The sequence below is a fragment of the Manacus candei genome, unplaced genomic scaffold (genome assembly GCF_025592945.1).
Source record: "Manacus candei isolate 608988 ecotype Guabito, Panama unplaced genomic scaffold, ASM2559294v1 h1tg000046l, whole genome shotgun sequence".
Classification (NCBI taxonomy): Eukaryota; Metazoa; Chordata; class Aves; order Passeriformes; family Pipridae; genus Manacus; species Manacus candei.
The window spans coordinates 4,624,269-4,767,268 of record NW_026138094.1 but is presented as its reverse complement, the minus strand read 5'-3'; the positions used below and the strand labels follow the sequence as shown (position 1 = coordinate 4,767,268).

Sequence of the window (143,000 nt, the reverse complement as noted above, 5' to 3'; positions counted from 1 at the left end):
GTTATATTAAACTTTATATGCCAAGTGTGTGCAATACACTTTAAATCAGCTGTCACAACTCGGAGAACAGCAGAAGCACCCCTTGCATTAGTATAAAGATACCATGGATATTTTAATGTTGAAAGATTTATTTTAGTAATAAACCTTTTCAAGGATATATGAGATTTTTTTCTTCTGGAGTTGCTGGACTGTCTTTTCCTTGCATCAGCAAATTGTGGAGATGCTTGTTTATTATCTCAAAATCCATATTATAGCCAGAGAGACATTTGGATCCTGGGATGTTGCCAAGATACTTGATCTGATTAGCTGTCTGCGTTTTTTTCTACATGAAGTGAATACCTTCTGAAACAAACATTTAGTTAGAAATTTGAGCCAGAACTTAAATTAGGTAACCCATCTTTTACCTGTATCTTTAATATGCATTCAAAATGAATTACAGAAGAAACTAGAAGTGTCTTGCTAATAACACTTCATTTTTAAGGAAGAAAATTGCATTACCATTTAAAATGTGGTGTCTAGGCTACTGAAATATCTTCATGGATTGGTCTGTGAAATAGTAGCTTCCCTGGGGTGTATTGGCCCTGAGTTGTGAGTTGTCAGCCCCCTGTCTGATCTTGGTAGAAGCTGGAGTTCACTTGCTTCACAGTGTCCCACTAAAAAGGGCTGGAGTTGGTGTGGTGCAGACTGGCATTGTGCCAACACTGCCAGCTGGGTGGGCTGCTCCATGACTGACTCCAGAGCAGTGAACAAGCTCCTCTGGCAGCCCCCAGGAGGGAAGGACTTGCAGTGCTTACCTACCCCTCAAGGTGTGAGCATTCAATATCACAACATCAAACTTGCCACATTAGAAACAGTCCCTGCTATAACTGGGATTCTTAGTTCCCTGGAGCAATATTCCCCCTCCTGATCTCTGAATCAGCAGCTTATTGTCATGTGTGGGTATTTCCTGATATGCACAGGGGTTACATGGCAATTAGTTTGAGTTTATTGGTTTAATGGCTGATAATGACCTTCCTTGTTCAAGGAGTCTCTTGGCACTACTGACTCCCCTTCCTTTCTTTTTGTTCTTTTCTGTCTTTGCTGTTTCCTTATTACTGCATCTGTGACCTCTTTCCCCACAGTAGCTTCCAGTTTCAAGGAGCTGTACTTGCCCAAACTCATTTCTTGCTTTAAAATCAGTAGTGCAAGCATTGAAGTCATGTAACTGGGGGTTGGACTTGACACTCATCAGACTCACATGGGACAGAGGAGTTCACTCCTCTGAGTCATTGTCCCAGGGGTGGCTGCAGACGTTGTAGCATCTGTTACTCACTTTGCCTTTGGGAGGTTATTGCTGCAGCTATAGCAGCTAGAAACATACTTTTAGAAATGAAAGCTTTAATCTCATAAAACTCAACTAAGCTTTATGGAGTGCTTGCCTGACTCAAGAGTTCCTTAGAGCTGAATCTGGAGAAGACAAAGTCCCTCTCTGCATTTTTTTTTTCCTTGGGGACGTGTTCAGACCTAGATAATACTAGTCTTACATTCTTACATAGAATCATTGTACAGGAATTGGATAATGACAGAAATGATGCATGGGAGCTAATATTATATTTACTCATGCAGCAGTAGTTAAAGGTAATTCTAATTAATTTTTCAGTTCAGGAATTGTCACTGCCTCTTCTGTCTTTCTGAACTTGATCTGAGGATGAGAGCTTTCCTTTCAGTAATGTTGCATGATAAATCTTCTAAATAACCAACAGGATTTGAGTCTGGACTACTTCTAGTTAGTATTGGATATCTAGCTGCCATTTTATCATTCAAAATCATTCATATCTAGATCAGTAAGTGCACCATGATCTTGATTTATTTTAGATATTATATGGTCAACAGATTACAGTCAGCAATCTTCTAAAATAGAGATCAGTACCAAGTCAGTCTGGTTAAGGTGAGCATATGATTTAGTGGCAAAGTAAGTAGAGAAGAGAATGCCTTCTGGCTAAATAAGCATTCTGTTAATGGTCACAGCTATTCATCACCTACTTTGCCAGTAAAGAAACTCAAACCTGCTTAGTAAAGGATTAAATGTAACAGCCAGCATTTCCTAACTTTGATGTTTATGATGATGCACACCAGGGACATTACCATTTATAATAGTTGTACTGATGTAGAACAGGGGTGTTTTAATTTCAGGAACAATGAAAAAAGCTATCCTTGTGGGCTATATGTGTGGGCAGATTTGCACTAATTGGGATAGAACAGGGAAAAAGAAGGTTACCCTCTGGTAATAAGCCGTGCATCAAGCTAAACCGTCCACCCCTGTTCATGTTGCAACCTCTGACAAAAAAGAAGATATAATGTAGGACAAAGATCAGAGACAAAGCTTGCCTTTTAAGAATAATAGCCCTGGGTTCTTCAATTAATTGCAGCAAAGAGAGAGGGTCTTGCATGAATTTCAAAAGGAAAGTAGGATCATCTGAACTGATGAACGTTCCTTAAGCTGTGCACATCTTCCTCATCAAAATAAGCCCATTATGTAGCAGGAGCAGCTGGGAGCCATTATTAATATTTAACGCTCCTAGCAGGGGTTACTGTGGGTTTCTGTATTAAGGTTACAAGACAATGTTGCAATATCATATGCTGTGGGTTTGCATTCTCAGAGCTTTGTTGGCTTTGTATAAAGCGCCAGTGAAGTTTTATTTATTTATTCCTCTTCCCTGCCATTTGCAGAGGCTAAATATTTTTCTAATCGGGATTGTACTGGGTGATTATCCATTCTTCACTGCCTCCAGTTTTACTTATACATCACCAGCTGACTTGGTAATGTGTGTTGCAAGTCCTGTCCTGGTAGAAGCAACCTTGCACAGGAAAGGATGAAACTAGTTTGGGTGTCATAGCAAGGCCTGGCTTGTGCTATCACAGGTGTGTTCTGTTTTCTCCAACCATGTGGTTTTTGATGTGACCTCCTGGAGAGTGATGATACCAGTCAGCCTCTTCTTCCTGACCACGTCTTTTGACTGATACTTGTTTTCTACCTGTGCATGTTTTAAGGGCAGATAGTTATTGAGCAATTCACAGTTGTTTTCACTGAAAATAGGTGGGCCAAATATGCAAGATGGAATCACCGTGTTCTGCACATCTGCATCTGAGGGGGCACTATCCATGGATGTATTAGAACTTGGGAATGGGGCCAGCAGGCAGTGCCAAGCACAACATGGGGACATGGCAGACAGGGAGTTTCTGCTGACATTGCTTTGGAGGAGTGTGGGACAAGTTCTCCAGTGGCTCCTCAGGGACAGCCTCTGGCCTTCAGGCTTTCTTTTTGCTCATTTTTTTGTTTTTACCCATTTTATTTTTTATCAACTTCTTTTTCCTTGAAGTCATAAAATCCTTGAAATCAAGTTGTTTACAGCTCTATCTGGTTAATAAGTTATCAGGCAGTGAAGTCAACAGTACAGGAGGAGGAAGCATTTGGAGCATCATCATCACATATATTCTTTAACATCATAAACTATATAAAACACTATGAAACAGTTGTTAGGAAGGTGCCCTGGGACAGTATCTGCTCTCCTTCAATGACTTCTGGATTAAATGTATTCAGTTTAGAACTAAAATGTCAGGTTATAGCCTTCCTTAAATTCATGCCTTGCTGATCATATGTGCAACCTGAGATTATGTGTGGCAGATGGCTGGGTGTTGATTAACTTCATAATGCCTCAGTAGCACGGTCCCTTTTACACTGTTTATCCAACATATTAGTGACAGCAGATATTGGCAACACATCTTTTACCTCCTAAGCTGGCTTATAGATTTGCAGGTGGAGATGCCTTGTGTTACTTAACTGTTGTTTGTGTAAAGCCTGCTGCAAGATGATGGCAGCACATCATGCTCAGTTTGGAAGGGGAGGAGTGAAAAATACTGCTGAAAACATGGAGGTAGATATGAGTGAGAACAGACAACTTTCTGAGTGACTCCTCTATCATTGGACCTCATGAGACAATAGTTGATTTCAATTTCCAGGCTGAAATTAATGTCAAATTGGAATATTAGCCATTGCAGAATACTTCTGCGTTTAAATTGTTTTTGATTTAGCTTCTGTGTGTTTCTATTCATGTTGCCTGAGCTGTCCATGTAACAGCTGCTTCCCATGCACCTACAGCCCAGCTAAAGCTGGATATGCAGGATCCCCACCACTATTGCACTCTGCCATCACTGCTGAGCCTTCTGGTGCCAAGTTAAAAATAGCGTCTTCCTGTTCCTGCTAAATTCAAATTCACTGCAATTAACCTCTGCGTTAGCCTCTTTTAATTAAAAAAGCAATGAATACAGTAAATCTGGATGTAATAAGGATGTTAATGGCACCTTCACTGATGTGTAAACCCAATAATGAGCGTAAGAAAAACATCTCTGTTGTTTGGGAGAACTGTGCAGAACAGCCAGAGGGATGGCAATAAGGAAGTGACTTGTCTTCACCCCATTATGTCTGTGAGTGGCTTTTTTCCTGCCTGGAGAATATTTTATTGGAAAATCTGTAAACAGGTGATTCACCCCTAGAAATAGTTTATTCATACAGATTTAAAAATAAATAAAATCAATATTTATTCATCAGTGAGTGTTTTTTCTTTAAGTATCATTATGCACCTCATTTTGCCAAAATAGTTCCAGTCACATCTCTGTCTAAAGCCAAAGGGAACTTTCTTAATTAAGTGAAGAACCATAGAAAAAAAGACTGCTTTACTTATATATGTTATTACAATTCCCTTTTTAAGCTTATTTTTACCAACAATTTTGTATAACCTGTTCTAACAGGTTGAGAATGACTTCTTTATTTTATACACGCCTTTAGATTTTTTTTAGCTCAAGAAGACTTAAAAAATACTCAAACAGCTGTTTTAAGCCTTCCTTCAATCTTAGGATTCAGTTCAATAGCAATCAACTAGTGATTTCAGAGAGGTCTGTCCTTTATCAAAGTGTACCTCAAACTGCTTCAATAGGAAATCCAAAGAAGTTGTCCGAAATTCCCCAAGAACATAAATGAAGTCATCTGATGTGCAAAAATCCAGATCAGAATATGAAGCTTTTCATCTCCATGTCTACCTACTAGACTATACTTATTCTTCCTTTTCGCCTGCTTATTGATCCTATTTCTCTTAACTGTCCATCAGTCCTCATTCTATATTTCCATCCTTTTGTTGCCTTTTCTCCTTCTTGAGGTTGGACCTGGCTTCATCTAAGGAGCTGAAGTAATCTAAGACAGAATCTGGGCTGCCAGTAGACTTGGTCTGTCATCTAGACTCCGGTTTGCTTCAGTGGAGTCACTGGGGTGATTAAGGGCATAACTTTGAAACTCAAGCTGCAAGTCTTCAGCCGCCTGCAGACATCCCAACAGTCCCCTGCCCACTTGAAAGACAAGTTAGGAGAAGCATATGGGCGCTTGCTTTTGCAGTGTGTGCTCGCAGGGTATTCATGTGTCTGAGGAAAAAGAGCAGTGCTTCAAAATAAGGGGGAGAGGGCTCTGTTTGTGGATATTTTCCTTCAAGGTAAAACAAAGTTTAACTCTTGTCTGGGAAAGAGCAACTCAAAGGAGGTTTTTGCTGTGAGTCACTTCTGAAATTACCTGTCTTCACTGAGTGCAGAGGCTTCCTCAAACTACAGCATCCCCAGGCCTGAAGGTGGTGGCCCTTGTGACGCTCCTGAGAGCAGCCTGTCCTCGGAAGAAAGGAAAGCTGCTCTGGAATAAGAAGACAAAACAATGACAAGGGTGCATTTGAAGCTGTGTAGCAACTTTCTATTCCAAGACTCTCTTTGCCTTCAAAACAAAGTTTAATAGTGTTTATTTTCTTCCTGTGGGTACATATTAATATGACCTAATTGGCCCTGTAGCTCATATTGTCATTCAGTGTCCAAAACTGGAGTATGTTTTTTGCCTGTGATTATTTTTATCTGGTGTAAATAGGGCACTAAACCTACAGCATTCATTTTATTACAGGCTTCTCTCTTTGGTTGGTTGGCCTTAGAACTATTACAATGCTCTTATTGGAAGTGAGAAGGTGATGATGGACCAAGTAGGTCATTGTTTTGTATCCTGACAGTTTCTAGGTGCTGTTCCTTAGCTTTTAAAGTGACAATTGTACAAGAACTTTCTGTGATCTGATAGAAGACAGTTGGCTGATCTGAGTGGAAACTAACTTTTTCCCTTTCTCAGGTAAATTGTTTCCGTTGGAGGAGGGTGAGAGACTAGAATGTGGGTGTGTCTGCCTTTCTTTTTGGTAGCTAAGAAATATGCAGACTAAACTGTACATATCTGTACAGTCTCTGCTCAAATTTATCTGGCATTGACCTCATATTTCTTCACTGCTTACACTTCAGTACTCTGCCACTCCGTTTAAATTCGTACAGAAAGCTTTGAGATCAGCCTGCAAACAAAATCCTCGTGGTGAGCTAGAACAGTCCGGCAGTTTGGTGTCCTTCATTTTCGTTCCCTTGTCTTTTCTTTACTGAAATGCTGCCCTCGAGTGGCGACCAGCTGATTGATCCCAGCTGGAGGTCTCCAAGCTGTTAGTCCTGCCTGGCCGGTCCCTGCATGCCCCTCTGGGAGGTAAATATTCCCGGTGCCCGGGTACCCCGAGCACAGCGAGGCTCCAGACTCAGCATCCAGCTGAAGGCACCTGCTCAGCCTGTTCTGTGCAGTAACTGATCTGAAGTTTCCAAGCAATGCTATGGCACAGCAGCTTGAACTCCCTGGCACCAACAGTGTCCTCAGCTTTTACAAGAAAATGGAGAGCTGTGATTCTGAAGGAAATGTAATCATTCAAGATGTTAATCTGACCACAAGACCTCTAAATTTAATTTATATGAATATTTCTTCCAATAACTCCATCTGTTGTGCTGTTTCTCTACATTAGTTCAAGGTTTTAACGTAGAAACCGTTTACAGAAGAGTGTCTGTGACAGGGTAAAGATCTCTGAGCTTGTCTGAGCAGTATCTCCACTGTGCTCTCTGTCCTGTATGAAGGTATCCTCTGAATGAGCTCCAGAGCACCCCAACAGTGTATTAAGTAACAATATAAGATGAGAGGTTAATAAAGGGATAAAGTTGGCTTGTGGGAAAGCAGCTTGGGGCATTACTGCTTTGAGTTTTACTCTGTGTCTCTATGCCAGGGGTTACAGCCTTTATAGCAGCGTTGCTAGAAGCATAAGGACACTGACTCCTCAGCCAGTAAGTCATGGCTTAGTGTACTGGTATAACTAAGATGGTTGTTTTTCTGGGCCACTGAAAAGTGTGTCAGTATGTGACTTGTTTTACCTGCAAGGTAAAAAGCAAAAACAAAAATGAGGAAGGTTTTTTATGTGAAGGGAGCCGTGTCTTTTGGGAGGACTTTGTTCTTAGCATTCCCAGGGTATTTGAAGAGTACTCCATGTTTCCATGCTTCACTGTAGACCAATTGTCCAAAGGGATATATAATCCTACCTGTATGTAGTTAACTCTTCTGGCAAGTACCAAGTGTGTCCTATTGGGAATAGTCTCATGTTCTCATCTTTTCAAAAAGACAGAACATAGTGCTTTTCTTATGTACTGTAAATTTCTATCAACCTGCACAATATGCAAATACCATAATTTCTTCCTTCATTAACACACCTAATTAGGGACAGACTTGGTTGTTCAAGCATCAGTACTGTTTGCAGACTCAAAGTGAGAACATAAAGTCATGCACTTTCAGATGCAGAGTCCTTTCTGGGGAGTCCTTCAGGACTGGTTATTTAAGTGCTCGAGTCTCCCCTACTCCCCTACATTCCTTCAGAATCCCTTTAGGTTCCAGTTTGAGTGATTTTTCAGCTAGTTTCTCCCCCTGCTGCTCAGTCCTCATCCTATGAAGTACTTGCTGCAATGACCAGCTAATTCTTGCTCACTGTCCTTTGGGTGATTAGTCTTGGCAATAGCTGTGCCTATGTGTCTATGGATATATGGGTGTATGAAGGCCTCTGAGAGCCTCTGTGTGAAATATATATGTCAAATATTGTCAGTAAAATTGTCTCCTTGATGACTTGGCTCCGCTGAAGACTGCCTGTACTGAAAAGCTCTCTCAGAAATGATTTACATCTCTATTTCTAGCTGCTGAGAGCTCCTTAATTAAGATGCTGGTACAAGCCATAAGATGTGATTTTTTTCAAATGATTGTAATAGCACCTCATCTGCTTTTACCCAGCACTATCTGAAATCCCATCAAAACAGAGTGAAGTGTGGGAAGACTATTTGGGACAGTATTACCACAGGCAAGAATACAGCAAGGAAATGCCCAGAATATTATGGCAGTAAACCAGGTAAGTATTAGTTCATGCTCTGAATTTGCAAACAAGAATGCCAGGCTTGCAAGCTGATGTCACAGGCAGCTGACTCTAGAGTGGAAGTTAGTAAGCTCGAGTGCTTGAAGCAGTGGTTATCTCTAATATTAAACCAGTGATAGGTAAGATGCTAAATGTCAGTGCCTGGGCTGTACGTATATAGAGGTCTGGACAATTATAGTTCCTGGAAACAGTTACTCTTCACTGGACTTGCAAATGAAAGTAGCCAGCTGACCAGAGCTGCAACTAAAGGAGGCAGAGTCTCTCTTTCAGCTAGACTGTACTAGATACATTAGATTTCACGTTTATTTACAATAAACAAGAATACATTTTGATACATTTAATCCATTCAGGTGAAACCTGACTTGAATAGGGACCCACTGATTTGCTTGCTGCTTACATCAAATAATCTTTGCTTCCCTTGAATTTCAGATTTGGTTTTGTATCCTTGTAAAGATAACTGGAATGGAAATTAAGGGAGAAAAATGGAGAACATCAGTTAAATAGGAATGCTTGCTCCCTTCAAGTCAATGCAGAAAAGCATTTTTTCTTCCTTTTCCTGGCTGAAATACTCCATATACTTTTGGCTTTAGTTTCCAAGCTCAGTCCAGCATCCATTTTTTACCGTGCAGTGAATCTGTGTATGATACTAACTAGACATGGCAGCTCTTTTCTAAAATAGACCATTCCAATCTGTCACTTTATTCTTTGGCACCAGGGATTTTCATTTTCCTGAGATGAACTCCACTGCTGGCCATCAACCTGAGTGGAAGAATTGCAGAACAAACTGCTGCCATCAGCTAATTCACCTGAACAGAGTAGTGTGTGAGGCCTGCCTTGTCCTGTGAGAGTCCTGTCACTTGTAGCAGCTCAACAAATATTTTCAAGATGGCAAGTGAGCCAATGGGAGGAATTACCTGAAAGAGCCCAGACATTTTATGCAAATACCTGTGCTGTTGTTAGTCATACAAATTTGCTGGAACTTGCCTCACATCAGCTTTCCTGTTAAGCAATTATTTCAAGCTGCTCTGAATCACTTCCTAACTCCATGCATGTGAAGAGCCTGAAAAGGTATCTTCAGTGTCTCAGGATCAGTCTTCTGATGCTTCCTGGTGAGCATCCCTGGCAGGTTTTTCATTTAGGAAGCAATCATGGAATTAATTATCATTTAGTGTCAAGGCTGGCTTTCTTGTAAAATTATGTAAACCCCCAAAGTATACTTGTTGGTTAGACTGGTCACAGCTGCCACATTGCATTTCTCCATCAAAAAATGCATTGTGATCACTAACATGTCACCAGTAAGTGATGCCTTTGTTTAGTGTGTATTGCTCAGTATCTTGCTTCTAGAAAAGGATACCAGATAAAAAAGGAAAGAAAAGGTGAAGACATAGGAGGTAAAGGAATGTCATCAGCAGAGCAAGGGGATCAGAAGTTGTATCTTGACCTTGTTTGTAGAAAACATGGAGCTCACTCACCTCTGCAGCTCCATAGCTGGAACAGAAGCTCAAGGACTTCAAGCACATGTCAGGGGTAGAGTCAGAGCAGCCGTCTGGAGCCAGGGTCTCTGCAAAGCTGTGTCTGTGCCTCTCCAATGACTTTGTAAGGAAAAAAAAAAAGGTTATTTTTATGCTTTGGGCCTCCTCGTGCTTGGATGCTGAGGGATTAGGATGTCATTGTGGGATGGGTATTCAGACCCTTTTGTTGCCTCTGTTCTCTTCTGCAGCACAATGTGAGATAATTTGAATCTGCAAAAAGAGCTGGCTGGAGTCCATGTATTTAGTTGTATAGATCAAACTCTGCAAGCTGACCACCAGTATTTAATGCATGAACTGAGGAACAAGAAGTACTGAATATATTAATCTCTTAAGTGATGTGACCTAGTTGCCATCTGCCTTCATTACTAACTGTTTTAATTGTCTGTCAGGGTAAGAGGTTAATTTTCCTTCATTAAAATAGCATTTCATACTAACAGTACATTTCTGCTCACTCATGTGACTGATTTGTATGAAATGTAAAGTGAGCACAAAATATGCAAGAAAGAAAGACCTTCTTTAGAGTAGAATATTACATTCTAATTGCTCTTTTGGTTGATGGAGATGTCTGTTCATGTAATCAGTCCAAGTGAGTGCTGAGAAATACATGAAATCTGAGGAAAAAAAGGCTGCTAAACCCCTGTTTCTTGCAGAAAGATATAACTATGGATATCAAGTGGCTCTGAGGGCATAATTTTTTTGGAGTTGTAGGCTTTTCACCTGTCAAGTGCACTTACTCATCTCTGTGAATATTTGTACAAATGGCTTGAACAGCATGGAAACTCTTGTAGTAAACAATTATATGCCTCCTAGGGCAATAATGAGTGCCTTAAAATTAGCAACAGTAGTTCTGAGATGCTGGCTGTGAATTAGATTCTAAAAATGGAATCTTATTTCACAGTTTTGAATAGGAAAAATCTGAGTTTGAACAAGAACTAGGGGTTTTTGGTGGTTTTTGGGGTTTTTTGGGGTTTTGTTGTTGTTGTTGTTGTTTAACTGGCAAGAATAACGTCCTTGAATGAAAAGGTGGTGTGAACTGCTCTTCAGCTGCCTTGGTTATGCCAGGGTTCTTCAGCCTGTTTTACTGAAATAAATTAATAGATGTTTAATCGTCCTGTGAATTGGGATCATTATTTTAGTGTAGTCATAACTACAAAGGGAAACGGTAATCACTGAGATTGGATTATGCAGTGACCTTTTAAATCCATGGTTGTTTGCAGCTATTAGACCTCCTTCAAAGTGGGAGTTGGAAAGCACTTTTAGTTGTGGGCCTCTTAGAAATAATTTAAATGTTTCTGTCCAAAAAATAACTACTTTTCCCCAAAAATGCTAATTTCTAGTTACTGATTTTTTTAATCCTTCATATAATCCACACCATGAATACACACGATGTTCTCTAGTGCCTCAGTGTCTGAAAAAAAACCAGTTTTCAGCTTTTGTTTATAAACTTGTAAACTTCCTTTCTTCTTGGTTAAAAGGACTCGATATTTTGGTTTGGTATTTTATGTTCCATCTGAAAGTGGAAACAAGAAACCCAAGCTCTTTTAGGCAGATCTTTCTTCCCAGTGGGACTGCAGCTGCTTGTGAGTTGTAGTTCAGTGGGTGTGGAGGTGCTGGTCACTGTGTGGGATTTCTGTGGGGAACACACTTGCAAACAAAGAAGAGTTTGTGTGGAGGGCAACTTATGCCCAGGAGATGAGGAGTCCTTGCTCTGCTGCAGAGGCTGAGTGAGATCCCTGGGCATTCTGTCACGCCTGGGCACTGCTCCAGTCTGACTGCAGGGACATTCAAAGGTTCCTGGGCTGGAGGTCACTGGAGAGACCAGAATACACAAAAGTAAATGCATCTGAGATTCTATATATTGGGTGCAATGGAGCCAGACATGTGTTTGTAATTTTGAACTCTGAAATAAAAATAATAAACCTGCTGGTTTAGTTTCTAATCTTTGTGCAATAGTAACTATGCTTTTGCTTGATATGTTGGCTCTGCATGGCACACTGGGGCCTCCCACTCAGCTCTGTAAATTATAAAGAGCTGTTACAAATGCACATGCATCTTTAGAGCTAGTTTTGTAGCTTTTAATTGACCCCAGTGATTATCTAAGCTACAGTGAGAGCACTACCTGAGCTGTTCCAGTGCAGGGCTTAGACTCATCTTCTTAAAAGCCTTTTTATGAATCATAACTCTGTCCTTGAATAACTTAAAATATAACAGCATTGCAAATCTCAAGATTAACAGTCCAAACCTCTTAATGATGGTTGGTTTTGATGCACATCTGAGGAAGCAGGTACCATTACTCATCCTCACTTGGATTATATCCCTAGGTCCATTTTGTAACATCCTGTAGTTCTGTCACGAACTCCTGACCTGTTCTGTAAACAGGCAGGCTTCTGTTGTTGAATGTTAAATGTAGCAAACAAGTAAATCAAGTAGAATGTGTATTCAGAGCTGACATTTTAAAGGTGAAGCCTATGAGGTTTAGACTAAGATTGAGTTTATTTTTACAAAAGTGATTACACCAAAACTTACTTGCACTGGATGACGCCACGCCATACTGGTAATTCACCCCCTTTTCTAACTGCACTCTCTAATCAGGAATTCTCTTAGCAGATGTTTTTCTTGCGAGGATTTCTGCTCATCATCTCTATTACCAATATATTATCTTTGCACAAAACCCACCTTAGCTTCACTGACAGACCGTAAAGTTTCATTTCAGGGTATCAGCTATTACATTAGTATATCAATGTTTGTCTCTCATGTTGTCTGTATTCTCTCAGGCTCTCTAGTCCTCATAAACCCACATCTTGGCAGAGTAGCAGTATTTCCTTACAGAGACCTGAGTCTTCCTTGCATGTGGGTTTGTTTTGTGTGATTACATCTGGTTTGGGGATGAGGCTGCTGTTATTTCAGCTGTGCCATTACACAGAGCAGCATAGTTGCTCCTGGTTGGTGGTTTCTCTTTATGCTGACTTTTAGAAGGCTCAGGCCAGTCTGTCACCATGAACAGCATCGGAGTTTATCTATTTTACTGTTTCATCTCCTAACAAGAGCACGAACTCTGATTAGTCTGCTGTGTGACACAAAACAAAGCTTTCAAGTCAGTCTGAACTGCATATGTAAATGGGATGAAATCAAAGCAATGAAAGTTCCATCATCTTTATTACAACTGGACTGGTCATTTTGAAAAGTAAGTTTGATCTTCCATGGATCATTCTAGTAACAATCCCTGTAAATAGGTTAGTTCTTCCCTTGTTAGCATCAACCTCCCTGTGTCTCAGGTATGAAATGCAGGACAAGAAAATGCCCTCTAATTGCAGAGAATATTTTATTAGTCATGTTTCTCCCCTATACTTAAACAGATTTTTCTCTAGTACTTATTCAAAAGAAAGTGATGTTCTGGAGAAAGAATGTGTCCTGCTTCTTCCTGAGTCAAAATAAGTCCTCAGCACTTTAAACTTGCCTCAGGAATTTCTTCTGGGTAGTTTCATTCATTTTGTCCTTGTAAGGCAAGTTCATCAGGAGCCCTAAACCTTGAGTGTCTTCTGTGAGACAGAGCCAATGGCATCTGAGGAGCGGGGTAGAGGGGGAAGTCCAAATGCTGATTTACATCACTTGGTGCTGAGATTAAAATAGGGAGCTCTTCACAAGTCAGAGTTTTAACTAAAGGCTTAGCTGTATCTGGAGGCTTTTGTGTTATCTGCATTATGGGCAAAGCACTTCAGACTTTGAACCTTGAAGTCAAATTGTAAAGTCTTGAAAGAAAAGAGCTGTGTTTGTATCCCCCACACTGCCCATCCTTTCTTGCTGTGGACATCGGGCAATTAGGGGCACAATGCTGGTCTCATTCTTCTGCTTCCAATTGCACACCTGATATGTACTAGCAGTACCATTTATTTTTAAACCTATTTTACATGTGTAAAGCAGAGATCATCTTGAGTGACTTTAGTTACAGAGAAAATGGAGATTCTCAATGCAATGCCATTTACTGCTGTTAGCAAATCTGCAGCCCCTTGCCTGGCAGCATAAAAATGGTTGGGAGCAGCAGGCATTGCATGGAAAGGCAGTGCAATGAGTTAGTGAGGAAATCTGGGCTCTGTAATATGACTAGAGACATCTTTTGTTCATGTGTCTGAAGATGGGATGAGTATCAGTGACCACATCCATATAGTTGTGGTATATGCACAACTGTCATTAATCTGTCGTTAAGAACAGATTATCCATCCTTCAGCTGTTAGAAATAGTCATCACTGAACAGCCAGTCCTGAAAGGCTGTAATGGAAACTGTGCCAAGGCTGTGCACTCAGGGAAGGGTGGTGTTACTCCACTCAGCTGAGCACAAGGTACAGCTGAACAGCTCTAAACTTACAATGGGTAAGTGCTGTTCTCGCTGTGCAGTGACTTTCAGATGAGTTTAAAAATGCTTAAATCAGACTTATGAGAATGTAGATTTTCACACCTGAAAAAAAAAAAAGCAAATTGCTTCATGTTTTAATTTTATTGTTTTCTGAGTATTTTTTTGTCTTCCTTGCATGCTTAGTTATTTAGTCCATAGAACTCACAGGGCTGGTCTGTTCCTACAGGCTGTGAATTTCAGTTCCTCATCATTAAAAGGGGATCATTATAGTAACTGTTGTATACCTTGTCCCAAGTTGATTTTTCTTTTTTAAAAAATTACTTTTAGCATCCACTCTGGATTCATGTCTTCTCACATTGCATGCTGTGTCTGGAATTTCCTCTGTTATAAAGCACTTCAAAAAAGTATGAGGGTTAGCCTTCCTGTTGCCTTTGATTTCGCATCTTTTTTTTTTTTTGTGAATGATTCCTAGTGTAGACTTTCACCTAATACTGAAACAGCAAGAAACTCCCAGTATTTCTAACTATGTCTTCAGTTACTCCTCTGTACTACAGTGGTTTCTAGCCTATGATCTTTGGATTTCTGAAGGTTACTGACTTGCTGTCCATCTGCCAGGAGATGTAAACCTGTTTGTGGTAGGTCTCAGTCATCCCACAGTGAGGAGAGGGGACAAAGCCTGACCTCTTCCTCCCATGATCAGTGATACAACCGAGGGAATGCTTGGGAGCTTCTGATGACAAGTATATGTTTTCCTCCCTTGCTCTGACGCTGAAGGACTTTCTCAGTGTTAGAGGCTGACAGATGCTGGCAGTGAATCGTGGCCTTCTAGTGCTGAGCACGTGGCTCTAGGCAGATCTACCTGGTGTCCATCACCTTGGAAGTGCCCTTCCTTGGGGCAGCTAGCAACTGCACCCAGCCCTGTTTCATCAGTGCTCCTTGCAGCTCAGGACTTTCCCCCATATGCTTTTTGGACCAACTGTTGTCTCAGCTGTTTGCTGTCTGTTTGGAGTCTTTCAGAGGCTTGCCTAGGGAGTGCAGTAAATATTACAACTGTGGGAGAAAGGAGGGAGCGAGAGTCAAGCCATTAATTAAAGGCTGCCTAGTCTGAGTAACCCCATGGTTAGAGCACAGTTGCCATGGCAGCACTGCCCCTGGATGCTCCAGCCTGAATCATGCTCCTCCTGCTCCCTGTGCCGTGCTGGGGTGCCTGGCTGCCGGTGTGCAGGGAGGGTGACGCTGCTCTCGCTCCTTCCCAGACAGGGAGCCAAGGCTGAGTGGCTCACGGCACAGATCAGAGGGAAAGAAGCATTACTGCAGCCCCAGTGAGATCCACTGCAAACCAAATGCATGACTAATAGATGAATCTTCACTGACAGGCTGGTGGATCAGGATCTGTAGGAACTACTACAAAGAATATCAAGGGACATCTACTTTTAACGCATTGAACGTGTCTGTGGCTCAGTTTCCACCTCTGTAATGCATGAAGGATATGTGCAGCAGTGCCTGTTTGAGTCCTTTTCAATGTTTACACCAAAACTGTTTGGCAAAATGCAGTGAACTATGATTTATTAATGATTTGAAGACAGTCCAGAAATTGAAATGTCACTTGTACCAGTCAAAGGGCGAGTGCAGGTGATAGCCAGCCCTTCTAAAGCAGGTAATTACAAAGACTTGTTTTAAAGTGTAAAGTTGACATTGCAGGGGATGTTCTGAACATCAGTATCCTGAGGGGTAGTCATTAATGCCCAGTTTAGAGAAATATATAAAGACACGTCACCCCAGCAATATTTATGTGCTTAAGGTATTCCTCAGTTTTGCAAAAGTAGTGCATTTATAATGAGGCCCATACATTCAGCCCAGATCTCCTCCTGCCTCCCTTCCCTCTTCAGTTAACCATAAGTAACTTGTTTGTCATCCTGTGACTTCTCTGTTACTGGAGGCAAACCTGCTGTACCCTGTGTCCCTGGCAGAGCAGCCACCAGAACTGACCTACCCAAAGCCATGGTGGGAGAGAGGGGAGCTGTGCCGTGCAGGGCACTCCACTGAATGGCAGCACTTGTTTCAGAGCTTGATTTCTCATCCTGCTGCTTGTAAAACTTGCTGAGGGAAACGTCATTTGCCTTTGCAGTAAATTGATGTTAACTAATAGTAGGTGACTGTGGTGTTTCCAACACAGTGCCTGCATTTTCTCTGTTAAAACCCAGTTCAATAGACCCTGTTTTGTGACAATGAGCAGACAAGGATGAGCAGTAATTTGCTGCTTGCTTGGGCTGTCCTTCACAGTGTAGGAATACTGTTCGTGTTCTGTGCTGCAGATAAGAGAGGATTTCCAAATATAGCCCAGCCTAACAGCCCTGCTTATTCTGAACTCCACCAGGTAGACACAGTCTGCTTAGGCACCAACAGCACACTGACAGTGCTAGGCATGGTCTGAGGGAAAGCAGTTGAAAAGTGCTTGCTGACTCCACTGGTGATGAGGTTAAACTCTGGCTGTCAGTGCCAGATCCATTGGAGCTGGTGTGAGTTTTATGCTGTGTAAACCCTTGTGGTATCTAAATTCCTTTGGAGGTAAATCTCTCTTTAAGTTCAGGGCAGCTTTATTCAGGGGAGGAGATTCAAAGGGTCATCCAGAGGGCTGATTAGCTTGGCATGGGTTTAAACATTTTCAAGTAAATTAGCCTGCTGAGATTTCTTTGTTAAGTTCCAAGCAGAACAAATGATTGGGCTCAATGTGAACATCCGGAAAACGATGCAGAAGGTTGGTGCCAATGCTTTTTTAGTATCTCTGGCAGACCTTGTGTGCCAAACTGCATATGTGTCCAGAGGTAAACTTAATCACCAGCTCTGAGCTGATTCCCTCCACCCAGCTGAGCTGACGGAGACCTCAGGCTTTTCACTTCCTCTGTAGCAGGTGGATTTTACATTCAGCACATGGAAAATATCTGCATATGTCACACCTAATTCATTCCTGTCATTGCATCACTTACTCTCTGGAACACAGTTCTACTGTCAACATTTTTCTTTTATTCTATATGATGCAAGGACTTGGCCTGATTAAATTATAGGCTGGGTCGTGGCATGCAATTTAAGGATATCAGATACACAAGAGGCCAAACTAGGTGGCCCCATAGTCCCTGTCATGCTAAAATGAGACCCAGTGGAATTATTACAAAGCACTAAGCAGTTTCAAAGCAGCAGTAACTCATGGGCAAAGCTGTGACCTGTCCCACCAGGTGATCAAACACTCACATGGCCTTTGTGAGGGCTTATATGGCACTGGTATGAGTGGCATAGCTGGATGCTCCAATCACTGTGTGCACCAGTGGAAAAACAATAAGCAAAACCTTTTGCAAGTGTCCTCTTGAACACCTAGATCTCCTTGGATATTCTTGCAGTGATTCATTCTGACTCCAAGCTATCAAGACAGCCTAGTGAGACCTTCACTGACCAGCCAGAGTCCCCAGGGATTGCTGCCACTCTCAGCACTGGCTGTGTGCAGGTTTGAGTCCCTGCTGACTCCTCAGCATGCAGGATCCTGCTGCTTCTCCTTGGAAATAGTTTTCCATTGTACAAATACTAAAAGTAACTTGTTATGACTTGTTCATTTAATCACGGAGTCAGTTTGAAAGCTTCAAAAGAGCAAAGGGAAATCATATTTTTAATTGGATTTTCTCACTGGTACAGGAATAGAATAGGAAATAACTGGAAGGTATTAAGTACAGCTGTCTCATTTTAATGAAAAATGTATACAAAGTGAAAGCAAATGCATTTTTATCTAAATGTCATCACATATTTTTGTTTAAACCTTCAGTCTTTCTCATCATGGAAATGATCTTTCAAACCCCATGAATCTCTAGTGCTGGAAGGGACTCCAGCTCTTGGCAGGTGGCATAACCACTTATGTCCCTGCTGGCTGGGTTTGTCACAGCTGCTGAGCACTTCTGTCCACTTATGACAATCAAACTTCCATTTCCCTTCTGTCAGGCACTCTAGTTTTTATCCACAAATGCATATGAGATCAGTACTCTGCAAAAAAGGGGGCAACTTAAATGTGAGGTAGCCAGGTTCAGCTTCAGTAAAAGTGCTCTTGACTTTATTCCAGGCTCAGAAGAGATGCCATAAACTTCCCTTTGGTGCATTGAAGTTGTCACAGTAGTTAACCTGGATCAACCAGCACATTTGGAGTGTAAAGGCAGAGGGAGCTTAACTGCAGCTTTAATCAGCAGCCACAGATCAATTGGTTCTGCAGAACAAAATTTTAAGGAGATTCTTTTGAGGGACTATCCTTATTTTCTAGTGAGCTTGACACATTTGATGACACCTTTTTTCCCCCCACCCCCAAGCAGCCCAAACACATGCAGGAAAAAATGAAGGAATGGAAGAGTGACTGTGCTGCCTGGTGCTGCCACAGGTGGCATGGAGGGGGGAGCCTCCAAGCAGCTCCTGTTCCTGAATGCAGTGTAATGTGAACTGTTATAATGGCAAGAAAACACATTAAATCTCTAAGCAACTGAGTTAATGTGGGTGATGAACACCAGTGTGTGCAGTGTGCCAGCATTGCTGAGCACAAACTAACTAAGAATGCCAACGCCCTAGTTCACCAGACACTCGTACACAGTGACCTCCTTCTCCACCATCACCATCTGAAAGCTTTTCAAGCTAATTTAGATAGATTATGCATATATAATTTTTCAGAATTAGTACAAGATTCTCAGGGCTGGGGAGTTCTTTATGTATAGTGTTCACCACCATAGATTGAGAATCTAGGCAGCTTTTAGGTGACCTGCATCTGTGGTGGCAGCTGGGAAATAAACAACTTTGCAACTATGAAATGTTGCTTCCAGATTCTCTTCAATATATTGTCAATGCAGTAATCATCAGAAAAGATTGAGTCTGAAACAACACATGCAATTGCTTTATCTGAGTGCCTTGTTTTCTCCTCCCTTGCCCACTGAATGAGTCTACCTAATGTCAGGCTCAATAAAATCAGGCAGCTGGCTATAAGAAACAAACAGTCCCTCATTAAGAGAGGCCCCTTGTGCTGCTTTTGTTTGTGCTCTTCTGCTTTACGGGAATGGACAAGAAAAGCATGAATATTTAAAGCACTTTCCTGTGGCTGGGAACCAGCTGAACACAATTCTGCTGGTTTTTCCACCCCTCTTCTCTTCCTCAAAAAGGAAGCCTCAAAGGCCATTAACAGTTCTGCTCCATTCAGACAGATGTACATTTGCTATAGCTGAAACAGATTGTTGGTTGTAATGTGCAAATACTGTCCTCTATTAAAATAGCTAAAAAGTTGATTTGAGAGCTGCCCAGTTTTGTGGTTTCTGTCCAACAGCCTCATACCCAGCCGAGTCCTCGCCCTGTGGTTCCTCTCCCCAGCAGTCCTTGCTCTCCAGAGCTGCATTTGCATGCCAGCCTGCTGCAGGTTTGGCAGCAGCTTGTGTTGGGCAGAGAGCACAGGGCTCCTGGCTGTGACTAGAGAGACACACAAGCCAACAGAGCAGAGCTACTGCAGTGTGGCAGGAGGTTCAGTCAGCTTGCACTCATTCTTTGATCTTGTATTAAAACCCCCCGTATCACTCAAAACTGAGATTTTACTTTTGGGTAGATGCACAAGCGAGGGAGCTTCTGCATGGCAGCAGCAGGAGATGGATGGGCAAGGGGTAAATGCAGTTGGTGCAGTTCAGGCTGTCACTCCAAATCACATTCATGGGGAGACTGACCTGGCATCCCTTGCACAATATGAAGCACCTGGGGTTTGCACTGCTGTCACTCAGGCTTGGGAGAGGATTGAACAGATCGGAATAGGAAAGATATGAAGATGGAAGCTCAGAGACTTAGAACAGTATATAACTCTGTAAGTTCATAGATTTTCAACTGTTTGCACACGAAATTTTCATTCTGAAAAAAAGTGAATGCAAGGGAAGAAGCTGATTCCTAAAATAAAGGTTCAGAGTGATAAGGTGGGATACAGTATCTGTATTCTTTGGCATATATTGCATTCATAGTCAAAATCCCAAGGGACTTGAACATGACCCCTGTAATGAAAGGGATGTAGGACCCAAAATCGGTCTTTTTGTAAGAATTATGTAGAAGTAAAGCTGTATCTTGGAGATAGGAAATGGAGTGTGTGACCTCATAAGCTTCTCTGCAGCTGTATTCTCTGATTCCCTTATGACTGAGGATCTGGGAATTGTGCTGCATAGTTCCCATGAGCACTCCCTCTAATGTTAGGCTCTGCAAATCCCAGCAGAACCACATACTGGGACACAGATACCTCCTCTTCTTTCAATATGAGATTTCCTCATTTTCTTGGAAGAGTCTCAACCATTTATTGACATGGATGAGAGGAAAAGAAAGATATTGTGAGATTTCAGATTTAAAGTATTGACATAAGTAAAGTCTTAAAATGGGTAGAGAAGGTATTTTGTTCATTTGTGGGTTAACTGTGAACTTCTCTGGGGTTGTGGAGAGCAAATTGTCTGTTAGGAGATGTTCTGACATTTCCTTTTCAATTATTCTTATGCATGTGTGGTTATGTGTATTTTGCACCATCTTTGAACATGTAACATAGATTCTTAGGACCATCTAACTCAAGTCATGCCTTCAGGCACTCCACAGTGCACTTGAGTCCTTGAAGCTTTAGAGCTGTGCATACTGTGGAAGAAATTGGTGTATGTTCTTGGTGTCAAATTCTAATGAGGTGCCATATGGAAAACTGCTGAGACACTGTGTGGAAAACAGAGGGCAGGAAATACAAAAAATCTCTCTACCTGATGCTCACAGAAAGCCCACTTTGCAGGCTTTCCAAGTAGAAGCTATCTGAGGAGGGATAATTGGATATAATGCTTCTGCTATGTTTTGGATCCTGGTCAGACAATAGGGGTTTTTATGCTTGCAACTGCACACAGTTAAACTGGATTCTAAATTTTGCAAAACAGTGAAATCTCTATCTTCCCTGAGTTAGTGATGAAGAAAACATGAAATCTAGTCTTTGGAGCCCCAGTGGCAGCAGATTTTTATAAATTGCACTCATTTTATACTCCAAAAAAAGACAGCAGCCTGCAGAGATCTGTTACTGTGCTGTCACACAATTTCAAAATACATGCAGACTCATGTCCAGCTTTTCATCCACCAGTACTCCCAGGTCCTTCTCTGCAGGACTGTGCCCTTGGCCTTGTGCAACCTCATGAGGTTCATGGGTCCCTAGTTCTCCAGCTTGTCCAGGTCCCTCTGGAAGGCATCCTGTTCCTCAGGTGTGTCAACCACATCACTCAGCTTGGTGTCATGTGCAAACCAGCTGAGAGTGAAGCTGTGCTGGCTGTCTCAAATCACCAACCTGTTCTCCTTGTGCCTCAGTACAACTTCTAGGGAGATCTGTTCCATGATCTTCCTGGGCACTGAGGTGAGGCTGGCAGGTCAGTCGTTCCCAGGGTCCTCCTTTCTACCCTTTTTTAAAAGTAAGTTTCCCTTTTTTGAGTCACCAGGGATTTCACCTGATGACCGTGACTTTTCAAATATCATGGAGAGTGGCAACTACATCAGCCAATTCCCTCAGGACTCTGGGATGCATCTCACCAGGCCCCATAGACTGACTTTTGTAAACCTGGGAGCTTCTGTTAAACCTGTGAGGAGTATCCAGGTTTCTCTGCTCCCAGTCTTGGTTCTGAGCACACAGTCATTGTTCACAAAGCTCCAGCATGTAATGTGGGGGGAAGAGAAGGTGAAACCTAGCAGGTAATCCAGATGAGTGAAAGCTGCAAGAGCCACAGTGGAGAAAGCTGCTTAATCTGATGTCACAGCATCAAGGGAGGCTTGATTCAAGGCACAAACCCATGAGAAACTGCAAAAGCCAAATCCTTTATGAAGATTTATTTAGAAAAACCACGATGCTGGGGAGTCACTGTTACATAGCGTGATAATTCTCTTCCTCTTGAGTAATATGCACCACACTGTGCGCATGCAATTGCTTTTGTTCCAGATAACATCTTCATCTATACATGTACATACAGTCCTCAGTGCACACTACACTTCACATGTATGTTAGGACACGCACAAAGTTGAACTTTTCCATGAAAAAACTGTATAAAAAATACAAACCAAACTGAAGCAGTCAACACGAGAAGCAATGTGCAAAAATAGTCAAAGTTACTCCTGAATGTTTGCTTAAGAAAAAAGGACTCTTCTGTCCCTGTTCCCCATTCAGCATTGACAATGCCAGATGTTGCCTGAAAGTAGGATATGAAATAACTAGTCACATCCTGCCCCCCCTTCATGTTAGTTGCAGAGATTTTTAACCAGCTAAATAATCCTATATTAGTATGAAAATCTGCCTTCAGGCATCACCGTCATGTGCTGTTGTTTCATGGAACAGATCTTTATACTGTTGCAATGTTTGACTGGTGATGCTCAAGGCCGATGACAACCGAGCCCTTGTGTGGAGCACACAGAAGAGGCAGGACAAAGATGTCCCTGGTCACTGAGGCCCCTGCAGGGGCTGGCAGCAGCTGCCTGGAGAAAATGGCCAGGGATTAGGAGTTCTCTTCATGCAGGCTGGAAGAAGCCTGACCTCCCAGGTCCCCTGCCATGGCATGCACAGCTCCAGGCCCTGTCTGCGAGCACGTGGTGGGGCTGCTGGTTGAGATGATCCTCTCAGAGTGCCTGAGGAATCCTCCCTTCAGAGGAAACATGGTGAAGGGATGGAGAGCCTGCAGGGCTTTCCCCAGCCAGGTGCCTTGGTCCATGGTGGAAAACTGTAGCTGACATGGATGGCTCTGTGACCACTCATGTGGCTCTGGGCAAAGCTATACAAGGTGACATGCTGCAGACATCATGAAGCAGTCAGACCAATCCACCTTTGCAAAACTGCTGCATGCAAATACCAACACTTTAAATGGCAATTAAGACTAGAAATGGATTGCACTTGTTTCCCTTAAACACGTACCACCCTTAAAAAAAAGTAACCATTAAAAAGAAATCTTCAAAAAGTGATTGATAGTTGGGATTACCCTGGTTGGATCAAAGGAAAAGAAGAAGAAATTAGGGGCAGTATGATTCCTATCACTGAAGTTTGTCAGTAACATAGTCTTTAGCTTTTGTGGATAAGGATTCTTCCTACCCATCAAACTCGATGCTGCAAAAGCCCAGTATTCTCCTGGTAAGCCAAATGGGTATTAAGGACTTTACTGAAACTCATGCAGAGTTATTACTATATTACAGAACTTGTAATTTTTTTTTTAATGGGATATCAAATTTTTTCACAGCCAATCCTGCATGGATCCAGGGAAAATCTCAGCATGACTCCCCCGTGTGTTATGTTTTCTACTTGCAAAGCAAAGATTTCAGTTTATTCTGAGGAAGTGAAGCAGTGGAGGAAATTGTAGAGACTGGGAGCTCTCAGGGAAGTAAACTGTGGCTACTGCACTTTACATCCCAGGTCAGCAGACCACTTTAGCAAACTATTTTAAGTAGGATTTATATCAGTGTTATTTACTTCGAACCCCAGTATGAAGACCAGTATCCAACAGAAAGAGTGTTGCCTTGGGCCTACTCATTTCCATTATAAAAGGCACAGAGAGAGGGTTCATCCTGTTAGCTTGCACCCCAGCTCTGGTCATGAAAACATCACTCAGGGAAGTGTGTCAAACATTTACCGACTGCTCCTGGGGCTCCCTGGGTTTCTAATCCCTGGATGCCCAGCTGCACAGCATCTCACAGCTCTCCCCCCTGGGTCAGGAGAAGCTGCAGTGACTGTGACCTCCAGCGTTGTCCCAGGGAAGCAGTGCTTCATCCCTGCTCTCAGAGGAGAGGCCAGTGTGTCCCAGGCAATGGCACCAGCCCCAGGTGCATTTCTGCCCCTTTCTGGAAGCCTTGGTATGTGTGACACACCTGAACTGAGTGTCCCTTAGCTCTTACAGCATGCACACATGTAACCAAAATGAACCTCTGGCTGTCAGTCAACTGTTGGCAGTGATAAAACAGTGGCAGAGAATAGTTTTAGACTGTAAAATACACAAAATGAAACACCAGACTGAATTCTCACTAAAATTTCAACGCTGCTGAGCACTGGGTTAGCTGCTGCTTCATGGGTGTTATCCACTGGGTTAGGATTATGTCCAGCATCTGAGTTAAGGCCCTGATTTAGCAAAGCATTTGTGCATATGCTTAAATCTGCCCTTATTCAGATAAGCACTGACACAAAAACCCTTGTGCCTTGTGATATAGGGACAAACCTCAACTGCAGCCTATAAATGTAGCTGTCAAAACTACTCCTTTAATGCTTTTTCCTGGTAGCACAGTGGCTCTCCTGGATTAAATATTTAATTAATCTTTATCTAAAAGGTCCTGAGAACAGTTCTATAATACTAACAAATGTACATAAATACCAGAACTAAAAAAAGTCAAACTCATGGCTCAAAGCAAAACAAATATTGCTCAGAATACTTGTTTAGGTTAAGATTAGCTGTAAACTGTGCATTCTAGTAGCAAACAAAAACTTGTTGGCCTAGAAAAAAACTCAAAACATTCAATTGGCAGCACTAATATTACTTTACAATGTGGAGTAAGGATAAAAAACGTTGCAAAATGATCTACCTACCCTAAACTCATGTAAACAAGTACGCTTTGACAATGCTTGTACGTCTAGGCGTGATCCTGCACTTGGACCTGGACGGGTGGAGACCCAACAAGGGAGATGGGTGCTGTTCCAGTGTGGTTCCAGCTGGCCAGATCCCACTGCAGGAGGAGGATCGAGGGTGTGAACCTGCAAACCTGTACTGGCATTACTAGTTCTACTCCTGGGAGCAGCTCATGGCAGGATTCAGTTCAGCAGGACTATACACATAAGTCAGGATTATTCACAAACATAAGGCATTGCAGAACTTGGCCCTAAAATTTCTATTTTCAGCAGAGAATCCCTTATCCATACACAAGGTCATATTTTAACATATCAAAAAGTGTCTAAAATAAGGGTCAGAGTCACTATAAGTTATGCTGAGCAACACAGTTAAGATGCTGCATATTGGCTTCAGATATTGCAAACCATTTTGTTTTCATTAAAATCAAACCAACTATGAACCTTTCTCATAAGAATTAAATTAACCATGAAAATTGAAAATGAACAGGCTCTGTTTTTAAGGTTAGAAGGAGACATCAACAGAAATGAGCAACTCCCACAGTAATGGTTTTCCAGTGCCTTCCCTTCGGACCAGTGAGCACTCTGAGACTGCAGTTGGTGGTGGCCTCCACTCTTGGCTTGTATCCTCCACGACGTGGCTACTGCCGCTCTCCTTCCACACGCTTTTTACGAACTGGACCAGGAAAACAAGAAAAAACCAACCATTATTGCCTTCCTGAGAGTCTAAGGACTTCCCTCACAGACACACTCCTTTCCCAGTAACACGGACAAGAAGGAAGGAACTTCTAAGAGATACTCAGCAGGATTATGTCCATAAATACCATAATTAATAGATCTTAATGTCCAACAAAACAGTTGTACCTAAGCTGCATTTTCTATATCACAAGACTGTAGAGTTTCACCAAGTGTTCATATCAAGCTTTAGGCATCGAAAATTAATAAGTTTTGTAATTGCACAGTGTGTACTATAGGTAAGCAATAATCATGTCCTTTTAGAAAATAATCTGAAGTACTCTTGAGTACTGATATCAGCGAATATTGGCAACAAGGAAAATATCATATTGGACCTTAATTATCTATTTAAACTTCACATGATCTGATTGCATCAATGATCTGGGAGTAAGTTAGTTAATTTACTGTGGAGTTTCACTGGAAACCACATAGGCTGAAGTTGCCATTTAGCAAATCAGAGTGGGAAGCTTTGTGTTATGGGCAGGATTATTCTGACAAGCAGCCCCATGAGATTTTTTACAGCACTTAGGTTACATTACACCTGGAATAGAGCAGGTCTAGTTGAGCAGTATTTGCTACTCCGTACTCTAATAAAATGTACTGAGTATTTTCTGACTTGGCCAGATAAGATGAGTGAGGTTCTCCTGTTTGTGTGGTACAAAATTTAGTGTCAGGTCAAACTCTCCTGTCCTGTTTCTGATATCAAATGGCTGAAGTACAGAACAAAGCAGGAAAACTGGATGAATCTCCACTAAAGAAAGTCAATAACAACAACATATTACTACAAATGTCCCATTACTTTACTATCAGGAGTTTTATTTTATACTGCTTTCTTGGCAAACAGACTGCATTATTCCAAAGCCTGCAGTGTAACATCAGTGTCTGCTTTCAGTGTTTTGTTGCTTCATCTATTTTATTTTATTGAATTCTTTAAGGAATTCTGTCCTACAGAATCTTGAACAAAGCCATACAATACAAATACAGGAAAATGAAGATTAGGACATAAGTCTAATGGCAACTGGTAAAATAGTGGGGAAAAAAGGGTCTTTCTCTCTTTTTAGGTGGGATGTTTCTAATAGCATTCACTAAAGAGTTTCAAGACCAATAGTATGTAATTGGAATGCCTAGGTACTACTAAAAATTAAAACTGCAAAACCCCAAAAGTATGTGTGAAAGAAATAGGTTTTAGCTCAGCTGTTATTGTAGTTCCCACAAAGAGAAACCCAAGCTGAAGCCTGCAAAGGCATCATGGTTTGACATCCCAGCTTGAAGTAGAATTGATTAAAAACACATAGTTTAATACTTTCCTTTTTTTTCCCCCTTCTTACTCTAAACTACATCTGCCTTGTCATCTCCTCACTCTGTGTACCCAGCACGCAGGGCAGAGCGTGTCATGCTCAGGCAGAACTTGCAAAGCTTTATTGTCTTTGGCTGTACTTGGTCACAGAGGCAGGACAGTCTGTTTTGTTCCCTTGGCTGGGCAGGTTTGGCCAGTCATGGACAGGGCAACAAAACCAGGACTTCTGTGTCCACTGAACAAACAGGATGGGTTTGGCTCTTCACTTATGGGCCAGAACAGATGATAGAGCAGCTGGAAATCCAGCATGTTCCATGGAAAAGGCTGAAGTAACTCCTCTTCCCAGAAGGAGCAGGAGAAGGAGAATAGTGGCTCCTAATCACAGTAAGATCTTTGCTGTTGCCTATCTGGAGTCCCTGGGGCTGTGCATCCCCCCTCACACAGAGCAGCTTGAATGTTGCACAGTCAAAATTCAACCTTATGTACAGACAGGAAAAGTTGTGTCTGGGAAGGTCAGGGCTTGGCTCACACAAATAAATGATGAATAAATGTAGTAGCATCTTACCCAGATCGTTGTTTTTAGTGATAGCTGCTGCTACCCTGGTTCTTGGACCTTGCTTTGTGAACTGGTATCCAAACTTGAGAATCCTTGAGTTCTCCTCCAGCATCTTGGCAATCTCCATCTCTACAGCTGTCCCGAGCTGCTGCCTCTGTTGGCAATGTGGTGAAATGTCCCCAAAAGAAAAGAAAATATTTGTTTTCATGTGAGAGAGAAAGTGGTTGTATTTCAGCACTGGGCTGCAAACTACAAAGAGAATCCCGTCCCTGGAGATTTTCCTCTGGGTTTTATATTTGGCTTTGGCTATTTTTATTTAGAAGTTTTCCACTGTTTGGTTGCACAGGCATGGGACATGAGGTTGTGCAAGTTGTGAGGTTGTGCAGAATAACTGAGCCACAGAGGCTGCCTTGACTTTGCCAGAGTCCCCTAGAAGAATCCTCTGGGAATTCATATAAAAGGGAGACAAAAGTGGGCTTCCTCAGTGGTCTCTCTTTACCTGGTTGTCAATTTTAATCTCTGTTAGGGATTCATTCTTTTTCAGTGCTTCAATCAGTGCCAAAATCCCTGTTCCAGTTATGAAGTTGGATTCTACATTCAGACTCTTCAGTGTTTTGTTCACTTTCAACATATCTGCAAATGCCTGAGGGGTCAAAAAGCAAGAGCATGAGATAACATCTGGAGAGTTTCAGGGAATAACAGGGAATTTTCAAAACATAGCTTAGTACCAACAAGAAATAAAACATAAATATGCTTAGAAGAACATAGAGGTAGATCAGAAGAGATTACACTTCCACTTTGCATAGTCACAGGGAAAATCTGCAAGAGAAAACGAAGAATGCATCCTAAAGCAGATATGGACCTACTCAAAATTTGTTGTGTTTTGTTTTGGTTTTCCAAACAGTGTTTAAACTTACAATAGCTACAGGGTCATTGCTTCGAGTAGCTGCAAGGCTGAATGTCTTCACATGTGTGTTGCTTTCCAGAGCTTTTGCAAATTCTTTCAGTGTTGGAATAGGAATATTCTATAATAAGAAGATAAATCCAGTAATCAGAAAAGCCAGTCACACTGCTAGACACTGATTTTAATTATTATCAAACTGATTGTTGAATAACCACAGTCTGCGCAATTTAAACACCCCTGATGCTTTTAAGAGTATTTCCAATTCACAAAGCCTCCTCTGCACACAGTGGCCCCTGGAGCCTCATGGTTGCCTGTGCTGGGCTGTGATGTCAGTGCTGCCTGTAACTGGGTCAGGCCAACACAAGCACATGACCATCTCTGAGCTACTTTCCTATTTTGCTGCTGGTTGTTCAGTCTCCACGTGCCAGCTCCTCCTTGATTTGCACGTGTGGGCTAATTGAATTTGGCCAGTGATGATTAATAGTGCCCATGAGATATCTTGCTTTACAATCTGCTAAAGAAAGGCAGCCAAAGGGAGTCACCCCTTGGGCTTTTAATTGGCATTTAATTCAATATCAGGAATTGATGACCTTGGAGCCTCTACAACAGTTCTTTCCACATCCCTTCACTAGGTGTCCTGCTTTTTCTGAACAGTAAAGAGAGACAAAATTTGAAGATAAAGGCAAGGGCTTTGGAAATACTTGAATAAATCCTCCTATGATGACATAAATGAAACCACAGCATCTACCTTTATGTTGTTGAGATTGATTTCTGTGAGACTAGGATCATTTGCTTTTATCCTTTGTAAACTTGCTTCCACATTGGTTGGATTAGGTGGTTCCTCAAAGATGGGCTTGACCTTTTCACCTTTCACCACATCTGCAACACAAGATCTCATGAAATGTTGACCGAGGAACAGACACCATCAACAGCAGTCTGGCTTCTCAGTTCCCATTTAGGTTTGTACTGCAGCATTAGCCCCATTATCCCTGCCATGCCCATTGCACCTTCTGTGGCCCCAGAACGTGTCACTGGAGGCTGTGCTCACAGGCTGGGCAGTATCATCATGAGCAAATTCCTCCTTTATGTACACAAGTCCCTGTACAATTAATTTGAGCCAAAGCAGCTTTGAAGACTATTGCATAGGATGTAATATACTGCAAGGCCTGCTTTGTTCTTTGTCTAATATCTGTAACAAAAGGTGTGCTCAAAACTTGCCCATGACATTAGCAAGAAAACATCCCTGCACCTATGAATAGACTGTGCTAACATGAAGCAACATGGCCAGGAGGCCCCTCAGTTTCCTTCTCTCAGCTGATACTATCAGCCTTACTATAAATTCAATTAGCTCTTGTAAAATTGCAACATCTGCACTTTCTAAATGATAAAACTATCAAAGCACGAAAAGCAAGTCCATCTGCCAGCACCAAGATTTATGAAATCCTTGAGTGTTCATGCTCACAGAACTCCGGTATTTAATGCTGGAAGCTATGAGCTATAAATGTTCCCAGAGATGCATAAAAATCATAGCTCAGAACACAATTAGTACTTCTAATTCCCACGCATGTAGTCATGGAGATTAATTTATAAACCTTGACCACCCAAGCCACCAGAGGCAAGAAAGGAATATGTTGCTGACCACAAGTATGTTTAAACCCTTGTATTTTATGCTGCAGACAGGGAGAGATTTTGAAGGCTTTTTTCAAGTCTCAGGGTACTGTGCATTGCTGTTCAGTGCTATGGGTAAAGTTCATGCCATGTCACGGGCCAAAAAAACCCCACATCTTTTTTTAGAAATCATTCTCTTAGTGGAGATGGTCATACAGAATCCTTGAGCTGCTCCCCTGGACACCAAACTTTATTTTTACAAGTCCCCTGAGAGACTTCACATATCCCTGAATAACACTACAGCCTTCCTAGGGAGCAGGGAATTGAAAACTACAGGTAAGACTTAGAGAGAGAATTCACCTTGCATGCAAGGACAGAAAGGAAACAAAAAAAGCAAAGCATTTTTTGCACTTGTGGCAACACCCTTTCAAACTGGGAGCTGGGGAAAGACAAGCACCCTGTCCTCAGGTTAGACATCACAGTGTACTCATTCTAGAATTAGTAGTAATTTTCATTTTCTACTTCTTGTTGTTTCCCACGAGTTTTTCTTGTGGTGCTGTTTTGCCACATTGATGGGCAACTTTTGAGATGTCTCCCTCTTTTACTGCAGCATTTCACTTGGCTGAGGAAAGGTGTTGCTTTTGGACCAAGGAATACAGTGATGTGACGGTGGTTTTCTGGTTCTTAAGTCTGTGATTGGAGCATAGTTTAGCTGACTCACATAGCTGACTTTTTGACTCAGTACAACAAAAATATTCTGAAATCTATGAGGATTAGTAATGCATGCAGTTGCCTGTTATGAGATAGATGGCAGCTCACACAGGGCCCCACTGGGGAGGCTTGCAGAGCAGCCTAATCCTGAGAAAAATGAAGTGACACAGTCTCCTGTCTACTTTCCCACCTCCCCTTTAGTAATGAAAGATAGAAATGAAAGTCCTTGGTAAAGATAGCTGCTGTTCTCACGGCCTTAGAAAAAGTAAGCATTTTTTTAGTACTGTTTCCCTAGAAAAGGACATTCCACAATTTTGTCTTAAAAAGCAAAGTTTAGCCCATTTGATATCCCAGAGCTCAGAGGTGACAAGTTCTGGATCAAGGTTTGGCAGCTCTCAAGAAAAACGTGGAATTCAGATGCACCCATTTCTCCCCCCATCCAGCCTCCTGTGGGGTTGTCGAGCTAAGATCTGGTTCACCACAGGTCTGTTTATTTAGTGCAAACATTTCTGGATTTGGTTTTAGTAACTGAAGCTGTCTCTACTGGGGGATTTCCTGGATGATTATAGTTCCCATGTACCTGAGGAGCCTCAGAACAGGCATCGTTTAAACCCACGGCCACAGGGCTAAGGTGGAGGTGGGAGATCAGAGAGAGCAGTCGAGGCAGGAGCACATCCATGCAGTCTTTGCCTCCCTGTGAATGCAGCTTGAGGTGACCATGGTCACAGATGTGACTCTGACAGGGACTCTGATGCATTTGAGCCCAGTGGTTACAAGTCATTTTGCAGTTGTGTCAATGTAGGTTCTTGGGGCAAGATGGCCTGGCCTGAGCTGTGGCCAACTCTTAGCTGCAGCTCCCTCTGTTTTCTGCCTGCTGCCTGAACTGAAGTGGAATGGAAATATATATGTCTTGGCCTCCTAAATACTCTCATCCTTTTAAGCACCTCTGCAGAGCTAGATACTGCTCTCTAGGAAAACAAAGCTCCTTAGGAATGATCTATTTGTATACTACTGTTGTCATGATAATGGACTTCAAGATTGTATTTACTTTTAAAAAGTTACCTCTCCTGATTAATTAGATCAATTAAGGTTAGGCCCAATTATATTACACTGAATTAAACCAACTGACCAGGCCCATAGGTGTAGAAGTCCCTAAAGATGACACGCAGCCCACAAGAGAAAATCTGCTTGCTTACTTCTCACGGTTCCTTTTCCATCTTTACTGCGGGCTCCTGCTTCATTAAATTTTGGGTTGTTGACCATGTTGTGCACTCCAAGAACAGCTGAAATGTGTAAATACCAGAGGCAGGACACAATGTTAATGGTAGAAACACAGACTTCAGAAAAATATCTGTAGTTTAGTTCCCCAAACAAAACCCCCTTTATAAAATATTAATTGAATCATGCCTGCTTGTAGGGAGAGTCTTTAGGGGTTTAAACTCTGGCGATGCAGACATTCTCAATATAGTTTTTGAACAACTGAGTCAATGTACAATGTGCTTCAAGAAAAGCCAGCTGGAAGGAACCACTGTGGGTCATCTTGTCCAGCCTCCCCCTCAGGCAGGAGTGTTGCCAACATTAATGAGGTCAGCCATGGCTTTGTCTGGCTGGATCCTGAAAACATCCAGAGATGGAAATCCCACAATCTCTCTGGGTAACTTGTTTCAGGGCTACACTCCTAATCATTTTTCTCCCCTAATATTCAACCCACCGGAACAGCAGGGACTTGAGAGGTGATCATGAGACACTCCTGGTGGCAGGTCTGGGCAAAGAAGAACTGGAGGTGGGAGAGGATCATATCTATGTATTGTCTCACCTGCAAGGTCATAGAGCTCAGTATCTGAAGCACTGGCCAGGGCCTCTTCTAGTTCTGGATCCAGGGTCACTTTCTCTTCCGTACGGGTTTCTACGGGCTTTTCTTTAGGGATAAATATTTTTCCTGAGAGAAGAAAAGAGCCAGAGTGAGTAATGAATTATTGGAACAACTCCTCTGCCTCCTGGCAGGGATGGGAATAGGTCTGTGACAGTGGAACTGCTTGAAAATATTATCAAGTGCATGTTTTTCTCTTTCTTACTTGATGCTATCCTCCACTAGGATCTTAATAAGTCTAAAAATAAAAGGTGCAGACTTCTGCTCTGTGTTGGTGATTGTTATTTTAGGGAATTTGCTCTCAGGAGCAGTTACAGCTGGGATTTTTCTGAAGGTCCTGTGCCCTTAAATAGGCAGAATCAAGTCTACATAAAAAGCTCGCAGAAATTTTATCCTTATATTTAAATTAGGCACTAGAAGGAGTTAAAACCATCCCCCTGCAAGAACCTTTCAGTTCCATATGTGATCCTGAAAGCTCAGCAAACCTGTTCTCTTCCAGTAACTCAGTTTCATTTCCAGCCTCTCCGGAGTATTTTCCCTCTGTGTCTCCTGATGATCCTTCACATAAATAGCCTTATTCTGATCATCTGTGCAGGTCTGGAAAGTCTGAAGTGAACCACATGTTGCCCAAGAAAGACTCAACATGTAGTAATAAACCAATTCACTTATCTCTTTCATACAAGTTTGTCTACAGCCATTTCTGTACTGTCAGCTTCAACAACTGAGGTCACTGAGTAAGCTCAGAGAAAAATTTTGATGGAAATTTCTGAAACTCTGGCAAGGTTTACTGATGCAGTATTCAAATTATTTACCTTAGAGACATTTTTACCAAGGCTAAATAATTTCAGAGTACAAAACTGGACAGAAGGTTATTTAGAAAGACAAAATAGTATCATGATATATTTTTCATGCAATATTTTAAGTAATTTTTTTTTAAGAAAAGGCTTCAAGAAGATAAAAGCCTTTGTGGCCCAAAGGTAAGAATCATTTTAACTTTCACCATGCATTGGATGACAGGAATCAAGGACAGCCATCCCAGACATATCAAACAGAAGTCAAGTGGAAATCTGGGGGGAGAAATACTCTGCAAAGGTAGATTAGTCGTGCTCTCCAGCTTTAATAGCAGCACAGGTGCTAAGATTTCAGACTCTTTCTGTGTTGTCACCTAATCTGAAGTGTTGGATGGCAGCTTTCAGACATCACTGACCAAGACTTAACTTGATGCCAGCTTTAAGTAAGGAAAAAAAATCATTACTGTGTTGGAAGCTAGAAGACCAAAATCAATCAGACTCTCCAAGCAAACAATCAGTAGTGAGGAGTACTCTCTATAAAGTGTTTTCCTTTCAGAACACTGGTGGTTCCACATGAGTTTCAAGCAATCAGTAGGTTGGTTGAGATTTTGAGGGAATCCTACTGATTTTTATCCTGACTGATATTACTATTCTGTAACAACTATCTCCACAGTCACAGCTTGCACAAAACCTCTCCACCAGGTAGTAAGTGATTCTTCACAGACCCAACCCAGCCACACTTTTGACAAATACTGATGGAAGTCTGTACTTTCACACAGAACATTGTGAAGGGGACACAGGACCTTGAGTCTGGTGTAAACTGGACACAACATGTAGTGTAGTTGGTCTTTCTCTATGGACTTTGGATGTGTGAAGGCCAAGTATCTTGCACAGCAAGAAATCAAGGGGTAATGGAAACCAGTGTGGGCTCATACTTTCTCTGTACAGTTCACATATACAGGAATACAATTTTAAACATTTGTTTCAGGCATATGTAATTCTTGGATGACAGCCCAAACCTTTCTTTTTAAATGTGTGTATGATTCCCAATGATAGTTTCATTTAAAGCATTCCTGGCAAATGTTTTAGAGAAAAAATTCTATTATTGGTTATATGAAATATTTAAAGGGGCAAGGTCATGTCAAAGATGGTAATATATATCTTTAATATATGTGGGCCTTGCTGGCATCCAGTGGTGTTTTAAAAATATTCTTTTTACTGCTATCTAGATAAGAACATTCCACTGTGAAGAGATGCTGCAGCACAGCAGATGGAGGTTAGAAAAACTTGTGCATTTAGCACGTTATTAGGAATTTATTACCTGTCCACCAGCTGCAAAACCGTGTGTCCGTGTTTATACATGGCTGCCAACCAGTTTTCCTTCATTTTTTAAGGACAGAGTTTAAAGATGCAGGAGGTCTCTCCTAGTCCCACATCCATACACTGTAAATTCATTATCCATTGCCATCATGGAATTCACTTGCAAAATAAAATATGGATTGTGGCCTCCTCGTTTCAATGGTCCAACTTAAAATTTATTATTTGGAAGAAGCCTTGGAAGAATAGCGAGGTTTTATTATTTTAAAATGAGATTTATGAAGAAAGGCTGCTGCTCTTGGTGCTCTTTATAGCCACACTGTATTTTAGTGTTCTATGTGACATAATTAATGTTGGCTGTGTTACATTTTGCCCCCAGAATATGCTAATGTTCTGTGCTAAGTCTTAATAGTAACAGTTTAACTTTCTACCAACGAAAAACACAGTGACAAAAGTTCTGTTTATACCTAACTTGAGTTACATTGGTGTTAACAACACAAATATAACCACACTTATGTACAAAAATAATATATTCTTTAACTGAAAAACAAAGTTCAATTGCAGTAAAACAATACTAAGTATTAAAATGCTTTTTTTTTTTTGCATAGAAACCCAAAATGTGTAGAATCCAAAGTGCTTTCTTTCAACATGAAATTTTAAACAAACATCAATGCAATTCTCCCCTTCTTTCTGTCAAACTGGGATAAGTGTCTGGGGTGACCTGGGTGACAACTGAGGTAGCTTATTATAACCCAGGGGCTTTCTGACTGTGAGTGCAGTGAGCAGAGATTTGTCCTGGCTCACTTTAACAACAGACCTATTCCTTTTCACACACTGCAAAACCTCCATTGAAACTGAAATATGATACTGTTCATGTTTTACTCAAAAGAGGCTAAATGGAAAAAAAAATCCACTGAAAACCAGAGGGAAGAAGGATTCAGTGAAAAGGAATACAGAGACACATAGAAATGTGGAGGAAGGTAAAAGGAAAACAAACTCTCTATAAAAAAGGAAATACACTGGGTACAATCATGAAACCATAGATGTAATTTTGCCACTTGGTTGAGCAATGTCTGCTTTCCTGCACTGTGCAAATGCCCTCATTGAAGCAATGTCAAGGTAAGGCAAGTAAATGAGATGTATCCCTAACTTCATCTCTTCATTCAGTAATAGTTATCTACATGCACATCTATAGGAAGATCTATTAACTGAGCAGGGAATTACTTTAAATGTATTTTCTTGAAGTTTTTTTGTTTATTGTTACATAAGGAGGGGGAAAAAAGGAATTTCAATAGTGCAGTTGGTAGGATTTTACCAGCCAGTCCAGTCTAAAAAATGTTTTGAGGACTTCACATTCATTTATAGTTTACAGCATTTGGAACATCATTTTTAGTCTTCTCTATTCCTTTTTTCTTTTGTCATTAGACTTATATGAATAAATATAAATTGCCACCATTTTTACTTAGTATAAATACTTAGTATCTATTCCCACCTTGTACAAGCCAAAACTGTACAAGCCAAAACTTGATAAAGAACAGAGCAATGGGAAATAAGCCCACTTGTATGAGCTGTAAAAAAATGCCCTTTTATTTAACATCAATTTTTCTAAGGATACTTACTTAATTTTATAATACAAACACATTTTCTGCTATAATTGTAAAATAATTATGTACTTTCTTTTCCTATAAACTGCAGTTCAGATTACAGTACTTTCAAGAAAGTCCACTTATTACTTCTGGTTCCACTTATTACTTCTCAATGAATCACTGACTGCAGTGAGTGCCTGTTTATTCTCAATTACAGAATGCTACACTGACCTTGGAAGTGAAATTCAGTAATCTTGGAAATCTGCCTTGCATAAATCTGATTCACTTTTTCCATTTTGTACTATTATTTTCTGTTGAGGCTTACTTAAACTTTTCCCTACAAATAATCTATGAAAATGGAGCTAAATTAATTCTTATCAAGAATAAACTTATATAGTGAAGAAGAAAACAGGCCAATTTCAAATAAGAGTGAAGCTGAAAATTAGTAGTAATAAAAATGCAGTATTGTAATTGTTGCTGTTCTGTTACTCTTGGATTAGTGTCAGCATATTCTATGCCTTAAAAATTATGATAATGGAATAGGAAGGTTGCAAAGATAAGCTTTCCAAAGTTATTAAATCTGTTGTGCATGAACACAAAAAAGGAAGTTAAGTTGCACCAGCATCTTTGACTTTGATCAGCATGCTGTGATTCTGCCACAGTAGCAATACCCTTTAAAGAATTCTCCTGAGGAGTATGCTTTCTAAAATAAAAATAAACAAAAGCCAACCTATATTTTTTACAACAGAAGGAAGCCCAGAATTTCATCAGAGCCTCACATGGATTATAACAACAGCTCGTATGCAGTCCTACAGCAGTCCTCTGGATCACCACCTGGACTTCCCATGTCACCAACAGAGCAGAAAGCTCTTAGGTCTGATGGGGAATGGTGGCAGAGGAGGAAGAGAGTCAAACTGTGCCACTGTGCTTCAGGTTCTCCTGGACACCAAAAAGCCTTGAAGCTTGGGCAGAGCCATATTCCACACAATGATTATGTTTCTCTGTGGCCTCTTTTCTCCCATCCCACATATTCTTCTGCTTTTTCCTTACCTCATTGCCCCCTGTGCCTTCCCCATCCTTTGTGTCTCCTGGTTTTACACATCTCTGAATCCTGACCCTTCCCACCACCACCTTTCTCTCTGCCCTCTCTCCCTTATCACTGCTCTCTCCTACAGCTCCTTTCCCTTGAGCTGCCACATCAAGTCCTTCATCCTGAAATATTTATACAGCTCCTCAAAAGGCTCCTCCACCTCTCTGCACCAGCCTCTGTGCTGGCTGTTTACTCTCTTTTTCTCCTTTACAAAGTGAGGGGAGCACTGTCAGAGCAGGAGGGAGTCTCCCTGCCCTTGGTCCTGGTGTGACAGTGGCCTCTCAGATTTGGAAGAACATCCTGCACAGCCCAGCACCCCCTGACCAGCCACACCAGCCCTCCCTGGGCACAGCTGGGCTGTCACATGTGCTGTCTGCACAGCTCTGAGGACATGACTAACACACTGCAGGGGGACTATTTGGAGAACACCATAACAAACTGGATGTACAAGAAAGCACAACATTTTGAAGATGCCAAACTTGAGTGTCTTTCCCTGGGGATTCCCAAGGGCACGTATTTCAAGTCCCCTCTTCAAAGCATGGAGACACTGCAGGTCACAAAAAAACAGCTGGAAAAATTTACTCTAGATGGATAAAACAATGTGTTTTCTCCTAATCTTGTTCTTGGAAACAGCTAAGTCCTTTTTGCTGACACTTTCCAAAAATTCAACTCGAGGCAGCCTCTCAGCATGGGAAATTTCAGTGTGAACTGTGCAAGTCTGGCAAAGTCATGAGCAACTAAAACAGGGTCTTACAAAAGCAAGCAGTGAAAGGCACTGGCTAGAAGCATTACTGTCAGCAACTGCAACACTTTCAGTCCCTTAAGAGACAAAGATCAGCTCTAAATGTAAGCCCTAAAGAACAGGAAGAAGGTGGCAAATATTTAAGCAAACCCTTTCAGCTTTGGGGGTGAAAAGATTGCCTTGGCAATTCAAGAAAGGTACCGTGTCTCTACACTAAACCCTAACCTTTGAAAAAAGTCTGTTAGAGACACTGGAATTGGAACTCATTAGCATCTACTCTAATACTCTAACCTGAAAATGTATTATTACTAATGCTGTATATTGATACTCTGCTTGGCACAGCACCACATGCAAGATAAATGGTCTCTGAAAACAGGGGTTTGGCCAAAAGTTCTCTGGTTTAATGATCCTTATTTTCTTCCTTTTCCCTATTATCAGTTGGCTGAAAATGTTAGTATTTAATCACATACAAGCATGTTCCACTTCCCTTTCCAGTCACAAATAATAATAGCCCAATCCACTGGAGTTTTTCCATGACTTTGATGAGAACTGGATCAGATCCAAAATGCAATGGTTTGGCAGGGAGCAGAAGACCTTGAAGAAAACAGGGACAGTAGTGAAGGGCTGAAACAGCAATCCTTACAGCAACCCTTCACATCTAATGATATTTCACAACAGAGGAACTTTTTTTAATTATGTTTCATTAATACCATGTAGCTAGTAGAACCCCTTCAACAAAGCAGAAACTGAGATGTTGTTCCCAGTTGATGTTTGTATTACAGTAGTGCTCAGCTCTTAACTGAGGTCAGATGTACACACTGCATTCCATGAGAGAAAACATGCTGTGCTGACTGTGCTCTTGAATATTTTGTGCCTGCACTGCCTCTTACTTTCTCCACCTTTTCTTTTTAGTCCTGGACCATTCATGAACTTGATAATGATACAGAGATGGAAGTGATGGAAGTCTGACAATCAGCTGCTTCAGTATGTGCTAAGTGCAGTGGGTCAGCCTAAATAACTTCTGTAAATCATCAGGTTCTATGTAGGGATTTCTAGAATATCTATCCTAAGTAGGAGCTAATCCAGAAATACACAAAACAAACACTCACAAGCTGCCCATCACTATGGCCCCAGTTATCAGCCCTAACTCCCTGTACTGCCACTGCTCACTAACAACAAACAGCTGCGTTGCACAACAGTTCCTGAAAGCCACCAGATCATTTCATACCACAGTGGGAGCAAACACTTGCTGTGGGGACACTCAGATGACGTCCCCAGCCCAGACTTGTGTTGGGGAGGATGTGGGGTAAAGCAGTCTGAAAACATTTCTCAATGGCCAGTTCGGGTGTGCCTGTGACCGTTCTGGCCCTGGTTCAGGCAAAACTTGGGGTCCACTGAAATTTGAGAATCATCCCATACAAGCTTAAAGCCTTTCTGTACAGTAATTAATGAAGTACGTAACCCAGCTGCAGTGTGGCAGAGGGCCAAAACCCTAATGCATGCCATACGTTCGATTGTTTTTGCCAAATATTTCCAACCTCTTGAAACCACAATTACAATCAAAAACAAGGCAATTCCCTGCATAATCAGCCCCTCCATCTTGGGCTCATATTTAACACTTCCTGTGTTTTAACCACTCTGGATATCCCTGTCAGCTCTGGAATTTGTTTTGGCTTGTTTTCCAGGACAATCAAAACTTTATTGTTGTTCACCATATAGAGAACAACACAGGCAACTGAATTTTGTCCTTCAGTAGCTGCTTGGAATTGCTTTTTGGTCAAGAACTCTCTAATAAAACATTAACAGCAACAGAGAAAAAAATAGAGATAGACACAGTAGATAAAAAATAATGAAGTATCACAGACTATTCTGGAAGGAAGACATTTTAAATGCCACCTTCTTTTCCGCTCATCACTGGATTTTTCAAGACAGTTTCAACTTTGCATGATAACTGTAGGAACTGGTAGAAATGTCACTAAACAGAAGCATCCCAGTTTCGTAATTCGAAAAAATAAATGATTTCCCGGTGACAGACAAACATCATGGTACAAAACACTGACAAAAGCTGAAACAACACTTGGCATATTCTCATCCTACTGACACACAAGTATGCTCAGCTGGTAAATAGTGCCAAATGGTACACACCATCTCCCATTTCTAATCATACACAACTGGATGCATTTTTGAGCTGCTCGAGAATTTAATTTTTAACTGCAGAAATAGTATCAAATTAATTTGGGGCTATCTACAGTAGGGCTACATTGCAATGCTTCTACAGTATAAATAAATCATTTAACAGGCATCTATATAATATAATCATATAAATATTTACCAATCTGTAAATATACCTTAGAGACCAGAAGGTGAGGAACAAGATTTTCCTCAGGAGAGATCCTTCTTTAGATTCTTTTGAGAATATATTTTAGAAATTTAAATTATTTATCCTCAACTAATTACTGAGCTTTGGAAGAATACTAATTATTTTCTAATTATAGTGACTTTCCATCTAGCATGTAGTATCATATCTTGAAAACGTCTTTGCAGGACTGCTTTGTTTCCTCTCATAGAAAATATCTCCTTCTAAATGTAAATCAAGTAATTAATATTTTAATACAGCCATTCTGTTGTTATTTTTTTTTTCAATTGAGAGTGTCAGAATAAGTAACACTGCAGTTAAAAGCAAGGATTCTAAGATCCAGAGACAGCCACACATGGACTTTGTGGAACATTTATCACATTTCACCAGATTCAACCAATTAGCAGGATCATCATACAATCCATGGGAAGATTTCAGTACATTTGGCAGATGGAGTTTTCAGTTATATGTTTTATAACACTCAGATTCTGCATGAAGTCTTTGCAGTGCAGATCAAGGGAAAGGAGAACAAAAAAAGGAGGGAGTGAAGCCCAAGTGCTGGAAGTCTGGTGCTGTTCCTGTAGGACATCTCCTGCCAAGCAAGCCAGGGGCAGCAGGAGATAAACTCAAACACCAATACCTATGAGTATATTTAATTCCACACACCCCTGGTTTTTGTGTATTTGCAGAGACCTGCAAGTGGTGAGTTGTACTGCCTTGACACAGTGCTGTGTAGGAGACTGGAAACAATTGATAATGAATCCCTACTACAATAAACCACTTCCCTTTCTGCACAGGATGTGCTTGACCACTCCTGCTACTGGCAGGATCTCTGCAGTGTCACTGCATTCAGTGGGCCCAGAATCAGCTGTGAAGAGCAGAACACAGACATTGTGATGGATGAAAAAGTAGCTTAGAGAATATACTGCATGGTAAAATAACATCAGATCTAGCTGAAAAATATCTCATTTGTCTAAAACCATTGTTTCAAAGACTGAGAACACAATGTAATGACAGTAACAACTCCTTGCTCACTCCTAGTCCATAAAATGTTATGTAAATAACATTTTACATCTTTGGTAATGGTACATAAAGTAAAAAATGCTGCCCTTGACTTTCTTGAAATATCTGCTTTCCCTTAAGCAGAACCCACTGAAATAATGGCAAATCCATTACATGGCCAGAAATGGACCCAGGCATAGGAAGTTCCTTCTTGAATGAAGGGGTGGCCTGAGGTAGGCATTTTTATCCACTTTTTACAAAAGAGGAAAAGGAGGTAGTGTGGCTAAAGGAATATTGTTTGCTAAAAAATATGACTGTTCCTGCCCTAAGGTTATCCTACCAAAGTTTGAATTATTCAAATTAGGTTTTCCTGTTTTCCCCTTTTTTTCCTGTAGCTGTAGGACAAGGGTAGCAGGGAAACTGTCTGCATGAATAGCATTGCCAGATGTGCTAGTAAACAAGTGGAAAAATACTTATTTTGTGTAACTTTATTCCCTGAGTTGTTACTTACAGCAATTGTAGGCAAGACTTACTCAGGAAGGCATTTATACGTTTCCTCCTGAACGCCTCCCCCACTGCACTACCCTTGCACGGCCTAATGGTTAACATGGGAATAGTCCCTGGGAGGTTGGTGAGGGCACCTTTGTCCATGCTTAACTGCACACAGAGGGATTTGCTGCCCAGGGAGCTGCTGACTGAGCCCTTTGCTGGACCGGAGCCTGTGTGTTCCCACAGCCACGGACAAGCCATCAAACCTGCCATTGTAACTCCAGAGCAGTCAGACAGAGCCCTGTGCAGCAAATAAAACCATCCCTTCAGCTGCTGCCACAACAGCTCTAGGTCTGACTCCTGAGCCTCACCCTGCTCAGTAATAGCCTTCCCCTCTTCTGTCCCAGTGTATGCCACAAAAAAGCCAGGCACCAGACAGTCCATCACTCAACACTGACATGAAGATGGACAGTACCTTTCTTTTCCCCTGTAAATGGCACAAAGTCTTCTCTGTCTTTGTGCTCCAGCGCTTGCTTCTCCAAGTACGAGAGCAGGCGCTCCCTGTCGAAAGGGCCCGTGGCAGCCTTAGTGGTCTGGTCCTTCTGCCGAAATCCCGCTGGAAGCAAAGCATTCTGTGGAGGAGAGGGAGGCAGTCTCACACAGTGCTCCAAATTTCCTCTCAATGTTGTCAGTTTTTATGTGCCATCATTCTTTGCACAATGCTCTTTGGCGACAGCAATAACACACCTTACTAAATGTAACCATGAAAAACAGTATATTGTTCAGGCTTCTTGATTTACCACCTATTAATATTTTTATGAACCACATTTACGATCACAGCACCAAAGAACTAAGATCAGAGTCCTTTGTGTTACACATATGACCGCAGAGTCTGCAGTCCAGGTAAATCTTTTACATACTTCCTTCTATTCATTTGCTCTTCTTCCTCACCATTTTTCTCTGTCTCATAAGAAACAAAATTCCTTTCATTCTAATGCAGATGTCTCCTGGACTTCAGACATGAATGGCACGCACAGAAAGAGACTGGTGAATGATGTGGACTTCAGCTATTCAGAGTATGAGGAAGCAAGCAGATAAGTCCCACTCTCAACACGTAGCTGTGTGACCCTGTGGTTGCATCTTCATCCCATAACATAAGAAGACACATAAGGCTTCCATGTTTTAGTCCAGGAAATCCACATGCCAGTCCAGAAAATCCCAGAAAGGAATACAGGTGTGTGGACTTTGCAGTGCACAGGTAGTAAAGCCAATGTGTTGAGGATGCCCCAGAATACTTCTGAAACACTTCATCACTGACCAGAACATGCACAGTAAATCTGATCCATGGCAAATATCCAGTGAATTCTCTGAGTGTGTCCAGTGACCTCAAGTCACTAGACATTTTACCTGTGCATGCACAAATAGGTAGTGTGACTCCAATGCACCATGGCCTGTTTAATTTGGTTGGTTGGTGTCCGTTTTTTTATTTTTTTCTGTGTCACCATTTGAGATTCCAGACACTTGAAAATACCAGAAAATACCACTGTAGAAGTGGCAGTAGTGAGGGAAGTGGCAACATGGAGGGAGAGAACAGTAAAGCCCACCCTTAATCTCCACGTAAATTGGTGTTATAGAACTAGAAACTATAAATCAATAGTGATTTTCCAAATTTATTTTGCCTCCAGATTGAACAGATTTTATCTGCCAGTTTACCTGCCAGTTTTCAAACTCCTACATCAGTTTGAATGTTTTGGGGTAGGTACATTGAGAATTCCCAGCACACTTGAGACTGTAACCTTATTATTGTAGGACCAAGTGGTTCTCAGGCCAGAGATCTTTAAATTCTTTGTGAGGGTGTCTTCAAATATCCAAATTATCCTTACTCCCTAGAAAATGACAGTTGTGTAGCTGAATCTTACTTTTCTTAATCATGCCTAAAAATGTTCTCTTCAGCTAAAAATATCTGTGCTGAATGCCACAGTCAACAGATTTCAGAAGTTCAAAAGACTTGATCCTCACAAACATACGTTATGTTTGTTTATTGCTGTGCTCAGAAATAGCAGCCATAAAAAGCTTCTCATTGTGCTGCAGGGTACAAACATGATTAAAGATTTAGATTGCAGACAAGCTCATGTCTAAATAGACAAGGGATAGACAAAGGCTACAGTGACTTGTACAAAAGCAAGGAGCACATCACAGCAGGAATACAACCAAAGTGTCCGTAGCTGAGCTGCTCTTTAGGCTACACTGTAACAGAATACAAATAAAAAATGCTGCAGTACGTGGCATTTATAACACGGAACTCTTGAACTATGATCCCCCTGGCCCCCATCACTAACCTCGGGATCAAGGTCATCAAGAACATGCTCTAGCTGCTTCAGTTCATCCTCTGAGAGTTTGCTGAGTATTTCATCTTCATTGATATTCTTGTATTTCTCCAACTCTTTTCGGAAGGGCAGAGACATGGCTCCTGCTGCACTGCTCCACTGATGCTGCTTGTCAAGATTTCAACCATTCAGGAGTACTGAGCTTCTTGTGGCCTCACTTGCTGTTAACAATAAAGCATTATGAGTATCTCCATTTAGCTGAGAGTCCTAGAAAGCCCACGTGCTCAGAGTCACATTGACACTTTATTAATGAAAACAATGCAGCAACATGTCCTGGCACAGCAGGGGGGGTGTGGGAAGTGCTGGGGCTGCCTCTGCAGCAGTAGCCATGGAATAGCAAGGACTGGGTGCAGCAGCAGAGAGAAGCTCCAAGAGTAGATAAGAAAAACATTAGGAATTTTCCTTTTCCATTGAAATAAATCTGTTTCATTTAATTTGCTTGCAAACAGCAGTATCTGTTTGCTCTTTTGGCCAAAAGCAAAGTGGTAGAGTTACAGACAACAGTCCGGCACTGACAAACAAGAAACAAAATGTTATGCCTTGAAGTATTCTATCTTATCCCAGCTTTGCCGATGGCTGAAAGCTAACCCACATCATCTGGGATGACCTAAACATCTTTAAAGCTGGTTGTTAGTCTTATTTCAACATGTTCGGTTACACACAATAGCACGTATCATCAAAATAATTCTTGGAGTGAGGACATGCTACTCATAGCTCAGAAGGTTATCTGTAAACCAGTCTGCTGCATGGGGCACCTGCAGGTGTTCAAAACACAGCCACGGAAAAAATACAGACTCAGTATTTCACAAACTCTTAGTTTTAAAACTTGAATGTGGTTCCTTATTAGATGATCCCAACTGATCAGGAACAAGAAGTTCTCATTTGCATGGTCACAACAGTCATTGTCATATTATTTGTCATATGACAATATGACAAAGGACTCTCTGTCTTTACTTGCTTTTTTTTCTTGTCCAGAACAAATTCTAGAACCAGAATCAGCCTGTAAATGGACAGAGTGAAAGAGAATTAATCTATGATCAGAAACAGCATTATCTGGGGACTTTAATTGTGCTCCAGGCCCTCAAGTCTGCCAGGTTTCCCCCAGCAGCACCAGCTCTCTCTGAATTACACAGCTCACTGTGCAGTTTTACAGCTGAGTTTTTGCATTCATGAATTTTGAAGTCACTGTTGATATGGAAACCAACCAACTGGCACCTACAACTGGCTTACATTATCAACCCTAACTCTGATTTCCTCTGACCACATCCTTAGCAGTCATAAGCTAAAAAAATCCATGTGAGTTCTATTCTCTTAATATAAGCTGGAAGCCTGATTTTTATTTTTCTTTTATTCAAGATCCAAATGAAAATATTTCATTTACTTAAGAGTTTCACTATTAAAATACTAAATATTAAAACATATATAATTTTTCTATTTATCAAAAATACTAAAAATCAGTAACCTACAAAAGGGTAAGAGAATAATTAGCAGAATTAAAAATTTGAAAAATCTGGAATTCTATGACTACTGCAAGGCACAATGAGCCTTGACTTGAAACACTTAAACATCCCATTTCAAGGAAAAGCTTTATTTCCCTAACACATTCTCATTTTGTTCCTTATTACTGCTCTGTTTGGTGCTGCTGTTTTCCTGGCATGACATCATCAACAAGCCATTCCAAATGTCAGCATAGAATTCAACCATCCTTTAAACTGTGAGTCTCTTTCAGGAAGTTAGTCGGCATCTGATGTTTCCCGAAGTTGCAACAGGTGTGTAATTTTCTTATAATATCAAAATATCATCATATGCAATGAGTGTGAGAGATATTTTGGCCAAAAAAAGTCCAAAAGAGCTAATGTTTTTGTGCACTTGGTGCTTAAAGAGAACACTAGTTCGATATGTGTTTAATCAATACAATTTAACAATACTTGTTAAATACTGAAAGCATTTATTTAAAAGTGATATTTGTGATATTTGTGATATTCTGATATTTGTTTAAACTGTAAAAACAAATGGAGCTGCAGCGCAACATTCTGTACTAAGGCAGAAGGTGCCTTCTCTAAGTTCCTTTGCATAAACTCATTACAAACATAACATTTCAGCTAGCAGCCATTAACTGAGCTGGAAATTTTCTTTGAGGGGATTAGAGCTTTTTAAAACTATTTAACAGTTTAAATGGTTATTTTATTAGAGTTTAATCACATCCCTGGAAAAGAAAGAAATATAATCCCAAGGTTGGGGTAATTAAATGTTGTTGGAAAAGTAACTAGTGAGAGCACACAGTTTCCCTGGCAGAGGGTCAGCAGTTCTGTGGTGCAGAATGCCTGGTACCAGAACCTCTCCCTTGGCTCTCTCCTCAGCACTGCACCATTCAGGCAACACAGCCAGAAATTGTTTTACTGGTATCAGCAAGGCTGTGTTTGTAACAGCTTTTGTTAAAAACTTTGCCAAGCTGAATCCAGGTGCCAATGGGTAGGTACTGCAGAGTATGGTTTGTGTGCACCAGACACTGATTTCTTGGTGAATTGCCTACACGCTCAGCCATAAAGGGAAGATGTGCCAGGAGACACTTTTCAACAGGTGACAGTTCCAATATTGTAACTGTTTCCTTTTAGTTGTTAGGAACAGAAGGTATCTGACCATGTGCAGCAGGGATAGTCCAAAGAGAAACAAAACCCCGAAAATTACTGATGTATCAGCCTAACTTCCCTCATGGCATGAAGCACTGTATTGGATAACCCTTATTAGATTAGCAGTGGAAGAAACTGAAATCATGCTTTTCTTGCACGCACACATTTGCAACAGAAATTCCCTTGATATTTTCCCTTTCACAACAGATTCCTACTCTTCTGTGACTGAACAAAAGCACAAGACAGTGCCTAGGGAATTTGTTTGTCCGCAATCCCCATAAGCAGTAAAGCTCTTCTGGAGCTTTCACTCTGCTGAAGAGGCTACTGCAAGCTCAGCTGAAACGCCAGTTGCTCATGTCCTGGCTTTATGCACTAGAGTGACCTTTCACCACAGTCACATTATCAGAAACCAAGGGAATGAGATAAATCCAACAATTCAGCATCATTCAGTGTGGGAAGGAAATGCTGAAGTCTTGATTCACGCACTCTAGAAACTGCTGTCTAATGTGTTGATTACGATCTCCACCTTCCTAATTGGATTCCATACTGTTAATTTAGTGTATGTAAACAGGACCATATGCTGCCTGTGTGGCTTCTTACTGTGGCTTGGCTTTTCTGAGTGTGCACATACTATTTACTTCTTATACATGATATCCACTGGATTTGCTTTGTTATGATCACTGTATGAAACCATTAGTTAAAAAAGCAATCCTAATCAAGACTCCCTGCTACTGTTATTTTGAACATACCAAAGCAGATCAGGTGTCACGCAGTTGAAGGGAGATGTCCAGTCTAACTGCAGAGGAAATGTGCTGTTGAATGTTACACTGTATCAGGGACAATGGGGGAAGCAGAATGAAGGACCGTGGGTAAGACTGTGGGGTTTCCTCCACATTTACAGGGAAGTGTGGAAGAGGAGATTAAGGAACGGAAGAACACAAATCCCATCTCTTTTTCTGCATTTAGTTTCAGTATGGAGCATCGTAGTTTCCCACGGGCCTGAGTCCCCACTGTTACACAGCAAAGCTCTCTGCTGGGTGCCCAAAAGGTGAAATCTGTGCTGATTCTAGATAATGCAGAACCGTGAGAGGCAGCATTTCTGTTTAACCACATACTACTTTTAAATCTTTGTGGAGCACAGAGGTTTCGCAGTGAACTTCAAAGAACCCACTGCTATATTTTTAATTTTGTTTCCTTTTAAAGAAAGAAATACATATGGTTTTATTTGGGGCAGCTTTGTCACATATGTCAACATCAGGATTTGAAATGTGTTTCCAAAGAGAGAAAGGGTGTCATTAGTCAGCCTGCATAAAATCATTATTGCTCTATGTAGTCAACACCTGCTGTGATATAACTCCTCTATACCTTGCCATGTTCCATAAGTACTTTTTTGTTATCCTTATACATTTCTGAAAGGGCTTTCTAGAGTAGCTAGGCTGTAGTTTCCACTGATATCATGACACTGTCATAATTTTCTACTGCTGATAAGAGATGTTTCTTTCTGAGAGTGAATCAGTCCTCTGCTGAATTAATGTTGACTGTCAGAGCAATCCCACTCACATTTGCTTGGATTCCTTGGGAAGTGTTGGGACAACCTGAACTACAGAGCCTTCTACGGACTGTAGAAGGCTGTACACTTACAGAAACATCATGTCTCTGGGTTCTGTAGAAATGAGAATACCGTGATACCGATGATATGAATTTTGAGCTTTTGATAGTGTGTACAAGCTAAGAAAGAAGCTGCTTGGCAATGTGCATTTATGATGTATAGGGAGATGTGCTGAATAGGAAGTATCTAACACAGTTCTTTGCATTTTTATTGGGAAAAAAATAGCTTTTTATAATCAGATTTGAGAAATTGTTCTCATTTTTTCAGATCATTACAAGTGATCTTTAGAAAGGAAATCCTGCTGCACGATCTGCTTCAAACTATCTCCATAACCACAGTGGTGGATATTTGTGTTTTGAAAAACAGTCGTGAAACTGATCTGTAAATGTGGAAAAATTCTTCCCTTTCTTTAAACAGACTGAAGTAGCTAAACATGAAAATAAGAAACAGGTGGAATTAATCCCAAGTTAAATTGATACGGGACCAAATAAATAGGATTGGGGCCATTATGATTAAGAGCCGTGTTTGTGCAAGACAAGCAGATGCTCAGCAGAAGGAGGATGATTGTCCTGCACTGTCCAGGCAGTGGAATGCTTCCACCAATATATTTAATCAAGTGCCAGATAGGGAACCTCTCTGCTTTCCAGGAATGGCTATGGAAAATAAGTCTGGGCTGTTGAGAGCTCAAACTTAAAAAAAAAAAAAAAAAAAAAATACTCCATTGTTTGACATGGAAATAAGGTTCCTTTTTAATTTTTATACTTAAAATGCAAGACTAATGTATCAGTGTGCTTTCTGACCACGAATATATGGGAGATGTATACTCAAGAGATCATGTTTTGAGGTAGGAGGTTCAGAAATCTCAGAAAAGTTAAAAGAACGCATTAAGGCCATTACAGCACACAGGTGTGACAGGAACATACAGGGAAGCATTATGGAACTGAGTTCTGTGTGGGTAGGATGAAAATAGTATTAGCCACAGGTCCTGATGCAGACACAGTAGACATGTCAAAGAAACTCACATAGGAAGCAAATGGAAGAGAGACCTGTAAAGAATTTGGTCTTCTAGAATTCCCCAACTTTTCTGTCTATTTCCCCCCCAAAAAAACTTCTGAAGAACTCCACCACAAGAAGCACTGAACTGTTCCAGTTTAGTCACCTTTTTTAACTCTTTTCCATTCATAACACAGCATGGTCACTTGGTGGATCAAAGCAAACAACCTGTTTGAGGTTCTGTAGAACTGGATTCTTCAAGAGGGTGTCTAGGGCTGGTGGGGAGCACACTCAGCTGCACTTGGCACTGAGCTCAGGGCTGGGAGAGCTGTGATGTGGCCAGATCTCTTCTATTCCCAGACTAGCTTGCCATCTTTTGTCATCCTGTAGCAAAGAATCCCTAAAAATCCTTGTATATTTAAAACGCTGTTTTTTTCCAGGGCTAACGCAGGGTTATTTCATGTTCTGTTCCTAGCAACTGGTTTAGTCCTACACAGAGATGAGTGAACAATCAACAATTATGTTGCCCTAATACTAGACTAGGCCTGAACTTTTAGGATAATCATACAGAATCAGAAACTCCACTTCATAATTGGATGAGCCCTTCTGAACCTTGGTAATGCTTATGCCACTCTGTCATTTACATTACAGTTGGCTTCCTAATTGGAGGACTGATAACTTCCATGCAAATAAAATGTGAGACATCAATTCACTTTAATGGGAGTTCAGACATGCCCTTTATAAGAAAATAACTATCATGTATATTGCAAAATTATCCATATGAATGTACTGTTATTTATAGAAGACATAAAGGGATATACTCCCTTTGATTTAGATAACATGAAAAGGTTTTCAGTGGTGATTAAAGAAAGATGAGACATTAATGCTTCTCCTACTGATGCAAAATAATGTTATGTAATAACTAATTTCTGATTGTTTCTAAAATAACATTAGTGGTATTACTCATAAGGATTCAAAACATGAAACTGAGTCCTGGGAAGGAAGTATTCTTTACAGTGCCTGATGAATTTGCAGTTTGTTTCTATGTATCATCATATTTTTAGATCATAACCATTAGAATTGTTCCCATACAAAAATGATGACAAATTATACAGTGACCATATGATGATTTAAGCCAGTCTTACTTAATAAAAGCAACCTTTAAATCACTCAATTCCTACCCACAGGAAGAGGATGACAGAATGAATATAAGGATTGCGGATATCAATGGAACTGTTTATGGTGTTCTGACACTCCAGTGATGTATCTAGTATAGGAAATGGAAAAGACCAGACACCTGTCTGTCTGCCAGGTCTCCTGCAGATGAAGACTCCCCTTTGCTTTTAGAAGGGTAAGGTTTAGTTATAAAATAATGAAACAATCTTTCTGCTCACGGCAACAGTAATTTTGTGGAACTGGAAGGTAGGTTTCTTCCGTTTTTAGAACTCCATGGATGATTTGAAAATCTGTGCAAGGTTAATTAGTTTTTCTAAAATAAAAACATAACACAGTTACTGTCTGAAACTGAAGGTGGTGTGAAGTGCAAGGCTGAAAATCCTGCACAACAGAGTCTTTTTATATAGACAAAATAGACTATGAAGTGCCAGCTCCACCCACAATTTGTCATCTATAAGCTCCACTCTGATGTGAACAGAACACCCTCCTGCTGAGCTGTACTGCTGGTGGTCGACTAACAGCCCTTGGATGAGACTGGAAGTGTCCATTCGACAGCAACTGGAAGAAAAGGGCCTCATTATCTTCTGTGAGACATCAGTGACATTTCAGCCTCCTTCAATAACTACCAGACTCTGCAGGTTTGATTCTGCAGCCAGGTGCTGATTTACCTTGGAACAAGAGGCTGTACCTGCCCTGGTCAGCAGAGTCGCAGAGCAGACACGCTCCCAGTCTCTGACACAGCAGCCCATGGCTCTGCAGCCCCCAGATGAACACAGACCATGCCCATTACAGTAACAGCTGTGATGTTTACAAGGTGCTGTTTTTATCCAGTTCAGTCTCCCAGACTGTCTTATGTAAAGAACTATAGTTCTGTAAACAGCACATCCACCACGAATGCAAAGCAAAGCACACATTGGGGTATCAGTTATGTGCAGCTTTGTACAAAGGCATCCTTGGGAAGCCAAAGGCCAGGGTCTGATATCCTCATTGATCAATCACATTTACATGGAAACAACGGTTGTTGTGCCTTAAACACCATCAGCCACATGAGAGCCTCTCCATGGCCCTGTCAGGGGAAAGAAATGCCTTGTTTAAGGTCAAATGGGAAGTCTGTGGCAAGACAAGGAATTGAACCATCTTTCAAGTGTCAAGCACTGGACAGCTTTTCCTTTGGTTATGGGTCCCTTCTTCCACAGACAGTCTCATTCACTGAAGTGGATCTTTTAAATGAACAATATTTGCCAAGCAAAAACACAGCAGAGAGAGACCCAAAGGGAAGGTAAAGAGCATATACTACTGACCACAGAACTAGGATCCTTAATAATGATCACTGGTAGGTACTTTCTATAAAAACTTCTTTCTGCATCTTTCCCAAGCTGTTTTTTCTTTTTACGATGTGCAGAGACATTGTAACTACCTTACATTTTTTGCATTTTAGCTATAAACCAAAGCCAGAAGCCATCCCTGATGTGCACATCCTGATAGCTGAAGCAACGAACAGGAGAATAAATTGTACCTGGAAACAGACTTTTCGTTTTTACAACAAAATAGATCAGGCCAGCCCTGGAAAAGACAACACTAGTGTTTGTTTTCCACATGTTGGAAACATTGATAGGAAAAAAGGGCACTGGCTACTATTAACAAGAGTATTGTTCCACCTGTGCTGCCAACAGATAGCAAGCGGTGTGCTACCTTTTTGTCACTGTTCTCACATTTCCCTATTTTAGCACAGCAGCTGGACTTTCAGTCCCAGCTGCTCTTTGAAAGAAGGATTTAAAAACAGTTTAAAAAAAGTTTACGGAGTTTTGTGGCACCAAATAATGGTGGTCAAACTCCACTGTTAAACAAAAGTCACTGCTACACTTGTGTGCTGTGGTCAGTAAACAGAACATAGGCATTCACCCCAGTATTAACCCACCATGTGCAAATACCTGTGGCTACAGGATGCTACCTGGAGCCTCCCAGTGCAAAACCCTGCACAGCCACCTCAGCCTCAGTCAAAAGGGTACTCAATTACAGGAAGGCACCAAACTATGAGCTTCAATAATACAGGAATGCTGCCAAAAAAAAAACCCTAAAGCAGATTAGTAACAGCAGAAATGTTGTCTACTGCAGAAATGCTTGCCAGAAGTTGTAAATACTGGAGATAATAATAATTTTGCAAAGAAAGAAAAGTTATGCAATGAGAAAGCAAAGGGCACTCTTTTGAACAAAATTATTTAGATTATCAAGATGAGAGAGGCTACTGGCTAAGTTCAGACAAATACAGCCAAGCTGGATGAGTGAGAAAAGAGACACATGTGGAATTAAGGTTGGTGAAGTCACTAAAATAACTCACATAACCATCTTCAGTTTTTAAAGAGTGATAAAAATTTAAAGATATCCATAGTGGAAACCAGTTAAGAGCTGTACAGCAAAGAGCACCACAGCAAAAGCAGGCAGGCTGTTAGGCAGCAAATGAGTGCAGAATAATGCATAAAGGACTGCAATATCGATAGCATAACTCAGTGAGACACTGCCATGCATCCCTGAGTATGAGTTTATTTTTCTAATAATTGTATCCCTTGCATAGAACTAGAGGATGTGATGCCTGCAGTACTAGGCCAGTTGGTCCCAGGTGTTTCTTTCCCATTACATGTTCCTATCTCCAAGAGTGGAGGGCAGAACAGAGGAAGTTCAAGGGCAATTTCTTAGAATAATCAGTTAACGAAAAGCTTTCATATGACAAGAAATTGAAATACTGCATCTATTTACTACAAATAGGCTACTCAGTAACTTGCTGAATATTTCCTCTACTGAACACTGTCAAAAGTATAGATCTATACAGTGCACCATTCATGGTATAAAAATATAATTGCTTCTTCCAATTATTTTTAAACTGATATTTGATATCATTACACTTCTGGATTTCTTTCTTCATTAATGATGTTAAACTGTTTCTTTCATAAGTTTATGTTATTGATAAGCTCAGGATGGTCACATGAATCTAACCAGTTATCATTGATTTTTGGTATTTATAGTCCTCAGATTTCTCTACAGGTTTCTCATCGATCAACTGTGGATTTTTACTCTGGCAAAAGAAATTACCCCAAAGCTTCCATCAAAGCAAAACCTCTTGAATTAGGCCACCCTGATATTTTTTTATTTAGAAGATGACAAAACAGGGCATGTGTGATATCTAATGTAAATATGCCGGGGTTTAGGACACATTTTGCATCTCAAGACCTTGGAAAGGCTATTAAATTCCCTAAATCAGCATCCTGATTTAGTTCCTGAACCTGTCGTTGGCCCGTTTATTCTGACCAGCTCCCCGGCCGCCGAGCAGAACCACCCTCCGCCGGTCCTGCCGTATATCTGACATACAAAAGACAGACCTCCAAGGAGGGACAGCTCATCTTCACGTACAAAAAAAACCACCTCCTTTTCTTATTTTATTAAACCGCTCCATCTGATTTCTGTCATTTCACGCCCGGCGCGAAGGATGCGAGCGCTCCGCAGTAAACACACACGCATTGCCCTGGAAGGCGCTCGGGAAAAGCGGGGCCGCCCGGCCGATCCCTCCGTGCCCCGCATTCCCAGGACGGTTCCCGGCGGCGATCCCGCGGCCGCGGGTGGGGTCGGGCCGGGACCGGCCGCCTCCGAACCCCGCGCCGGGGATGCTCCGCCACCCGCCGCCGCCCCGCCGTGCCCATCGCATCGCTCCGCTCCGATTCGCACCGCTCCGCATCTCTCCGCTCCCCGCCCGCTCCGCTCCGCACTGCGCGGAGCCCCGCGGGGCCGCCCGCGGGCGATGCCCCGCGCCCCGCCCGGGCCGCCTTACCCCGCGCTGTGTCCGGCCCGGCCGCCGCTGCCTCCGCGCCCCTCCGCGCCCCGAGCCCAGCGCCCGCGGCGGCAGGTGGGTGCCCGGCGCGGCGGCTGCGCACCGCCGGCCTGCCCTGCCGGGCACGATGGGACTCGTAGTCCGGCACCGCCGGCCCCGACAGCGGCAGCGGCAGCGCTGCCAGCCCCTGCCAGCGCCAGCTCCGCCAGCAGCATCCCTCCTGCCCCCACCCCCCTGGTCCCCCCACCCTCTCTCAGCCCTTTCCGCCTCTCTCTGCCCCAAGCCTGCAGGTGGAATCCCACCTAACCCATATCCGCGACAGGTTTATTCCCCTTCGCCTTTGGCTTGGCGTGATGCAGCCGCAGCCTTGCCCCTCTTCTGGGTGGCTCGTGAAAACAGACTGTGGCTTGGATGCTCTGCCCCCTGCAGCCACCGCCCCTGCCCCAGGCACATCTCTGAGCAGTTCAGCACTCGCTCCTCGCACGCCGTGCACGGCCTCCCCAGGAGATGCACTGGTCAGTTCTGGGCACACGTGTAGGCAGCCGACCCCAAAGAACGTGATTTGCTTCTCTCACACACCCGCTGCAAACTGAGCCGGCCAAACAGGGCCTGCACCGGCCCTCACCCTGCTCCAAGACGTGTTACCCCAGGGAGTCAATTACGAAGTGGAGGGTGCTGCCCTCTGAGATCATTTTGATGTTTTTCCTTCATTCTTTTAATTAGTGTTGACAATTCGATTTATATTTGTTCTATTAATCTATACTAAAGTTGACCATTGGTCAAAATTATATATAATATGATTTGAATGTACCCCCAGTAATTAAGTTTGTCCATAATTTAATCTATCAGAACGTTTTCACTGGATGCTGGGATTTAGTTGAACTGAGGCCCTTGGTTCTGAGCACTAAGTGATGAGTCACCAGCAGCAGAAAAGTTGTTCCCATGATTGGGATGTCTTTAAATTCCGTGGCACATTGGCAGGAAAACAAGACATTGCCTTGTAAAGAAGCAGATGCTGCACCAGAGATGAATTTTCCTGTGGAGAAAAAAGAAAAAAAAGTACACCTAGGAAATACAATGCCTTCACTCCACAACCTGACAAATACCCCAGGTCTCTGTAGCAAGACTTACGGCAGAAAAATCAGATTTATACCATGGGCATTTTGCCACTGCTGCTCAGGAAAACACCTGTATTCACAATAATGTGCAGAGTGCAGAAAGATGCTCCAAGCTGCAATTATCTGCTTGCAGCCTCGTTGCCTCAAAATTCTTGTGAAATGGGATATCCAGGCATCGGTTAACATCCAAAATATTAGATCAACAGAAATGGAAAAGAATCAGATCCATTTATTCCACAGTCTTCCAGTCTTCCCCTTTCTTTCTCTGCCTTAAAGCATTCAAAGACAACAGGGTTTGCATCAGTACCAGAAGCATCAGGGAAGCTGAAACAAATTGCTTTGAAATCTGCCGCTCTGTAACCTGATGGCTAAGGCTGAATTTGTTGGTTTGGTGTTGGGGTTGAAGCTTCCCTGCAAACAGGGCTCATTCAGACATGAAACAGAGAAATGTGGATTTAATTATTGGTATGGATTAAAACCAAATCTTTTGGGATATTATCTAGGTCTGTAGGATCACGGCTGGAATGAGTCATAATTATATAAATATTGGGAAAGGGAAATGTATACTATCAACAAAGAGTGAAAGTTAACTTGGAGTGTTTGTATTTTGATAAACTTCTGCAAGTTTTTTCCCTCGGATTTTCCTGTCACGCCTTAAAATGTATTTATTAAGTTGAAACTCTTTCTCAGTTGATGTGAATGGGAAGAACCCCTCCCATAGTGACTTTTCTGTTTGCAGTTACCTTGTATCTGCTGACAAATTCACTTCATATTAATTTCTGTTAGCAATGTAACAATCTAAGACCTCTGCAAGAAGTAGAGAGTTAGGCTGAAGTCAAGGCTCTGCTCTTCTTTGGCTGTGGTTTCGTGTTTCTTCCTTCCTTATACCTCATGCAATCAAACTTGCAATCAAAAACTTAGAAACATGATCAGTCTTTGTCTAAGAAAAGGCATAGGTTGCCTGTATTCGTGAGAAATACAGGCAAAAATATACATGGTAAATAGATTAAATGTAGATGAACACAATATACATGTTTACTCACATGTATAGGAATAACATTCTCCTTAAAATCACAGCATATAAAGTGTAAAACCATATCACACTTCAGTCTTGTGTTCAGAGTGTGTGCTCTAAGTAATCTTTCATTCTTCCCAAACTGCAAAATTAAAAGACAAATGTATTCAATACAATTCATGAATCTGAGCTATATCCCATGTCTGGGCTACACGAGGTCCCATTTATGGGCTGTGCCTGCTGTGATACATTTACATCAGATGACTGTGGCCACCTTCACTGACCATATTTCCCATGTGTGGGACTTCCCAGGCTATCAGCCTGAAAGGACATCTGAGAGGGCAGGATAAGGCTCCCAGCCAGTTCTTTTTCCCTGGCAGGGACTTCTGCACAACATTTTGCCCATCTAGGCTTTTATGTATTATCAAATTTATGTACTTGACTTGTTGAAAGAAGTACAGTGTCAGAGTGAACACCTTAAGGATATAACATACATGAGGACAACTATTCTAGAAAAAAATTGGCTCCACTCTGGGGGATGCCTTCAAGAACCAGGGTCCTGTGGATCCCAAAACAATGTATTTCCTGGCTCAGCCTTCCCTTTAACCAGTGACAATTTGGTTCAGAGCCGCTGTATGGTGAATACAATGTAGAGGTTTGGCATTTTCCCAATGCTGCCTAAACTGAGCTTACTGCGGGCAGGTTACAACAGTAAATCATTAACTGGGGCACCCAAAAGCAAGTTTTAGCTCACTGGACTATGTGTAGCCAAAATGTGGTCAGTTCTTTTAAAGTGTTTGTTGTAATTCTTTTTAATAAAAAAAAAAACAGAGGGGCTGTTGTGATTTTTTCATCTGGTTTCCTTATAACACAGCTTGTAAGACTTTGCTTAATTAATTCCTGCTAGAGCTGGGGCTTGTGTTTTAGACAAACATCTGGACCCGATTACTGTGTTGTGCATGTTTTGATCTCTTCCCTTAAAGACCAGCTGTTGATCAAATTCAGCAACCTGTATATAAAACCTCTTGGTTCAATGCCTGATCAGCAAATTCAGACCCAGGGTAGAGATACAATTTGACTCTTACTCACATGTAAAATTACTGAGTTGAGGTGACACTTCTGAAATGGCTGTGAAAAAGAACCAATGTAAGTAGTCAGTCCCAGTTCATAAGAGCTTCATGGATCAGGCCTTAAAATGTCGGCCAGCAGCATTTCAACTGGTCAGCCCCCAACTATATTTAGGCTGGAATTTTTTTAATTGCATTGCTTTGACAGTTAATAGGATTTTCTTGGACTGTTTTATAAGGCAAAGCACAGTAATATATTAAATAACACTAACTACAAGTCATTTGTTGTTTCACCCAAACTTGATTTCTGCAAAATGTTCTATATCCTTAGTACTATAAATCCCGAAGAAATGCATTTGGATTTGTACACTGCATTTGCCATGGTAGTAACAATAATAATAAATACTTCATCTGTACCAATTAATTTGCAGCAGTAGATGTCAAATTGAACCACAATTTCCATTTTGCAGATGTGGAAAGTGAGACACAGAACAGATGGCTATTTTAAGCCTGGGGCCCACTTGGTGCTCATGGCATTGGGGACAGGAACACGGTTAAAGGCTGAAAGGTGGAAGGAATTGCCCAAGGACATAAGAAAACCACTGCTGACCCTGGACCCAGAGCTCAGCACCTCACCACCCTCTGTACCCACCTTACAGAACTATGCACCCCTGCTCTGCTCCAGGCAGCATGCTCGAAAGTGTGCTTTGGGTTGGCTCACACTTCCCTGGAGTAAAGGCAACATGACTTCTACTCCATCTGCTGAGATACAGTGGCTGCTCCACCCACCCCAGTTCTGCTGTCTGTCCTCGTGTGAGAAGGAGACTTTGGAGGCACAGGCCAGCTCTCTCCACCTCCTTTACAGTGTCCCATTTAAAGTAGTTTGCTCCTCAGAAGGGAGCAGGAGCCAACAGATACTGTAGTCCTCTCTTTACAGAGTCTGTGAATGTTGAAGACCTTTCTGCTCCACCTCCTTCTCCATGAACGGACCTGCAGGACAACTTGTTCAGCATTGGATTTCCTTCTTTATCTAAAGAGCCTGGGATCTGCCAAAGGCCAACTGCAGCTGATCAGTGTGCACTGGGGAAGTTTCTCATACCACATGTTTCTTTTATACAGCCAGTTCACAGAGAATTGGGTCATTTTGGGTATGTGTAAATGGTCTTAGCAGTGCACTTGAGAAACAAACCCCTGCGAGGTGTGTTCCCACATGCTGGGCAGAGCACATTTAACAGGGCTTAGAATGCTGTGAGTCTGATGGTCAGTGCTTGAGCTTGTCTCCAGACACGCCTCAGCTAGGTTGGTCTGGGGCTGGCCACAAGGCAGCCATCTGCAAGAGGAGGGAAAAATTCCCAAACACAGGTAGGTAGCTACCCCTGTGGCCTCCTGCCAAAGGCTGTACAAGCCAGTCTGCTCATGGGAATGTGCTCATCTTAACCCTTCATGTCAGAACATAAAGTTCTCCAAGTGTTAGGGTTGTGTCTCAAGAGAACCAGGACTGAACCGTGTCCTTCTTTGCTGCCACTGGAAGAAGTATGATTTCCTCAGTCATAATTTGTTTCAATCTGAGTTTGGCCACTCTCATAAAAAAAAGATATATAGGATAGAGGGTCAGGCATCACTTTTTATTATCATCTACTTTACTGACAATATCCTTCCTGTCTATATCCTGTGTGAATTCCCCAGACAGGAAGATATTTCTCTCTCAAGACATATGCTTTGAACCAACGTGCTTCGTTTGTACCACATCATCATTGTAGATAGTAAATATATTATGATTTAATCAGTTTAGGATTATGTCTAAGGCTCTGGATGCTCCTTTCCTGCTGTGCACAGCTCAGCTCAGTGAACAGCAGTGAGGAAGCTCCATGCTGCATCCACTCTTGCTGTGCATGTGCATTGTTTCAACACCAGTGGAAGTTCCACTGCTGGCCAGGTCTTCCATGTCTTTCCAGTTTTCATATTTGCAACACTTTCTTCAACGATGTAAGATTGTTTTAAATTGTATTCCAGCCCTTGAAAAAGAAAGCCCTCTACTAATCCTGTTGAGAACATTATGTTTGCCCTCTGATGCAGGCGTTGGTCTGTCAGCCTGGAAACCACCAACCTTCTAATGACTGCAGGGTTATGAATCTACTGCTGAGCATTTGCAGAAGTGCTCTTGTGGTTATAAAAGTGCCTCTTCATTCACCCATGGTGCCAGAAGGGCTCAGCATGGCTTTGTGAGTCTCCTGCCTCACAAGGGAGAATCTCACAGTGGTCAAAAGCCCATCACCTGCTGACCACCCCCAGCCTCCTCCTTTGTGTGCACTGGGAGCTTCTTCCTTTGAAGAGAAGCACTCTCAGGTGGTTCAGCCAAACAAATAAGGACTGTTCCATTTTAAGTTTGCACAAATTTGATTTTAATATAATTTATCTGTCTCTATTAAAGTTAATAAGAACTTCATCAATGACTTCAGCACAGTCAGGACTTTGCAAACTATCTTTAAGTAATGTATTAGCCATTAGTTATTAGAATTTAAAATATTTTAAATAAACTCTGTATTAAATAAGATTGTTGATGTATGATACCTTACACTCTATATATCTTATGGAAATCTTGGCACTACTGAAGCAGACAGCAGAACTCACATTGATGCCCATGGGGCCAACATTTCACCACCCATTTCTTTTCCCAAATCTGCCAAGAGTTTTCAGTGACTCTGAAAAAATCAGAACCTCAGCATTACCTACTGTGTAAGCCTGGGAATCATTTTTCTCTAGGGTACAGCAGTATTGTAGCACCCTTGATATCTGGAAAATTCAGGTTCAAACTGCTGTATCTGAGCTAATTAATGACTATTGCTTTTCATTTTCATGCTGCAAATGCCTTATTCTGAAGGCAGGAATGGCAATGCCTACAACTACTCAACAGTTTCTGCTGTAAAATCCTATTTTCCGTTGTGTTGCCAGAACTTAGCCATTCAAGTAGCACATACCAGACAACTGCCTTAATTTTAACTATTGTGGTTTTTTATTTATTTTGAAGTTTCCAACAGTGAGATAAGAACTCATAGTAAAACAACCAGACCTCTGAAAACTAGTGCCTGTGAGCAGCTCCAGCTTTCATGTAGACTGAAATTTGGCAGAGAACAGACTAAATCGGGTGAAATCTTTCACTTTTCTCAAGACAACCTGTCCAGATTTCTTTCACATTATAAACATTAAACAATTGTACACGGACAGTGTTTACTAGCACACGGTGTTTACTAGTGCATGGTATTTGATAAATGAAACGTCCAAAAATTCAATGAGCACACAGCAGAGCCTGAGTGGGCTTGGACTCCACCTGCTTCGTGCCAACAGGAGCAGGAGAAGCCACCGTGTCCCTGTAAATGCTCCTTTTGTCGGTCAGTGAGAGACAGGACATTGAACGCAACCACAGCCTGGAGGGAAAAAGCTGCATGTTTCGAACACAGAAAAAGCAAAATGTGGGCAGAGGTGAAGACCTGAAGGGGCCAAATGAAGGAAGAAGAAGCAACAAGAGAGATCTGCAAGGATGTGTGAAGGCACACAGGAGTTTGCCCCCGCTGGCAGCTGTGCCCGGCTGGGAGGTGCTGCCACACACACCTACGAGCACGGGGTGGTTTGGGTTGGAAGGGATCCTACAGACCATCTAGATCCAACCTCCCTACACCTTCCCCAGGGCAGCCGTGTCCGACCCCACCACGCCGGGCCCGGAGCTCGGGGGCGGGGCCCGGAGCTCGGGGGCGGGGCCCGGAGCTCGGGGGCGGGCCCCGGGGCTCGGGGGCGGGGCCCAGAGCTCGGGGGCGGGGCCCGCTCCATGAGGCTCCGCCCCGAGCCCGCGCCTGCGCCCGTGGCTGGACTGCGGCTCCCGGCGTGCGCGCGGCGCAGGCGCGGGTCGGGCTGAGGGAGCTGGTCCGGCCGCCGCCCGGGTGAGCGGGGAGCGGCCGCGGGGACGGGACGGGACGGGACGGGACGGGACGGGACGGGGCGGTGGGTGCTGGCGGCCGCAGGGTGCCGGGGAGGGCCCGGGCGAGCGCTGCCCTCCGCCCGCTGCCGCGGCGCGGTGGGAGCCCGGCGGGAGGGGCCGCGCCCGCGGCGGGAGGAGGAAAGACGGGGCTTTGTGGGCGCCCGGCCCCCGGCGGCCTCCGGTGGACACGGACCCCCGCTGGCGTTTCGGAGGTCCGGGCTGGGCCAGGGCTTGGCAGCTGCACGGGGTCGGTGGGCTCGGGGCTGAGAGGAGCCGGGCGGGGGGCGTGCCGGTGAGGGGGTGAGTGGTTGTTTAGCCGGCTCCCGACTTTGCCGCGGAACCCGAAAATGTGGCTTTGAAAGCTTCGCCTGTGGGTCTGGTCGGCGTAACCCTCGCAGTTCGCTCCATGTGTTTTGCCCCGGTTGCCCGGCGCTCGGTGACGGAGGGATGCCTTTCCGGGGCGGGGTGCGCTCCCTGCACCGGCTGCGGGCCCCGGGCGGGGGGTGCCGCTCCCGGCGGCGCTCGGCCTGTCCCGGCTGCGGGCACGGAGCGCTCGGAGGGCTGTTCCCAGCGCCTGTCAGCCCGTCTCTTTGTGGGTAGGCGCAGGTTGTGTTGAAAGTAATCGATGTTCTAGAGAGGTTGCTGTGTGCTTTGAGTTTGCTATAATGTACTGAATCAGTTAAAGTTTGGGGACTGTGTCAGGTGTATAGACCATGATGTAAGGGAGAACCTGAAACTGGCTCGTACTCAGAAGTTTTCCTGAAGTAACATAATGGGAATGAAATTAATTTCTTCTGCTGTCCCGTTCCAGGCTTGCAAGTTTCTCCACTTTTCTGCAGTAGATAGGAATATCTGAATGTTTCTATAAGCTTGCACCTGATGTTTCTTTTTTACTAAAACACCTGCAGGCAGTTCCTCCAGGAGGAGATACTGTGTATTAATGTCCATGGGCAGTAGATCTCTAATGAACATCCAGGTATTGTCTGAAAAAAAACGATGCCAAAACATCCCTCATCCTGGATGGTCAATAACTCCTGACTCAGTGTCGCTGCCCTGCATGTTGGGAGAGGGAATGGACAGCTGGAGTGGCGATTTCTGCCAGAGGAACTTCTCAGGGCAGGCAGTATCTGTGGTACCTGGGGTTTTTACCTTATCCTGGCCTTGTGTTTATTTAGGATCATAACAGCTGCCCTGCAGCAAGTTTGATGAGCGTGCCTGGAAGTGCCATGGAGATGGGTGTGCTGAACTGCTGCCACTTCCGTGCCCTGTGCAGCTTGCCAAGTACAGGCTTCAGGGCTCCTGGCCCTGTCACCCTCGCCACTGCCTGGGCTGGGTGGGCATGTTCATTTAGCCCTGCAGTGTGGGTGACTGCTTTTCAAAAACAGGCACACAGGAGTAAGTTTTTATGGGACAATGCCAGCTTGACAGCTTAGCCATGAGTCAGAGCAACCTACCTGCAAGATAACTGTGCCTTAGTACAGTGTCGTTGTATACAGGACATATAGAAGAGCAAAATGGGCCTTGTCTGGTTCCAGGTGGCCTCTGATACAGAGGAGGAGCTGGCAGGAAGTGCAAACACAGGTGTGTTAAGATTTCCTTCAGCATGAAAGCATCTTTGTGGTCCATGTAGCTCCTCTGCAGTAGCTGTCTGTCCCCATCCACTCCTCGGGTCACCTCGAGGACAAATGTGAAGTTGGGGAAGCCCAGTTTGCCATGTGTAAAACTTAGTGAATTGTCTCTGTGAACAGAATGAAGCCTCGGGCTTGCTTTTCTAGGAAAATAGCCCAGAATAGCTATTCCTTTCTGCCTGGAAAATACAATTTACCCTGACGAAAAGCTTAGGCAAAGATGAGCTGCCACCTGCTGGCTCCATAAGGCTTTGGGCTGGGGGTTGTTTGCTGGATCCCTGAGCAGGAGAACCTGGATCCTGTGCCCTACCCCAGGCTGGAGTTTTGGGAGGCTCAGGTGGTTTTTTGAGAGCTTTCTGCTAAGAAAAGCAGCATTGGGCTGTTCAGCAGAGTTATCATAAGGGCATTAGAAAAACATCCTAAGGAACTTTCTGGGATTACGGTAATATTTATATCTACTAATTTTTCTCCTAGCTTTGGTAAGTAAAGATAGCTCTTTCAAGTGCAGCACATTCTTCACAAACAGTTCTGTATAATCTCACACACTGGAAAATAAAATTGTTGCCATCCTCGGGGTTCCCTGGGGAAATGCTCAGATTAGGCTCCTCCAAGGAGCTGGGATGGTCTGGGGCCCTGAGTGGTGCAGGAATGCTGACAGCCCTGTGGACCCCCCTGCTCTGGGCAGGGTTCACGCAGAGGCTGGGGGGAAGGAGGCTGGGGAGGAACAAATGAGATTAAAGTGAACTCTGTGAATGTGCTGGCCAAAACCAGCTCGGTTTGTTTTTCGTGATGTCGCTTCTATTTTAAAATCCAAGTCACGGAAACCATTTGCAGTGGACTTTAACAACCCTGGAGTTTCCTGTGGGCAATTTGTTTCTAAAGAGTTTCTCCTGTTAGGGTCCAAAGAAATCGTGTTCTTAAATATAATAGAAATTGGGGGGAGTGGGAGTTTTTAAAAGATAATTGGAAGCTTGCTATTTTTAGAATCTTTTGGTTTTTAAAACTATACTTTCGGAGAGGAGAAAACAAAAATATTTTAACTTATAGATAAGAGGTGTATAGAAGTTGCTTGACAGTCTTTCAGGGGATGATTCAGGTAATTATAAAATGGCCTAAATTAAAGTTACTGCTGTTTTCTTATTTCTTTAGTTCTTCATTGACTTCTCAGGTGAAGGAATAATGACAAGATTTTTGTCTCTGTGATGTCCAACAGAATTTCTTCATTTTTGGTTTTTCAAGTTGTCTTCTGCATAACAAACAGAGAATTGAAATTTGATGGACTGGAAGTGATGGCTTTGTTTCCATTTCCCTGAATGTTTCTTATGTGACTATGAAGTTGCTGAAGAAATTCCCCTTATACTTATATATCTGAAAAAGCCCTTTGGACTTTTAATATATGTAATGTTTTCATGGTAAAGCTGAGAAGGATACTTAGAAGAAAACTAGCTTGGCTCATCAAAAAAGGGCAAAGTATTTGCAAAGCCAAAATTGAGGGTTACAGTTTTGCCTGTGACTCTGCAGTAAGATCACACACATATATATAATGTGCCACAGGCCAAGTAACTGCTCTTTCTAAAAACTTGTAGTTTGTTCCTCATGTCTCTATGCAGAACTGCTGCAGTGAGTGGTGGAAAACAAATAGAGTACCAACTGTGTTTAATGGGCGGTGAAGGGCTTGTCTGATTAGATTAGGGCTTCAGCTGGCTTTTATACCCTTTTATGCAATGAGAATTCCTAACACCATGTTTTAAAACCTGATTTTTAGTATGTTATATGCTAGTGTTTTATATGCTGTGATTTCTTTTGTAGGGAATGTTTCTGAAAGTCATTACCCAGCAACCTCTGTGTAGTGCAGATGTGCTAGTCAATGCTGCCATCATAAAGTTTTAAAGGTTTGTCACATTGTGTGCTTTCATATTAAAAAAAAACATTACCTTTGATAGGTATTAAAAAATATGTTCAAAACATGCATTTATATTTGGCAGGCCACATGTAGTTCTCTTCCTCTTGGTGAAGTGAAGACTCAGCTACAGAGAGATAGGGCTTTTTGTTCTGCTTCTTTATTTTTCATTTTGTGTGTGTGTGTCTGAACATTGTAGCTAAGGATTTGAAATGGCTACTTTGGTCTTATTATAGAAACAAGTGAGACCAAGGGCTGTGACCTGAACATTAATTAATGTGTTACAAAAGATGAGTAGTTTTCCCATATGAAACATACCAGTGCAATAAATAAAAGGTAATTAATTCTGGATGGCAGCATTTTACAGCAATTAATGGAGAGGAAATACAGGCTACGTGAAGTAATGTATGGTTATGCAGTGCTGCTCTCTGTCAGAGTAAGGGCAGCATTATTCTGCAACCTACTAACCATTCTGCTCCTTGTAATTACCTGTTAAAACTACACCTTTTAATATTTGAATGCAAATGGACATGCAGAAATGTGGTAAATAGCAGAGTCTTGATGTAGGGCTCAGACAGTGCAGCCTGGTCACAATGCTGTGTAATCAGCTGCAGGAAATGTTTTCTCTTATGATAGTGTGTAATGGCTTGAACTGTCAGGAAGGGCAAAACATTAAGGCTCTAGGAATGAAAAGTACTCATGCAGATTGTGTGGCATCTGCTGTCATCAGCTAATTGTCCCTCAGCTGCTGTGCACCTGGAGAAACAAAGGCATTAGACTATTACCACTGGACTATGGAGAATTGTGGGAGGTGGCTCTCTCGGCCACACAGACACTCCTGAGTTACTTTTGGAACTTAGGAAAACATTGGTGTGCTGCTCTCTGCATTTTCTGCAGCCACCAAACTCGGATGCTCCTACCTCTGTAGCCTCTTGCAAAAGGTCCAGGCTCTTCCAACATGATTGGGTTTAGTTTGGAGGAAGCCAGACGGTGTTCTTTTTGATGGAATTTACCGTGAAATTGGGAGTTCCTCCTGGTTTTTGTTATGTTCAAGAGAACTCTGTCTAAGTTGGTAGTTCAGCTTTGGAATTGTGTTCCATCGATGTCAGCTGTCATTTACAAGTAAGCTCTAGTATTTATACCAGCAATATTTTTTAAAAAGAAGACATGCTGAAAATAGCTGTAAATATACTCCTCATTCAGCTGTAGGTGTCGGTAGGGACTGAAAATTTACCGTTCTGGCAATGGCAATTGTTAAAACTAGATTTACTTTACAGGTACACTTGGCTGAATGGTGTGGATGAAGCTTTATGTGCTCATGTCTGTTTAGTGTCTCTGAATTAAAATGTCACTTTATGTAACTGTGGCAGCCAGGGAGACCTTCCTTGGTGTAAACAACTGAAGTGAAGGAATCCTCTAAGCAAGATTCCATGGTACAGTGTGTATGTATATACAGTCCTTCTTTTCGTTTTACTTAAGAGACAAAAGCTACATTGACCTGTTTTTGAAGGACATTGTAAGTGCAGGTTTGAAGTAATGCAGTTGTGTATGTGGTGTGAGCATCTGACCTGGAATGGGGCTACTGGAGAAGAAATAACATTTGCTTTGTGTCTGGTCTTTGTTGAGTATTTCTGTGGAGCCAAGAAAGCATTTAAGGAGACTAATGAGCCTGAATGTATGGATTTAACTTTTGCTCCCCCAATACCTTATGGACTCTCTTGCTTACCTACAAAGAGTCATTCAAGTTACCTTCTTTTGTCTGTGTGCTCAGTCAACTTGAAGCAGGAGTTTGGCTGAACAAAATGAGAATCCTGTAACTTCTTTCAGAAAAACGAGAGGAAACAACTTGTCTGCTTCAACGCTGCTGGGATTAACTGTTTTTTTCCAAGACAAATGCTAAAAAATTCTGGCATTAAAAAAAAGGTTCCTTGCACTCTGCTTGTCCATGAGAAGTGCTGTATAGACTGTACATCTTTTGAAGGACCCTGATTTTGTCCAAGTATAATATTTAGAGAGCAGTTACACAGTCTGTCTTTACTTTTAATTTTTAAAAAAAAAATTTTTTTTTTTGTAGGATTGACTGGAGTGCTGCTGCTTAGGAGCTGTATTTCCTACGCTTTTCATCAAGGTATTTTGATTTTCCTTGTACAGAACAGAATGTTGCTTCAATGGTAGTTCTATAATTAACTTGGAGGCAAACTTCCTCTGTTTCCTCTGTAGGTAATATGCAGGGATATGAGTCAGTAATAACCAATTAGCTTGTTTATAGAGTTCTCCTTAACTGCCCTCAACTGCAACAGCAACAATAAATGAGGAGCATCTTAACTCTTCTTTTGGCTGCATTATCTGCAGTCAAAATAACCATCTGCATAAAAGCCACTGGTGTTAACTGGATTCATAAATACTAGGTATAGTTGGTATCTCCTCCCTCCTATCCTACAGCCTGCCCTGCTCTGTGGGAATTATGGCCTTGGAGTTCTCGTTGAGAAGACTGGGAACTGACTTTCATCTGGCAGTAGATGTGGCTTGGTTACTGATGGAAAAGGGCATGGCAGGACAGGATTCTCCTCAGTGGAGAAGGAAGGTGTACACAGCTTCCATGTGCTCCTTGGCTGCTGTAGGGTAACAGATATGACTACTGGATGAAAAGCTTTCCTTTCAGAGATGTATTTGGAGGTTGAAGATGCTTTGTAGCTGGGATATTTACCTTTACTATGGTTATTTGTTTTTAAACATTTTTTTCATAGATCTGGTTAAGAATTAAGAGTTGGACTTTGAAGTATTTGAGCAACTTGCTACAGCCCAAGTCATGACGCTCCCATTTCGAAAGGACTTGGACAAGTACAAAGATCTCGATGAGGATGAAATTCTTGGCAAACTTTCAGAAGAAGAACTGAAACAACTGGAAAATGTTTTGGATGATCTTGACCCTGAGGTAGGCATTAGCCAAAAGAAGTTTTATTTTTTTCATTTGTTCCATAACTTGAGTATAATAAGTTGAGTCTTTGTATGATATACTTTTGGACAGAGCTTTTTCCTAGTCTGCTGGTGATCTTACATATATATACATGTGCATAATGTTTATTTCCTGTTTGCAAGGAACTGCAATAGAGGAGAATGGAAGAAAGGATAGTCATGAGGAGCTTTCTGGGCTTTATTTATAAATAAAAATTGCTCTTTGTCATGTTCTTGAAAAGAAAGTTTATTTAGAACGGCTTGTTTAACTTTCCTGTTTCCAATAAACAGCCCTTTTGCATCCATTTTTATTTTACTGCTTCTGCTGTTAGAGCTTGATGGGAGAGGCAGGGTGCTAACCTCTTCTGAAGATTCCTGGTCCTGTATCTGGTAGTCTGTATCTGTCACTGTCCTCATGCTGACTTTGTAAAGAGAAGGCAAATAATTACTGAGCTCCTGAATGATTCTGTCAGCATGGGGTATTGGAATATTGGGATATTAGAGCTTTCTGCTATAATGAGCTGAGTTGTCCTCTACTGATACTGCAGCTAATGTCAGACTCCAAGACTTGTGTTTTCACCTAGTGGTTCTCTGTTTTTCCTTTAAGATTAAGTTCAGTCTTGAGGTTTAGGGATCAGTTAAGAATATTATGATCACCTATTTTGTTGTACTGCAAGATATTATTGATCCCTTAATTGCCTTTGGCTTTATGGGCATTTTAACAGGGGAGAACTGGCAGAAGAGTTCGGTTGTCTTTTTTAAAAGAGTGTGAATTCCTATACATTCTGTTCTTTCCTTACTAATATCCTCTTTTTTTTTTCTCTTTAGTTAAAATATGTTCATCATATCAAAGAAACTCCCCACTTTGAGTCAGGTCAAAAGGTAGCAATACTCTGTGTTAAAGGCCAAACAATAATAGAGTCAGTTGTCTCAAAGACTTAGAAACATATAAGTAAACGATAGAGGAAGTAGGCTTTTACTGAATGTCTAAACTGGAAATAGCTGAGTTTTATTTCCTACTGCTCATTTAAACAGTGCTCATTCTAGAAACGAAATTCAAATTAACTAGCAAATCGAGTGCTGGAAGTTATTGTAAAGAATTGCTTTAGTGCTATTCAGAGGGCAGTGTACTGTATTTTACATTGCATTCTCTGTGTCTAAAGAACAGGTTACTTTGTGTCCTCCCGTACCCCAAAAAAAGGAAGTTGGCAGGGGATCAGAGTTTGCCTGAAAAGGATGTCTCAGGTTTGAACCTTGCGGAGAGGGAGAAGGAAGAGGGAAATGAAACTAAGCAGGTGTTCCCCCAGACTTTCTAAGCTGTTCTTGTTTGCTCCATTTGTTTTGCAGAATGCTCTCCTGCCCGCAGGCTTCCGGCAGAAGGACCAGACTGCAAAGAAAGCCTCAGGTCCCTTCGACCGGGAGCGGCTCCTGGCGTACTTGGAGAAGCAGGCGCTCGAGCACAAAGACAGGGAGGACTATGTGCCTTTTACCAGAGAAAAGAAAGGTAACACCACCCTTTCCGGTGCAAGTGGTTATGAAATCCCTGAAGTGGACCAGCCAGAACTGCTGTGAACCAAATTTTATTGGAGCACTGGCAGCTCTAGTGCTTTTTAACTCGCGGCGTTCCCAAGTGAGTGCTGCTGTGCAGAGGCAGGAGGCTTCCTGTTCAGGCATTTTGTGCCTCTGGAGCTGGTGTGCTGTTTGTATGTAGCACAGGAAGGAAATAAGACTCAAAGATTTTATCATGAATTGCCAAGTTCTGATGGGGATGGGATCCTCAAAGTAAGAGCTAACCCTGATTTGCGTCAATAATAACAAATGCTGTCATTGTGCCTGTGGCTTGTGCCTTGTGCTAGACACAGACAGCAGCCTTTGTAATACTGTGTTGAATTAGAAAAATAGCAGTTGAGCAGTGTCGTGGGAGACACAGTAATGTTCAAAGATGCTGTAGGCTGACAAGGCCAGGCAAGTGGTGTATGCAGTCATGTTGTTTTTCTAGTGTCCTTACTGAAAGGTTTAATAAGATTGCATAGTTAGTACTAACTAATTACATATTTAACATCACAACAAGTTTTGAAATCTGGCAGTGGTTTGTGGTCTAAAAACCATGGACATGTTATTAAAGCCAGGGATTAGAAATTTTTGCTTTGGATCTGATATTCTCATTGACTTGATGGGAGCATTTGCCTTTTCAAGAGAAAATTAAATAATAATGTGCTTCTTAAATATTGTAAGAATAACTTCATATTTTTCCCATAAAACAAGAGTTCCCAAATCCACTGTGCCTTACAAAACAGTATTGGTAAGGACAGAAACTCCCAGAGCTGTGCTGTGGGTACATGTGCATAGGAGGAGGCCTTTAGCTGTCACCACAAGTGTTTGAGTGCTTATGAATCCGGGCTTGTCTGAACCTTCCCTAGCAGCAGGGGCAGATCTGCTGCACTAAGACTTCAGCAAATTGTTGCTAAGCTCTATTCCAGCTGCCCAAGATGAACAGGCTCCTCTTTTCTTAAGGGTTTGAAACCCTTTAATTCTACTTATAATTCTCTGGCGTGAATCATAGCTTATTTCAGATTTGCGTCTTCACTCATCTACTGAGTTTGTCTATAAGATAGCAGTGTATATTTGGTGAAAATTTTCTTGGGCATATTTGCATTTTCTCTGCCTGTGCCAGGTACTTGACAATGCTGGTGCCTTTCTACTTTTTCCTTGAAGTAATAGAGGGATTATGACTTTACAATGTGCTGCACTCTGTGTATGATGTACTACTTCCTTCATACACTGTGTTTTACCTTAGCTTGAAGTTTAACACCACTTGTGTTGAGATAACTGTGACACTTCTTTGCTGACAGGGTCTGTAAGAGTAACTGAGATAAGGATATTGCAATGTACTGAATGCAGAAGGTACTCATAGCAGCAGGTAGGGTGCCTTATGGTTCAGATAGGTGGTTCTCTACAGTCAGCTTACATATACATGCACAAGTATTTGTTTGGGTGGATAAAATCTGTGAGAATCGTGTAGAAAAACAGAAGGGACCAGCTGTAACGTAGATCTTGGTTAAGAAAGATCAAATGTCATTTCCTCTATGTAATAAAGTATTACTAAACAGCAGTGTGTCTGCATGTTGCAATGAGTCATACCAGTTTAGTTAGTAAAATTTCCTGTATCTCTTGGAAAAAAAAAAAAAGTTGCTGTTTAATAACTTTTTTCCACCATTTATTTTAATGCCATAGAAGAAGAGAAAATAATACGAAACATGGAATGGAGCTTACTTTCATTAAAACTAAAAATGTGGAAACAAATGTTTTGTGTGGAAATTCATGCTCTGGTAAATGGGCAGGAGGCAAGAAGGCCAAGCTCATTTTGTAGTAGGTGAGGGACAGTCTTTTCCCCTCATGGAAATATTATGGTTCAGCTGTGACTTGCTGCCATGTTTGTATCATTTTGCACAAAAATGGCAAATCTATGTAACTTAATCTTTTAAATCAAGAAATCATTATATTTATGTAGATTTAGAACTTGGAAAGAATATGAAGTAAAACTTAATACATGTGTAAGGTTTTTTTATGTAGAGGGAGCTTGTATCCTAATGTGCTTTTCTTTAATACTAAAAGAAAAAAATAACAAACAACTAGGCTGGATAATAATTTTTCTCTTTGACTAGAACAATGTATTATGGAGAAATGCTAAAAACACTGTAGAATAGGAGTAGGTGAAAATCTTGCCTGATTCTCCTGTCAATTGAGAAGAAAACTGACAAATGCATCCTTCAGTTCCAGAGATTTTGGGAGGAGAGAGATGGATTTGAACTGCAGGTATTTTCTTGGTGCCATTTTTTGGGTCAGGATTTGCTAAAACATTTCTGTGTACCTGGCTGGTCTTGTTGCTCTAACTTGGCCTAATTATTCATTTCATGGAGTAAGAAGGGGCAAATCTATCCTTCTCTCTCCCTATTCTATTTTAGTAGAACTGATGTCCTGCATGGTGATTTGACCAGCAGATTTATCCAAGAAGCTTATCCTGGGTTAATTTTAGCCATCCTGGCTTGCTGCCGATCCTGGTAACCTTGTTTTCCTACTACAGTGTAAAGGAAAATCCTCTCTTCCAGGTGTCCCAAGTACCTCATTTTGGGGTAAGCATGTTATTAAAACACTGTTGCATCTCTTGCAGTGATAGAGGATGTGATTTCTCCCAAGTCTTTGGAACCTCTCTTTTATTTTGTGCTATGAAATGTAGAAGATCTGAAATAATGTAAAGTGTCCTCCTGTAGTGAGATGAACAGTGCTAAAGTAATGTGAAGTTTAACAATCCCTAAATGATATCCTATTCCATTTTTCCAGTGCCTGATTTTGTTTCTAAAAGCATCAGTAAAAATTTACTTTGTTTTTAAACATGATTTAACGATTTAAGTCACATTCCGTTCCAATTAAGTGTTGAACCATACAGTAAAGCATTGTTCAACAGATTCATGAGAGCAATGTGGTAATAATTGCAACAAAACTAGCTTTGTCTTAATCTGTGCATGGAAGTATGTCATAAAGATTTTACAAGGCATACTGCAAGCAGAAGGATCTCTCATGCAAACAGTAAAGGCTTTAGTGCTGGAGACTGTTGCCCCTGAAAGTGTTCCACTTGTCTGACCAGTGCTCCCCACTTCTCTAGGAACAGCAAAACAACTGAATTATTGCACCTGAGATAAAAACATATCTAAGATCAGTAATGTACTTTGTGCTGTATAATGGAAGGCATTAGCAAAGTATTATGTAAACTAAACTTTGCATTTCTAGCCTTTGCACTTTCCTAATTGTAGCCTATTCTTCCAACTTTCCCTTTTCATTCCTGCCAGGTATGTTTGTTCTGGGTAAATTGGCAGGATTCAATGATCTCAGAGGTTTTTTCCAACCTAGCTGATTCTGTGATTCTCTGATTCTGCTTTAATGCTTGGGGCTTGTTGAAGTTTGAGGGGTTTGTTTGTTTGTTTTTTGTTTTGTTTTGATTTGTCTGTATCACCCAGAAAGTGTTGTTAGGCTCAAACTGTGGCTGACTAGAGCTCTTTTGTTGCCACCCTGCTCAGTTTGTTGCTCAGAATCACCACTGCCTTCTGCTGCAACAGGATTTGGGATGCTGTGTTCTCTGTTTGCCACTGAATCCCTGCTCTTTAAAGAAGTGTGTTACATGTTGTGAAGTAAAGCTAATATCCTGTAGGAGCTTTGCAGAAAGAGCTTGTGGGATTGACATTCTCCATACAAGAGCACTAGAACAAAGTAACATATGATACTCCAACCTTAATGTAAAACAGTTTTCTAACTCACTGCTCTGTGGTCTGTAATCAGATAATGAATAACAGTTCTGTTTCTGCAGTAAGATACTGAGGAAGTCACTTGTATGTTGAATTTAAAAAAATTAGTATTAAATTGTGCTCACAATTTAATGAACTTAAGTCTCTCACATAGTAAGAACTGGAGATGGATGAAGTGTGGATTATACAGAATTCTGAACTGAGGAGACTTTAAGGAACATAAGATGTAAGGAATATATCAGATGTTACTTTTCTTCATGAAGCCACTGATGAGAAAAACTTGTATTCAGTTGTCCTGAGGTAACACTTGATTCATTTCCACAAATGGAGTACTGTAAAAGAGGATTTTAGACTTTCTTCTGTTGTGTAAAGTGTGGCTGCTTGCTGGAATGGGGGAAGGACTGTGGGATGTGTGAGAATGGTACCAGCAATATGCAGTGGTGGTCCCATTGAACAGCCCTGATTTCTGCAACATGTTGAGCCCCACCTTGGATACTGTGAGTCTGTGTATGAAATGTCCAGGGCACTTCAACAAACAGCATCCAGTGTTCCTGCCTTTTGAGCAATACAGTTGTGTGGAACGTGGGACTGCAAATTTATTCTGTAGCAGATAAAGCCTGTGACTTAATCCTGGGATGTGTATCATCTAACATTTTAGCTTAAAGGCATAGAAGACCTGAATATATAATTATTACAAAAATGATGTGAACATCCCTGAAATTTGCCTCTTTGTGTTGTATTGCTTAATCTTTGCAATATCCTTGTCGGCTGAGAAGGAGGATGTCATGTTCCTTCATGTAATCAAATCCCTGCTATTTGGAAGTGTTCCACTTGAGGGCCAGGAAAGCTGTACATCTCATGGGCTGCACAGATGTGTAGTGGTTTCTGGTTTTTTTTTTTTTATTTAAAGCTTGCATTAGTGAGAGAGGAAGGGAATTGCCAAACTATCTTGGCAGCAGGCCTTGAGTTAGATCATTGTCCCCAGAGACACAGGGGTCTTATCCCTTTGGAAGTAAGTTCATTACTAGAAGTGGGGAGTGGGGAAGGACCTGCTTTTGTGTGTGCATTGTAAACCTCTGAATTCTGGGCTAGGATGACATGAAGCCAATGAATGAGAGATTATGTACACAAGGGTGTGACCTGTTTTATAACAAAAACTGCTCCTGACTCAGTTCATATGACTGGAGTTGGCTGCAGTGAACATTTCTGGAGGGCAGTGGCTTTTAACATTTTTGCTTTATTAAAAACTGAATATACTTTTCTCTCTCTTCAGGTTTTCTTAAGAGTCAGGCACATATGTATAAATTTAGTCTTACTCTTAGAAAGCAAATGTTTAGAACCAGACGTTCCTAACCTATGAATTTAAGAATTACTTAAAAGCAACATCAGGAAAAGTAGCTCTTTTTTTGTAAGTACTGTGTGATGAAGCAGACAGAAAGCTGATCTAGGTTGAAATACATTTTTGCAAAATTGCTTTTAAATGAGATTGATTTCCTTCTGCTCTCTGCCTGCTCCACTAATGCTGCAGAGAGGATGGCTGTTTCATGGGTTAATGAAAACCTTGTCAAACATTCTTGTATCTCTTCTGAAAATTACAATTAAAGTTGAAAGTTATTTTCTCCTCAATAGGTGATGCTGGTAAAATAAAATGGTAGAAACATACTGTATCAATTATATTAAAATAACCTGCAACATCTACTACCTAAACCTTTACTTTATGAAAGTTTTCTTTTAATCCTGAATCACCACAAACAGTTTCTTTTGCACTGTCCATGAAAGCTGAGATATGGGTGGTAATACATGTCAGCTGCATTCAGCTACTGTTTGGAGTCATTACAGTTACATAAGGAGTTTTATTTTCTGCTTCTAAATATGGATAATGACCATTTATACAAGTTTCCAAAGAGATAGCAACCCAGGAACAAAAATACTGTGTTGCTAGCAACAGATCTTGATCAGACTGTGTTGTCAGAGAAAAACCTGATGTACTTCTTTGTAATCTGTGCTAGAGGTAAGGCATTAACTTCCTTTAAGAAGAAAATGAACCACAACTACTTTACTCTAGGATGGGAACTTGAAGAGAGAGAGAGAAGATGGATGGGGTTTGTGATGCCTGTGTCTACTGTGGGACACAGGACCTGGCTTCAGCATTGCTTCCCACCAGTGGTGAAACCAAAATCCCACTTCATTTCCCCTAAATAAAACTGAAACATCCCTATAAAGCTTTGTGTCACTGGGAGGTATTCAAAAATGCTAAACTTAGTCTTAACCCCAAGCACGTGACAAGATAAACTTGTGAGCAGTACCAGGGGAAAAAAATCTTAAGTCTCTGGCTTCTGCCCAGAAGGTCTGTAATCATGTAATTGGGATGAGCTAGGGTGATTCCTGTGTGGAAATATTGTATAACCATGGATATGGAAGAGGGTGGGTTCCTGAATTAGAACTGAGACTTCATAGGAAGACTATCAACACCACTTCCTACCCCAGGAAATAACAAAAGGAAGTGGAACCTTTTTCCCATAGCTCTTTCTGCTGATAGCTCAGGCAACTTGGAAAGTCTGAAAAACTTTAATAATTGTTAAGATTTGATTCATGGTTGTCTAGTTTTGAATTACTTCTACCAAATGTATCAGTACCAGAGCTTTTACTTACCAAGTTAATTTGCCCAGAACCTAAGCACACCTTACCTCTCCTGGGCTCTTACCCAGTGGTAGATTTCTGTGTTCTGAAAGGCCAGTTCTAAACCATTCACAGCTGAACTGTTAGAATATCTTGCTTGTATTCTGATTTCCTACCCTAACTTTTCAGCTGAAGATATATGCAGGAATTATGGTAACTACACAGACCTCTACTTAAAATGCATGTCTTCTAAAGTAACTTTTCTTATTACTTCCTGTAATAACTAAAAAGTTGGTGGTATTACTGTTGCTTCTTTTGCCATTGAATCTTCCACGGCCTTTCTAAGTATCATTTCAGGAAACAATGTCATTGCCAGAGAAATCTGTTATCTTGTTTTGTGCTGTTCACAAACCATGGTTTTCTCAAGCATCTTGGGCATCTCTTTTTTTACTTCAGAACTGAGTTCACATCTGAAATTAGAAATTATCATGTATGCTGTAAAAACTGCACTGAATAGGCAGGTCTGTGATTTCAGGTAATTCTTTGATATACTCTCTCATTCAGGTTAAAGTTCTGCCTGGGTCCCTTCCTCCTTTGAGAGGATACAGGTCATTGTTCTCTAGCGATACTAAATCTTTTTAGACACTTTTTCTAGACTGTTTAAAAGGTATAATGGAGGCTTATAGGTTACTTTTGAATCCTTAGGAGAATTAAATAAGATTGGAGTCATGATACAGACTCATGAAAATTTATTCTCTTTATGCTCTTTCCTCATCTCTGACTTGCAAAAACAGAAGAAACCTCATTCCTTTTTGCTGTCTGTGATGCTCTTCTCAGGATTTACTAAATATAATATGTATTCTTTAGATACAGAACAATTTAAAAATAAGTACATAACACAAAGTAACATCAGACTTTTCATTTTGTTTACTGCAGGGAAAATATTTATCCCCAAGCAAAAACCTGTACAGTCTTTTGCAGAAGAAAAATTCTCTCTTGATCCAGAACTGGAGGAAGCCTTGACCAGTGCCACAGACACAGAATTAGGTGACCTTGCAGGTTAGTTTTTTTTGAAGTATGAATGGGCCAGTGCATCTTTAGACAAGAAAGATCTATAATCAATGTGGTAGTGTATTTATCTGACCTCAGGAAGTTGTAGTTGTGATAGAAACTATATCATGTTATATGCCAGCTTCCTTGTAGCGTTTCAACTTTGTTGATTTGTGATAATTTATAGGAAGGTAAACTATTTTGGCCTGCAAAAGATACCTGATTTTCAAACTCAAAACCTTTAAATCCATTCCTGAGACTTCCTGGGTTTTGTTGTGTAGGTGACTGCTTTTTCTTGTGTATAAGAATGTGTTGTTTTGTACCTGTGTTCCTAAAGCTTCATTTTGTGACTGAATAGCACTTTTAACTTTGAAGCTGGAACCTGATGAGGTCAAATTTTTCTAAGATATGGAAGCCAACTAAAAAGTCTATAATTAATTTTTTTTCTACTTTTTAAAATTATTAAGGTATTGAATGGCTTCTTGCACTGTTAACTGGATGTTGTACGGACATCAGTTTTTGTTATTTAAAGGAACCTTCATCTGAGCTGAATTAGTCAGGAACAATAAAAATGCTTTTTTGCTGTTTCTCTTTTTCCTTTTACAGCTATACTGGGAATGTCCAACTTGATAACAAACAATCAGTTCTGTGATGTAGTAGGAAGCAGTAATGGGATTGACAAAGACAGCTTTTCAAGTAAGTGTTTGTATGCAAGTGCTGGAAAAATTAATTCTTTGTGCTGCACGCAGTTACTATTGCATTAACTATTTTCTGTTGCACCAACATTCTTTTAGACTCTTTAGTCTTAGTCTGGAAATGTGTATGTCTATAACATTTTCTAATTGAGTTCTGGAATTACAATATACGTACACTAAACTGCAGTTAAGTCACTTTTTGGTGACAAAAGTAGGCATAAACATGCATTGTGTGTGTTGCTTTTTAGGTTTTATATTTGTGTTTGCAGTTCAACTTCTGTGTGCTTTCTGAAAAAAGCTGGTGTGCAATAAAAGCTGAAAGGCTGTAAAGACCTTTGGAAAAGGATTGAACTTTATGAAAGTATTTCAGGAGAGGATGGTGTGCTTTGTGTGGGGGAGAGATGTAAAGACTGATGAAATGATCTTTAAATACAGTAAATATTTAGTATATGTATCATTTATTCACAGTGAATGTATGCAACTTGTTTGATTACACTTAAATGCCTTACTTTTCAGATATAGTAAAAGGTGAAAAAATGTTGCCTGTTTTTGATGAACCACCAAATCCCACAAATGTGGAGGAGACGCTGCAAAGGATTAAAGATAATGATTCTCGTCTTGTTGAAGTTAATTTAAATAACATTAAGGTAATTACCTGAAGCCTGCAGTAAATATGCTGCTTTTTCTCAGTAGAAGACACTTTAAGCTGCAAAATTCTCTAAGAGAGCATGAGAGGCTTATTTTAAGTACAGCAGCCTTTTTGCTAAACGTTGCAGTGTGTATAAGCTCAGAAACCTGGAGCTAAACCGATAAGCCATCTTGGTTGCTTTTGCCAAATGTGGATTTAAAAAGTCTTAGACTTTCTTACTGCCAGCCCAGATTTCTGTTGCTGCCAAGTTGGCAGCAGTTCACTGTTGTGAACTACTTTTTTGAATCCTTTGTCCTTGATGGAGCGACGTGCTCTCAGTTATTGCAGTTGCAAACAAAGTTATATTTGTACCTGACATGCTTCTGATTCTTGTACAAAAGAGCTGTTGGCCGTTAGGGCAGCTTCTGAGTGTAACAGTTGTGGTTTTAAATGTGACAAACTTTTGTATATTTGCTTGAAAGAAAACAGAACTGTAGCACTGCTGACTTACAGTGCAGACAGCAGTGACAGCCTTGTCAGCAGCCAAGGCTACTTGTTTCACTTACTAAAGGAAGAAAATAAAATACTTGGTTTAAGAATACTGTATTATAGATAAATGCTAGCCAAAATAGCTGCCTAAAAAGGCAACAGATCAAAATTCCTGATATAATAAACTGAGAAATTTGCTACCCTAATTAATTATCTAAAATTATTCCTTTTAAGCTTGGTTGATACTACCCTGTAAAAATTATTGCTTTATAGAATTGGTGACCCTTGTAGGCATTGCATCTTTACTGTGAGACTGCTCAAGACCAGTGATAGTTAATATTATAGGACATTTTACTGTAAAAAGAATAAGATACTGAAAGAAGCTGGGGTAGGGGGGAAAACTTACATATCTCAAGAGAATAAAATGCTATTTTTAATTCAAGAACATACCAATTCCAACGCTGAAAGAATTTGCAAAAGCCTTAGAAACCAACACACATGTGAAGAATTTTAGCCTGGCAGCCACCCGAAGCAATGATCCTGTTGCTGTTGTAAGTATCTTGATAATGTGCTGAAGTGGGGTGCAAGGGAAGTTAGGATGGAAAGGCAGTGGTAAGGGATTGAATTTAATCCAGTTTAAATGATGAGGGATGAAAATGATTACATTCTGTTACACTGTAAAGTATGTTTTCTTTAACAAACCTTTGTTGTGTCAAAGTTGGTAAATGGTTACAAGCAGACTAATATGCAGCAATGCATCACCTGTGAGATGAGTGAGAATTCTTGTTTCCAGTCCCTTCCCCCGACTTTTCATTTTGCTAATCTTTCTTGTTTTTCTTTCTTTCATAATTGTTTAGTTCATTCCAGTAGCCAATAGTGTATTCAAAATTAATTTGCAAGAAGCACATTAGAGAACTGAAAAAGCTCATAATATTTTTTAGGTAACTAGAGTTTTAGTTGAAGAAAATTGTAAAATACTTGTTTCTGTGATCTCCCTGCTACCAAAGATTTGCTTAAAGCATTGGTATATGCAGCATAATATTAGTCAAAGTATCTAGTTTGATACAGTTTAAACTAATTTATCATCAGGTCTTGGTTTTTTCTATGTTGAATCAAAAGCAGTGCCTTATTTATTTGCAAAGAAAGAGGTAAGAAAACAAAACTAATTGTTTTGACAGAACAATCCTTTGCATTTGTTTTAATTTCAAATTAAAAAGGAATCTAGTTTGAAAGACAGCATTAAATAAGCAAATGAACATGTGAAAGCTTTGGTTTTGGGTCAATTAAAAAGTTCTTTTCAACAGGAGTGAAACAGAATGTAATAAAAATCTATAAATGCTTCTTTTTTTGGGTGTGGTTTTTGTTGGGTTTCTTTGCATTGTGACTGGATAGAAAAAAATGTACAGGGTATGATTTTTATGACAGTAAGCCTCAGCAGTCAGCTATTCTTGTTTTCTTCCTTTCTCAGAAGTAGGGTCAGGTATATTTCCATAAAAGTGCTTTTAGCTACATGCTGGTACTGTGCTTAGAGCTTTGAATTTTACTTCTTCCTACCAAATCTGTAGGCACAAGCATTCTGAAAGTCAGATCTCCTGTTTACAAATTAACCATATCCAGTTCTTTCAGCTAACTAACGCCCTCTCTTTGGCCTTCACTTAGCAGCTTGCATTACTCATTGTAGGCTGTGAAGGCTTACAAAATGGAATTGGTCCAATATGCTAATTTCAGACAATTTATATTCTGTGTAGCTTTTTAGTTTGTAACAAGAGAAAGACAGGCCTTTTCTTGACTCAATACTATTTAAAAAGGAAATGTAGATAATTGAATGGTTGAAGATTAGATGGTTGAAGATTCAGTTCAGTCTCAAGTGAAAGCTTGGAAAGTTACACCATGTACTGATGAACTTGTTGCTCCTATGGAAATGATTATTTCTATGTCTGTGATGTACTGTAGCAAAATTCAAAAGTTTAATGATACTTTCTTACATTCAAAGGCTCTTGCAGAAATGTTGAGAGTAAACACAAAATTGAGAAGTTTAAACATAGAATCAAACTTCATCACTGGAGTTGGAATTCTGGCACTAGTTGATGCACTGAAAGACAATGAAACGTTGACAGAGATCAAAATTGATAATCAGGTAAGTGAGGTGGTGGTGGTGGTGGTATCAAAGCTAAAACCAGCCAGTCCTAGTTGACTGAATATTTTTGGAAGACAGCTTGTGATAAACTTTTCAAAATATTTTATGTTTAATATCTTAACACTCTCCATAATTGCCCTTAAGATTCTCGGAAGCACACAGCTGAAGTTGATTCCAGGTCACTTCTGTGCTTCCTGGTGCTTTGAAGTGCACAAACATATTTTGTGACCTTCTGCCTATTCAATTAATCATAATGAAGCTGAGTGTTTATTGACTGATTTGGTTAAAGTATTCTGATCTCTTTTAGAATGAACACATATAAGCTCTGTTGTCTTTGTGTACCTTTTATTTTAACAGAGGCAGCAGCTGGGCACACTTGCAGAAGTAGAAATTGCCAAAATGCTTGAAGAAAACACCAAGATCCTCAAATTCGGATACCATTTCACACAACAGGGACCTCGAGCCAGGGCAGCTGCAGCTATCACAAAAAATAATGATTTGGGTAAGACCTGTCAGTAGAGACTGACTATTAACTGAATGTGTGTGTGGCACAGGCTTTAAAGGTGTCTGGTTATTCTGCTTCTCCCTTGACAAAACCAGGATAGCACAATGTTAGATCAGTTTAAGGTTTCTCCTGTGCTGTACTCCTGACTCTTTTATTGCTGCTTGATGTTCTCTGTTTTGTTGCAGGGTGTTCAGGTATATGAGTTGAGGGTCTTTAACATAGTCTGGAACAAGAACATTCAAATTCCATGTGAGTTGTGGCAAAAGGAGTGAAAATAATAGTTTTGATTGTTCAGTTTTATTCAGATGAGATCCACTGCTTCTTTAAAAACAATACTGGAAATGAACAGTGTAGGATGCCCTGTTGAATGCCAGTACATCCTGTCACGTGCAGAGGCTGGCACTGGGTCATCTCTTCTGGTCATGCACAAGTACCATCCCTGCCTCTCTAGCTGGTAGCAGTGGCATCTTTATTTGCTGCAGTCAGTTTTGTTGGAGCTCATCTGTTAGAATCCTAACTAAATGGATCAGCAGAAAATCGGTTAATAATGTAGCACATGAGTGGAAATCGTTTGTATAATGTCAAATACTTGTAGCACTCAACTGCAAGATAATGTGGTCCATCTATTTAAATAGAATTGCATTTTAAAACTCTATTTAATTAAATCTTCTGTCTTTAGGTGCTTTGTGGTAAAGATTATACGTCTCATCAGTATGAAAATGGGCCAGGCAGTTTAGTAGCAGTAGCAGTAGTTCAGGAATATATTAGAGGGAATGACATAGGAAATTGGAATTTGGTTTAAAGATCTGCTTCCCCTCTGAGTAAAGGTTAAAGTTGAGGAGAACAGCTCTGAAAGATATGGAGGAGGAGTAACTAGAAAAGAGCACAGAGAGAGAAGAAAGGCATTCAGACACTATAACTGTTTCTCAAAATAGATTCTAAACCAGTTATTTGTCATAATTCTTCAGGTGTCTTTTTACTTTCTAAGGTTTCTCTTCTCACTAGTTCTCTTGTTAGTGCTTGACTGTTGTAAATCTATTTTTCTATTGATATCTTGCCTTTTTTTCTTTGCTTTCTTAGTCAGGAGTATGTGAGTAAAAGTTTCTGCAAATACCTTTTCATCTCTCCAGCCGTGAAGCTACAGAGACAGGTCACTCTGGATACCCAGCTGGGTATTCAGCACTGAAACTCAGATGTTCCAAGTCTCTCATCTCTGTCTTTGTACGTTTCTTCCAAAAAAATAGTCTGCATCTACATCTTCTTTCTCTCTTGCTTACACTGTGTTGTACCACTTCCCTGTTCTTTGTCTGAAACTGCACCTGTTGCTTTTAACTGCATGATTGGAGAAGTCTAAGGTTCGAAATTCTTTCCTCTGTTCTTGCAATTTGATGAAAGCAGGTGTGAATAACTTCTGTCACCTACTTTCCAATGAGTGGCTTTGAGAACAGAATCACTTTCTTTGTATATAGATGTGCTTGCTAGACTTTAAAAAATAAAATGGAGATGGCCTATATAATTTGTAAGAACCGTAGCCTTGTTTATGTCTGCACAGAAAAGGAAAACATAATTTGATAAGGTGAAAAAAAATAGCAAAAATAATACAAATATTTAGGAAAACTCCAGTCATTCAGTCTAATATAGCATGTGAGCTTTTAGTGATTTTATTCACAAATTTTTATTGCTCTTGCATTTTCTAACAATTAAATGTTTTATTAATAAATGGAATGTTTTAGGCTATTGAATGTAATATCTTCTGTGTGTGTATAAATTGTGTTAGATATACTGTGAAACTCTTGCACTGTTTCCTTTGAAGCCATATAAACTTAATTTAGCACTAGAAAACTGCAATGAAAAAAAAGAGTACTGGCTAAATCTGCTTACCAGACATAAGATGAGTAATGTTTCCCACAAGTCTTTCCTTGCAAGTGTTTGCAACTGTTTGTGAATAAGGTAATAAGTGCTGCTGAAGCATAAGCTTGAAATGATGGATTGCACTAAGTGTTCCTTACCTTAAGTTGTACTGTGTGAAACCTCGGGTGGCAAATAAATGTTCATGTTGTAGAAATACAAAAAACAGTTACCATGATAAAATAGCAACACTTTTTTTTTTGTCTCTCTCTTGTTGCAGTTCGCAAGAGAAGGGTCGAAGGAGACAATTAGCAATCCTGCTGTCAAAACCCGGTGGAGTCATCACGGTCAGCACCGTGGGCTTTGGCAATCTGGGACTACATTGACCTGGCTTAGAAGGGAAAAGACTGGAAACCCCATTCCTTTAAAAGCAAAGCTATATAATCTGCTGGTATGCATCACGTTTTTCATGGAGACACAGTAACTGCACCAGTCTCTGTACCATGGTTTTTGACTGGGTTTTTTTTTTTAAGAACTTTTTTTGTATTTCAAGACTTCGGCTGAGCTTTCTACTTAAAATATAATTGCAAATCAATGGTATAATTGTCTGTAGTCAAAGAATGGGACATTTAAGGTCATTGAGAAGATAATGACCCAATTAAAATGTTTGTTAGAAAATCCGGGGGTGCTTATTTACGTGGAGGGGTGTGTCTATTCCTGAAAACAATGGGTTAGTGATAAGGGATTCTTCACCCAACAGCTGGACTCATTGTGTAGAGCTGTTCAGCTTTGTTCATATGCACTGAAGAGAAATCTTTCACAGCAATGTTATTTGTAATTCTACTGTTTTATTTTTTATTCGTTCTTGATACTGTGAGTAAGTTTAAAGACATCCCTTTAAGGCAAACCAAAATAAATGGGCTAAGGACTTCTCCCAAGAGATTAGAGGGACTCATACAAAAGACTTGCAAAAAAAAAAAAAATTAGGAGCCTTGAAAAATGACAGGTTTTTTTATTACACCTAAGTCCTTTAAGTATTTTTCAAAAGTGTGTCTTGCTCTGTATCTGAACTGGATATATTTTTAGACTGATTTCATGTGTTCATCAACATTATTTAGTTTATATTCTTTGTTTAAAAAACTTTATCTACATTCACAAGTATCAATTTCTCTAGAAGTAGTGGACATGCATATTTTAAATTCTGCGTAACTGTACAGGAAGAGCAACCTTAAGTGTAAAACCACTGACCTAAATTGCTGGCAAATGAAAAATCCTTTATTTGAAGCTGTTGTATTAAGCTATTTGTACTTCATATAAATCTATCATTTTTTTAATACTGAAGTAACACTTTTGAGAAAGGATTTTTCTGTTTTGCTTATGTCTCGATGTTGGAACACTACCTAAGACATGCAAAAATTAATCAATCTGTAGTGTCAGATCTGTATGATGTAGTAATTATTAAAGTATTTAAAGTTGTTTAAGCGAACTAATAAGGCAACAAGAATCACTTCAACTTCTGCACATAATCACAATACACTTCTTTGAAATAATATAAAAACCTAGAGGCTTTTTGGTTAGGTCTGCTTGGACTGTCCTGTACTAGTTTGCTTTGAGGTCACAAAAATGTTCTAAAGGACTGCTTGGCTATATTTATAGCAACAGAGAATTCAACTGACAACTCTTTTCATTCAGAGATCTTAATGTGGTGAGCTTTTATGTATAGAAAATGTATTTACGTGGAGGGGACTGAGATGTTTGCATCAGTTTGTATATACCATAAGAACCTAACAGAGCAAGTCTCTGACACTGTGCCCACATTGTAATTTGCTGCAAATCTTGTTTTGGAACTTTAAAGACAGACTTTATTCCAGAGGTGACTTCGAATTTTACTGCAACAGTGAATATTAAACTATAGTGCCTTCAATGAGGATGTATATAATTGGTTTATACGTGTGGAAGAACTTTTTTTTTCCTATTTCAAAATCAGCCTTTTATTAGAATTACAAATAAATATGTGCTCTTCAAAACAACTTGGAATTAATTCTCTTAAAACCAAAGACTATACTTACTATAACCTTGAAAAAACTAGGAGTGATCTGATGAGTAACAAAAAGGGCTTCTTTTGGGTTTAGCTTTCGTAAATTTCCGAGAACTTTATAGATTTTGAAATTTAAGTTCCTATACAGTGTGCATAAAGTCACATTTAAGTGTCTTTTTTTACAGGTAGTGCTGTATAAAGATGGCCAAAGCATGTCATGTGCTGAGTTGCCTAAAGCTGTACTTTACTTTTTATTTGCTATGCACCATAATCATTTTGTGTCAAAAAACAGGCTGTGATGTCTTCCTTCATTTGTTGAAGGGCTGCCATATTCAGAGAATCTGTTCACATATTGTGATTCTATGATGACTTATTTTATCATTATCTAACAAGATTAGACAGTTATCTCCTACTTGAAAATTAAGGACAAAATTGAAAGGCTGGATTATGGAAATGATAGCCCAAATCCCTTCCTTACTTTTGTTAAATCAAGTTCAGCTGTTTAATTATTTACATCCTAATCAAAGGCAGGGGCTTTTAAGATGCAGGTGTCCTGTCACCGGCGATAGTAGTGGACCTTAATAATTGGTTTAGCTCTGTAGACAGCAGGTAAGAATTTGACTTTGTCAGCACTTTAAGGACAGGTATCTGACAGACTGGGCATAGAAAACTTTGTTGTTTTGGTATGGTGCATGGAACAAATAACAACAATCACTTTTGTGCCTGCAATGTGTATCCTGTTTGGAATAAATGAGGGAATTCAGTCCGTAGCCAGGAATCATAAACGGTCTCAACAAGTCAAGTGGACGCTCTGATGTCGTGCTGTAGGTGTGGTGAGATCCTGTGTATGACTTCATTGATTCTGAGTGAGAGAGTGGTATTGCTTTGATAACCACTTACCAGAGACACAAGGTCTTTTTTCTAAGAGATGATTTTTTTTTCATATGGATTGTTTTTCAGCCTAAATGAAGAAGTCAAATGACTGCGTATATTGATTCTGTTGGTTCCCAGCTAAGCATGGAAACATAGCCTATAATTCAAAGCAATTATCTATTACTGTTGTATTTTAAAGAAATAGCCTCATTCTCTCTACAGCTTGAGTAATCTTATGTTTGTAAGCTACAAACAAGCAAGTGTTCAATTTAAATTTCCATTGAGGAAACATGCATTGAGTTTTTTAGCCTATCAGCACTCTATGCTGTCAGATTGTAAACCAGTAAATGCTGTGGATGATTAAAGTACTGTATTCTTGTTGTGGTTTTGGGGGTTTGTTTGTTTGCTTTTTTCAATAGTACACTGACTTGCTCGAAACTGACCCATGTGTTTATGTTGTGTCAAAGCAACACCTGTCCTTCTCCAGAAGGAAAGCGAGTGGAGTGACGGCGGTGGAATGAAGGGCTGGTGCTGTGGAGCGGGGTTTCGCTCCGCACAAGCGGGCCCTGAGGGGTGCGGCGGGGCGTGAGGCTGCTTTGTGCAGCTGTTTCAGCCGCACCGGGCGGTGCAGGGCGGAGGTGGAGACGGGCAAACAGGATCCCTTCCTTTGAGCCTGGGCGAGTTCTCGGCTCCCTCAGGCGCCGGAGCCCACACGGACACGGCCCCTTTAAGAGGCGGCGCCTCAGCCCGGGGGCGGGGCCGCGCTCGCGGCGCTCGCCGTGACGTGCCCGCGCGCGCCGGCGGGGCCGCGCTGCCGCCATGGCCGACATGGCGGATCTGTTCGGCAGCGACGCCGACTCGGAGCCCGAGCACAAAGGTGCGGGTTTGTCGCCTCCCTGTCATCCCTCCATCCCGCACGGGTGGGCCGCGCCGCCCGCCCGCCCCGTATCGTCCCTCTCGCATCACCCGGGCTCGGGCGGGAGGGAGGCAGCGACCCGCGGGAGGAGCGGAGCCGCGGGCCGAGGGGTCGGTGCCTGCAGGGGAGGGAATGAGGGAGCATTTCCTGGCTTCAGTCCTTAGCGTGTTTTCAAAGAACTTTTCTCCATTCTTGTAAATCGCTTTTGGAGGCGGATATTCTTTTATTTTCCTGCTCGAAACGGCGTTCATCAGCCTCAGCATTGACGAGTAGCTCCAATGGCACAAACGTGCCCGGCTATATGATTTAGGTTAAACACATGGTGACTTTTGAATTTGTAGGATATTGTAAGCCACGTACATGTAGTTACTTGTTTAAACCTTCGGTATTTTATTAATCTTATTTACTTTTGTGTACTTCCTTATTCCTTCTACAATTTTGGAATCTTAGATCATAGCTCATGGCTTGAACTTCATGTGGCATCATTTTTTATTGTGTCTTTCTTCGGCTGTGCCTTTGTTAGCAGACATTTTATTTTACTCTACTTGGTAACTTTTGTCAGTCCTTCTTACAGTTCTCTGTGGGTTCTCTCTCTGGGGTTTGGGTTGGTTTTGAGGGGGGGGTTTAGTGTTAAGCAATGCCCATCATCTTATGTGCATCCTTGTAGGGACATCTTGACTTTTGAAAGGGTGATGTTTGTTTTGCAGATTCTGATTCTGGATCTGATTCAGATTCCGACCAGGAAAACGCTGGTTCTGGTAGCAACGCCTCTGGAAGCGACAGCGACCAGGACGATGACAGGGAGGCAGTAAAGCCCAGTAATAAGGAGCTATTTGGAGATGACAGCGAGGATGAAGGAGCATCCCATCACTCAGGCAGCGACAACCACTCCGAAAGGTCCTACAATCGCTCTGAGGCCTCGGGGCACTCTGAGCACGAGGACAACGAGCAGTCGGACGGGGACCAGCACAGCGCCTCAGAAGCTGCTCATGAGGACGACGAGGACGATCGTGATCACGGCTCAGATGAAGGCAGTCACCACTCAGAGGGAGATGGTTCCGAAAAAGCACATTCAGAGGATGAGAAGTGGGGCAAGGAGGACAAAAGTGATCAGTCGGATGATGAGGAGAGGCAGCAGAACTCTGATGATGAGGAGAGACAGCAGAACTCCGACGATGAGGAGAAAGCGCAGAACTCGGATGAGGATGAAAGGCCACAGGTGTCTGATGACGAGGAAAGACTCCAGAACTCGGATGAGGAGAAAATGCAGAACTCAGATGATGAGGAGAGGCCACAGGCTTCGGACGAGGAGAAGATGCAGAACTCAGATGACGATGAAAGGGCCCAGCGTTCTGACGAGGAGAAGATGCAGAACTCTGATGATGAGGAAAGGGCCCAGCACTCTGATGAGGAGGAGCAAGAGCACAAATCCGGTAGGACTGAGTACAGAAGTAATGATTTGCTGCTGGTTTGGTCTCTATTGTTTTGTTTACGTTGGCCTGAAAAGATTCAAACTTCAGTGTAAAGGCGTTAATTGTGTAGCTTTCGACTGTAGTCATCTTTGTAATGCTTTTCTTATGCAGCACTTTTAAAATGCCTTTTCATCTGAATCAGCTTATTAATACAAAGGCATTTTAAAATTTGTGGAGCAAAGTTTTTAATTTGCTGAGAATAATTGTGCTCCTTGGTAGAGTCTGCAAGGGGCAGCGACAGCGAAGATGAAGTTCTGCGAATGAAGCGAAAGAAACCAATTGCATCGGATTCAGAAGTGGAGAGTGATACAGAAGGGCAGAAAGGTAAATTGTGTTGTTGTTCTGTGGGGGTTTGATTCCTTTAATCATCATCTTGAGGTGCCATTCATCTACTCCAGGATAGAATTAGTAGCACTTGCTGTACATGTGACTGTAGTGCCATGGAAATAATGAAACAGCGGGAATTCTGTGGTGGAGATACATGCTGTGCTTCTGATTCTCTCTGGTTAGTTCTGTCAGCTTTTCAGCTTCTTCCATGAACTTTTCTTCTGTGAATGTTCTTTCATATGTTTTTATTGAAAGATGTTAAGAAATGGTTCCTTTAATCAGAGCAGCCCAGGGAACCTGTACTGGTTTTTGTGATGGGTTAGCTGGCTTGAGAAAGAAGTGTTGATTTTCTGAGAAGTAAAACCTCCAAAATGTGTAATGAAGTTGCTGTTACTTATATTCAAGTTACTTGAATAAGGATTATCTTATATTCTTCTGTTGCTGTTTTTCAACTAGATTCCCTTATTTGATGGAACCTTTCCAGGAAAACATACCTTGAATCCTTAGCTTAAAAATACACAGAAAAACTGTTTTTTAGGATAAGGGAATAATGTAGGCTTCATAAACATTTGAAATTTTTAACCTCTGTAGGTGATTTTAAGTGTTAATAAGAGTGAGGGATTTGTTAACATTTTTTTTCTGTGAGTGTTCTTGCCCTTAGGGCTGTGTGTGCACATATATGTGTGTTTTAAAATAGCAATTTTTCTGCTCAAGAGCATGCAGATGTCATGGATCTGTTTGGAGGTGCAGATGACATTTCCTCAGGGAGTGATGGAGAAGACAAACCACCGACCCCAGGACAGCCCATTGTGAGTAGACTTGACTTCTGAGATAATGGACACACAATTCCACTCTGAAATAGAATTTGATAATATTTGAGTGAAAAAAAGTAATGACATTTAGTAAGCATAACAGATAATTTTGTCCCAGCTGAAAGAATTATTAAAGTTTTATACATAACTATCATATGAATTCATTTGTCTGCCTTCCCCCATCCCTGCTCTGCTTTTTGAATAGTTTGATTGACATAACATACAAAGCCATAGCTGTCTTTGGCACTTTATTACAGCTATTTGAAAAATATTTTTATTTTAATGATAAATTTTCATCTCTTGTTGATAATACAGAAAAATATCCTTTTTAATCTGGGAGTTCTTGCCCATTTAGTCTCCAGTGCTTAACTGAAAACTGTAGATCTGTGCTGTTCTTTACTGTCTGTCTCTGGAGTTTGCACTGGTATTTGAAGTCACTTTAAGTGGCACATGAAAATGGTGAATTGAATTGCTTTCAATGAAAATGTGTGAGTTCTTTTTTACCCCATCTCTCTCTGTGCATATGGATGACATTTCTTTAAGGAAAATGTACTTATTAGAGCAGCAGTAGCCAGATAGACTTCTTTTCACTTATGCTCCTATTCTCCATTTTTTCGTTAGGATGAGAATGGACTGAGTCAAGAACAACAGGAGGAAGAGCCTATTCCAGAGACCAGAATAGAGGTAGAAATACCAAAAGTGAACACAGACTTGGGTAATGATTTATATTTTGTGAAGCTCCCCAACTTCCTCAGTGTGGAGCCCAGGTAATTGCACGTTAAATACATAACTGATAAGGTTTTTGGTGTTTCCCTGTATTGCTCTTATTTAGTAATACAGCTAAATGCGTTTGCCCTGTTTAAAGTGGTTGACATTAAGATGAAAACTTGTGGCTGTGATTAATCAATTGTAATATCTGTTGTTATGTAATCAGGTGCTGAGTAATTTTGAGCTTGTGTTTCAGCTTGACTGAATAACTTGTCTGTAAAAAGCAAAAATGTGATTTAATTGAAATCCCATGCTATTGGTTCAATTTTAAACACAGGTTCAGGCTCTCGGGGATGTGAAAGGCAAATGCACAGGATCTTTATGCACTTATGAATGATTAAAAACCACATTTTGAATTTTAGAAGAAGGCCTTTTTTATCTGTATATGCTAAATATACTGCTTTACTGTGAAGAGGCTGGTTACTCCTTTTCATGTTTACCTAACCCAAACTGAAGACATTGCTGGAATTCATATGTGAAACAAAGTAATTGGAGTTTGTGATGTTAGGCCCTACAGGCCTGGTTCAGCACTTGTAGCAAATTGCTGTTAAATGTCTCTTTGAGTGTTTTGTTAAGCAACTTTATTGGAAGTTCAGTAGGTGCCCTGTTAGGTGGCAGCACAGCCTTGTTTCTGTCATAGCTCAGTGAAACCATCCTTTCTGGCCTCTGGCTCTAGGCTGCTTCCAGAGAGAAATGTTAAGAATCCCGTTTGTGGCTGTAATCACTGAGATAAGTCCTGGTGATCACTGGGGGTCAGACAGGACTGGAAATAGAATTGCACTGTAGCAGAGTCTATTTATCACTTTTTTTTCCCTTGCAGCAGCCTGGAAATTATTAGGAAGGAGGTTAGGGAAAGTGTTCCCCCACCCACTCCCATCCCAGTCATCAGAGAGGAAAAACAATCTCATCTTCCTTTCTCTTTGGCTGGTTTTGAGGTTGAAATTAAAAAAAATACGAAGATTGTGCTCTTAGAAAATTTCCAATTCACCTCATTTATAAGATGATTTTTTTTTTCATTTTATTCTCTGTACAATATATGTATTTTGTTCCAGACTTAACCCTCGCCCCATCATCCTGATACTAAAGAAACAGTATTTTCTGAGGCAGACTTGCTTTTTTCAGCTAGAACCATGTGGAGGGTGTGAATGTTACCGTGGCTGTAGTCCTTGGTAGTGAGGACACTTGGGTTGGGCCCCTGAGGTGGGGAATCAATGCAGTGATTCCTTGCTGCAGGAATGGCTGTCTCACTGCAGTGCCTGCTGTTGTGGGCAGGTTACAATTTAAAATTTAAATTTTCAAGAACCTGTTATTTTGCACAACTCTAGAATAATCTGGATTAATCTTTTAGAAGAATAAAGAATGTATTTTAAAATTTATTGCAGACCCTTTGATCCCCAGTATTACGAAGATGAATTTGAGGATGAGGAGATGCTTGATGAAGAGGGTAGAACTAGGTTAAAACTCAAGGTATGATTTTAAGTTTCTTTTTCTCTTTTACACTTATCTAGCCACATTTCTTCAAAGTCTGTTTCAGATATCTTGGAATGGTTTTGAATTTGTGATTCAGATTAAGAAAGTCTGGGCCAGTTCAGCACTGAGGATAGTTGATTCATTTTAGTAATAAATTTCTAAAAAACTCAACGGCTGCTTTCCACATATAAAAGCAATACTTTTCACCTTCATTTCTTTGCATCATGCAGCAAATTATCAAGCCTTTCTAACTGCAATTCTTGACCTATACAGAGTATATTTTACCACAGTATTCCTTACTATGAGTTAGAAAACATGTTTTGGGTTTTTTCCCCACAGGTAGAAAACACAATACGATGGCGGATGCGACGAGATGAGGAAGGGAATGAGATCAGAGAAAGTAATGCACGGATAGTCAAATGGTCAGATGGAAGGTTAGTTTGGACTTTTTGCCATTGAAGGAATGCAGGTGTTCTTACAGTGACGTGCCATGACATGCAAAATTGGAAGGTCAGCAAACTTTGACGTCAGTTCTGCACAGCACAAATTATTTTAGTCTCGGTGCTTTGAAAAGTTTATGCTCTGCTTAGTTTGGATTGAAATATAATTATTGGCCATATATAAAAAGGAAACATGAAGGCTTTCTTCATTTAGAAATGAGACAAAAAAATAGACTACAGTGGCTTTATCAAATAATTCATCTGTGAATCTCCTTTAAGCATGTCTCTCCACTTGGGCAATGAGGTCTTTGACGTGTACAAGGCACCGCTGCAGGGAGATCACAACCATTTGTTCATCAGACAAGGGACAGGTCTACAAGGACAGGCTGTTTTCAAGACAAAGTTAACCTTCAGGTAAACACGCTATTCTATATCAAATGTTGATACTATTTTTGCAATTAAGTGTTGTAACTAGTATATAAAGATTAGAGATACCAGCTGGTAAACCTTCAGACCTTTACTGTTTAGTAAGAATGTGCTATTTTCCAAAGGTTTGTCCTAAATTAGGTGTCCAAGCTGGAAAGGTTAATGTGCCATTCAACTATAATATGTAGGCTACATGTAATTTTTTTATACATGTGTTTTAAAAATGGATGATGCTTTTACTTTTGTGCAGATGAATCTTTGAAATTTAACTGTGCTGGTCCTACCGTTGTCCTTTGAAAATAGATACATTTCTTAAGAGGTATTTAACCCATAACAATCTTTTACCAGGCCACACTCTACAGACAGTGCCACTCACAGGAAGATGACTCTGTCTCTGGCAGATAGATGTTCAAAGACCCAGAAAATCCGTATTTTGCCTATGGCAGGTCGTGATCCAGAGTCTCAGCGCACAGAAATGATTAAGGTATCGTGGCATGGAACTCACACACATAAAATCTTCTGATTTAATCTAAAAAATCACAACTGTAATATAGCTGAACATTTTTAAACATTCTATGATTTATGAAAAACAGTATGTTTTGGAGTTTTAGGCAAGAGTTGTAAGCCGTGGGTGTGGTTTGCTTAAGCTTGCAGGTGACAAAACTGGCAATATTTACAGTCTTAACACTGCTGTGAAATTATTACAAAAGCTGCAGTAGAACACAAAGGGCACTTGAGACGGTTTGTTTGGGGTTTTTTATCCATCAGTCTTAATATATTGCTTCTTTCTTTGGCCAGAAAGAAGAGGAGAGATTAAGAGCTTCCATTCGCAGAGAATCCCAGCAGCGGCGGATGCGAGAGAAGCAGCACCAGCGTGGCCTGAGTGCCAGTTACCTGGAACCCGATCGCTACGATGAGGAGGATGAGGGAGATGATGCAATCAGTCTGGCAGCTATCAAAAACAGATACAAAGGTGGCATCAGAGGTAATCATAAACCTTAACAGCACGTTATTAGAGCCTGGGTGGTTCAGATAGATTAATTTCACAGGGCAGTCCTGATAAGACAGTATTTTGCCAGTTGATACATGAGGAGACATTAATTCAGTTTGTGTAAGTTTATTTGTTTACTCTGGACTTAGATTCTGTGGGACTTCAGCATTTCGTAGGACTAAATGTAGGACAATTATTTTTAATATTGTCTCGTCCTCACCAGTTTCAGATAAAGATAAATATTTGTCTTTCTATTTTTCTCTGCAGAGGAACGTGCTAGAATCTACTCTTCAGACAGTGATGAGGGCTCAGATGAAGATAAAACCCAAAGACTACTCAAGGCAAAGAAACTTAATAGTGATGAGGTAAGAAAGGGACTTTGTTCTTAAGCTGCTCGTTCTTGATGAGGAAAATTTCAGTGCTAAATCTGATTTTTAAAGCTGAGACTTTGGTAGTTTTCATTAATGCCATGATAAATGTATTATTTGACTTGGCATGCTTTCCATGGTAATTAATCACCAGTTTCTTATACACTGCATTGTTTCATAGACATGAGTGGTTCCCAAAGGAGGTCCCTATTGTTATTGCTGATTTCAAGATGGAGAAATTTATGCAGAGTTATGTAAAATGACTTTACCAAAATTATGCAACGAGTAAGAGGATTTAATATTAGAATCCTAGTGCAGTGTTGTCCAAGCTACATGGTCCTCTCCTGTTTATTATGGAAATAGTGGAAGCATTTTACATAGTATTTCTACTCTTTTTAAATAGAGGAGTTAAAAACTGAGTTAAAAAGACTTAATGTCTGTTGCTAAAAGGACGTTATCCATCACCCAAGTATCATCCGAAACACTAAATCATGATCAAGGTAACTGCAGCTACAGCAGCAGTGCTGTTTCCTCATCTAAATTTGTGTTTGATTAGTTTGTAATTGATCACTGCTGGGCATTATCAGATGAGTCTTTTTTAGTTCAGGTGGTGTCACTGCTGGTGCAGCGCTGCAGTGTTACACAAGGAGGAAGCTTGCTCTCATTTTCACTTCCATACTGTGCTTCCTGTAAACTCCCCAGGAGGAATCCCTCACTTCCCAGCCTCTGGGTGTTTGCTGCATTCTGAATGAATGTTCTTGCTGCTGGGGCACTCCTCTTACACTGTCACCTGAGTATTTGCACTAATAGGCATTCTAATGTGAAGCAGGAGTAAAAATTAGATTTTTCTTTGAAAGACATAGATTCTGTCTTTTTATTATACATTAGGAAATTTTAATGTTTCAGAAAATACAACTACAGTCCTGAAGACCACAGTAGTGAGTCGTGTAGACAAAACTAATTTTGTGAGCTCTGTGAGTGTTTGTAGAAATTGAATTGTTTATTTGTAAGACACTGCCAGGTGTTAGTTCATGATACAGCGATGTCAGAACTTTGCAATTCCCTTCTCTCAGAAGAAAAAGTCAACAGCATTACTCTGCTGCTCGAGGAACAATAGCCTCCATTTTAAAATGCCATGACTTGAAGGTAATACTCCTGTCAGGCCATGGAGGGGTGCTACAGTGTTACAGAAAGCCCAGCCATGTGTAAGTACTTATTTCAGGGCCACAGAGAAACTGTGATATTTGTAATACATATCCACATATGTGAATGACTGAGTTCCTTGTACACACACATGCTTTTATGTGCTGTCAGTCCACAACACAGCACAAATCTTTGTCCTGATAACAATTTGTTGTTATTACTGTAAATGTCAATCTGTGATTAATACACTTTATCACCACACAGCAAGTAGTTTCACTGTTAATGGGGGTATTCTGCTGAACAGGAAGATGACTCATTGAACAATAGCCCAGCTAGATTACAAGAGAATGCTTGTTTTGAGGAAGAGGCTATCACTGAGATTCCCACCCCTACTAATTTCTGGTTTCCATGCTTAAAATTCCTTCCTAACTGACATTCTTATGGTACTAACTTCATGCATTAATACAAAACAAAATGCTTTTGGATAAATAGTTACTCGTTAGAGTTCTGAAGCTTTAATTAAAGTTCTGAAACTCAGTCTTTGATCCTTCTTAAAATCCAAGCAAGTTGCTTTAAAAAAACAAACCAAACCAAAAAGATCCCTCCACTTCCAAAACCGACAAATGGAAAAAGGGATGAGATTACTTAGACATGAGAGTATTTTTAAAGATACTCATCTTTTTAAGCAATAATTGAGTTACCACTTGTTCTTCACGTCACAACTGATGAGTTTTTCATGACTATCATGGCTAGGCTTCATGAATGAGGATTTGAGAAGGGCTCTACCCACATTTACTGGTGGCTAAAGAGACCAATGCGAGATAGACAAGACTGGTTGCAAAAGGCACAGCAGAAAGACTCCTTAGGTGGTATTGGCAGGATATTCTTTCTGTGTTGTCTCTTCGATGGTGATCCCATGTGTGTTCTCAAAGGAAGCAGCAGCCTTATGGATTGTGTGTCTCCAGACCTCCTGACTGGAGGCCAGAGTAGATCAGCGATGAAGATCAATGTGGCCAAGGCTGAGATGTTGTTTCAGGGAGTCCTTGTATCTCCTCTTCGGGGCTCCTCTCTTGCGGCAGCCAGTGGCAAGTTCACCATAAAGCAAGATCTTAGGGAGGCAGTGGTCTTGCATCCTTGAGACGTGCCCTGCCCAACACAGCTGTGTTCTCAGCAACATGGCCTCAATACTTGTGACTGCTGCTGTTCAGACGTGTTAGTTACATAATCTGCCCAGTGGATGTTCAGGATTGTGCAGAGGCAGCGTTGATGGAGCGTTCTAGGAGATGCAGGTGGTGACTGACCCATGATTCAGACCCATATAAGAGAGCCCACAGCACAACGGCTCTGTAAACACTGATCTTTGTACTTTTCTTCAGGTGTTTTATTTCTTGACTAACTAGTGATTTGAAAGGATGATTCAAACTGAACTGGTGTAAATGTGTGTGTAGTAAAAAATCAACCTGTTAACTTTATATTCAGGGACTGAAAATGGAACATCCAGTCTATAAAAGTCATTATATTATTACTTGCAAACAGGTAATTAACTCAGTGATTTGAGTTCCTTTGACCAGCCCTTTGACACCTCATAAACTGTTATATTTCTTGGACTATAAACTGGTGTTGATTCTGAGTACAAGTGGTTCCACATAATTTTTTTTCTTTATGCCAGAGAGTGGTTTGGGTTTTGTAATGAACAAAATGCCTACCCACTTGCAGGATTTCTCCTTTGCTTCAGTAGTTCTGATTTAGGGCATGTAAGTATAAATAGTCTGAAACCTTAGCAAAGCTACAACGGCTGCCTAAGGGGAATGTGTGTGTTTCTTGGAAAACTCACTGCAAATTTGAGGAGTTACCCAAGTTACCCATGCTTGTAAGACTTGCTGAGAATGATATTGCACATTATAAATCCAGATTATGATAGAGACTGCCCATGCCATAGCTCAGACTGATGCAGATGTGGTTGCAGGTCCATTGAGGTGAGCGGAGCTGCAGGGCTGGGGGCTCTGACACTGGTACAGTGGTGGCTGAACTTGAGTATTTCAGTTACCAGAATGGAAAACCCAGAACTAGTAATTTTGCTTTTCTTACAAGAATGGGCTTTGAGGTCTTTTTGTTGTTCTTCTGAGTTTGTTTTTTTTATTTTAGCTTCAATATGGTGGTTTATTTTTGTCCTTTTTTGCCTTTAGGAGGGTGAACCTTCTGGAAAGAGAAAAGCAGATGATGATGACAAAGCAAGTAAGAAGCATAAGAAATACGTGATCAGCGATGAAGAGGAAGAAGATGATGATTAATAAGGAAGAACAGCAGTTGAAGAAGATGATGATTAATAAGGAAGAACAGCAGTTGATTTTTTTTGTTGTTGTTTTTTATACATATATTTATATATATATTGTACAGTTCTCTTAGGGCAAAGTTGTAAGTAACCATAATGGGGTTATTTTGATAAAGGAAAATTCCAAAGTCTGCGTTTTTGGTGTAAATGAAGTTTTTTGATTTCCTTTTACTTTATAAGATTTTTCTCTTATTGCGGCACATGTTGCACCAGGGATCATCACAGTGCTGTTTTTTATCTTGCACAGCACATTTAAGTTTTGAAAATTGTAGTAACTGGTTATTCAAGTCAATAACTTTACTGAGTTCATTAGGAGAAGCCATGCTAATCTCTGTAAAATGCTTAAATGATAAATTTGTCTGACAAGGGTGATTTAGCTTGCTGTCTGTGTGGAAGGATTGGAAGAACATACAGTGGTACAGTACAAGTCTGTTTTTTCCCTTGATATTCCTTACTTCCTGTTTACAGTGGACAGCACATTACTATGCTGGTATATTTTGCTAACTAAAAATATTTCTTGCCACGTTTGAGTAAACTGTGAAGTCCATGCAGTTAGAATAGTTAACTGATCACAGAAGACATTTATTTTTCATGTATTGAAGCCCAGAATGAAAATCTTCATCTTCCCTGAGCATTAATAATAATAAACAACAAAAATAATAATAATTGGCACATGCTAGTGATGTAAATGTCAGAGTAAAAGCACTCCTTTCATCAAGACTCAGTAATTTCTGCCAGCAGAGATGAAAGTGTCCTTTAAAAGGGGAGATGAACCACAATGCAAAAATACAACCTAATAATAGTGTCTCAGAATCTCATATAATTCTTATGGTGCTATTTCCTATTGTTGCTGGTTTGTTTTATAAATGGTTTTTTTAAGCTGGGAAGTCACAGGAGGAGAATGTCCATTGCTGCTTTTACGCTGTTTCTAAACACCTTATTTGATGATCAAATACCAGTTGTGAAGTGGGGAAATGCTGGAAGAAATACCTGAACTTTTCCACACTTTGTTTCCAGGATGACATATCCCATATGTGTTTTCTGTGGTTGGTGAAGGAGCATTCGTACATTCTCTGTGTTGCCTTTTTGACTGACTTTTCACACAGTCCTGCAGAGCCTGGATATGACTTGAAGAAGTTGAGAAAATGGAAGTAGCTGAACACCTCTTTAAACAAAATCATTGACTGATGCTGTGCAAAGTTGATTATGTGGATTTGTGTTATGTAAGCTGAAATAAAGTAGCTGGTAGTTATTGAAGGACTGTTCCCCATCTCTCTCCTGCCCAGCTGAATTCTGCTTTTTTATAAAACAGTAGAAGGGTGGAAGTGCCTCATAGTGAGCACTTTGCTCGTGATATTCCCTGGCTCTTTGAATTAGAGCTTTCAACCTGGACATCTTGCTTTTGTCCTCTTTAATTAGGACAGTTGTTTGTCACAATACTCTACCTCCACTTCTCCTGCCTGGAAGGTATGGGAAGCATTCTGGCTGCAGTAGGACAGAGCTCTGTGTGTGTTAATGTGTTCTGCTGAGCAGCTGACTGCAGTTTAGACATTTGCAAGTAAGAAAACAAAGTGAAAAATTTCAACTTGCATGTCTGATTGCCTGAGAAACTATTCTTTTTTTCTCTAATTAAATTGTTATCTAAGAGTTTCTGTGCCTCTTTAATGTGCAGATAAAACCTTTCTCCATCTGCTAGAATATTGACCCTGTAATCCTCTTAGTTTAGACCTCTGCTGGGAGACTGGTTCCTTACTTGAGGTTACCTGCTCTCCATTTGTAACCTTCTCAGGAAGAAGCCAGCTGTTTGGGAAGGGACTCATTATGGGTGTAACATGCTGTACTTTAACTTAAAAGCTTCCCAGATACCTCTTAAACAACAAATTTGGCATATGGAAACAGCACCATTTCACTGGTAATGTGTTTGCTTCTATGTCAGTTTAATGAAGATGTTGGCTATTTTTATTTTTACTACACTCCTAAGAGTGAAAATGTTTTACTCACTTTCATAAGTTCGATGCTAAGCCTTTACTAAGTAAGTGGTCCACTTTAGCTTCCAAAAATGAGGCTTTTTGTGGATTACGAAGATGAAAAGAAGTAATTTTTTACACTCTTGTCTTTTGTAAATTGCTCTTTTAAAGTCTTATTTAAATGTGGACTTTTAGAAAGTGTTTTCTCAGCTTAAATTAGTTTAACGATCATCTTGTAATTAAAGTCACTTAAATGAACTTAGCCTTATCCACAGTATTTTTTTAGTTGTGGGTCTAATGTATAGTTTTATTTCACTCAAGGACAGTTTTTGCTATCTGTTTTCCAAGTATATAAAAATCTGTGTGTTCATCTAATGAGGGTATATAAAGCCTGTCCTGGTAACTGGTGAGTCCTTTTGGTAGGTTGGTAAAAGATTCAGGAGGTGTTTTGTACAGTGACAGCACCACCTCAGCCCTGACCTCTCGCTGCCTGACTGGGCATTGCTAGAAAACCAAAACACTTGCTTCAGGTAAGAGGAGGATCAGATTCCCTGAGAAAATAAGTTTTCTCTTTTTTAAGTGGGATGTGCAAATGAAGCATGCTAGGGAAGAAAATGATAAATAAGTATCTTCAGTGGAAAATACAGGAATTTATTACTATGTGTTCTCTGAAGTTACCAGCACAAACTGGTCTTCATGTCAGCACCCAGTGAAGTGTCCAGTTCACAGACTGTGCCTGGTCACAGTCACTGTTCACTTCAGGTCTGTACTGAAACTTTTTGCAAAAATTAGCCAAACAAGCCAGGAATCAGCAATGCAGCTGCCATGTGGGCAGGTTTGAATAGGGCCCTCCGAGCCCAGGGTGAGGAATTCAACCCTGTCAGAGGGAGCCAGCTCTGGCACTGGGATGTTCCATGAGCTTCTGGAACCTTCAGGTCAGGGAAGAGGCCCAGCTGAGCACGGCACCCTTAAGGCATGGCTACCCACTGACTCGAAGTATTCCATTATGGGATTATATCTCCAGCTAAATGCAAGACACCTTCTTCTCTTGCAGTTGTGTTTAGTCTTGGATAGTGGGAATACATAAGGAATATATTGACTTTTATCTTGCCAGCCAGCTGACTTATCTGGCTGCCCTTACTCTATAGGCATGCTGGATAGGATGTTCCTGTAAATAAAAGTGTTTGGTGGATATTGAAATATCTATGTTTGATTTTAAATATCCTTAATTCCAGTGGAAGGAAAAAATTATGGGGGAATGAATATTCAAAGAGCAGAAGCTGTCCTGTAGTGGCTGAGTGAGCTCCAGAATTTTCTGCAGCTCTAACTGCCCCCATTCTTATCACAGAAGTAACATCTGTGCATCTATTTAGGTTATTTATGGTGCTTGTCTGGTTGATAATTACGTTTGTGATACTGTAACCAGTTAGGTAATGTTTTCCCGGGGTCTGCACTGGCAAGTGACTCATTTTTGCTTTTGAGTGTGGTAGAAAACTCCTTCAGAAGGGTTCCTTTGTGCCCTTCAGGTGGTTTGATGCTGCAAACAGTCAGCTCAGTCCACTGAGCTGTGTTTTCCCATGATCTAAGGGGGCTACATTTTCTTTTGGAAGCAGTTGGTTCACAGTTGCCTTGGGTGAAGGCTTTTCTGTTGTGAGCAGAATGAGTGATACTGGTATTTTCATAGTAGTGGCAGAGCACAAAGAATTAAGAGCAAAGACTTGGAAGTTTCATAGCTAAGGAACCTTGTTAAGGACCTTGTCAACAATGAGCTCTGGGAAGCTCTACAAAACAGGTAATTGCTGTTGCTGCAGGTATGGTTTGGCATATGGAATCATAGGATATCTCAAGCTGGAAAGGAGCCATAAAGATTGTCGAGTCCAACTTGCTGCTCCTCTCAGGACTACTTAAAACTAAACCCTAGGACTAAGAGCATTGTCCAAGTGCTTCTTGAACTCTGTCAGGGTTGGTGCAGTGACCAGTTCCCTGGGGAACCTGTTCCAGTGATCAACCACTCTGCGTGAAGAACCTTTTCCTACTGTCCAGCCTGAGCTCCCCCTGACGCAGCTTTGCTCCATTTCCTCGTGTCCTGTGACTGGTCACCAGAGGGATCAGCCCCTCTCACCCACTGTCCTCCTCCAAGCAGTTGTGGGCTGCAGTGAGGGCACCCCTCTATGGCTGAGCTGACTGTGAGGCAGTGCATCAGGGCATTAAGTTCATTATGAATTAATTGTAGATAATATCAGCACAGACTTTGTCTGTCTAAACAACTGATAATTTGATAGAATCCTTACATTTTTTCTCCTGAAGAAAACCTTATTTAGAAAAGTTGATTACTATAGCATATTGATGGGCTGTTCTGTGCTGAGAAAGAGATGCTGTGCTCTGTTGGTGTGTTCCCTTAGTTGATAGTACATATGGCTGTGGGAGAACCTTCCTGTATGAGTGAGTGAGTCAAAATTCATGAGGGGTAGATAAGGAGGGATTGGTGTTTTATGGATACCACTCCTGTTTTTTTCATATATATCCATATATATGAATGTGTATTTTCCATGCAATTCTCGTGTCTCTGGACATGAGCAAAAACTTTCCTTATATCTACAGATGAAAATACTTTCTGAACATGATTGCAAAGTGACCATGTTTAAACTGAGAACATTTCACTAATCTGTGGATATGTTACCCTTTTACAAATCCTGTTTGATCTCTTGGAACTAAATAGGATTATTCTGGCTCTCAGACTTTTTCAAACACTAAACCTGGAGTAGCTGCTGCCATGTAGCAGGCAGCTCCATGTATCTGGTTGTCTGTCTTAAGGTTTAGTCCTGCCATAGCATGACATTACTAGATATAGGGGAAAATAAATCTATGAATGCTGCACTGCCAGTTTGAAGACTTGAGTCACTCTGTAATTTGGCACTTTACTGAACTTCAGGGCTGCTGTTTTCCGTGGCTGTGTACTACCTCTGCTCCTGGTTTTTCTTAGGACATCTTTCCCTTTGGTTAGCCAGCAAAGTTTCTGAGTAAGCAGGATTATCTGAGCTTTTTCATGTCATTTAAATGTCCTTAATACATGTGCAATGACATTTATTAAAGGCAGTTCTGGATTTACATCATGGGAATTATATAAATGTGCACTGCATTGTGATTGCAGCATGTTCCCTAGAAATACTTACACCTCTGCATAAGTCACACGGTCATGTAGAGCAGTGTTTTAAAATTATTTCTGTCTCTGAACTTACTTGCAAGGGATCCACACCATCTAAGAAAAGCTGGAAGGCTGGGAACAGGCTTCTGTTGGATGTGCAGAGGAGTTCATGCTGCATATTGAAAAAGGCTGAGAGCTGACCTGGGTGCTTGGGACAGTTCATAGTTTTGGATGTAGCACTGGATATCACAGTTGTTTGCATCTGACATACAGTTGACTGCATAGAAAAACAATTCCTACATAAGCTGGAAGGAAGCTTTTTTCAGGGAAAGAAATTATTTTGAGGCATGTTTTGTGAACTCCTTTTCAGCCTCTCTTTATCCCCCTCCTTTTTTTTTTTGCCTTCCTTTCACAATGTCTTATTAAATCTTTTCAGACCTTCCTAGACCTAACAGGTTTTTGTTGTTACACAATATCATCCAAGGTGTGCTGGCAGATCAGCTCTATTGCCAGGGATCTAGAAATGAGGGCTCAAGCTTCTTGACACAGTTAAGAAGGTGTCACATTAGAGCTGGGGATCTCTGGGAGTGGTTGAAGACTGATGCATTGCATGCTGTGGGGCTGAACTCTGAGCAAACACATTTTTTTCAGCACACTGTGACCGTAAAATTTAAAAAGAATACAGCTTTCCAAGGTTATTAGAGATTTTAGGTAAACTGGCTTTTTGAAGGCCTTTGATCTTGAAGGGGTCCAGCTTTTAGGTGTTTCTTACATCAGGTCATATGGGTGTTTCAAAAACCTGAGCAGCTTTAAAATTAAAGGAAGTCTGAAATTAAATAGAGGGGAAAAATATGTTGGGGTTTTTTTTTGGAACAGGGAAATGCAGAACTCCTAGCAGGTGTTTAATCCAGCAGAGGGGCTTTTTGGATGAAGCTGGGGCTGTCTGAATCTGCAGCTGCCTGTCTGCAGGAAGCCACCTGCCCTGGGGCAGAGCTGAACAGGACCGTGCAAAGGAGGTGCACAGAAGGTGTGGGAGGGAACGAAGACATGAGTCACAGCCTTTTGTAGTGTGTGCTGTATCTTGGCCTCACACTCAGGGGGTTGTTGCAGCTGAGTTCCAGAGAGGCAGAATGTTATTTCTTGATCTTTGGGAAATACAACAATTAATGAAGAGTGGGCTCACAAATAAAAAAACCAGGCATGCCCTGGCTTTCTATAAACACACACTAATTACTCAGAAGTACACAAGTTGTCTGCCAGAAGGATGTGTTTTTCAAATGGTGGTTCCAGATGGCCCCTTCTAAACCATATAAATATATGTGTTTTAAAACCGGTAACAAAGAAGGCTGTAAAATAAACTGAAAACTTGCATTAAAAAGAAAAAAAAAAAAAGTTAGAATACACACTAATGCAATTTAGGCCGAAAAAATATTCATATTCAACAACAGCAGCAGGAGATGCTTCACGTATCTCCACACACACACACACAGGTCTGCTGTGCCTTTGCACTGCCCGAGCTGTGCAGCTCCCCGGGCACAGCAGGATAACCTGTGCTGGGGCAGGAGGCTCCTCGTGCCCTGCTGGCCCGTGCAGGTCCCACACGTGCGAGTCCTCCCCTGCCAGTCACTTGTTTATCGCTCCATCTGACAGCTCAGCTCTCGCCTTGTGTTTCTGCTCTTGCAAGAGAGGGCTGCACTTCTCCACGTATGAAATGCTTGGCTGTTGCATAAGTTATGGTCTGTTAAGTGTTTTTCAGACAAGGCGCGGTTTTATTCCCCTCCAAGATGGTTTGTGGGAAGGGTCCTGTGAGAGTGTGAAAGTGCTGGGGTTTAGCCTGTGTGTGAAGCCTCTCTGAAACCCAGATTGTGGCTGGTGTTAGATGGGAGCATAGCTTACAAACCCTATAAAGGGTTTACACAAAGGTTTAGAGAGCAGGAAAATGTTTGCTGAGATGTAGAGTAGCAAATCTCTAAAGCCAAAATTCTGCGGTACATAATACTGAGGGCTTTAGTCCTTGGGTTCTTGCCATGAAACACCAGTGGGTTTAAGTTCATAGGAAAATACATTTGCACATGGACCTCCATGCTCAAAGACAGGGTAAAGTTCGTGTAAGCCCTTCTGACAGATTTTTAACCTGTAAGTTCACAGTGATGATTGTGCTGCTTAGCTGTGCCCAGTTTTCCAAAGGTTTTCTGAGTCTCAACTCACCTTTTGCTAGTTTCAGTCAGTACATTTTCTACTCTTTGTAGACAAGGACAAGTCCAATTTTCATAGCTGCTTATTGAGCATTTTTCTAAACGTGGTAGCGTCTCTCTCATTCAGTTGTGGACCACCAAGTAAGTCTTGTCAGCTCCCATTCTGCTTGGACTCATGGATTATTCCTTCTTCTGGAAAAAAAAAGAAAAGGTGCCCTAAGGCCTTAAAGTTTTGTTGGCTGTCTGTATGTGGGGAGTCTGTTTTGTGAAGAGGCTGCACATTGCTTGAGGTCATTTGGAGGTGGGAGGTGAAATATCCTTGTGCTTTGGTGTGACCTTGATGATGCATTGGCAGAGCTTTGATGTGAAAAGCTGAGAGTGCTGCTTTGGGCCAGCTGTAACTAGTCCATGTCGCCGTTCATCAGTTTTAGGGTTTCAGAAGGGAACAGTGCAGATTAGGAGAGAGCAGCACACAAGATGCTTGTCATTGGGCAGCTTTTTGGTTCTTGTGACCGGTTTCCATAGCAGGAAAATACGCAGCTTTGGTTAAACCTGTTATGTGTGACTTTGTTGTTGTGCTCTAAAATGATTCCTGTATTTAACAGCAGCGTTGAGCGGTGTAAAATCTGCTGTTGCCAGATAGAGAGTGGGTGTTGTGCCAGAGTGTTTGTGCAGATAGGAGCTGCTCTGGCAGCTGAAGGGCAGCTGGCAGCTCTCCTGCCTTGTCATGCGCGCTGGCAGGCTCAGGGCAGCCCGGTGAACTGATTCACCACACCAAAATAACCTGCTGGGCCGGGCTCTTCTTGTGAACCCTCGTGCACCTCGGTGTGATCAAGGATAGACAATGAGATTGTCTTCTGGGAGTTGGGAGTTTGTGCGTTATTAACACCAAATAGGAGTGGGATTTGTGTTTTGAGCTGAAGATCCCAGCGTGTGCTGGGATTCCTCTTGTCCAAATCCACGCACCTTTGGGAAAACAAGCAGTGACTTCTTTTTGCCAGATCTGCAAGGTGATCCCACAGATGTGCTTCCACAGAGTTGGGTGCAAGTATGGGGGCTTGTCTACTAGGCATGCTCTTCCATTGGCAAAAGGAGTCTCGTAATCCCAGTGCTGGTGGCATTGTCATCTGTCCCACAGCAGCGATTCATGGCAGTTTTTCTTTCTTTTTCTGAAAATCTACCAACTCTATATGAGAAGAAGAGTGGTCCCCAGCTGCCATTTAGAGAAAGGTGGTGGCAGGGAAGGATTTCAGATTTTGTAGAAGTGAGGGATATCCCTGGGGAATGTTTGTAGTAAAAACCTGATCATTTTACCCCAGCAAATCCCAGGCACTATTTTCTGAAGTGAAGGGTTAGCTCACTGAAATTCCATCCTGTGTGGATGTGGGCAGCCCTTGTGCCACTGCAGCTCTTTGAGCAGCCTTAGGAAGGTACCAGGGCAGTTGTGCAGAGCAACCTCTTACCAGGGTCTTTTCTGTGCTTACTGCAGTCCCCTCCTTTGCTTTGGGTCCTCTGATTCCTCTACAGAAATCAGTACTGGTGTCCTCATTCTGTTTGTGGTAAATTCTGAAATGAAGTGCATATTTAGCAATGGTTTTAATCTCTTTAAAAATTGCTGTCATGTTTGTTTCTGTTTTCAAGAGCAACTAAATACCTTTTTTCTCTCCAGCCTCCTTCCACTTCCCCAGGCTGCCAAGGTGCAGAATCGCTCCTTTTAACTGACAATAGTTAATCACCACCTTTTGCAAAATGGCCTGCAATGTATTTTCTTTCTGTTGCTCTTCTGCCAGCCCACTCTGTTCTCCTTCATTTTGATTTATGGCTCTACATGTGGGTATGTTAATGGAAAACCTTGGAGGGACAGATTGTGTATGCTCAGACACCGCTTTGGGAGGCGCGTGCATTTGGCTGCCTGGATTTCTGTGTGTGTGCTGCGTTATGGCTCAGCAGAGCGAGCAGGGTGTGCATTTAATTTAGTAAATGTCTCTCCTAACCTGTCACAGCACTGCTTGTTTTTGCTGGAGCATATGCTCTGGTGGGGGCTGTTGATTCAGCAAAAGTAATGGTAGCCGGTAGAGCTGATCAAATGCTCCAGAAATAGTTTATCACATAAATTATTCAGCGGCTGTTGGTGTTTCTTATCACATAATGTGTTTGACCACTTGGAGGTTGGTGTGCTCCGGTGCACAAGATTGCTGAGGGGGCTTTTCTGCTTCACTCACCTTTGGTGCAGGTACAAAGGTTTCCTGTGCTCCTTGCTGGCAGTACAAGAGGGGAGGTGAGAGCCTTTGAGGTCTGTTAAAGGCTTAAAGTCCTCTTTAAAAAATTCACAGTTGGAGAAAGGCCATAGAGAGCCCCAAAGAGCCACTAACTGTGTGTGTTAAAGATGTTATCCTTCATTCCACACTGCCACAGTTGTGCCAGTAAAAGGGATAACTGAATGGTCCCTGGGTGCTGACCTCAGGTAACCCATCTGTCTGTGCCCAAAGCTGAGCTAGCACAACCTTTGGGGCTGATGGAGCTGTGGGAGTGGCAGGCAACCTCCAGCAGAAGCCAGCAGGCCTGCTAGTTGTTTGGAGAGTGGGTGTCTGGCTGTATTGCAGCACAGGACTGCACACGGTTCTGCCAGCAACAAACCAGTTTAAACTCTTTTTGTTTGGTTGAAGAGCTTGTGTGTCTCATGTTTCTCTACAGAAAGTTTGACTGCCATCTGATCTGACACATCTATACTTGTATCAGAGCTTGTAAGGTTTGGTTATTTTTTTGTTTTCTGGAACAGGTAAGTTAGTCACTTAATGCTTAGGTAATCACATGAGTATAAACCTTCTAGGATACACATAAGTGGTTTAGATACCAAATACTGAGGGTACTGTGTAAAACTGCACCTGAGGAACATCCTTTGTTATCTTCCACCTGCAGTTGTCCCTGTCACCTGCCTGACTTGACTGGGTCTCATCGTGTAGCAGCCGTTTCCCATCCACAGTACTGGAGTCAATTTTGGACATGCAATATCAAAACACCTTCTTATGGTGGCTTGAGTCTTGACAGGTAGGTTGGGAGTGGCAGGGGGACCCCCAAGACTTTGGATTTTTTCCCAGAGATGCCTTTGTTGAATTGCATTTGAAATAGTTGTCTGACCCCTCCTCTAGTAGTTGTTTGCTGGGCAGTGCTTTTACCACGTGAACATCGATGGTGAGAATCCCAGTTTCCCTTTCAGAAGTGAAAGAAGATCAGGCCTGCAAGTCTGTCTGGGACTATAACTTGCCTGTGCACAGTCAATTTGCATTGCAGATGTGGTTTCTTCACAAGCCAGGGGCTGGAAGGCAGGCTGTTCTCCACAGACATCCCACAGTCCCCATGCCCATCCTTGCCTGTTGGGCACTGTCTTGTCCCTCAAGCACTACAGCTTCTCCAGCAACCTCTGCAATATTTTAACTTAACCTGGGGCTTGTTGGGATGGTGAGTGGCCAAAGCAGCCAGTTAACCCCTGCTCCATCAGCCCAGCACCCTCCTCTTGGTGCTGAGATGCCTCCTGCATGGTGTCTGGTGGAAATGTTGTTTTCTGCGGTATTTTAGATGAACCCACTTTTGCATCCTGCTTGAAACAGTTCATGAGGAGATGTGGGTCCCCTTAGATCCATGAAAGTTGCTGTGAGCAGAGAATGTGAAGCTGTGATCCTGGCTGTGCTCCAGGATGCTGTCTGTGTGTGGAGCTTAGGAGGCACCATCAACAGCATCACCTCCTGTAATACTGTTCTTTTCCATGGCCACCTATTTCACATGGAAGAACAGGGCAGGGGAGGCTCCCCTTGAAGGGGGTCTAGGATGCATTGAGGTCTGAAGGCTCTGCTTCACTGCCCTGCTTGGGAGGGCTCTCATTCAGCTGCTCCTCAGGCTGCTGGCACGGTGGTTCACTGGGGGTTGTGGGGGTAGGACAGGGCTGTTCTGGCAGTGGGCTGGTGTGGGTGTAGTTTCATGGCACAGGTACCTTGGTGACAATGTTCCCCACTCCACCCTTGGCTTCTTGTCCTGGGTTCTGGAACTGAGTGACACAACTGCAAGGTGAGACTTTGTGCCAAGCACGTCTGCATTTAAAGGAAACACAAAACTGATTTTATCTTTCCTGCTTTTAATATTATTACTTTTAAGACCTGAATCTGTTCCTCAGTTAGTGAAGCCCCATCAAAAGTTGCTGACAGCCCAGGGGGCAGCCAGGTGTGGGGTGAGAAGGAGGTGCCAGACACTTCTGCTGCAGAACTAGGCAGGACTTTTATCTGCTTGTAGAAAGATCATCCCTAGGTTATGTGGGCCTCATGGTAGGTAGAATTCACAGTGAGAGTTTCTGTGGCAATTTCTGCTGCTCATACCACCTTGAACACCAAGAATTCCCCTGATTATTTGGAGAGGGAAGGATTTAAAAGTCACAAATCAGGAGCCAAATGTCTCCTAGGCTACCTCAGTGCCTGTAATCACCACCCCTCATGTGCCTCCTGGCTCTTGGTGGACTGGGAGTCAGCCAGCTTGTCCTACATTGGCCTGTGCAGGGAGAGCAAGGGGGATCTGCAGCCTGTGGGAGTATTTCATGTACTGAAACGTGACTCAAGGTGCAACTCAGTGCCATGTTTTCTTTAGCAACAAAACAAACCAAATCCACTTAACCAAACTATTCCTGCTTCAACAGCCTGGGCTTTTCCTCATGCCGCTGACCTACCTGTGGGGTCAGAGTGTAAGGGAGTACTGAAATAACCAGAGATTAGTCAAAAAAATATATCCGTTTAAAAAGAAGAAAATTTGTTCCTGAATTAAGCTCTTTCATTTATGAGCTGTTTGGTCTTTCAGCATCTGATAACACTGTAAAGCAGTAGAGCGTGTGACTGGCCTTGTAAGTGTGTGTCTGAGGAATCTGTCTCCACCCTGAAACCAGGGGAAGGAGAGGAGGCACTCTATTTTTGGCGAAGGTTACTTTGTGTATTTACATTTTCTGCTCAGATGAGTTGCCTCTAATGTCCAAATCTGAGTGATTCACTTAGTTTGGGGGGGTTTCCCCTTCAGCCTTGTGGTAGCTCTGCAGTGCTGCACAGGGATGCAGATCTGAGGCCGTTCAAATATTGCTTAGTTTTTTAGTTTATCACAGTCCTTCTTGATCTTTCCTCCTGGCTGTCATGTGGTGAGCACTCGAGTTCATTGTTAAGGTCAATTTGTTGTTAATAGGAGAGGAGACCATGCTGGACTACCTCAGCATCCTCAGGGCAGTGGCACTAACTGTGTTGGGAGGCACCACTGCAGACATCCAAGTCATGCTCCAGAAGGTATGCTGTTATTCTGATTTGCAATTTACTTCCAAGATGTTCCTGTGACCAGGTTTTAAATTCTCTTTTATTTTAGTAGCTGAATGAACATTCTTCTCTCATGAGAACACACTGTACTAGGCAGAAAGGAGTTACCTCTCTGGAGTGATACTATTTTGGGCAGTGCCAGGCTTTTCATTGTCATGGCAAAGTGTCTTATGTAGCATTAAAGTAAAATGGAAAATGCTACCTTCTCCATCAGCAAGTTCAGCAATAAATGCAGCTTCCACCAGGGACTGTGAGTCCTGGCATTAGTTCTGAGAAGAGCAGTGATGCTGTGGGGCTGGACTGGATCACTTACACACAGGTAACGTGACCCAGACACAGTGAGGGAAAGTGGCTTGAACACGAGAAGGTCATGTTGTGTTGCTTCTCTGGTTTCCCAAGCTAAGGCCCACTGTGTGTCCCTGAAAGACCTAGGTAAAGCTAAAATTAAGTCAGTCAGATAAATATTTATAGTAGATATGTTAGGATATAATCCTCAAGGGGTCTGATTGCTCTTTCTTTACTCCAAAATGTACGAAAGGGAAAATAATAATGCTATAAATACAGTCATGTTTAGCTAGGTCATTACAATGGAGTGTTTCTGGTCCTTCTCTGGGGATTGGAATTGCAGCAGTGAAAAAATTAGCAGAGAACTGAAAAGCCAGTGGAGGGTGATCCCTTTGCCAAGGATACTTTGGTTGCAAGGCCTCAGTTATGCAATGATTCATCATTACAGTAGCAATCAGGTTTAAAGTCCTTGTATGTGCAAGTCATGGCAAAACTGGGGCAGCCCTTGTACAGGCTGGTCAGACCATTTTGTTGCAGATTTCTTTGGAGAAGCCTCACCCATCAGATCTTTTGGTTTGTTTGTGGTGGGTTTTTTCTAGGGTTTTTTTTGCCTTGTATTAGAAAATAGAACAGTGCACAAGATTTGAGGATTCAGGCAAAAATAATAAAATTATTATGGTATTTTTCAACTGCAAGTTTCTTACAACAATTTACAGAGATATCTTCCGAAGTATTTAATATTTGTACACAGACAAAGTGCAACTTTCTATAGTAAAGGAGTTTCTTTGATTTGGTTTTGTTCTTTCCCTTTATAGGAGCAAGACTCAGTGCTGCTGAGCATGTGCTTCCCCTGGGCCAGGCTGCTCCAATTTCAGTAATACTGTGGGTAGAGTTTGCAAGAATTAAAACTGGCTTGCTCAGAAAGTGAAAGGACCCAGCTTTCATAAACCCACGATCTCCAGCTCCTGTGGGAAAGACTCTGAGGTTAGTGTGGTGCTCCTTTGACCATGAAGTTCCTGGTATATGAAAGTCTTGCTGGGAAATGTTTAGTTTGTAATTTGTTCTAGATCCCCCCACGGAGGAGGGGAGGCTGGGAATGTGGGGGTGTGCCTCCTGCCTGCGGCTGCACGAGCCTTTCTGCTTGCGTGTTGGGAAGCAGCTCCAGGAGAGTCAGGAGGGAGCTGTGCAAAGCAATGCTTGCCTTATTTTCCAAGGGGAAAGCCAGCATACGTGCAGAAACTCTTTATCCATCCTTTTTTCCTGTCTGGTAACTTGATTCCAGGTTATTCTCCTTAATGTCGTTGTGTTTGTACTCATTAGACCTTAGGAACCTCGCTGCTTTAATTCCTATTGCTCTGTGGTTGGCTCTGAGTTTGTGCAGCACAGCAGCCTGTGTAGGAGTGTAGCAGTTTTGGATAAGCATATACTGGTTAATCCTGCACATGACACCCTTGCTACCATAAATCTGTCTAGCTGGTGCACGCCAAGTGTTTTACTCCATGCAGAGTGTCCATGGGGTATATTTAGGGTCAGGACTATATTTAGTACGTCGTTCTGAAACGTCTGACAGCCAGAGGGTCTGGGTTGTGGGTGCCTTGGCGTTTGAGTGTCAGCAATGAGCTGGAACTTTCTCCTGTGTCATCGGTGTTTGGGCTACGCAACCAGTAAAGAATTGGTTTGCTTGAATTCGTGTCGTCACTCTGTGGCTGATTTTCAGCTATTCTGTGACAGTAGGATCTCTGAAAGAGGAGTAAAATCCCTTTCCTTTGCTGAATGTAGTAGCAATGATGTGCAAGAAGGAAGTGGACAAAGTGTGGTGTGAGCTGTGTTCTGGCCTGGAGTTCCTGGGGTCTTCAGCCAGCTGTCCCAGTGTATCTGGGTGTGTGTAGACCTGTGACTGTCAATGTGATGGAGAAGTAACCTGTAACAGGGACCAATCAATTTGCTCTTACCCAGGCAGAGAATTTAATATCTCTACTGTAAATCATGTTTGGCACAAGTTTCACCTAGTGTCATCATTCATCTTCACACCTAACTTCCACACTCTTTTTCCCTTGACCGCTGTTTCAGACTCCTCTCTTGTGGCTGTGTACTGTTGTGTTGAATGGGTGGCTGCAGTCACTCCCCAAACACCTGCTGAGCTCTGGAAATTTTATCACACGTCAGTCAGCATCACGTGGTGGGACTAGATTATACTGAAACAAAATCCTCTTTTCTTTTTTTCCCCCTCCCCCAGGTGGATAGCTGAAAACATCCTCGTTCAGACAGACCTCCTACAGAAGCCTGTATGAGTCTGGTAGACACTAGAGCTTGAATAGGGTTCATGAGTTCATTTTGACTTAATAGTTCATATGAGCATTTGAAAAAAAAAAGTAACTCTGCCTCTTCTCCACTGAAGATCTTTCAGCTTTGTGCTTGACAACTGCATTTATCTGATCGTGTACAAGAAGACTGATTTTCAGGTGATTTCCTTGTAATGTCAAGCCATAAAGCAGCCTGGAGTCTGATCCCAGAGGACCTTACCCAGCACTGTCTGCTGTCTGCAGCCAACAGTCATTTCTTGCAAATAATTAAACCCCTGTGGAGCATCAATAGCTGAGTTGCTGATATTGCATTTAGATAAGAAGAAGGATCTGTAGGTGATGCAGGAGAATTACTCTGAAGAATCTGTTCTCTCTCTAAAGCATTTTCTAACAGAAAGCAGATGTCTATCAAATCTTCCTCTTGCCGATTAAATTTAGGGCTGAAATTGCTGCTTTTGTAGAGCTTCAGGAGGCCCAGCCCTCACAAGCACATCAGCTTGTTGCTCCATTTGTGTTCTGGATCAGTGCAGATGAAGGCTGTGATCAGACATGTCCCAAAGCACCCCAGACCTGGCACTCTCTCCCCACTCCTGGCTGCCTTTAACTACAGGTACCAGGACAAGATCTGGAATCAAACCTTTCTCGGCAGGTGCAGCCTGTTCTCGTCCCTGCTCGGGGCAGCCCCATGAACACTGTCACAGGCTTCCCCAAGCATGTACCTGCACTTGCCCCTCACATGGGAAGCTCACTGACACGAGTGGAAGCTCACTGACTGCATCTCGAGCCTTCAGTGAGAGCCAGGGTGTGTACCCTCCTCCCCTCATCAAACTGTTGATTCAGAAGAGCTAAACACTCACAGCTCCTGCCACAGATAATGGGAGCCACAGTAAAAGCTCAGCAATCATGAAAATCAAGCCTTCAATAGCACTCTTGGGAAAGGAGATGGCCTATCCTGCCACAAACCTTTAAAAGCCCTGGTAGTGCAGTGAAAGTGGTTTGTAATAGCAGGAATTCATTTGTTAATAAATTTCCCCTTTCTTGTCCTGTCACTAATTCAGTGCACTTCAGCTGCAAGGTGGCTGGTGCTCATGCTGGGGAAAGGCAATTCAGGGCTCAAGGGATCTTGGCAGGGTCACGTTTTGAGAAAAGCTTCCTGGCTCATTTTGGTGTACATGGGCTCACAAATGTACCTCTTTACTAGCTTGGTCAGCAGCTGGTTTCCTTCTGGAGTATATGCTGTACATAAAGAATAGCAACTGTAATAATTTTAGGAGAATAAGTTTAAAGAAAATACATGGGAAAGAGGGACTGACCACATAAAACACTAACAAGAGACAGTCTTGCACTGGCAGTGAGAAGAAAGATGTTTTAATGGGCTTCCCTGATTACCACTACTGACTTAGTAGAACCTTCTACTCTCCTTAATGAGAATAGCTGAACTCTCCTAACTTCAGGAGTGACCTCTGTATGACACCTTTGCTTGAGGCTGGAGCCAGGCTGGTGTTCCTGGAAGAGGTGGGAGTACTCAGTTATTTATGGCTAAGTCTTTTGAAAGAAATAAAATTGTGCTGTACCAGAATAACTCACTGCATCTCACCTGGTATTTATCCTGTCCTGAAAATAGGAAGTTAAACGTGTAATCAGAAATTTCAGAAGTGTTGTTTCTTTTCTTAGTTTGTTTTGAGTAAGTGTTGCTCTTAAAAACTAGAGAGGGTTAGGAGACTGGTGGTGTTTTCAGAATGGTTTGTCCATTTGCAGTCTGGAGAGGTGCTGTGGAGCCTCTCTGACAGGCAGTGGATCCCTCTGTGAAAGGCAGGCAAAGCAGAAGCACTGCCATTGAAGCCTTGTGCTGTGCCTTCCTCACAAGTGAAAATCAAGTAAGTTCCAGCAGTGGAAAAAAAATTGAATTGTCTGCAGGCCCTTATCATGCCCAACACTTAACAAGCCTCGTGGCCCTGAGTCCTTTACAAGGTGAAGTAAGAGGGCCTTCCATGTCCTCTGTGGCTGGAAGGAAACACCAGCATGCTTTGTCCCTGTGGTTTGAGAAAGTCCAGAGCTTCTCATCTTGGAGTAGATGTAAGAACTCTTGTGCTTTATGCAGAAGCCCATTCTTGGACCAATATGCTGTTTCCTGATACTCCTGGAAAAGAGTTTCCTGCCTTGAGATAACCAGAAGTTGTTAACCTTAGCTAGGATTTATCCAGATATCCGATTTACTAGCAGTACCCACACGGGAGCTGTGGAAACTGATGGGGTTGTTGATGTGCCAGATTCTTCCATTGGGCTCTTCCAGCCAGGGCAGGAGAGGCAGTCTCTGATTAGCTCACCTTTTTTGAGGGAAGATAGGAGGAAGAGAAAATGCAAAATCTGTCTTTTCTTTCCTTCATTTGCATGTATTTTCTGGATGGATTTTCCTGCTCTGACTCAACATCAGTAAGCCCCTGGTGCCCAGTGTGTGATTGTTCTCTGCTGATGGAGGAGGAAGGAGGCTGTCGTCATGTGCTGTTGGTGAAATGGCCCCTGACATTTCTCTTAACTTGTTTAAACAAATACATCTCAAAACCAGTTCTGTTTGAGAGGGCAGTGCACAGAGGTTAACTCTGTGTGTGCTAGCGAGTCCTTGCATGTGATGCTCTACTTTTTCAAGGAGCTATAGGTATATTTTCCTAGAGTTCAAATTGCTGACAGCACCTAATTCTGGGTAGTTTAACAATATGTAGCTCCATTGCAAATGTGATGCATTTTTTGCTGGTTGTGGAGTTTATCTTGCTCTTTAGATTAATATAATGAAAATACTAATGAAAAGCCTATCCAGACCTCCAGGTATTTTCATAAGTGTGGTCCTGTTTGTGAAACTGCTAAGATTACATAATAATATTTTCTGTTTTTTAAAAGAACTATGACATAGTGTTATTGTGAATAGACCAAAATTACCAAGGAAGCCCATGACAGTGTTTAAAAGCAATGTCTTTGTGTGCAGGCATTACTGCAGGCATATAGTTTGCTTTCTGCCAACTAATTCATGGCTTCCTTTGATAAATCTCTTGAACTGCACATGTGTTAGTCTTGTGTTCATGCATGTCTCAGAGAGTAAAGGAAGAAGCAGCTCGAAAGCAGGAGGGATGTTATGAGTTTTCTGTCATTTTTGTTTTACTGACCAGTTCCAGTCCATTCAAGGGAGTTGCTGTCACCTCTCCAGGACCACATAAAGTCTGGATGTGAGGAGCACCTCACTCTGACTGAAGCCCCCTGTTTTCAATGCCTCTGGAACAATGTGTTGAGGTTCCAGATGATGGGCAAAAGATTTCGAAGTGAAATAATGCCCAGGCTTGTTCTGTTCCTGACATCAACCCCCCCAGTTCTCACTCTGGCATCTCAGGCATTCTGTGAAGCTCAGAAGCTTGTTCTGTGCCATGTGTGCAGCAGGTTTGCCAAGGACTCTTGGAAAGTCCCTGACAAAGACCTTCCTTGGTATGCTGAGATACAGAAGTCTTTTAAGGATTGGGGTTAGCTAAATTGTGATAAGCTGCCGGAAGAGATTTTTGGGAGCTCAAGGGAAAAAACTTTAATCCACAAATCATATCCTGCTGAAGGAGGTAATTTTTTTTTTGCATAGCTGGTCAAATAGCAGTTTGTCTATGTTTTTGTTTAGAGCTTAGGAAAAACACTGGCCTATTTAAGCAGTGTTGTTGTGCAGAAACTTACAAAAGGAAAGATCTTCTTCCTTAGTGCAAGGAGCCACCAGAGTTGGAGCTGTGTTGTGTGAAGGACAAAAAATGACCCAGTAAGGGTGTGAATTCAGCTAATGAATTGGGACCTGGAAAACAGAACAGTGCAAAGAGCTGCTAGTGATAGATGGCGGTGTCCTTAGCCCATCACCTCTCTGCTGAGCCCACCAGTCTGTGAACCCAGAGTGCTGGTGACTGTGTGACATGCTGAGTAGGTCTTGGACAGGTTGTGGTCAGCCTGTGGGTCCTACCTTGTGTTTTTGCAAATGTTTTGCATTTAGTAGCTGTGTTTGTGCCCATGGGATCAATTTATGTAAAGTGTTGGCATGCTTTGCTCCTGTAGGAATCTGTCTCTTGACTCCTCTTCAGTGCCCATCGGCATAACAGGAGAACCTTTCCAAGGATCTCCTTGCCTTACCATTATTTTTAGTGCTGAATTGCACTTTCTTCTCTGCCAGTTCAGTAATCCTTCCCAAAATGCATCCTCATCCTTGCTTCTTTTTTTCCCCCCACATAAACGTGACCTGCAAGCTCTCTCAAAGCAAGCACACGTAACCTGTGTGGCTTCAGATGACCTTGACATCAGAAGCAAGTGCTGGTGTTGCTGATTGTCTCGCACATAAGCGCTTGACACAGTTAGTTGTTCAGATGTTTGAGGTTAGAAGAAATCCTGGCAGTGGAGCTGTTGCAGACACAGTCTGGATGAATTCACTCCCTCCAGGGAGCTGCCTGGGGGAGCAAAGCACACCTGCAGAGACCTCTTCACCTTCCATGGTGCACCCGAACTGACGAGCGCAGGGCAGGAGCGATGGTGCTGTGCCAGCTCCTGGCTGCACAGCCTCACACAGGTACCTGGGGCTGATTATGTTCTGCCACCTGAGTACACTTCCACAGTTCAAACCTACCTCAGCTGCTATGAACAGACTTCATGTTTTCCATGCGTCCTTCCACTCCCAACATGACCTCTGTGCCAGGGTTGGGAGAACCACCCTCGGGAAAACTGGCTGTCAGCTGACAGTCCTCCCTTCAGACCAGTGGTGAAGATCAGCCCCTCTTTGAAGCAATATGATCCCCATGAAGATTAGATGAGGAACAGCTGGCCAGAGGGAGCTAGGCAGTGTGCTCCTCATGGACATGTGAGGAGGTGTACTCCTGTCAAGGCTGGGAATGGCAGTTTTGGGGGTCTAAAGGAGCTCAAAAAGCCCTGGTTGCTGTTGGGGAAGCTGTTGTGGAGGAGTTAGTTGCAGGCTGTACCCCAAGGGCTGCTTGGCAGCCCTGATAACAGAAATAAGGCAGCAGAGCTCCAGGGATTAAGTGTACCACCTTCCAAGTGAGAGGAGCACAGTGTAATAAATGCCAGTTTCTGGCCCTTCTGCTGAAACTGCACTTTAGGAATATTTTTTCTGAGACTTGACCTGCAAACAGCTTTGCACTGGTGTAGCTGAAGAGGTGGTTTTAAACCAAGGCAGCACCAATCCTCTCTGGTCACTCCATCTATGGAGAACTGGTATACTTCTGTTTCGTTTGCCCTGGGAGGGGCTTGGATAAACATCTTCCAGCTCCTGCCTTCATAGCAGAACCATCTGCTTTTACAGAGGTTCCCTCAGATCTGCCACTGGAGCTGCACAACCTCCTTCAGTCAAAATGAATTAGTTTTGGAGCTACTGTTTATATTTTTATAGCTATAACTTCTGTGTACAGCTGGACTTGCAAAGTTTACAGCAGCTGTTTTCCTATAAATGCTGCTTGCAAGCTTCTCTTACAAAGACCAGCCCTCGACAAGTGTTTCACAGCCCCCTAATCATATCACAGCTTGGAGGGCCATATGTTGGAGGCCTCTCCTGTGGCAGCAGGTTTTGTAATTTGTGCTTTAACGCCTCGTTTCCGGTCGCTGGAGCGAGATTTCCCGCTCGGTGCCTGCAGGAACAATCACAGCTTGTGCTTGATCCGCAGTTCAAAGCCAGCCTTGCGCCTCCAGCCCTGCTGGTGCCACAGAGCAGCTCAGGAGTCCTGCTCTGGCACCCACCTCCACCCGAGAGCTGCGGGTGTGCCTGCTGCAGACATCTGCAGTGGGGGCATCTTCAAGGGCTATGCAGCTGGCAAAACACTGCTTAAGGGAGTTGTCCAGTTTGGGAGGAGAGTTGTCAGCATGGCTTTTCCTTTGTTGTCTTTGGGACTCAGCATGTGCTGGGGAGCTCCACTCTTGCCAGGAGAAGGGTCACTGTTTTCAGTAGATGGCCTTGGGGAAGAGACGTTGGGACTCGTGTTCTGGTTTCCCTTTCTCTCAAACAGGGTTCGTGGTGCCTCCCTTGCTGTCACACTGAATCCCTCTGGTAGATAATGACGTGCTTTGAGGCAACAGTAAGTACAGTCTGTCATCGTGGGATGGAGTCACATGGAGCTCTTCAGGAAAATTGAAAGAAAAGGGAAATCACTTAATCTCTGACTTCTCCATTGTGAGCAATCTTTTTAGATAATATATTAAGTAAGGAGCTTTGCACTGAGATTACAGAGTAGTCTTTGGTCCCAGGCATTACTAAGTTTCTTCTTTTGCTGTTATAGCCCCATCTGAAGTGGTATGAAATGCAGCAAGTCACTTAAAACATGTCTGAGCAGGCAAAAGAAATAAAAGGACTGGTACTGTGGTAAGCCAGCAGCTGTGAAGTCTGTCAGGTAAGTATGTCAGGCTTACCTCAGCTGGCTCTGCGCTGGTCAGTGCAGGTAAGGCAGCACCCCAGTTCATCAGGACACCACAGGCTACGGGAACTGGCCAAATGAATACACACACAGTCCATGGCCAGACCTTATGTTACTTCAGGTGAATTTGTGCTGTAAGCCCAGCAGCTGTGCTTCGTTTAGAGGTGTCAGCAGTGTCAGTGAGCTCTACTGCATCATGGCCTGTAAAATGTATTTTGAGACTGCTGCTCTTGCAATTAGTTGCCTTTGCATCCAGTTATACTGGTGCCCAAGAATATTCTCTAGCAACTCCGATTCATTCACTATGGTTTTTTTCTGGTAGCTGTTTTAATTTTTTTTTCTTATTTTAACTGTGTTTGAGTAGAAAACCTCTCACAGTGAGAGGTAAAAGTACAAAACAAGAAAGTTTATTTTTCCTGTCCTAGCTAGCCAACCGTTAGCCTGCTCAGTCAGCCCTCCCAGCCACAATGGGATCCAGCCCAAGGCTCCCACCCCAGACTGCCATTAGGGACATCCACATAGTCCCAGCTAATTGCTTTCTCCCTTACAGAAGTCGACTTCCTTTGAACTACAGCACAATGTGACACCAGGCATCACGTTTCCTCCTGCCTCATTCTCCTGTGGCCTGTAGCAACCTGATACAGCTATGACCAAGATAAACGCTGTTAAAGTCAACACAAATTTCCAGTGTTTTGTGTGAGAGCACTAAATAGAGAAATGCTGATGTGATGTGGCCTCACACGAGCCTTGACTATTCTCTGAATCAACCAGGCTGGTCTTCCTCCCTAGTTTCAGGCAAGCTAAGCTGTACTATTCACTTTATAAAGAAATAACACAGTGCAATTGGGTAGGTTTTCTGTAGGCTCAGAAACACATGAGAAAAAGCAGTGTAAATCTTAGCCTAAAGCTAAGACTTAGCTTCATCTGAGCTTTAACTGGGCTGACTGGTTTCTGGTTGCAGGCAGCTTGTTTTGGTTCTCTGCCTTACCTCTGTAGCCTGTTAACTCCCAGGCTTTGTCTCTCTCCCCTCCAGTTCCCTGTGGAGATGGACACTCAATGGTGAGGCTCCCTCTGGACTTTCAAGTCTTAACATATCCAAGTCATCCTTTAGCAACTCTGCCTGCTTTCACTGCCCTCCTAGTCTCTTGCTTGGCTGCAGCATGTCACGATGTAAATTAATATCCAGTTGTCCAGCACTTTCCTTGGGCTCTGGTGCTGTATTTGCAATGTGAAAACAGCTGGAGTGTTCAGAGTTCCTCCCAGCAGCAAACCTTGCCCCACCATGGCACTGTGTTGTGAACCAGTGGTGTCCTGTCTGTGTTCCAGCCTGCTCTGGCATGCACAGGTGAGATTAGAGTGTTTTCATTGTAGGTCCTGGTTTGGTGGGCTTTTGGTTCTGTTTTTAAGGAATATAACACAGGGTTACTACATGGTTGTACTGTGTACGTGTTTGTTCTCGCCAGAAAAGCAAATGCTGCAGCAAGTCACTCTCTCCACAGGGTAAGTAACTTGCAGATGGGCCCACAGTCCTTCAGGATCCATTTGCATCTCACAGCTCACATGGCATACAACAACAACTGGAATTCCTGTTTCTCCCTAGCTCTGTGCCTTTCCTGGGTCTCTGTGCAAATCCACGACTTTACTCTCCAGTTGAAGATGTTCTGGGAATTCCCTGGTGTGCTTTAGGTGACTCACAGCAAATTTTTCAATTCGGTATTGCTTTCCTTTTAGACTGGGGTCGTGGGGCAGAAAAAAGCAGAAATAAATTTGCCCCATTTTATGTGAAATGAGGGTAGCAATGGGTGCTCCTTACACAAGAAAGCTCTTCCTAATAAGGATTAATTTGGATGCACAGAATAATGTTTCACCACTTGGGTAGGGAGTGACTGGACGATACCTTCAGTAAATATGAGTACCAAGCATCCTTAACCTTGTGAATGAAATTAAAAAACCAAGAAGGAACCTGTGTGTCTGCAGTACTACCAGCCTTCTCCCAGGCCATTCTGGGTCATCAGGTCTGGGCAGCATTTTCTTCTCCAGCCTCTACAAGACAACCTGGCTCCACAGCTTCAGCTCTACACTCTTCTAGGGCTGGTTGTATGGAAGGTCTTGCTCAGCTGTGTGTTGTCTGCCCAGCTGGATGTGTCTGATTTTAAGATATGCTGTGCTAGGTTTTGGTGTTCCTGGTGCTTTCAGATACCAGCAGATTATTTTTAGGGTCCTCATTCTGTATCCTGGTACATATATGCACTTCTATTCAGGATTTACACTGTATTAAATTAATTTCATTGGGAATGATTCCCAAGTGCTTCAATATCTCACATGGAAGTTGGTTTGAAAGCAAAAATGGATTAATATCTTCAGCGGGATGGAAATTAAGACAAGTAACATGTTGATTTAGGAGTATTTACCAAGGAACCAAGATAGAAAGGTATAGTCCTGTTTGATGTCAATTTGTTGTGTCACTTCATTTAAATTGAGTTTCTGATATCTCTGTTTCCTTCTGTGTTGATTCTGGGACACTGTTATTGCTGTGACTCCAGAAAAGCCCTGCTGGGCTGGATGGCATTACCTGCTGAGAAGGTTGTCAGAAACAGTTAAGTCCCATATGCAGTAGTAACCTAACACACAACACAACACAGAAATTGGGGCATGTTGGTGGAAAGGATTTGTTGGGTCCTGTTTATGTGGGTAATGTGTGTGCTTGAACGTGACAGAGCAGCAGAAAGACTGTGCTTTTCATAGAGCTGTGTGCCATCAACCAAACTGCCAGCTCAACTTTGATTCTTGATTGTGGATGGTCAGGGCTGAAGTCAGAATAAATGGAAGACCTTCTGTCTTCCCCCAGTGCAGGTTCCCACATGTTGCAGCAAATAACTCCCCTAAAGGAGCTATCTTGGGGAAAATACTGTACTCAATAGCTATAGCTGGCATTGTGTTTCTTCAGGAAAGCCTTGACCACAGGACAAAGGAAGTTTCACAGCATAAGATCCTTGATCTGCATGCAAAGAATACAAAATGCCTTATGAACTTGGCCAGGGATCCTGTTAGCTGTCCCCCAGTGGTGCCCTTTGATGTAAGATACCTGACCATGCAGGTGGATCCTCTACCATAAGATCTCTTTGCCCATTATAAAAATATCCAAATGTCAGCATTTGATATTATCCTTTTTGCTCAGTAAGCAAGTGAAAGAGATCCAGTTTTAAATGTTAAGCTTTCCATGAAGAGCCTTTAGGACAGCTTACCCAGCCAACCTAGACTTTCTGATACCACCCAGTCTCAGAGAGTGGGCATCTGCTGTAAGGTCTGGTTACAATTTAAGTGCTGAAGATAAATGGGCATGCAAGTTTGAACCTTCAAACTGAAACTGTGAAGCAAGTCCTGTGGCCTGGGGAAATCAAGGTGTATGACCACAGAGGGCTCTTACATCCCCATCGTCTGTGAAAGCAGCGTTGATTTTGGCTTCAAGATATGGCCAGGGCTATGTGGCAGTCTTAAAATTATGGAAATGCTCTGCAGCTGTCAATCAGATTGGTTAAATTGAGTCTTTGTGAATGGATTTGGTTTTTTTCTGTTGAGAAACATTAATGTGTTGTTTGTACTGAATATTAAAATCAGCCTATAAATATGTGTCAGTTACCAACAACAAAAACAAATAGAAATGTGGTCCAGAGAGAGGGCCAGTTCTGGGTTGAAGTTTAAGAACAAATAAAAAAGCTTTTATCTGGAACTTCATAATTTTTCACAATCTTAGCTAGTTAGACTTGTAGCACTTCCCTCATCTGTAGGTGTGCTACATGTGATATATTTGTAGGTACCTTTACTGTGAAGCTGATGTGTTTGGGGAAAATGTGTCTCTTGCAGTGTGCTTCATGAGCCATACCTGGTGAAGAGTAAGGGGGCTGGGAGACAATGGCAAAATGGTTCAGGCAGACAAGGCTCTCCAGCTCTTGCTGCCTTCTGGAGGTATGTAAGCCAAAATAGAGAGCACTGGGACTACTGTGTGGCTGGTGATGTGGCTTTTGCATTTGATTCAAGAAGAAGCTATTTCAAGATGGGCATATATAGATGTTGATGGATGGGATCTGGGACAATGGCTGGTGGTGAAGGGGCTGCTCCTGCTTGGTGGGTGTGTGGGAGGACATTGGTGTCAAATTTAAAGCTGCTTTTGATCCCTTATATTGAATTTTTGTGATGTTAGATATTTAGTGGTTTTCTTTTTTAAAAATTCTTTTTTTTCCCAGCTTTGAAATATCATAGTGTTTTAATGTTCTGCTATGTAACTGGGTATATACAACAGTGATTAGTTTGGGAATTTCTTCAGATCTTTAGGGATGCCACAGTTTCTTCCTTGACAATATAATAATATATGAGAGCCCATCTTGACTGCAGACTGTGGTAATTAGCTAGTTTTGCTATAAAGTTGTTTTAACAGCACTTTGAAGCTCTGCCAGCTGACAGAGCCCTTCAGCTCAGCAAGGGCCATGCAAGATGCTGAGAGCTGCAGGTTCCTGTTACTGATGTGAGTCTCCAAAACTACGTATGGCAAATGTCACAGACAGCAAACACCCAGCTGGATTCTGTGGGTTCAAAGACTGTATCAAGAAGCCCTGTGTAAACACTGCATTTTTGCAAAAATATTCCAGATTAGTCTTCTTCCAGAAGGCAATATGAGTGAATAAGCGAGGCAACAAGGGTCTACATAAAAAAGTGATAAAACTCATCTGTCCAGTGATGTGAGAATGTGAGGTTGATTCTTACCTTGATCAGACATTGACAGGCTCTGATTTTATTTTTTTTTTACTATAACTGCTCCTGCATGATCAAAAAAGCTGGATTATCTCCAAAAGCATAGAGCTTTCAGAGGCTTTGAATGGTTACCTGATGATTATTTTTAAAGAAATATAGAAGAATACAGCTCAAAAAGACACTTAACATAGAAAAAATTATATTCGAAAAGGCAGTGAAGAGGAGGTTAGGAGCCAAATCTTATGAAACAGTCTGAGAATAGGATTCCTGAATTTTTTGTCCATATTCTACTTCTAAGAGTCTTCCAGAAATGACTTCAAGATTTAAGCCCTTTCTCTTGTAGTAATGCAAGTTTTGCTGACAGTCCAGTTTTATTTCCTTTATTTATTATTTTTAACATATGGCTTTCTTTAATATGCATGCTTTCTCCTTTTAAGCAAGTAACACCTCATAAGCATTCAAGATTATATCTTTAAATGAATGTATAATATCCTCTGTTTGTCCTAAAGAACAAACATAGCACAGCATATTATTTACCTCTCTGAGTTTGAGACAACAAAGCTGCAAAAGAGCTCTGATGTTCAACAGTAACTGCAGTTGAATACAAGTAGTTTTTAAGACTGATGTTTTCTTCTCTTTTCACAGAATCCTAGAATGGTTTGGGTTGGAAGGAACCTTAAAGATCATCTAGTTCTAATGCCCTGCCATGAGGGCTGCTATTTTATGATTGCTTATCTTTTTTTTTATGTTATGTTTCTTCAGAAAAGTTTGACTTTAATAGCCAGCATTCACCTCTTAAAAATGTTTTAAAAGTAGCTACCAGCTCCTTCTCACACCAGTGATCTAGAAGCTGTTACTTTTTAGGAACCCCATCAGTCACTAGCTGAACTGGTACAGAGATCTTCTTCACCCAAAAGCCTGCAGGATCGCAGTGAGAGATTGCTGTGGCTGTTTTTCATTATGTTTGACCACACCACGAGCTCCAGTGAGGCTACAGCTTGTATGAGATCAGCTTATTGAGGAAAACCAGCTGCCAAGGCAGACAAAGAACATTTCTGGGGACAGAAGAAAGCACTCTAAAGAGTCTTATGACAAGGTGTGGTGTCCTTGGTTGAAAGTACAAAGCTATAATTGTCCAATTCCATCTGCAGTTTAAGAGTACTGCTGGATTTTACAGTGCTCCTAAGCTTTCCCACAGTAGCACCCACTTGTCACTCCTCCCAGTACCTCAGGCTTGAAGTCTTGTGTCATATCATCACTTTGTCAAAACTTTTCCAGAAATGGGCAGAGAGCTCTGAGGTCATATTCTTCAATGTCTTCTGGGCATTTTTCAGTCAGGTCTAATAACAAGATTCCAACCCTGCTCTAAGCAGGAGACCTTCTCTAGACCTGTCCTTTCTTCCACCTACAGGTCTTATCCAAGGGGAAACTGGACATCTTGCACATTTGTTGGGAATCCTGGATGTCTGGAAATCCAGTTTATGTGAGGGCTCAACTGGGCTTTAGTGTTTTCTGGGTGCTTTGGACCTCCTGCAGAGACAGGCTTTAGCTATTGGGAGGGACAGGCTATAGCTATTGAACCTGATGCATTTGGTATGTCAGGCACTGGGCACCTTTCAAACACACTGGTGCTTTGAGGTCAGTTGTGTCTCAAAGAGACAAGGAAAGCGAGCTGCAGGTGCCTTGCTGTCTGTGGCAAAAAGAGCACTGGATACAGGCAAGGTGGAAATGGAGGATTTTACTACCTCCACTATAACAGCACTGGGCAGCAGACACTGCCTGTTTTGGGATTCAGGTCTCAAAGCCTACTGCTATAGGAGGTCCTCTCAATTATGTAGTATACTGCCTCTGAGCTTCAGGAAAAAAAACAGGATTCTCTTAATACCTTTCCATTACACCTTTCCTACTGCCTCCTGTCAAGCAAAACGTATCCAGCTAGTGCTGGGCAGGCACTGCTATTCCAGCTTTCCCATCTCTGCCGCTTCAATGTGAGCGTTCCTGACTTGCTCTGCCATGTGGGTTCTGCACAGAGCTCCAGGGCTGTTTGCTGGCTCTTGACCTGCTTCACAGTGGAAAATTCTTCCACAAGTGTTACTTACAGGAAGCAAATGAATATCCCCTCTAAATGGTCTGGCTGAGGAAATGGGTCATTTGGTGAAGTACACTGTTTACTGGATAGCCAATGGCCCATCTCCAAAATATATACTTAGTCTGAAGGAAGAAAAATATCTGAGGTGATTCACTTTATATGCCAGTGTTTAAATATTATGTAGTTCATAGCTAAAATTAAAAATGTGTGTTTTCATGTGCACTAAAAACTTCCTATCCTGTTCCAGAAAATTAGTAAACCCAAGTTTCTAATTTCTTTCAGTAAAAAATTCTGCGTGTGTATGACTTGTTGAGTTTTGTTTTGGTTTGGCTTTTTTTACTGTGTCATGGTTCTCCACATACTGTAACACTTTATAGCTTTGTTATAATGGCTTGTGGTAGGGGTAATGTCTCCCAGTGATACTGATAAATTTTGTACTTCTTTTATACAGTGATTCTAACACAGCAGCCAGCTCAAGGCTGGAGGATGATCCCAGTTTTACGCAGGGCTGGTTTTGTGATGTCTTCATTTATAATTACAGTTTCTGCCAGTGCCCCTTTGGTATTTCTGGTCCGACCTCAGGTTGAAGGGAAAGTGCTGCATTCCCTAACCCAGGAGACATGAGTAAGCATGTTGACATGGATTCACTGGAAGATTAATGCTGCTTTGGCTTCAGATTATCTGTTCTGTAATGTGATACTCATCCTTCAAAACATCATAATCTGGCAAAAACAAAATGCACCCAAACAGTGTTTCATGAGGAGCTAAGGCCAATTTTTTGCTATGGCATGGGTACTGCACAGTTGCCAGGGAAGGCAATAACAAGTGATCACACGTGCAAAAGTGCAGCATCAGGCTGTTGGTGGTGCTTTCAGGGAAACTCTGCAGTACAGAAATGCCTGTTAACATTCATTACATGGGTGCTTTTGAAAACTGTCAAATGTGAAAGAAAATAGAAAAAAAAAAAAGGCAGCAGAAATCTTTAGGTGTAGAGGCTGAGTCTTGTGAAAGTGAGAAGGACCATTTTGGTTAGTAGAAGGACCATAAAGGTTAGTAGTTGGCGAAACACCCAGGAGACACCCAAAGCTTCACAGTCAACATCTGAAACTGCGTGAGAGCACAGAAAGGAACCAGCATGTATGTGTGTCTCTGGATCAGCTCCGTGATCTATCAGATTTGGCACTATCAGTTACATGACTCCTCATATTTCCAGCAAGTAGGAGTTTGCACAGTGGAAAAGAGCTTTCTTTTTCAATCCAAAACCATTCATCAGTCTGCTTCAGAGGTCAAACCCTCAAACAGTTTGGTAATTCTACTGTCATCATCTTCATGTGATTCCAGCACAACCTGGTTATGACTTCCACTTGAAAGTATGTCCAGGGCTGCAACGAACTGCTCTGAACTGTTTTGTTAAACAAACTCCCATATCTCTAGACTTTGCTTAACAATTGCAAAATGGTTACCCAGTTAATGTTTATCCTATTGTTACTAAAATTCACAATTCAGTGTGCCTCGCTGCAGAGAGCAGCATATACGTCAGTAGTAATTACGAGCTGTGCCTTGAGTCAAAACCTCCCAAGCTAAATTAAAAGCAACTGTGTCTTTAGCTAAATGACTAAAGGACACATTTTTAAAGGCAGCCAGACCCTGAAAGATGCAGTTACATTTAGTTCCTATCACCTCTCCTTTTTGATGGCAATTTCGTTCCTAATGTACTCTGGGATCTTTGAGTTCCTAGGGATATCTACCCACCTTAAAAAATATTTTCCTTTCTTATGAAGTCCTGCTTGAAATCTTCCAGCTGATGACTGTTTCAGTCTAGCATTTTCTGTGGATAACAGATGCAGAATGGCACAAACCACGTCCTGTCTGGAGACTGCATCACTTAATGGACAGCAAAAACCCCAGCAGTGAGCAAGAGGAAAAACAGTTTCAGAGCTGTTCCACCAGCTGTAGTTTTTACTAGGTTTTGAGAATTTTTTTAGCCCTGAGTTAGGCACTAGATTTGTGTGAAGTTGTCTGTGAGAAAATGTAAGTCCAGGACATGATACAAAGGGGGAAAACTGATTTTAATCTGTCTGCCCTGGCTCTGGAGTGTGATGGTCCATATGCAGGAGCTGCAGCTGGTCTGCTTCCTTTACACTCCTCAAGAGCTGTGCTGCCCTTTGGACCCCACAGGGCCTCACAGCCACCTCTGTTGTGTTCCAGACCACGTGTGGAGCCTGCAAGATGTTGAGAGGTGCCAGCTGGGGATGTTAAGAAACTTTTTGCACTGGGCAGGTCTCCATCGGCATCAAAAGGCAGCAGCAATGCTCTTGAGAGGACTGCTAGGGGATGAAACACACTGGATTTCCAGTGTGGCTTCAGTATTCAACTGGCTGGAAGTCCTTGTCACAAGGACTTGTTTTCACAAGGACTTGTTTCCTAGAGTAGAAAGAGCAACTTTGGTCCAGTTCAGAGTAAGCTGGCTGCTGACAGGCTGGCTGGGAGAGGTGATTCAGCGTGGCCAGCCACTGCCTGGGAAGCCTTACCCGACCACACGGTTCCTGTGCTGAACAACTGGAAAAAATGACTTGCTTAATGGGATGCAGGCTCACGAGCTGAATCAGCCTCGGCAGGGTTTTTGTTGTTTCAACTGTTTCTTGTATGAAAACCCTGCTCCATGGCCATCTGTGGAGGCTGGCAGTGCCCCAGTGGTGTCAAACCAGTGCTGATGATTGGTGTTAACTGGGGAGGGCAACCCCTGCCCCAGGGCAGTGAGGGGAGGTGGAGAGGGGCAGGTTAAACCTCGCCCGTTTGTTCTGGGGCTGCTCAGCCCAGGCAAGGGAAGGGGCATAGCCCAGCCAACAGTGCATCTCCTCTGCCCTCACAGCAAAGCACTAACTGTGCACTTTTGTGGAAAGCAGAGAGACAGCAAGAGAGTGGCAGCTGTGTCAACCCACGCTGTGTGCTTGGTCTATTAGGGTTTTGTCTGTCAAATGCATGCAGGCTCTGCTGCCTCCAATCATTGTGTGCAGCCACAATCATTGCTGCTCTTTGTCTGGTGCAGGCAACTCTGCTGGGGCTGGGCTTGCTGGGGCGCTTTCAGGACACTGTGAAAAGGGAAATGCTTTTCAAACCTCCTCTTTGCCTGCCATGTAGAAACAGACAGAGATAAATGGAGATATAGTCAGAGAGTGTCCCTTGCACTTGCCTGCCTGAGTTCCCAACTGCCTTTGCCTTGCCTAGATGCAGTGAAACTGTACTTTCATGTTACAGAGCAGGGAACTGTGCAAAGGCACTGTCACATGGGCTCAGACAAACATCAGTGCAGCCAGTAAGACCCTGCCAAGTGATTCTCTGACCATGTTCAGCAGAGGTGCAGCTACAGCTGAAATTCTGGGTCTGGGTTTTGCATGCACTGGTTGAGGAAAGTGATGGGTCACACGAGAGAAGAGCTGCATAAATAATAGTGACAAACTCCTGCAAAAGTAATTGCAGCACTACTCCTCCCACACCATATTCTGCATGGAACAACTGAAATAAGGGTTGTCCAACCTAAAAAGGACAAAGGATTAAAGAGGAAGAGAACAGGATTCAAGTGTGAAGTTGGGGCCATACAACAGGACCTGCTCCCCAGGTTCATGGGAGATCACACATGAAGAAATGGGCCAAAACTGCAGTGAGAAGGGTTGGCTTGAGGAAGGAGGAGCCTAGGTCTGGACTCCTGCCTTTCTGCTCCAGGGAATCCAGTCTTCACAGTATGTGCAAAGCACTGTCTTCCTCTACCTGAGAAATGGGGATAAGGATTCTTCCCTCCTTGCACGTGGGGACCCTATGGGAAAGGGCACTATGTGACTGTCAGCTATGAAACCTGCAGGAGCAGCTCTGCAGTAGAAGAAATAAAGGCTGGTTGCTTTTGTCCCAGCGTTCCACCTGTTTCTGAACTATATGAGTGCCGTAGAGGTAGCAGGGAGCTCAGCCAAGCATTGCACTTGAGCAGCAGCTTGTGTTTATGGTGTAAGGCTGTAGCTGGTGAGGGGGGGGGGTGTGTGTGCCTGTCTCTCCCGGAGTTGATGGCACTCTCAGCACACAGCAGATGCTCCCTGCATGTACAACCACACAAGCTGGTGGCTGCATCCTGGAGAGCAAACAGAGAGCAGCCGGTGTTTTGTCTTGTGACTCTGTCAGCGTGGCTGCTGGCATTTCAGGTCTGTTTTAAAGTGTGGCAGAGGGTTGGTGCTGTGTACAAGAAGAGTTTGATTTTTCTGTCAGCAGGCTCCTGCACTGAGCTCCTCGGGGCCATGAGGATTTATGCAGCACGTTGTTGTCTCTTGTGTGAGTCTTGTGAATTGTAGAAACGAGGCCCAAAGCAGGGATATGTGGCTTGCCTTTCATCTCTCAGAACTTCCTCAGCCACATGCACAGACAGCTTTATCAGCTCTTGAGACTCCATCGTGAGTCTCAAGATGCCTGATAACTTGGCAAAGAGACAGCTCCTTGATGCACAGTGTTTCAGGGAAAACTAAGTCTTTTTTTTACAGGGAAATGAGGAAGGAGGGATGTTTCTTGCTCATGTGCTTGCAGAAAGAGCCCTTCATTAGGCTTGTCTGGCAAGCTGAAGAAGAAGATTTACATGACTCATAGGATGGCTACAGGGTAGAGAAGTGTGATGGGAGAGGGATGGTGCTGGGAGAGGTTGTGAGGGACAGAACTGCCACTCTGGGTTCCCTTGTAATCACCACTGTCTTGGACAACTAGCAGCATGCTTGCAGCAAGGTTTTTCTGTGTGTGGCTCAGCACAGTCCCCATGAGGTGAGATGCTGCTTGCTGACATGTTTGCTCTCTTTGTCTTTACCTGAGTGCTTGGGTTGGCTCCAGCTCCCAGCAAAGCCCCTAAAGTCTTTTCAAGGCAACTGGATTGTGTGCTTCTACCATTCCCTTCATGAAAAGATCTGAGTACCTTGGGTCTGAAGGAGAACTGAGGTTTAATCACTACACCAGTGCTCCCAGTTTATACTTCTGCAGCCCTCTTATAAATAGCAGGAAATATGGTCTTTTCAAAATGCTTTTCTAAACCCCTGATTACTCACCCTGCAGTGCAGCATCTTCTAAAGTTAAGGCCATCTACAATTTCTAGCCTTGACAGCCTTGACCATGACCTGGCTGGAGTCAGACCTCTCTAAGCACTGCAGGGCATCCTAGAAGGATGCTTCAGCTCAGATCTCCTCCTGCCTGGATTTGATGGCAGAAGAGATGAAAGCTCTCCATGCAGATTGCTCATTGAAATGCAAACCTCATCTCAGTAAAGCTTCTGTCTGCCAGCATCCCCTTATCAGCAACCCCTGATAATCCATGATAATAGAGAATTTTATCTCCGTTCTTAAACATCATCAGGCATGATTATTAACGTCTTCCTATTGCACAATAAACAACACAGACCCCTCAGCTTTCCTGAAAGTGGGAGACATGCAAGTTACATCTGCACTGTGGGTGAGCTGTGCATTTACTGCTTCTGCAATCAGCCAACAAACCCCTCCAGATTTCCTAGGCCAGACTGTTGCAGCTGGCAGCTTATCTCCTTACTCAACAGCAGAGTAGCCTCTCAGGGTGAAAAGCCAGGCCTGTTGAAATCAGTGGCAAAGTCCTCCTTGCTTTACTTGGGTCAGGATTTCTCACTTGATCTCTTTACTTCTGAGTGGGCAGAGGAAAAGGCCCTTTCTTTTCTGAATGCCTTTTTTGAGAGCAGTCTGTGAAGATGTTCTGCTTTTGCCTGTGCAGAAGGTGAGCAAGGTGTTGGAGGTCCTGCAGTCCTGTCCTGCCCTGACTGTGCTGTGCTGGGAAGGCAGGAGCAGGAGGATGGGATCTGTCTGTGCTCCAAAGCATGGCACATAGCATGTCAACCTGAACATCATTCCTGTCAGGACTGAAACACATATCAGCAGCATACCCTGAAGATTTCTGGTTAGGGTATAGGCCAGGAATTTCTTTTTTTGGATCCTCTGGTGACTTGTGTGACCCCTTTATCTGATTAGACAAACAGATTTTTTAGTGCTGCTAGAATCAAATTCGTAGCTCTCTTTGCCAACCATGACCTTCACCAGGGGCAGCCTCCACCTGCCCACAGGTAAAGTGCCACTCTTGTGTGTTATGAAAGTACCACCTTGTGCCACCTTCCTTGTGCCACTGCTGCAGCAGTGACACAGCTGAGAGCTCAGAGCTATGTCAGAGTCTATGAGAAATCCAGTGACTGCAACCCATCCACATACGTTTATGGTCAATTTTGAATCTGACAGAGCCCTGGAACTGGCAGTTCAAAGGTGATTTCTGACCCCGCACAGCTCTAATACCCCCCTGTGCTGGATCTAACTGGGAGTAGAAACTTACATAACTCTCAACTGTGTTGCTTGTAATGACGCACAAACGGCATGTGCACTGCAAGGGGCCATGGCAAGGATCCTGCTGCTTTCCAGAGAATACTCTGAGCTGCCAACTGGCTGCTTCTGGCTTCAGTGAACAGAGCAAAGTCACGGCAGCCAACTGCCCCAGAGGCCAATGACCCTGCACCTTGTCTCTCAAGCACTGCAGCAGAACTGGCTTTTCTGTCACAGCTCCTGAAACCTGCCCTGGTTTGCCGTCTAAAGAGCAATTACACAAACCTTTATCTCATCTCCTATATTTTGCCAAAGACCTCAACTGCTCCTCAGGAACAGGGGGTTGTTGCTATTTTTCTCTCCTTTTTATCTCCTAGACACTCGGATGAGTCTGGCCCCTTGTTCTTGGGACATCACCTTGATCACAGAGCACCTTCCAGATAAATCTCATTGTGTTGTTTTAAGGCATTTTTCTTTCTTTCTCTTGTGGTAAACGTTGGTAGAGCTCTGCTAAAACACTGCCTGAACCTCTAGCCTAGTATGAGTCTTTGCTTTCTGAGAAATCCTACTAAGATGTCTTTTCTTGTGCTCCAGAGTGCCCATAACAGAATCTCAAGTAAGATGCAGGCAGGAGGAATTTAGCTGTGAGTAACTGTGCTTGCAGTGATGCAGAGCTGGCTGTTTCTGACCTGACTGCTGCCCAGTGCCTGCACGTCTGTGCTGCACCTCTGTAGGGCTGACGTGGACTTGAGTCACTGTTAAAGTCTGCTTCAGGCACAGCCTTTGTCAAACTTGATCAAACAAAGATAAATAGATGCGGAGGGCAGAGACTGGCTTCTCTGCAGCATAGGTACTGCCAAACTGTAGACTGGGACTGCAGAGGGAGAATCCAGCAGCTCTGCTTACCAGTGCCACAGAATGGGGCACTGCTGCTTCACCTTTTCTATTTTTCACTTTTATACCATTGAAATAAGCAATGTCCCCATGGAGATGACTCATTTTGCAAAGGTGGCAGGAGGGCTTTCCTCTCGACGCTGTGAGGGCCTGGTCTGTTCACCTTTACAGGGGTGCTGCTTACAGGGGCTGGACAGGGATCCCCAGAATCTCACCAGAAAAGCCTGGGGCTTTTTGTGCCTCCTCTTGGGAATGGCCTGGGAGCTGTGCTGGCTGCTGGTAGCAGGCTCCCGGTGCAGGTGGGACATTGGCTCTGAGTCAGAAGGAAATAGAGTGAATTATAAGTAAAATGGTCCCTAGCTCTTCCACAACACAGCCTATTCAGCACTTGAAACAGCAAGGTCTGGTCTCTTGTCTTCAACCTCCCTACACAGGACAGGTAACATGCTCTACTCCTGCTCCTGGCAGCAGGCACAGATCATCCCCAGCCAGGCAGGGCAGGGATGGGTGCCCCTGGAAGCTGCTTCAGGCTTGTCTCAACCTCAAGGGATTGATCAGCCTCCTTGGGCTCTCTTTGGAGGCAACATAACAGCATGCAGAGAGCAGTCCTCACCTTGGGTCACTGTTTGGGTCTGAGCCTGGTGCCATGGCAGACTTTGCTGTCAGGAAGGTGATACCTGAGATCCCAAGGTACCTGGGGGAAAAAGACCTGCAAACAAGCTCAGCTGAAGACCTCATTTTGATACCTTTTTTTTCCTTAGCAAAACTAATATTGGAAGTTCTGGGATATACCACCTGTGGCTTGATGCAGTTCACACAAACTCACCTGGTCTGTGGATGCAAGAGAAGTTTCTCCCTGTTCCCAGCAGTGCTTGCACACCCCACCTCCCTGGGATTCACAGCAATATGTGCTCAGGAGGTAAGAAATCCAAGTAACCACTGGGTTGTAGGAAAATCTTTGAGGTATTTAATTTTTGTGGGAAAAACAAAGAAGTGCACTTTCCCATCCTCTCACCTTTCACAGTGGCCTGTATTCAGCTGGTGCCTGCCTGAAAGAGCAGGGCTGGACAGGGCTTGAGAGAGATCATTCCTGCTGCTCCTCACTCAGCTGGAGGCACTGGTGTTGAGCAACCCAGGGCACACCTTCACCCCAACACCCTCCCTGGGCACGAGTCAGCACCTGGCCATGGCAGAGCCCTGCCACCACCTGTGGTGCCACCAGTGATGTGGTGTCACCATCCCCATGGTGCCCCCAGCCCCGTGGCCCTGTAAGACATCTCTCAGCAGAAGCAGCAGAGCTGGGGATCTAAATCCCAGCTCTGCCTGGCTGACAGAGCTGGGGATGCAAATCCAGCAGCTGCTCCAGCACTAAGGCTGGATACAGTGCCAGGCGCCTGCTGGAGTGGTGCTGGGCATGGTGATAGCACTAAGCAGGACCTCCCTTTGCAGAGAAATGTGTGTATTCCTGTGTGTCTCTGTGAGCACTTGCATGCCCAAGACACCAAACTGGTTCATTTAGATTTGGATTACCATCTATTTTCATGCATTTAAACATTGCCAGTTGTGTTAATAATGATGGCTGCAGCACATCAGCGACTTCTGTTCTCTCCCTGACTTGTTATTTTTCCCACTGGTTATTCTGTCTATTTTGTGAGAGTGCTACAGGGTTGTTTCTTTCACACAGTCTCAGGTAAGAAATTGTAGTGTAGCCTATATATTTTAAGCATTACTTAATTTGGACTGGCAAGATCCTGGGTTTGTTAGAGCAGAGAGAGACCCCATGGATGGGATCAGTTAGCTACAGAGGCTGAGGCAGACTGAAAAAACCCCCAGTGTATTGTCATCTTTGGGAGATTTAAAAAACATATGCCTCCTCTCCACTATTCCAGACTATTGAGCTTTATCAGTTTTACTGCAAAATACAAATGCTTTTTGTGTAATGACAGCTCTTTAATTAGAACTTGGAAGCAATAGCATCTGCTGATTATAGCATGGTCCAGCATGTTCATATTCCTCAGTTTTATTTCCAGCTCTGCAATTAAATTGTTGCATGCCTCAAGGCAAGTGACTTCACCCCTCAGTGTCTGTACTTCCACAGATGGAATTAAAACCTTCACTGGAGTTCCCTGGACAGAACTTGCTCAAATGGCACAGTCTTGGGTTACTTTTCCACCCTGTGCATGTTTGGGAACCCATGTGGGTCCAGCGGATGAGGATTTGGGATTTACCATGTCCAGGCATAGTCTGTGAGACATTCCAGGTTTGAACAATGGAAGTTTTATAGGCTTGAGTTATAACTGGCTGGGCAAGAAAAAACAGCTTCTCAGTAATGAGTCCTCACTTGCATGGAATGCCATTTTGTGTCTGATCTCTCCTCACCAAAGTGAGATATTAAAATCTGTCAATGCCGAGTGCATTTCTAGAGGGATGAAAAAGGGGAAAAACCCTTTCAGTCTGAAGTGATCCTCAGTTCTTTATGGAAAAGGTTTTGTTTCCCAAAAGGGATATTATATGCTAGTGATTATGGAAAAAATTAAGCAATGCAGTTCAGAGACAGCACAGCTAATTCTGCTTTCTGCAATCTTTCCCCTCACATTGGTGGGGACACTGGTGGAGATGGAGGAAGATGACAGTGGTTGGTGTGATGCACCTCTTTAAACCCTTAATTTTGTGATTGCCAGTTTGAACAACAGGAATAGAATATCTACCCTTGCAGCTAAAGGTAGCAAGGTGCTGTTCAGTCTGAAAGTCAATGCAGTCCCTTCATTGGAGATTTTAAATGCAGGCAATGGAAGACTTTTTAAAGTAGCCCCAGTCACTAGAAAAAACTGGTGGAAAAAGTCATAAGGGATGTACACAAGGAAAGGAGGTTGAGTCACACAGAGCAGTGGCAGAAAGGACAGTAAATTAGTGTTATGTGCGCTTACAGGCAAGCAGTGGGGTAAAGCACAACAAGCAAGTTGCAACTTTTTTTCTAGTCTTACTTAAAAATGTTCCCAGAATCTATGAGTACAGCATCACAGAGTGCCTGATATTTTGTAATTCCACAAACACTGACCTTAACAGACACCAGAAATCTCACTGGGAGTTTCATCCATTTGCAGTGGAAACATGAGGTCTTTAACAGTAAGAATGTTTCAATAACTTTCTGGGATTTTTTTCCACTTTGGCACAGCTGTTCTCTGACAGATTGCAAAAGAGGGGAATTCAGTAGTAACAGCTTGATCCTGCAGGGTGCTTAAGTCTTTCTGTCCTGAACTGCATGCCCTCAGCCCCTACCCAGAGCAGCTCAGCGTTGCACAGGATTACTCAGCTTTTTGCAGCCTGGAGCCTTTCTTACCCACTTGGCCTTGCCACCAACATTTCTATTTCTACTTCTATTTCTATTCCTGCTTCTATTTCTATTCCTGTGGAAATGAGCTGAAACCAGTGCCATTCTCTGAAGAGACTCATTAGCCTTTCTGTCTAGGAAAGGGCTTGGTGTTGTCGTAGAAAAGCTGTGGAGCAATGATATGTCTTGAAAATTTATGCCTTAATTTCTCCCTCTTTGAAAAGCAGCACCTTGATGTCAGATTTAGTAACTATGTCAGCATAACTGAATTGTTTATTATGTTGTATTAAGGTTATGTAGAGGAAATGTCAAGGGAAATGGCTTCCTCTACCTGTTTCTAAACTAAGTATAATAACACCAAATGGGTGTTTATTCTGATAGAATTTAACAGTTAGAGAAGGGGTGGGGGTTTTGCTAATTAAACAGAAAAAATATGGTATCTTTGTTATGGCTGGCATGATCAACATTAATTAAACCTCTTATTCAGACATAAAATATTCACTATTGCATAAACAGTGCCTGCACTTTCCCCATACAACACTAATAGAGTCAGTGGTAAAAGTTCTTGTCAGCATCAGGAGGCCAAAGGGGTTTCATGCTGTTCTGGCCCTTCCTGGTATTTGCTGCCTCACAGATCAGTGTATTGCAGAATCCTCTGTTCAAAAGAAGGCAGAAAACATGTTTTCCCTCTCCTTGCCCTGGCCTTTCCTCATCAGAACAAGAGAGAAAAGCAGGAGGCTGAAGCAAAACAAACATGACCAGGGCAGGATGGGACCAACTCAGGTGCAGTGAACTGCTCACTCATTTTATTACAGCTGCAATAGTCTATGTAAGAGAAAGCCACCTCCACTGCCCAGCAAGCCCCCCAGGCTGCTGCCACTGCACTGGAAGGGCTTTGTCCTGTGCAAGGGGGTGCTTTCCCCAGAAACAGACCCAAACTGCTGCACTGTGTTGTGGCTTTGTTCTTTAGCTGGTTCAGCACCCAGAAATCCCACCTCTTTGCAGCACAGTGTGTCGATCATGGCTTTGGCACTGATGTCAGATTCCCTGCTGTCAGAGCAGCAAACCAACCTCTGCCCTGTCTAGTTCTGGCAATCCCATATCTTGTGCTATAAAGGCCCCTGAACAGCGTGTACTGCAGGAGACTGGACGGCCACACCAGCATGGGTGACCCAGCTGTGGTGGTGGGGTGGTGGTGCTGGCTCCCTCAGCAAAGACACATGAACTGCAGTTGTTTGTGTTTCCAGTGCACAATCAGGCAGGACATCCCCAGTCACCTACAGGGAGTTTCAACTGATCAGGATGCAACTTTTCGACCACTGGAATGGTAATTTTTTTAATTGCCCCAACTTGATTGCATGCAACCATCTGCCCTTCAAGGAGAAAATGCAAGGAAGGGATGTTTTAACACTGAGGTCAGCCTCTTCCAATTGCTCCTCCAGGCCTGCTTTGCAAACTTCCCATTTGACCACTGCCAAGACTCAGACCAGTATTGATCCAAATGGAGGCTGCTTTTGCTGCCATTCATTTATCTCTTGGTCATTAACTACAGAAATTAATGTGGACTTTCAGTTCATACGTGTATAAAAAGCAGATATGCAGCACCATGTTGCATTACAGACCCCTGCAGTATATATGTAACCAAGGGGGTCAGGTTCTACAGCACCGTCCTTCCTGATTTTTAAAGCATAAAGCCATGTGGAAGCAACTTCAAATCTCAGCCTTCCTTTGGTTCGTTTGGGGTTGGTTTGTTGGTTTAGTTTTTTTCTTAGTAAAAAGCTTTTCAGAAATGATCCACAAAGCCTGGCCTTGAGGCTGTTGGTCTGATGGGAATCGATGTTGCACCGATGGAGATTGTGTGGGGCTGGGAGCAGCTGGCCCTGGCTCGGGTGCTCCCAAGGACCTGCCGTCCCCTCTGCAAGTCTTCCTGCTCCCCTAGCACTCATTTCCTGCCCCTGAGGAGCAGAGCTTGTCCCTTCCCTCCTCCCAGCAGCAGTGTGATGTTGTGTGTTTATTTTGAAAAGCTGTCTGCAAAACTCTTCAGGGTTGCTCTCTATTGTAAGGGGAAAAATTAAAGTCAAGTGAAGTCTCCTCTCTAAAAAAACACCAAAGCAAGTGCCTTTGCTTTGTGTAGCAGGGTGCACTGGCTTCTGCATCTGCAAAGGATAATGGTTACAGATTTCTCCAGCATGAAATGACTTATAGGTTAAATTTGTCCCACAGGTCTTTAAGGCCAGGCCCACATTAGAAGCTTATGATAATGAAATGCTGGTTAAAGAAAAAAAAGTTATGCCATTTCTGTATTATTAAAATGCCATTGTAGGTATATATAATTAAATCAATGTAATCTTCTTCCTGTTTAGGTTATTTAACTTACTGAACTGGGAGATGCTCTGCCAGCAGAACTACTCTAGTAGGAAAATTTGTCTTTTTTACTGTATTGAGAAAATCTGGTGTTAGAGACAGGGCTGTTATGTCAAAGCTTTTTTGTGGTCTAGATTGTGTTTTCAGAGCAGAGATTTAAGAGTATTTTGAATAGCAGATAGTTGCCAGACTGCATTTAGCTGCCTGACTCCTGGGGACCAAATCTGCTGCCTGTCAGTGTCACTTCAGACAAGGTGACCGTCTGTTCGTACCACCCAGCAGCATCAGTCTTGCCAAATTAAAAATGAAATCTGTTAGACAGAGGACAGGCACTCCTTCCTAAAGAAATATCAGCATCAAAATCATGGGAGAAAAAAAAAATATTTATTTCATTTGCATGTACAGCTTAAGTGAATCACATAGCTGAGGTATCAAAGCAACTTTTGAGTGGAGAATCTGAGTACTCTTTTGATTCTGATTCAGCAAACTGCTTAAGCATATGCTTATCTCTGCTATAGATCTGCCTGGTTAAAAAATAAAAGAGAGAGCTGTAGTGTAGTAGCCAAATCTCCAATGCTGATTAAAGGCTTTTCTTTCCTCTGTGGTTTTCTTTTGTCTGTGGCTTATGAAGGAAAAAAAAAAAAAAAAAAAGAAAAATAAAGCGAAGAGCAGCTTCTGGCTGACCTGGTAGCTCTAAGAAGTGGCTGAAAGGTGCAGAATGGCCTGTTATCCAGGGTGAAGAACAACATATCCAGCTCATAGAGGGGAAGAGTTGTTCCCACATTCTCCAAGGCTTGCAGTGGTGTTTGTCAAGCTGCAGTTCCAGGGCTCAAGGAGCCAGGGAAGCTATTCTTGACATCAGGTATCCCATCCAAGCACTGGTGTGTCCTACGTTCTTAGCATTGCTGAGTTTATAACAGATATGGAGAATAGGCTGCTAAAAAGAGTAAGTGAAGTAGGCTCCCAGCTTGGATTACAATAGAGAGGGAAGGCACAAAGTCATGGCTGGAGCATGAGCAGACTGCAGAGTGGTCATGAATCAGGAGGAGCAGAAGCTCGAAAATCACTCATGCAAGTGTTGGAAAAGTTTACAGTCCTTACTCCCAGTGGGCAGCAAAACAGATGTGGTAATTAAGGCAAAGAACTTCATCATCACATACAGGGACTGATGTTCAGAAATGCTGACAGCTCAGAGGAACAGCTTTGGTGGTTCAAGCAATAGATGTGCAGAGCTGCTGGGTGCACTGGGTATGGGCTGCTGCTCTGGCAAGCAGGGCTGGGCTCCCGGCTTTCCTGCTCTCCCTCTGCCTTAGGCCCTCCCTCCCTTCCCTGAATTCCCAGCCCTGAGGAGAATCAGTACTGGTCTCAGGACTCAGTGTGATATCTGAAGTCATGAAATAGCTCTGTCTGTAATGGGATAAATGAAGATCCAACTATTAATACCACAGAATGTTGGGAAAGCCTGTCTGATTTGAGATCCAAATGAGCATCGTGTTTCTATGTGTCATTGTTTTTGTCCACCCCTAATGCCACCCCCTCTCCAAATGCACAAATGGAGCATCTAGAAGAAGCAAGCTCTGTGACTTCTCAGGCTAAGGACAGACACTGCTCCATTTGTCCTCCTCTAGTGTGCTTTGCATGTAGGAGCTGGAAGTCATTAACTGGCATGTTTCCACCTACTTTGCACTCTGATCTAAGCTTACTATGGCAGAGTTTCCTCTTTGGATCTGTACAGTGCTGGGTTTGCTGCTGCTCTGATAAAAGAATAGCTGTTTGGTGGCTTAAACACTACCCTTTTGCTTCCACTATGCCCTTGTGGCCTGCTCAGAAGATATGGGCTTAATAGTGCAGGGTCATGGGTACTTACAGTCCCACCTGCATGGTGGGAAGGAAGTGTGTGCCTGTTTAAATGGGAAGCTGTCTGGGATACAGGAAATCTGCTCTGGAGCAGGCAGTGCTGGGAGGCCCTGGCAGTATATATGAGCCATATGTAACCTGGAGCATTATTAAGTATGTTTCTTGTCCCATGGGACAAAGCGAGGAAATGAGCCCCATTCATCTTTGCAATCAGTGAGATTTTGTCTGAGCCAGTGGGGTGGAACTCAAAATGTTGACTAACCTTCTGGCAAAAGAAAGGATTGAAATAAAAAAGGGTAATACTGCACCAACCTTGACTGTAGTGAACTCAGCAGATGGGGACAAAAGGTTTAAAAAGTAAGAAATCAAAAACAAATCTGTGGCTAGGTGGTCCTGGAGAGATTTAATTGAGGGATATCTAAACTGTTTATCTGTTCCCAGGGGTAAGGAGAGTCATGAATAAACCTGTGTGTGCTTTGATGGACAGTTAGTGGCTCATTCAGTTCTGTCCCTTATCTCACCATGAGAAATGGTTATTGTACAAAGCCATATCCAGCCTGGGTGTATAAATGTATTAAACAGTTTTCATGCGAACTTGATATGCTGATCTAAAGTACTCTGTAAGTATACAGGTACATACCACCAGTGAGAGCAACTGGTTCAAAAAGGAAAAAATATGGCATCCTTCAGGCTGTTGTTATAATCACTGAGGGCAGCTGCAGTTTCCCTGAGAATAGCTGCTATTTCATTTTACTGCAAGAACATTTGTATAAAGGATTTTATGGCACTTTAAGCTGCCTGATCCTCACTCACAATATAACCTCTGTTGAATTTTCTGCCTTCCCTTTTTCCCTTTCCTCTTCCCTCTGTTCTCCCTCCCTGTAATACTTCTGTTTGTTCCACAGTTTCAGCTTCTGACAGAGGTTTTGCTACCTTCACCAGCACTGGACACTGTTCATTTACAGGGTCAAGACTGAGCCAGCTACAGTGAGGACATGGCAGGAATATTTCCATGTTTGGGGTGGTGTATCTTTTGTAGATGTTATGCTTCTAGTCTCTGAATATACACATCCAAACCTCTTGGGTCAGGTCCATAGGCAGCAGAGTGAATCACTCCTTATGGATTTACCTCTCATGGTTGGGCAAGTACAGCAGGCATTGACACCATCTCTTATGAACAAACATCTATCTTCAGAGAGCTCTCCCTCTGCACTGCTGTCATGAGACCCCACCTGGAGTGTTGCACCCATCTCTGGGACCCCCAGCATAAGAAGGACATGGACCAGTTGGAGCAAGCTCAGAGGAGGCCACAAAGATGTTCACAGGACTGGAGCACCTCTCCTATGAAGACAGGCTGAAAGAGCTGGGGTTGTTCAGGCTGGAGAAGAGAAGGTTTCTCCAGGAAGAGCTCACAGCACCTTCCAGTACGTAAAGGGGACTACAAGAAAGCTGGAGAAGGACTTTTGACAAGGACATGTAGTGGGACAAGGGGGAATAGCTTTAAACTGAAAGAGGGTAGATTTAGATTAGATATGGGGAATAAATTCTTCACTCTGAGGATGGTGAGGCACTGGCACAGGTTGCCCAGGGAAGTTGTGGGTGCCCCATCCCTGGAAGTGTTCAAGGTCAGCTTGGTTGGGGCCTTGAGCAACCTGATCTCATGGAAGTTGTCCCTGTCCATGGCAGAGGGGGTGGAACTAGATGATCTTTAAGGTCCCTTCCAACCCAAAGCATTTTGTGATTCCATGATTCTATGAATTTGTAGGACTCTATAAGGATGGCTGTATCTGAGCTGCTGTTACAGTTTCCTCCCAGCTGTGACCTTAAGACTAAATGTTTTACCATCCAAGTTGCTGAAATTACTTTAGGTTGGCCTAGGGAAGGCTGAAGGG

General features: G+C 42.2%; 3 protein-coding genes and 1 long non-coding RNA gene across 9 annotated transcripts; 3 read left to right on the top strand and 1 right to left on the bottom strand.

Moving 5' to 3' along the window:
- Window positions 1-22,067: 22,067 nt before the first annotated feature.
- On the bottom strand, window positions 22,068-54,924 carry TMOD2 (tropomodulin 2). Of its 2 annotated transcripts, none has more exons than XM_051797020.1 (10): window positions 54,815-54,924; window positions 44,237-44,445; window positions 42,373-42,529; window positions 32,471-32,593; window positions 31,851-31,937; window positions 29,084-29,214; window positions 28,349-28,456; window positions 27,931-28,074; window positions 27,441-27,585; window positions 22,068-25,519 (listed from the first exon to the last, which is right to left on the bottom strand). In XM_051797020.1, the coding sequence occupies exons 2-10, from the start codon at window positions 44,360-44,362 to the stop codon at window positions 25,485-25,487; spliced, it is 1,056 nt and encodes a 351-aa protein (XP_051652980.1). In that variant the 5' UTR covers window positions 44,363-44,445; window positions 54,815-54,924; the 3' UTR covers window positions 22,068-25,484. The 2 variants fall into 2 exon arrangements, with proteins under 2 accessions (XP_051652980.1, XP_051652979.1); XM_051797019.1 differs by lacking the exon at window positions 54,815-54,924 and adding an exon at window positions 54,513-54,629.
- Window positions 54,925-61,555: 6,631 nt separating this feature from the next.
- On the top strand, window positions 61,556-86,740 carry LOC127475316 (tropomodulin-3-like). Of its 4 annotated transcripts, none has more exons than XM_051797016.1 (11): window positions 61,556-61,647; window positions 67,288-67,341; window positions 67,961-68,148; window positions 69,516-69,672; window positions 77,024-77,146; window positions 77,744-77,833; window positions 78,349-78,479; window positions 79,393-79,500; window positions 80,943-81,086; window positions 81,444-81,588; window positions 83,720-86,740. In XM_051797016.1, the coding sequence occupies exons 3-11, from the start codon at window positions 68,023-68,025 to the stop codon at window positions 83,749-83,751; spliced, it is 1,056 nt and encodes a 351-aa protein (XP_051652976.1). In that variant the 5' UTR covers window positions 61,556-61,647; window positions 67,288-67,341; window positions 67,961-68,022; the 3' UTR covers window positions 83,752-86,740. The 4 variants fall into 4 exon arrangements, with proteins under 4 accessions (XP_051652976.1, XP_051652974.1, XP_051652977.1 ...); XM_051797017.1 differs by lacking the exon at window positions 61,556-61,647 and adding an exon at window positions 61,827-61,932; XM_051797018.1 differs by lacking the exon at window positions 61,556-61,647 and adding an exon at window positions 62,311-65,205.
- Window positions 86,741-87,099: 359 nt separating this feature from the next.
- LEO1 (LEO1 homolog, Paf1/RNA polymerase II complex component) lies at window positions 87,100-99,462 on the top strand. Of its 2 annotated transcripts, none has more exons than XM_051797008.1 (13): window positions 87,100-87,227; window positions 87,974-88,699; window positions 88,958-89,062; window positions 89,780-89,874; window positions 90,499-90,644; window positions 92,028-92,112; window positions 92,455-92,549; window positions 92,835-92,969; window positions 93,330-93,465; window positions 93,780-93,966; window positions 94,240-94,337; window positions 97,670-97,789; window positions 97,827-99,462. In XM_051797008.1, exons 1-12 carry the CDS (start codon window positions 87,170-87,172, stop codon window positions 97,772-97,774), a joined length of 1,971 nt encoding a protein of 656 aa, XP_051652968.1. In that variant the 5' UTR covers window positions 87,100-87,169; the 3' UTR covers window positions 97,775-97,789; window positions 97,827-99,462. The 2 variants fall into 2 exon arrangements, with proteins under 2 accessions (XP_051652968.1, XP_051652969.1); XM_051797009.1 differs by having other exon boundaries at window positions 97,670-97,794; window positions 97,831-99,462.
- Window positions 99,463-111,499: 12,037 nt separating this feature from the next.
- Window positions 111,500-142,415, top strand: LOC127475321 (uncharacterized). The gene is made up of 3 exons (XR_007906170.1): window positions 111,500-111,727; window positions 134,318-134,475; window positions 142,304-142,415. It is a non-coding gene; the product is annotated as an uncharacterized LOC127475321 (long non-coding RNA).
- The last annotated feature ends 585 nt before the right edge of the window (window positions 142,416-143,000 follow it).

What these genes read in the sequence shown, in the direction of transcription:
- TMOD2 (XM_051797020.1), bottom strand. Translation starts at nt 44,362, where the DNA reads ATGTCTCTGCCCTTCCGAAAAGAGTTGGAGAAATACAAGAATATCAAT. An exon ending in ATTTACAGGGGAAAAGAAAG is followed by an intron (nt 32,594 to 42,372) that starts GTACTGTCCATC and finishes TTCTTCTCTCAG; the next exon opens with GAAAAATATTTATCCCTAAA. An exon ending in CACTAAAAACAACGATCTGG is followed by an intron (nt 25,520 to 27,440) that starts GTAAGATGCTAC and finishes TTCCTGGTCCAG; the next exon opens with TTCGTAAAAAGCGTGTGGAA.
- LOC127475316 (XM_051797016.1), top strand. Translation starts at nt 68,023, where the DNA reads ATGACGCTCCCATTTCGAAAGGACTTGGACAAGTACAAAGATCTCGAT. An exon ending in AGAATTAGGTGACCTTGCAG is followed by an intron (nt 77,147 to 77,743) that starts GTTAGTTTTTTT and finishes TTCCTTTTACAG; the next exon opens with CTATACTGGGAATGTCCAAC. An exon ending in GCAATGATCCTGTTGCTGTT is followed by an intron (nt 79,501 to 80,942) that starts GTAAGTATCTTG and finishes TTACATTCAAAG; the next exon opens with GCTCTTGCAGAAATGTTGAG.
- LEO1 (XM_051797008.1), top strand. Translation starts at nt 87,170, where the DNA reads ATGGCCGACATGGCGGATCTGTTCGGCAGCGACGCCGACTCGGAGCCC. An exon ending in AAGACAAAGTTAACCTTCAG is followed by an intron (nt 92,970 to 93,329) that starts GTAAACACGCTA and finishes ATCTTTTACCAG; the next exon opens with GCCACACTCTACAGACAGTG. An exon ending in ATACAAAGGTGGCATCAGAG is followed by an intron (nt 93,967 to 94,239) that starts GTAATCATAAAC and finishes TTTTCTCTGCAG; the next exon opens with AGGAACGTGCTAGAATCTAC.